The sequence below is a fragment of the Stigmatopora nigra genome, chromosome 1 (genome assembly GCF_051989575.1).
Source record: "Stigmatopora nigra isolate UIUO_SnigA chromosome 1, RoL_Snig_1.1, whole genome shotgun sequence".
NCBI classification, from domain to species: domain Eukaryota; kingdom Metazoa; phylum Chordata; class Actinopteri; order Syngnathiformes; family Syngnathidae; genus Stigmatopora; species Stigmatopora nigra.
The window spans coordinates 19,031,268-19,134,686 of NC_135508.1; the positions used below are offsets into that span (position 1 = coordinate 19,031,268).

At 39.9% G+C, this 103,419-nt stretch overlaps 9 protein-coding genes and 4 long non-coding RNA genes across 17 annotated transcripts; 11 read left to right on the forward strand and 2 right to left on the reverse strand.

Moving 5' to 3' along the window:
* Window positions 1–3,339: 3,339 nt before the first annotated feature.
* hoxc13a (homeobox C13a) lies at window positions 3,340–6,925 on the forward strand. Its single transcript, XM_077719078.1, has 2 exons — window positions 3,340–4,193; window positions 5,888–6,925. The coding sequence occupies exons 1-2, from the start codon at window positions 3,527–3,529 to the stop codon at window positions 6,142–6,144; spliced, it is 924 nt and encodes a 307-aa protein (XP_077575204.1). The 5' UTR covers window positions 3,340–3,526; the 3' UTR covers window positions 6,145–6,925.
* A 6,721-nt stretch (window positions 6,926–13,646) lies between these two features.
* Window positions 13,647–16,766, forward strand: hoxc12a (homeobox C12a). The gene is made up of 2 exons (XM_077720025.1): window positions 13,647–14,569; window positions 15,484–16,766. The coding sequence occupies exons 1-2, from the start codon at window positions 13,885–13,887 to the stop codon at window positions 15,720–15,722; spliced, it is 924 nt and encodes a 307-aa protein (XP_077576151.1). The 5' UTR covers window positions 13,647–13,884; the 3' UTR covers window positions 15,723–16,766.
* Window positions 16,767–21,570: 4,804 nt separating this feature from the next.
* On the reverse strand, window positions 21,571–22,740 carry LOC144203205 (uncharacterized). The gene is made up of 2 exons (XR_013327625.1): window positions 22,120–22,740; window positions 21,571–22,046 (listed from the first exon to the last, which is right to left on the reverse strand). It is a non-coding gene; the product is annotated as an uncharacterized LOC144203205 (long non-coding RNA).
* Window positions 22,741–25,381: 2,641 nt separating this feature from the next.
* Window positions 25,382–28,055, forward strand: hoxc11a (homeobox C11a). The gene is made up of 2 exons (XM_077719590.1): window positions 25,382–26,344; window positions 27,491–28,055. Exons 1-2 carry the CDS (start codon window positions 25,498–25,500, stop codon window positions 27,721–27,723), a joined length of 1,080 nt encoding a protein of 359 aa, XP_077575716.1. The 5' UTR covers window positions 25,382–25,497; the 3' UTR covers window positions 27,724–28,055.
* A 6,078-nt stretch (window positions 28,056–34,133) lies between these two features.
* Window positions 34,134–37,554, forward strand: LOC144199887 (homeobox protein Hox-C10a-like). The gene is made up of 2 exons (XM_077721775.1): window positions 34,134–35,176; window positions 37,245–37,554. The coding sequence occupies exons 1-2, from the start codon at window positions 34,537–34,539 to the stop codon at window positions 37,517–37,519; spliced, it is 915 nt and encodes a 304-aa protein (XP_077577901.1). The 5' UTR covers window positions 34,134–34,536; the 3' UTR covers window positions 37,520–37,554.
* A 64-nt stretch (window positions 37,555–37,618) lies between these two features.
* hoxc9a (homeobox C9a) lies at window positions 37,619–45,127 on the forward strand. 2 transcript variants are annotated; one of them, XM_077712238.1, is made up of 3 exons: window positions 37,619–38,285; window positions 43,227–43,732; window positions 44,447–45,127. In XM_077712238.1, exons 1-3 carry the CDS (start codon window positions 38,206–38,208, stop codon window positions 44,689–44,691), a joined length of 831 nt encoding a protein of 276 aa, XP_077568364.1. In that variant the 5' UTR covers window positions 37,619–38,205; the 3' UTR covers window positions 44,692–45,127. The 2 variants fall into 2 exon arrangements, with proteins under 2 accessions (XP_077568364.1, XP_077568374.1); XM_077712248.1 differs by lacking the exon at window positions 37,619–38,285 and having other exon boundaries at window positions 41,777–43,732; window positions 44,447–45,126.
* Window positions 45,128–48,805: 3,678 nt separating this feature from the next.
* hoxc8a (homeobox C8a) lies at window positions 48,806–51,740 on the forward strand. 2 transcript variants are annotated; one of them, XM_077712281.1, is made up of 2 exons: window positions 48,806–49,743; window positions 50,211–51,740. In XM_077712281.1, exons 1-2 carry the CDS (start codon window positions 49,308–49,310, stop codon window positions 50,519–50,521), a joined length of 747 nt encoding a protein of 248 aa, XP_077568407.1. In that variant the 5' UTR covers window positions 48,806–49,307; the 3' UTR covers window positions 50,522–51,740. The 2 variants fall into 2 exon arrangements, with proteins under 2 accessions (XP_077568407.1, XP_077568411.1); XM_077712285.1 differs by having other exon boundaries at window positions 50,217–51,740.
* A 1,655-nt stretch (window positions 51,741–53,395) lies between these two features.
* LOC144193412 (uncharacterized) lies at window positions 53,396–68,397 on the forward strand. Its single transcript, XR_013325755.1, has 2 exons — window positions 53,396–54,392; window positions 67,707–68,397. It is a non-coding gene; the product is annotated as an uncharacterized LOC144193412 (long non-coding RNA).
* On the forward strand, window positions 57,159–60,951 carry hoxc6a (homeobox C6a). Of its 2 annotated transcripts, none has more exons than XM_077712268.1 (2): window positions 57,159–59,493; window positions 59,878–60,951. In XM_077712268.1, the coding sequence occupies exons 1-2, from the start codon at window positions 59,013–59,015 to the stop codon at window positions 60,192–60,194; spliced, it is 798 nt and encodes a 265-aa protein (XP_077568394.1). In that variant the 5' UTR covers window positions 57,159–59,012; the 3' UTR covers window positions 60,195–60,951. The 2 variants fall into 2 exon arrangements, with proteins under 2 accessions (XP_077568394.1, XP_077568384.1); XM_077712258.1 differs by having other exon boundaries at window positions 57,169–59,493; window positions 59,875–60,951.
* On the forward strand, window positions 61,618–64,732 carry hoxc5a (homeobox C5a). The gene is made up of 2 exons (XM_077721880.1): window positions 61,618–62,213; window positions 64,019–64,732. Exons 1-2 carry the CDS (start codon window positions 61,796–61,798, stop codon window positions 64,225–64,227), a joined length of 627 nt encoding a protein of 208 aa, XP_077578006.1. The 5' UTR covers window positions 61,618–61,795; the 3' UTR covers window positions 64,228–64,732.
* A 1,895-nt stretch (window positions 68,398–70,292) lies between the features above and the next one.
* On the reverse strand, window positions 70,293–73,597 carry LOC144205746 (uncharacterized). Its single transcript, XR_013328196.1, has 3 exons — window positions 73,360–73,597; window positions 72,747–72,807; window positions 70,293–71,725 (listed from the first exon to the last, which is right to left on the reverse strand). It is a non-coding gene; the product is annotated as an uncharacterized LOC144205746 (long non-coding RNA).
* Window positions 73,399–75,863, forward strand: hoxc4a (homeobox C4a). Its single transcript, XM_077730303.1, has 2 exons — window positions 73,399–74,249; window positions 74,831–75,863. The coding sequence occupies exons 1-2, from the start codon at window positions 73,772–73,774 to the stop codon at window positions 75,208–75,210; spliced, it is 858 nt and encodes a 285-aa protein (XP_077586429.1). The 5' UTR covers window positions 73,399–73,771; the 3' UTR covers window positions 75,211–75,863.
* A 3,808-nt stretch (window positions 75,864–79,671) lies between these two features.
* LOC144200727 (uncharacterized) lies at window positions 79,672–84,546 on the forward strand. 2 transcript variants are annotated; one of them, XR_013327185.1, is made up of 4 exons: window positions 79,672–79,841; window positions 81,091–81,238; window positions 81,452–81,575; window positions 83,743–84,546. It is a non-coding gene; the product is annotated as an uncharacterized LOC144200727 (long non-coding RNA). The 2 variants fall into 2 exon arrangements; XR_013327182.1 differs by lacking the exons at window positions 79,672–79,841; window positions 81,091–81,238 and having other exon boundaries at window positions 81,271–81,575.
* Window positions 84,547–103,419: the final 18,873 nt, after the last annotated feature.

Below are 103,419 nucleotides of genomic sequence, written 5' to 3' on the forward strand. Positions count from 1 at the left end.
TTGTCTTGCACACAGCTGGTTTGTTTATGCCCGAGTGCCTAATATTGTTGTTCAACGCTGTGGAAACTTACTTTTTGTGCAGTCCAAGTTGCACGCAGTGAGGTCCAAAAAGCTGCTTTATGAAACACCGAGACTCGCACACGTCCCTCCGGCAATGGTGACTCATCCTGCTCCAATTTACCGCTCGCACCGTCGCCTTTAGTATTTCCAGTAAAATCACTTTAGTCAGCCACATTTGTATTCATTCATTCAACCTCACAGGAAAATTCCATTCATCCAATTCAACGTGTCTTATACATATTTGCTACACGCAAGTGGTCAACTCATTTAGCAGCACCTGATGCATGCCGCACTCAATAGTATTGGGACGCGGCCCAAATCTGAGATTGATCATTGATCTATTGATTATCATGAACTTTTTTTTTCGCCGATACATGTGCACATGCAGCATCGGTTAGGCCCGTATCCCCCCACCCTCCACCCCTTTCTTAAGAGTCATTCTGTATGCCGTCTAAAGGCAGGCTAATGAGATGAGAGCTGCCATGTAGCCAACTTCCTGAGAGCGGAAGCCGCAGGTAGACAGCGTTTTAGCTGGCATGGACCCCCCCCAGCCCCCCTCTCTTATACACAGACCCTCACTTCAGACAGCGTCTACGTGGAAAGACACGAAGTCCGCTTGTTAAGATATTTACAAGAACACAACATGGCTGCTAGTCGAGACAGTTCAAGTTACATAGTCTTGACTATTTTGCAAATAAACAGGCGGCGTACTTTTAAATGAATAAAAGAAAAATATAGTTATGTTGTAGGATACTGACATTAGCTGCCCAATACATTGACGTCACTTCTCAACTTGTTGCAGTCAGAGTCACACTGGAAAGAAAATATGCAGTCGAAATAAAGCATGAACAGCAGCGTTTTATTTGTTTGGTATGTAAGATCGTTCCATGTTCACTGCATGCAGTCGCAGCCTGCAAAACAGCTGAGGATATTTTTTTTAAAATGTTTTCTTGAAGTGGTGGATTTATAATTTGAGAATTGTTTAGGTTTGTGACGAATGCATTCGACTTTGAGATAAGTTTGATGAAATTGCAGCTGTGTTTTGTCACCAGCAACGGTCTTGCTACTTAAAATTCATTTTTTTCAAGCGTCACTTGAAGTGATATTGTATGAAAACACATTTTATCAGTGTACGAAATTCAACGAGGTAAAACACAGCATTTCTCGCTTTTTAATTACCAACTTAGATAATCCAAAATGTTATATATGAATAAATTATTTTGACTAAAATAAATGAATAGGGGAACAGATTATGCGCACTGATCAGTATGTTAATCTAGGGCAATTTTGATCTGAATTTTGAAGCTCTTCTTTGCGCAATTATTATTTCCAAAACTAACAAGGAACTAGTTTACGAAATCATGGAGCGTCCATCTTAAAAAACAAGTCTTAGGGGACTAGTTTGGGTGCACTCGAGTGTCTTTTTTTCCAGTCATGAAGACTTTTGCATCTAGCTCGTGATGTTGTGGACTGGCCTTCACACACGGCAAATGTTTGCGCCTGCAAATAACAACTAGTTTGCATCGTGTGAAGTTCATTCTTGCCTGTCTAGACTCTGATTACGACCCTGTTTGTCTGCCTTTTTTTACCTTGACCTTGGACTTCCGTGCAGCTGCCACCTATAGATGCGCCCTTCGTACTTGTGTGTGTGTGTGCGTGTGTTTTTTAAAGACAAAAGAGCTTTAGTTAGTCCCTCTCCTCAAAAGGACGAGAGGGTGGGGGTCTTCCTTCGTGGCGTGCAGGCTCTACACACATTTCCTATGACAACTCGGGCCGGCCTAAAATGTTGATCGTCAGGCATTTAAAAGTCCATTTCGGCCTCTTCGCTCGGGGAAAATGTTCGCCTCCAAAATAGAGCCGCACGGCATTTCAGTATTAATCCGCGAGTGCCTGAAAATAAACACGTCCGCATTATAAACTGTGACGGAGGCGCATATTCTGTTTTGACACTGACCCGCGAGTGAGTGCAGAATTTAATAATAAAAGCATGATGGCAAATACTTGGAGCATGGCGTATAAATTAAAGACATAGTTCTTTGCGTTTTTATTTTATTTTGAGGGGAATCGGGATCTACTTACTTATCAATGCAGCACACTGACTTTCATAACACTGCAGTCAAAATGCAGCAAAACGTTGCCTGCCAGCACCCAAAGTGAGATCCCTCCATCGTGTCAAAATCCACCCAATTCAATGTCTACTTTACAGTTCTGAAGTATTTAGCGATGACATGGCTACGAAGTAGTATATTTATATTTCTCACGAAAATGTTCATTTCGTGTGAAGTTTTTTTTCTTATGCTAGGAAAACGCTTGTTGAACTATTTTGAAATTATAGTTGCTTGATAACTTTCTATCAGATTTTTCAATGCAGCAACCATATAGGTCATTTTGTGTCAGATGGTGTTTTATTTCATGTTTTATTGCTCCAGATGTGTGGCAGACGTGGCCTCCAATCTTCCACGTTTTGGAATAATCTGCAAAAATATATGTATATATATATTAACTATAACATGTGTTATTTGCACTTTGGTCATATTAGATATTTTGAAGATGCCCCTAATATGCATATTTTGGATTTATAAACTATTTGAATCGTTTTAGCCTATTGTGTATATGTGCACTAAACGACAGGAGAATATTTGAGCAAATACGGAGGGTTAAACGGACGTCGACTTTCTCCAAACGAGGAAATCAACAGGTAAGTGCCCTGTTGGCACTTCCTGTCTTCTTTCAACGCATTAAGATGATTCTGAATTGCAGGCAGATGACATCATTGTTCATTTATCGTTGCCTGTGCAACTTTTAAAACCTTCTGTGCACTTCTCGTACCTTTTGGGAAACTATTGGAGCGTGTAAACTGTCAAAGTGCTTGTGTGTGAGTGTGTAATTGTGTGTTTCTGTTTCTCTCAAACACACACACACACACACACACACACACACACACACACACACACACGGGGGGCGCAGATAAAGCTTCTTGTTCCAAAAAAAGTAAGCATTAAAAAGATAATTTTACGCTCTGATAAGAAATTTTGGTGTGATTCTGTTTGAAGACGCAAAAAAAGTGTTTAAACGTTCGCTTGTCCTGGCCTCTGTGGGCACTTGGAAGCCGGCTAAAAGGCACAGATTGTTTTCATTTGCCGCTCTCGCCTTCAGTGTGCAAACTTCCCTTTAAGGGAGTGAGGCTGGCCGGCCGCAGCCAATGGCAGCGCCGCGTGGCGTGCGAGAGAAGAGCTGACATGCGAGCCAGTGGCTCTTTAAAGGGCTCCTCCGGCCCGGCTGGCTGGCTCACTGTGGCTGTTGTGCGCCGAGCCGAGGACCTGTTAGCGTATCACGTGCCACATCCCTAATGAAGTGGACACACGAGGGGCGCCCGTGTGCGCATGCGCCGGGCGTAAAATGTACTTGGAAATGAGGTGTCCGTCTTGGAGAAGTCGACTTTTAAAAAGCATCGGCAGCCCCTGATATGACGACTTCGCTGCTTGTGCATCCACGCTGGGCGGACACCTTGATGTACGTTTACGAAAAAAGCCCGAATGAAAGTGGGCCGCCGAATAAAAGCCAAACAATGGAGGGACTGAGCGCTAATTGCCCCGCGACCCACTGCAGGGACCTGATGTCGCACCCCGCCCTGGGACGGCACTCGGGCACAATCGCCGGCCACCAAGGCTCCGTCTACTCGGATATTTCCTCGCCGGACAGCACTCGCCAGTGCCCCGCCGCGCAGTCGTCTTCGGGCGCCTCGCTCGGCTACGGCTACCCGTTCGGGGGGCCCTACTACGGCTGTCGGCTCTCCCACTCGCACAACGTCAACTTGCAGCAGAAGCCCTGCTCGTACCACCCCGCGGACAAATACGCCGAGCCCAGCACGGCGCTGCCCACGGAGGAGCTGTCGAGCCGAGCCAAAGAGTTCGCCTTCTACCCCAGCTTCGCCAGCTCCTACCAGGCCGTCCCCGGATATCTGGACGTGTCGGTGGTACCCGGCATCAGCGGACACCCCGAGCCGCGACACGACGCTCTCATTCCCATGGAGGGCTACCAGCACTGGGCTCTCTCCAATGGCTGGGATGGGCAGGTGTACTGCTCCAAGGACCAGGCGCAGTCCGGTCATCTGTGGAAGTCACCCTTTCCAGGTAAAATCACATTGACTTGGGAGGACTCTCATTTACGATTGTTTTCATTTTGTTGGGTGCGTTTTTTTTTGGTGGGGGGAGTGTTAGTAATAGTAGTAGCAGTAGTTGTTGTTGATGGTGGTCCTGTTATTTTTGTTGTTGTTGTTGTTTTTTGGAACTAGGTGAAAGCTTTGTTTACCTTTGGATATTTTGCTTGTGATTTTTTTTAATGGCATAGTTTCCACAACAAAAGAGAAAATTGCTCATCAAAACAAACAAAACCTCCTCCGTGCCTGTAATTTTATTTCTTCTAATGGGCTACAGCTTGCACCCAACCCCAAAAAAATACAAATAAATAAATAATAAAGGCCACTTCGTGGCCTGACCTCAGGACGCAGCCTTGGGTTTTTTTTTTTTTTGGGTGGGTAGGGGGCAGGGGGGGTTATGTGATGGATGGGCACAAGTTGAGTTTTCACTCAGGCACAATAAGGGAAGGAGCACTGCAAACCTTTGCCCCCTTTATGACAAGATAGTGACTTGGCCTGTTTGGACTGTGCCAATAAACCTCAACGCCCTGTGATGCCTTGCATATATCAGGACCCACTTGTGACACACACACCTACACACACGCGCGCACACACTCCTATCGGCATCGTGTTACACACAATAACTGCTCAATAGATAGCGTGTCGTATTATTTCGCCGTGAGTTTACCTTAGTTAGGATTGTGTCAAACGCATTCCCACTAAACTCCACTCAAAGGTGTTTACTGCACTGTCCTTCATTTCTATTATTGGCACTTATATGCTCGTTCTTGAAGCTAACTTCCATTTGCCAGAGGAGTATGGAAAACACACACACACTCTCTCGCTCGCTCACACGTACCACACATGCATACACACACGGACCCAGCTGCTCCATATGCACTGTTTAGCCTTTCAGATGACAGGCAGGACACCCTAAAGCTCCCTTCACTATCCCCCCATGTTATACATATAGCGCCATATTGAACAAACGTGAAACGTCCACTAGTACTAACAAGGAAGGAAAATTAACTTTTTTACCGACTCTTCTTTTGTTATATCACTTCAAATAGTAGTTTCGAAGCAACGTAAACATGTGAAGATTATTTGGAGTAGCTGCATTTGTCAAAGATCGGCTGCTCTTTTGCTTATAGCACTACACTGTTGTTTCTGCTTGGCGAAATTACCCACAATTCTGCTGGGCGCCTCTTGCGCAAATCAGCATTTCGATATTGACAGTGCAGCATATGCGGAATATCGGTTCATGGATGAATGGATGGGTGGATGATGGATGGAGGGATAGGTGATAGATGGGTAGATAACGAGAGAGAGAAAGAGGAGAGAGAAACACACACGTAGATCTTTGGAATCACCATATAGCAATTTCTGTATACTATTCTCCCCTGAAATCAATGTTATCCCATGCATGCGTGTTGTACACTGTACATTGTACTTGCATGAAGGATAGTTGTGTGTTTCCCCGGAAACACACGTCTGTGAATGCATCTCGTTGGATTTACATGATGAATCATTTCACGAGCAGCTAAGCGCGATCTCCATTCATAAAGACGCCGGCGTTTGGATCTTATCCGCTGTGACATTTGCGTGCCTTTATGGACGCGCATTTGACCTTGTGTTCTCTGTGTGTGTGTGTGTGTGTGTGTGTGTGTGTGTCTCCGTGCCCGCATGCAGATGTGGTCCCCCTGCCGCCCGAGGTGAGCAGTTACCGACGTGGCCGTAAAAAGCGCGTCCCCTACACCAAGGTGCAGTTGAAGGAGCTGGAGAAGGAGTACGCGGCCAGCAAGTTCATCACCAAAGACAAGAGAAGACGGATCTCGGCCGCTACCAATCTCTCGGAGCGCCAAGTCACCATCTGGTTCCAGAATCGACGGGTCAAGGAGAAGAAATTCGTCAGTAAATCCAAGAGCAATCACCTGCACACCACTTGATTGGCCCACCGTCCCTTTGCGTCACAACGGAAAGAAAATCTCAAAGAGCATCCTGGTTGTTTTTCATTTAACTTTCATCCCAACAATGCGCGGCCACGCCGCTCTTTTTTTTTTCTTTTTTTCTTTTTGCCCCCCAAATTAGAGAGCAGTGCTCTAAAAACTGTGAAAATACTGAAAATTGACTCCATATTTGTTTTATATGACTGTACATATATAAATATATAATATTTAAAACGATATCTGTATTTTAAAGTCAAGTATTGCGTGCTTTTTTCCTTTTTTTTAAATTTTTTTTATTTCCTATTTCCAAACCAAATCACGAAAGGACTGATGTCATTTAAAAAAAAAAAAAAATCAACAACAATACGAGACTGATGTTTGCTGACTTTTTCGTTTCAATATATATTTTTGGAGGAGGCGGGGTATAATCGCCATACAGACAGGAATGTTTGTGACTTCATGTCAGGTTGCACCCAAAAGACTTAAAAATCCTCGTGGAAAAAAAAGCAAAAAGAAAAAGAGGAGCTTTGGGTGAAAGCCTTTCTTTTCTTCTCTCTGAATTTAAAAAGCAACGATCTTCTCTGTACCTTCTAAGGCTGCGATGTTGTTTAACTGTGTAGTGCAATGCCTTCCTATTATTTAATTCATATTAAGTAGTATGACCCAACTGTAAACTAGAGTATCCCGTACCTGTATGTTCTCCTTTTTTTTGTCCAAGAGGATTCTGTCATGCATCTGCAATGATTGTAAACCATTAAAGTCAGTGAGTATTACACATGAATGCACACTCGTTTTATTTGTGTCGTTGCGAGCTTGTAACTTTGCTGCACTATCCCGTTATAGTTTCATAAATAAATGATCATCAAATTCTAAATTCACATTTCTCAGCAACACAAGGCAAACCCTGTGTTGTTCCCTCTCCATTGGCTGAGCCATGGATGTACATACAGATTCATCACAAATAATATTTTTTTTAGGCGTCATAGCGTTTGCCTGGCTGCTAGTTTTTTTCGCCACACACACACACGGACACACACCTATACACACACACACACACACACACACACACACACCTATACACCCACACACATACGCACACACACACACGCATTATACTCGTGATGCCTATTTCCTAGCCGGACTTTTTTGTTGTTGCACAACAATGAAACGGCAAGTGAAAAATAATTTCAAGATTCAATTTTATTCTGCCTTTTCGCTCTTTGCTTTGCGTGTTAAATGGATTTCTAATTATTCTCACTCGCTTTACAAAAAGCAGCGTTTGTGTAAAATTATATCAGCGTTTACTGACATTTAGTATAAATAAATAAAAGCAAATATGGCGTTTGGGAAGCCCAGCTGCTAGTGAAATTACGAAACGTGTTCAATAATTGTTCTTTCCTTCTATCTTTTTTAAATTATCCATAACTAGCATATGCTCTATTTGCCGTATAGTTTAATATGATGCATATATATTCATATTGAATTTATTGCACATTTTCAGTCAGCCTAGTTGTAAAGAGAAAACAACACTAACGATTAAATGTTTTGTTGTATCTCGTCTTCACTCTAGTTGATTTAAAAAATCACGTCTCTAATTATGACCTAACATTCTATGTTAAATATGGTACATTTTACATTAATATCTAATTCGATTCATTTGTTGAACGTTTAGAAAACAGTTCTCAGGTCAAAAACATTTTTTGTCTCATCTTATCTCCCCTGATATTTTTGAATGAATAATTCTGGACTATTTAATATTATATGTACATATATATTAAGAGATATATTATTTCGCCCAACATCACACAAGTATTTGAAAACGTTTGTTTTTCTAAAACTTGCAGATTATTATTCGCATTCATTCTAAATACATACATAATATCTCTGTAAGCATTTCACATATGTTGTATCTTCTAAGTCTATTTCCGCTTCGATTCAAGATGGCGGTTTGAGACGCCAGTAGACGCAGGTAAGATTTCCTTTAACTTGAGCTTTCTTTTAACTTAGAATTTTTCTCTTCCTCATCCCCAAAAGAGTTTAATTTAAAATTTTACACACGCAATCAAGTTATTTCAGTATAATTTCACAACAATGAAAACTATTTAGTTTCAGGTACTCTTTTTTTTCGTTCTTTTCCCCACATTTGATTTCTATGGCCGTTTTTATACTCGGAGAATAGAAAAGTAAAAAGTTACTCGTGGCTCACACAGCAATTTAGAGTAACTTTTAGTTGAATTGATGTGAGCCCAGCTTTTTCATTTGCAATTTTATCACTTGGAATAATCGATAATGTATTTGACATGGTTACTATTTTCCTGCCTGGATTTATTTGATGAGGGAAATGTCGAGACATATCCAGTTGGAAATCGAATAAGCTGTCATTATAGTTCACTAGCAATGTGCTCGGCCATTTGGTGGCTGCACTCGAACTTTTTTTTGTTGTTGTTGCTCTTCTTTTTCTTCTTCTTCTTGTTCCTCCTCTAACTTTTTTTTGAGCTTGCTGTTGGCAATCCAAGTTGTGGTTGTTTTTGTCTTTGCACTTTTTGAGCTTGATTTTACCCTTGACCATGACTATGCAGTCACTTTGACCTTGACATGGCGGCAGATTGTGCATAATAAATAGGGGCTGGACACCAATGCTGGCGGTTTGTTTGTAGGCAAACAAGGTGTTATTTCCCTGTCTAGACAGGCAAACTTAATGACGTGCCATAAATACATAAAAAAGGGGAAGTCGGCCGAAATCCTCTGACCACATTTCTGACCATCTCTCGGGGCCTTACATTAACATTTGCTCTCTGCTCTTTTGTCTACTGGCTCTTTTTACACAAGCGCTTACCCAAAAAGTGCTTCTTAGTGGGATGGACGTGGATGATCACACACACACACACAGCACAGGTAGGATTTTTTTTAAGATGGCTCACCACACAGCGGCTTTACAACAGTAACTTTAAGAAATAGAATTGTTGTTGTTTTCTATACTTAGTGGAAGCGGTCCACATTGCTTCTCATGTTTGCATATTTAAGAATGTCATATTTGGATGTTTGAGCTGCAAAAACTTACCTGTTTTGTCTCTGCTGTTGTTGTTGTTTGAAGAGTGGACTTTGTCTGGTGTTTATAGTAAATACACGTACACTGTTTTTATACACTTGTCCGACATTTGCTACTAAACATATTTCCGGTAGCAATTACAGACATACATTGAATTAACATAATAAGCTCAAGTGTGTTTTCTAACTGGATAATGTATTATGGCAACCATCATGAATAATGAACCGTCATATTTGTACCCACTTCTTTAAAAAAGTACATATAGCTTAACTATACAACTTATTTGTAGTGCATGTAAGTGTTAAAACATTATTATTATTTTTTTAAATAGCAATGAAATGTGGATACATATTGAAAAAAGTCCCCAAAAAGTTATTACTAGCTGGCTACTTTTGCAAAAGTTGTTTTACTGGCGTGTAGCATAACTCAAGAATAAATTCCAACTTGAAATGTATGTGATTCATTCTAAAATCAAACCCCCTCGCCTGGCTGATTCTAACTTTTTTCATGGTACTTATTGGAATTAAACTTGTATTTCGACTTTCATTGTAACTTTTTCACACAGTGGTTTAGTTTGTAATGTGTAAAGAGTGTTAGTTGCGTTTGTGAGTGTGTGTGTGTGAGGTTTGTGGGGAGTGGGGTGCGGGGTGCAGTAGGCCCCAGTTAGAGCCATGAAAAGGGGGCTGATAACCTCTGGTGGCGACCAGAGGAAAATATCAGGAAGTACTGCTTACTGCTATGCAAGAAAAAAAATGGCAGCCTTGCACAATAGACATCTGTTTACTTTTCTTACTTTTCACTTTATTGTGGTTTCGCGGGGAGAAAAGTCAGCAGTTGTTGCTCAGAACAAAAATGTGTGATTGTTATTTGTATTTTTACGCTTGAATGAATGCCAGCTTTGACGCAGGCAACAAGAAAAGTAGAGTTGAATTGTGTTAAGTTTTGGAGTCACTCATTTGAATTAAACGACTTTAAAATGGACGTACCATTAAAACGCTGGTGTTTATTTATTTATTTAATTTTGGAATTGTATGTAATAATAGTAACCAAAATAATAGTCTGATTTAGAATATTAAATAGAGTAAATCTGATCTTTTCATTTTCAATTTTAACTTGAGTCATTTTATCTTTTCAGATCATGACAATAACTTTTCACTATTGCTGTTGTACATTTTACTTTATATAAGACATTACATTTTAATTTAGTTTTCTTAGTGTAAAATAAAAAGACAACTTTTGTTCACCCTCTAAATGCATTATCATACATCCTTTAACATTTTACAAAATTGTCCTTTTCTTTCAATTGTTTACGTTTAGTCCATGGCTGCCAACTGATTTAATGGATTCAATCTGCAAATATAACAATAGGTAATTTAGTTATCATCTGCTAGAAAGTGTATACATTTTTGCTGGAGGTACAGACACATGATATAGACATAGAGATACATACACAAATAACTGATTTCACACAGTGATAGTATATATGTAAAAATGTATTTTGTGTGTGTGTGTGTATGTATGATTTTATATATATATATATATATATATATATATATATATATATATATATATATATATATATATATATATATATATATATATATATATATATATATATATATATATATATATATATATATATATATATATATATATATATATATATATATATATATATATATATATATATATATATATATATATATATATATATATATATATATATATATACTCTTACTCTATACTATACTACTCATACACTACTACTACTACTCATATATATACTATCATATACTCTCACATCTATACACTACTATATATATACTATATATATATATATATATATACACAATATTTTTTACATATACTATCAAGTATATATATATTAAACGTATGAAGCAAGTATTGATTTGTGTTTTTTTTTTGGCTTGTATTTTTCTGCATTAGCAAACGTACATATTTTGCAAATAATATGAAGACGTTTCCCAAGTGATGGTCAAGTTCACCCCAGTGTTAAATTATTGTCAAGTTTGTGTGTCGATGTTGTGTTAGGGGAATTTAACAATGAATATTAGCAGTAGTGTTTCGTTCTGTTCTGCGAGTGTGTTTTTAAATAAAAGCACACATTCGATTCTCTGGGGAATATTTTATTTGCATTTCACACATTTCTTAGTGTGGTTTTTGTTTGTGGTGCTTTTTTTTTTTGAAAAAAATGCCCTCCCAAGTGTATCCCTCCAAGTGCAACTTTAGCACTTTTCTGGCTTGTTATGCATTCCCACTTCTCTCCCTTGAAGGAAGCTTTGAAAAGGACTGCAGCAGGCCTGCATAACAACCTGCCTCCACCGAATCAAAGAGAGAAAATGGAAAGAAAGGGCTTTTGTTTGAGGCTATTGCCCTGTCTGGACGCGACCAATGGATTCCAGGAGTCTAATTCCATTATCGAGGCGACGGTGTACTAGACAGTGACCTTGACTGTCTCTATGCTCGATATAGTTGCCCGGCTTTTTTTAAGGCTTTGCTCGGCTCTTCTTCTTTTTTTTTTTTTTTTTACTTTAATGAGAGCAAAGGCAAATGGATTTCGGTGGGCGCCAGCCATGACATCATTGAGAGCATGCGGGACATGGCCCCGTGCAGCCTCGCACTATAGTTTGAAAGTCAAATGCGGACGTTGGGGAGCAGAGGAGCCGCAGGAAATTCAACACATGGTGCTTGCTTGCTTCTCCAAGGTAAAGACTCGAGCCTTCGTGTCTCTCACGTTCACACATGGCCGATGGCTGTGCAGGGTAATTTTGCACGGCACGTCACATTGGATTGCCGGGCTGTTTCTTATTTAAGGGCTTAGAAGCATAAAATGCAAAAAAAAAAAAAGACGCTGCATAAGACGAGGAAATAGGATAATTTGCAGCGACGTCTACTTGAAGAGAATTAACCAGTTTACGCTTTCGGGCTTTTTTTTTCTATTTTCGACACGTGACAACATCAGCTTTGTACTCTCAAATGTCGACTGGCTTGCAGAAGGGGGGAAAAAGTTTCCTCAAATACTGTTTGAACGGTTGCTGCACTTCTCACATAACACTACACGAGCACATTTGCAGCATGTAATGATCACTTTGCAAAGCAGCCCTCACATACGTGTTAATGACGCAGCTGACACTTGGAATTGCACAAGTTTTTTTATTTTTATTTTTTTAAGACAAACTCAAACTCGTCTGCTTAATTCAGGCACACACAAATGCGCACACACGCGCGCATACAATCCCCCCCAACATAAACCAACGCAGAAGGGGTCCAAAGTTGAAAACCAATATTTAGAATTTTGCCACTGTTGTTGAAGTAGTGTAATGTATTTGATGGTGAAGTTTGGGAGTAGCAACGTAAGTCTTTTTCGAGTTCAAAACCAAGTTCAAGCAACCGTGAACTTGGCTTGATCATACGCGGGTCCGCTTATATAACAATTACATTCCTTGTTGATTGATTTATTTTTTTATACACACGCACTCATCGATCTTTTCACTGAAATGTGGGTTCAACTTTATTGCGCAGCGTCTTTTAAATATAATTTACATGTCATTTAAATCCACATTTTTTCCCTTACACTTATTTTTTTAGTTTCGTAAATGAAACATTTTATCTTCCTGAGTTGTTGTGGGATTTTTTGTATGCTTGTTTGCCTGTGAAAGTTTCCGTGCGAACATTTGAGTGTGTTTTGCAGTTTAATGACACCACGTCTTTCTCTAAAATTAAGCCATTACTCTGGATATTTTTGTTCTTCTTAAATTATTTCAAAACTTTGCTTCAATCAAAAATAGCCCTTAAATGTTTGTTCGGGGTCTCTCCATCAAAAGTGACTCCACAAATCAAGTAATTAGGGCACATAGAGTCTCTTTGCTGGCTGCATCTATTAAGTGTCCCTCTGTTATCCTGTAAAAATCATATAAAAGAATTGTGAGAGGGTAACAATCCCACAAGAGTTTGTCAGTGGGGCTTTATTGAAGGGATCTGTTAAACTTGTTCATGTGAGGTGTACTATAGCATATTACGTGAAATATACCCTCTTAAAGTAACCTTATAGAATGCCCCCCCCCCCTCTTTTTTTACGAAGCCACTGGTTTCAACCTGCTTGACCCTCTCTTACTGTAAATACGGCAATGAGCATCAGTCCTTTCTTTAAAACAAGCTTGTAAAGTTGGGACATCACGTCTTTATGTGACAAGGAATTCAACCATAATTTGCTGCATGATGCCGCATGCAAACCCTCCAAAAGTGTTTTCATGAGATTGAGCATTTAAGCAAAAATAAAAACTTTTGCCAGCTTGTAAAGGTATTAAACGAGGCCGCGGACAGGGCTTGGTGTGGTAGTTTAAAAAAAAAAAGGAGCAGGAAAAAAAAGGGAGATTCGTCAGAATTGGCTTGGTTCTTTCTTATGAGTCAGACAAGAAAGAAACAAGGTTGTATGATTTTATTTTTTTTAAAGGGAAGCTTTATAGTATTTTTCAAAAGCGTGTAAAGATGAGATAGAGAGAAGTTAATGTTTTGTTTTGTCTGAGCCGGAGCGAGTGGGTGGTACCCCGAGCAGCACAAGTTGGCCTGGCCACGTGGTCTGAGGGTGACCAATCAGGCGCCCCCCCAGGTTTAACTATGTTAAATGTCAGATTGCAATAAACTAGAAGCTGTTGGTCGGGCCCGCGGAAATGGGCGAGCATAATCTCCTTAATCCGGGGTTTGTGGGACCTTTGGTAAACATCCACACTGGAGACACCTTTTATTTCCCCAATTTTCGAGCCTCGGGGGGACAACTGGCGGGGCTGCCGTCTCTCTCTTACCCGAGGAGGGACAACGTTTGCTCCCTCCCGTGGAATCCTTCGGAGCCGTGCAATGGATACTCCCAGTCCTACTTCAGCAGCCCGGTTTCCATTAACCCCTCGTTCAACCGCTCGTGTGAGATCAGCAGAGCCGAGGAGGCCAAGTGTTACTACAGCAACGGCGCCAGGGAGGCGTGCGGCGGCGGCGGCGGAGGAAACGGAGGTGGCTCGGGCTCGAGCTCCAGCTCCGGCTCCGGCGGCCTCAAGCGGGAGGACAGGGCGAGGGACACATCCTCCTCTTCCCTAACGTCCGAGCACACGATGCACGCCGGGATTGGCGCGGCCGCGGCGTCCGCCGTCGCCGCCTCTGGCGTTTCGGCGGCCGCCGCCGCCGCCGCCTTCGCCAAGTACGAGTACGGCAACGAGCAGCTGACGCAGGACCCTCCGTCCTGTCAGTCCATGGAGTCCGACTCCAGCTCGTCGCTGCTCAACGAGAGCAGCAAGCCCCCATCCAGCGACACGCAGAGCCTGGTGTCCCCCGGTAGCCACGCCGGCAACTTGGCCGCAGGCGGAGGTGGGTGCACTCCATTTTTCGTTCAACCACAGCTAGTCCGCACACGCACGAGTGCGGAAAAGCCTCAATTAGTGCCGCTTGCCTGGCGTCAATGTTGAGGAGGCTGCAGGACGACTTGCGAGGTGCGCACAACGCCACTAGGGGTTGCCCTAAAAATCCTCCACGAGCCATGTGCTTTTTTTGGGGTGGCGTCAACTCACCGTGAAGCCCCCGTTTCCTAAAACCACAGCATCTTTGTCACCGCACGCATCGTCGCCTGCGTGACTATTGCTTGACGCGCCCACCACGTACCCCACGCTATCATTATCAATAAGAAAAGTGGGAGAGAAAAAAGAAAGCAAGCATTAAGAGATAGATCCGCCCCGCCTGAATGCCTGCAGACCAGTTTTCTCGCTCTTGTTTTTTTTATGACTTGTAAACGGGATTAATATCTGTTGCATGTGTACTCAACGCTAATTTAACGTGCCCAGAAACGGGCAAATAAAGCCGGCGCGGGTTAATTATCACGTTAATGCAACTTTAACTGCAACAATAAAACTTTGGGCTCGGACACAAAAGCAATCGGACAAATGAAGGAAGGCAAGATATGGATTTGGTGTGTGTATGCGAAGGGGGGCTTCCTTCCTATTGTTGTTGATTTCCTGACGCTATCAAAGAAATTAATTCCGTTAGGCTTCCTTGGTCTGATTCCTAATGCAAAGCAGGCTCCTTATCGAGTATTAATATCCCTTGTGTGGGTGATCACGAGACATTTGCGGCGCTTGTTAAACCTGCAAGGTTACATTTGAGTGAGCCCCCAGTAGGCTGACGCCCCTCCAGACTCCCCCTAACCTTGGAGGTGACCGTGATTTTGCGTTATGCCCCCCACCCCCTCCCCTCCTCACTATGCATGTCGGCCCCTCTCCCTTCTCCAGGTGCCCCGTGGTACCCGATGCACACGCGGACCAGGAAGAAGCGCAAACCTTATTCCAAACTTCAGCTGGCCGAGCTGGAGGGTGAATTCATGCTGAACGAGTTCATCACCAGGCAGCGGCGGAGGGAGCTTTCTGACCGGCTCAACCTCAGCGACCAGCAGGTGAAGATCTGGTTCCAGAACCGCAGGATGAAGAAGAAGAGACTCATGCTGAGGGAACAAGCCCTGGCCTACTTTTAAGTGCGGATACAGAAGGTGAATCAATAAGGCACTTTCGAAACAGCCACAACAACAACAAAAAAGTACCCCACACTCCCTCCCCCCTTCCCCTCCCATAAAAAAATATCGCCGAACCTTCTGTGCTCACGTGGTTTTCAAGTGCATGCACGGCATCTCTTCATCATCTTTTAAATGAAACTCTAACCTTTTCCATTCAATCATTGCTGTCATCGCACAAATTAGGGGATTTGCTCTACTTTTCCAATTGAGGCAGGCTCCCCCCTTTTGATGGAAATGCGTTCGAGCATAGAGCCAAATTGGAAATATTTCTCGAAATGGTGTATGTGTGCGACCGTGTGTGCGTGAATGAGAAACGAAAATCGCCCCCTTTTGTCAAAAAAATAATTAGAAAGTTCCACATTGAAAGGAAAAATGCCATGTAGAAAGCACGTTATCTACAAACGTGATCAAATCGCGGAGCGAAATCTGTCCTTCATCCTATACTTGGGCCCATGCACACTGCGTGGGCACGTTCACGGTCACGGGCAGCGAGTGTGCAGCAGGAAGAACCTGGATTGGGAATGTGCTTTACAATGACTGCAATGACTGAGCTCATCTGCTTTGATTGTACTGTTTCATTTTGATCTTTCCTTTTGTGAGAATTGCTACATGGATCAGGAAAAAAAAACATAAGTTGACGTATTCTCGTCACATGAAATCGTTTCCGCATTTTCAAGTATTATAAATAATGGAACTTTTCATTCGTTTAAGGCCTGATGTTGCCAATTTAAGCTGCAAGATATCCCCCTCTAGGCCTTAAATATGTTTTCTGAATTTGTTGGTGCTCATGACAACTAAATAACTTACTGAATAATCCTACTAATTCTAATAGCAGTATACGTGTGTGCTCCCTTATAGCGGAGCGAATGCAGTGCGCCATCTGTCAAGTCTAATGAGTAAACTGTAGCAGTGAGCAGTGTATTTGCAGCATGTTATCAATGTGAAATTACTACAAGTCATTCTATGCGGGCCACTTTTTACGTCGGTGACTTTTTTTTCCTTCTCTTTGCCTTTTTTTCAACTATATATATAGCTATCCATTATATATATATAAATGTATATATATATATATATATATATATATATATATATATATATATATATATATATATATATATATATATATATATATATATATATATATATATATATATATATATATATATATATATATATATATATATATATATATATATATATATATATATATATATATATATATATATATATATATATATATATATATATATATATATATATATATATATATATATATATATATATATATATATATATATATATATATATATATATATATATATATATATATATATATATATATATATATATATATATATATATATATATATATATATATATATATATATATATATATATATATATATATATATATATATATATATATATATATATATATAGCTACATACATATAAATATAGCTATATATATCTATAGCTATATATATGTATATCTGTATATAGCTATATATAGCTACATACATATAAATATAGCTATATATATATATCTATAGCTTTATATATGTATATCTGTATATAGCTATATATAGCTACATACATATAAATATAGCTATATATATATATATATATATATATATATATATATATATATATATATATATATCTATAGCTTTATATATGTATATCTGTATATAGCTATATATAGCTACATACATATAAATATAGCTATATATATCTATAGCTATATTTATATGTATGTAGCTATATATAGCTATATACAGATATACATATATATATAGCTATATATATCTATAGCTAAATATATGTATATCTGTATATAGCTATATATAGCTACATACATATAAATATAGCTATATATATCTATAGCTAAATATATGTATATCTGTATATAGCTATATATAGCTACATACATATAAATATAGCTATATATATGTTTATCTGTATATAGCTATATAAATCTATCTATAGCTATATATATAGCTATAGATATATAGCTACATACATATAAATATAGCTATATATATATCTGTATATAGCTATATATATCTATATATATATATAGCTATATATATTTCTCTTCCTGTAAAATTTGAAGAAGCGTTTTTGTCACCAAGAAAGAATGTTCTTGACGTGTTTTCATGAAGAAAGACAAACACACAGATGCTCCGAGGCCTGCGTGTTGTATTCTTCCTATCTTCTCGTGTATAACTTTGTATAATGTAATTACACACGTGACTCTCGTTTGGGTCCGTCCTTGCTATGTAATGGTGCTTTATGTTATTGATCGTCTTGAACAATAATGCTGCATTCCATATAGCCTATTGGTGGTCGTTCCGGAGTGGCAAATGTAGGCCTGTGATATTATGAACTGCCAAAAGTTTGATATCAACCCCCCCTCCCCAAATGTTCAGTGTAGTCGTTGTTTGTTCTGATGGTTCATTTTATTTCGTCCATCATTTTTGCATTCCTTTCTCTGCGCTTGTAAGGATTGCTTCATTGTCTTGTATAGTAATAATGATATGAATGTATATGCGTACGGTCTCCAATAAACAAAATATTGCAACGTTGATGGCTGTTCCCTGCATCGTGTTACCGGACGCTGACTTGTTACATGCCCCAAATAGAAATGTCGTCTCAAGTGCACATCTGAACATTTGGAAGGATTTGAGGGGGTGTTTTGTTGACTCATAATTGCACACGCTGTGAACTGCGAGCAATAGGAGCCCACACAGGTTGTCCTGGTTTTATAAGGGCCACCAAAGGTAAAAACATGAGGAAATGTGTACGTTTTTTTAATTATTTGGGACATTTGAACTAAAATAAGAGGCAAAACGGCACAACTAAATGGGAAATAGTTCTCTTATCCCACTGTTTTCTTCTCTTTTTTTGGTGGGTGGGCGTCTGTGGCTGCGTTAAACGTACCCCCATGTCATATGCGCACAGGCTTATGAAGTTCTTTATAAAAGTAAAGTAGGCCTTCTGTGGTAAATAAATGCAGACGCAAAGCTCTCCCTACTGGTAAAAAGAAAGCAATGCAGGAGTGTGTTGTGTATGAAGAGCATGTGGTTGCGTTCAGCACTGGAACCGTTTGTTGTTGTCTTTTCAGGCCCCCCACTCAAGTATTCTGCATAGTTTGATTAATTTAATGAAGTAAATGAACGCGTCAGGACATGAATGGCTGCAAGCGAGGGCTTCACTCAGCTGACGTGTTCATTTGACTGCTTGATGTACACTTTTAATGCCAATTCGTTTGGAAGTTTGCACACAAAAATATTGGCATCTAAAAAAAGGTTCAAGTTGAACGTCGAATTAGTTGCTGGTGCACTTTGTGGACCGCGAATGATGACAAACAGCTGCAAATCTGCTTTGTCTTCCACAATCCTTCACGTCGAATTCCTCCTATATGTGGTTCACGTTTAAACCCCATGTCCACGTCACGATTTTCACGTTTAAGATCCAACTGACAGTTAAAGTGAAACTGTGATCTCGAGAAGATTTGCGGTTGGAGTTGACGTGTCGAATTTACTTTTTTAATTCATTATTTGGGTATGTGAAGTGCAACAAACAGTGTAAGAGAGGCGATGGGAAAAGCAACGAGTTGTGAATTCACTTCATCATTCAATCATTCATAGCAGTAATGTTTTTTAGCTGTCAAATAGGCAGTTGGCCGTGAACGGAGATAAAGTAGCGCCTTCATATTATTTGTTTGTTGCTGCCTTGTTAAACGGCCGCACGTAGACGTAATAGATGCAAAATGTTCTTGTGTCTCCCTCCTCACTGGGTTTGCTTTCGGGCACATTTCCAATCAAAAAATAATAATAAATGTCAATGTGTAGTGGGTCAATATTGAAGCTTGTGAAAATGTGCGATATTTTTCTTTGTAAATGTGTCAACTTTTCACGCGTGCAAAAAAACTTTTCTCCCCAATTTATCTAAAGGCTTTCCACTGATGTCTCAACACTCCTCTTTAACTTGAACTTGTGTAACATAACTTGACGTGCATGTGTCACTTTGCTAACTATTTTGTTTTTCCTGCTCGCACGCCTTTCTTTTTTCTTCCTCCACAGCAATCACGTCATTTCCTAAATATACGCTTAGCGATCACTGCTATACTTTTTTCTCTCCTCTTGCGTGATTGTGTCCAAATTGTCAGTATTTTAGCCTTCCAGCAATAAAAGAAAAACCCTGAAAAGAAAACAGCGCTGACTGCGGGGGAACCTTGAGACATCCGATTGTAAAAGCTTTTGCGGGACTTGAACAATGGCAAGGCCGTTGCATGCTCACGACTAAGTTTGACTTTGAGACTGACCAAATGTGTTTATGGTGGCCTGTCTCTGCGTCTCAAAGGTCAGTGAGCTTCACGGTGCCCTTCGCAGAGAACTTGTGTCACATGGGACCAGAGCACCCCCAATTCCCCCCTACCCCCTCTCCTGATTCCAATACTCTTTATGGCGAGAGGGAAAAAAACTGCAAGAAAAATACAACACACTGTTGTTCTTGCCCAGCTGTGTGTGCGTGCGTGTAGGTACGTGTGTGTGTATGCTAGTGTGTATGCTAGTGTGTGTGTATGCTAGCGTGTGTGAGAGTCTATACGTGTGCACAGCTTAAATTGTCCTGAAAAGAAAGCAGTTCATCTCACTTGTCTCCTTTCCAAACTGTCATCTATTGATTTGGACATTATGTTAGATGACTTGTCTCTATATTGCCGAGATGTGCTCTCTAATTCTTACTTTTTTTTAATGTCCGTTTCATTGCGGCCTCGTACACTACCTGTCAGAAAAGCGAGTCTCTATAATAAACTCAAAAACAACTTTCAAATTGATCCAAATTGGGATTTAAGAAGGATTGACCAATCGATTTCATACAGGTCTCTTTTTATATTAAGACAAGCACTGTTACATTTTTTAAAAAAAAAACTAGCAATCAATATGCATCAATTTTAAACGTTTGGAAAATTATAAATTGAAGTTAAACGACTAGGCAAAGAGCAATAAATACGTTGTGAATGTCTTTTACATATGTATCACACGCGAAACGAATTTACCAGACAATACTTTATGCACTATTTAAGGTATATTTTTGTCAAGCAAATTTATCAAGCATGCAGCTAAATAATCCTAACTATATATTCTGTTAAAAAGTTAATAAAAGCAGGAACATTTAAAAATACATCTATATATTGGCACATCCTTAAAAAATACTCACTTATATTTTTATTAAATAAACTAAACTTAATATTACAGTTGTTAGTAAAATTCAACAAATGGAGCAGTTGTAGTAATTCTGAAAAAATGTCTTATGTGAGCTATTTAAATAGTCATTATTTATCATTAACTCGTATGTCAATAATATAAATGCCAAGTTTATAGGTGTTCTCTTTTATTATTTTTAAATAAATATTTCAATATGTATATCTGTGTGAGAGTGGGGGTAAAAACTTGTTAAATCTATTTGCACATCTTTAGATACTTCATCTTTTTGTCTGTGTCGTTGGCAACAATTGAGCCGAATGAAATTCCATCGCATTCAGAGGAATTTAATATTGAACGTGAAAGTAAGAATATACATAAATCAACTAATTGGAAAAGGTGTGGGTGCAAGAGTTACTCATCCTTCACGTTGGCGAATTTGAAATTTGGATAAGTTAATGCTCAAGAAATAAATCACGTTAACTTTTTTTTATTCTAATATTTAGACGCCATGTGGATAACCCCTGAAAATGTTTTGTTTAAATCTATATTTGAAAACGAAGTTCGTCCACTGTCCTCCTTCAAAAATGCTACGACCTATGAATTTTAAACATTTAATTACAAGTTCACTAGCATAGTTAGTCAAAATTGTTTATATATCATTATCCGTGACCTTTACATTCATTTGGACAATTAGCTGTAGCTTTAAAAAAAACACCAGCTTTAAAGTACAATGCGATTTAGCGTCAGACAAGTCTTTCCTTAATGCCTATAATTCAAAATGAACCTAATGAACAGCAATATTTGCTCCTTGAAATTGTGTTTAAAAGAACATTTCAATGGACACCCCCCAAAAATAAAATAAAAATTCCACAAACTTGGCGTTCTTACACGTGACGAGCAATAATATCATCCTTCATCATAATAAAAATAAATAATAAAAAAGTAACCAGGTGATTATGCAAGCTTTATGGTAGAGATACCCTGCCCCCCTTCCTCATCACCCGTCCCTTATCTTTTGGACTTGTGTCGTCTGCGCCACTGAGGATTCACGCGTGCTGCATTCACGGGGTGCTCTGTAAAAAAGCAAACAAGGCTCTTCAGTGTGGCTTCAAAGTGCTCGCAGCCGGGTTTAACTGGCCGACTTACATCCAATTAAACTTATCTAGGCCATGAGGGGACAGTAACGTGATTACACGGGCTTTCCCCATGCAACAGAGAGCCCGGCCCACAGAGTGCAGCCATTGTGTGCACGGGCTTGTTCTCCTTTTGACAGACTTTCAGAGGCAGTCTCAAATGCAGCTTTATATTTCATCGAGTGTGGGGGGCTGGCAGTACATATCGCGTGTACATTCCACGCATGCAGCCGTCCTTGAAAGTAGCGCTGAGTTGGTTGACGACGCCGTGTCGACTCGCTCGCTTTTTTTTCAGCCAAAAGCTTGCTACTCATCTCGCTCCAAAGTCGGACATTTTTTTGTGTGTGCAAAAGGCAGCAAGCGTCAGTCAGTCAGTCAGGCTGTCCAGGGTCCTACTGCGAGCGGAATATCAACTGCTGGGAGTCAGCCATGCGAGGAAATAAACACATGATAAAGCTCATTCTTTGGTAATCTGCTGCGCGGCGATGGGCAGCCTTAAAACCCCCACTAGACAAATATTTCCCAGTGATGGACGTTTGCTGCTTGCATTTTGACACATTATGACAAACGCCCCGATGTAAATGCTGCGAAGGGCCCATTGGCCGTGCGGGCTTTAAACGCTTTCTGTCGTGCTGGGAAGTCATCTCAAGTGCTTTCGACACATTGCAACTTACAGTCAAATATATTTTCTTCTTCTTTTTTTAATGCATTTATTAGCATACGAGGTATATTCATAAATAGGTGCATCCCAAAAATCAAGTGGCTTTAAATTAACTTAATATTGCAACGGTCTAATGATGAACTTGTACTACTAGACAATGATTTGGAGCTAAACAAAATTAAATACGTGCTTAGATGTGAATTATTTCGTGTTGTAACATTATGCGCAAATTTAAATTTAGAAATTTGTAAATGCAAATCATAAATATTCAAATTATTGATATCAGTCTGACCACCTAATCTGGTAAGATGTTTGTTCCAAAATCATTTTCCGAGTCAACTGTTTTCTTTCATAACTTTCACAACAAAATAAGATTAATCCTTACTTTCCCTTTTGTGTGCATATTCAAATGAAGAAAAAAAATAATTCCTCAATACTGTAGATAGAATTGAACCCCTATAAATAGCCATATTATTCGTTAACTGTCAAAATCTTTGTTTTAAGTAAACGTCCTTATTTAAGAGATAGTATCAGCAAAACGGGGAAGGGGTCGCTTTGAATTGCACCACATTATAGGGTGAATAGTAGCACTAGCTGTGAGTGTTTAGTTGAGATGTGCGTCGAATATCTTGTTATTTGACATCCAAATTCCCCTCATTCTCAGCCTTTATGGTTTTGTTAGAACAAAAGGATTTAGTGTTACTACAGCCATTGGCCAGTTTTATGGTGGACGTATTGAGGCGATTTTTAGTGGTCAAATTCAAGTGCTGTGTCTGGACAGCTGTCTGCTTTCTTTGTACTTGGATGCATCATGTGAGACCACCTTTTGTCAGTAATGGTAGTAAACAAGCTAATGCCATTGCCACGTTTTTTCTTCGTCTTCTTCTTCCAAACATGCAGTTATGCTGACTAAACCCCACTGTGTAGACTGTGTTGTTTTACGCAAAAGTACATGTTTCGTGATATCAGAATATTGGGCAATAATTCAAAAGTCTACTGTAGGATTTAGGAAGTGTCCAATAATCATAAACAATGGACCATTATATTAATCCCACCGTGTGATTGTATCTGTTAGTCTATAAAGAGTCAAAGACGGCCCTCAGCAGTACAATTAAAAGTTTACAGCGAGGCAGGAAAGAACAAACAAACGCATCTTTTCAAACCACTCGTTAATTTATTTTCAAAAACATAACAAGAAAACAAGCACGCCCCCCGCTGCTTAATGTCGACATTCTGCTGCAAAAATAAAAGAATAAAATAAAACATGATCACATACGCATCAGATGGGATTTATTTACTTTAACAGGCAAATGTCGAAATCACAAATAGTGTTTTATCCCCAAAGTGCTCATGACGACGTCAAAAAGACATTTAGACCATGCGAGTGATTACACATTCTTTCCTTGGCATCATATTTTCATACTAAAAGTGTCACGACTTTTGACTGCATTTGCTCTTACCTGTAAATAATACAATTAGCAGGCGCAATAATAATGCTGAAATTCAAGAAAAAAAATAAAAAAAGAAGAAAAAAAAAGATCAAATCTGACGCCACTTCGAATTGCTGTTTGCGTGAGGAGACATGGTGTGCTTCACTGTTCGTACTTTTTGCAACGACTTTTGTGTTTCCCCTTCGGATTCAAAGGCAAACCACATCTGAATCCATTGTGCTGAAAACACATTTGTGCACAGGAAAAAAAAACATTATTTGTGTTTAACAGCACATTCGGTATATTGCGGGAAACCAACAAAATGTAGAATCCCTGTAAAAAAAAAAAAATAAGGCGTGTGGGGGGGATATGCTGAGAATGCTGCCACCTGCATGTGTTGAATAATACTTGAAGTGCAACAGGCTCGTGACCGAAATAAAATGAAAATCAAAACACGTCAGTCAGGAAGACATTGACAGGTCAGCGTCAGTGTCCTTATTCGTGTTCACCATTTCCACGGGACGGCACCACCCACCTGCATGGAAAAAAAAGGGGAATATCAATGAGAAAAAAAGTTATCGAGCAGGACTTAGGATATTTATTATGGTATGGAATTGTTTTTGGACTACTTGGCCACTCTGACATGCTTACAGTCACTTTCCAACGGCATATTTTATGTTAGTGTGTGTAAATGTCAATGTCAATAATGCTGTGGATAAAATGTAATGTGAATGAAATGTTACATGAGATGACCGTAGTCCTTCTATGTAATAATAAAAAATAATATAATAAATGATACTACTACTAATAATAGTAATAATAATAATGGTGCCTTACCTGTAAAACTCCGTGTTAATGTGCTTATGTCTTTTCCAAAGACAAGCAGCGAGTCTTTGTGCGTAATATGAACACAAATCATACATGTGTGGGTCCTGATTTTGGTGGTTGTGTATGAAAATGATTCGTTTGAACCCCCCACCACTCCAACCTACCCCACCCCCCTCTCTCACACGCACATAGGCACGCAGAGACGCACTTACATACACATACACACACACAGACAGAAACGCACACACATACGCACGCGCACACACACGCATACACACCCCAACCCCCTGGATGTAACAACCCCAACCACTCCTACACATGCAACTCTTCCAAATTGATATATGACAATATCTACTTTCGATCACGTGTCCGCCAGGCGACTTAGACGGATTGCGCGTCATCTCGCCTTCCCCAAATTTTCTCTAGTGCTGCAGCTCGTATCCAAAACATCTTTATCGACGGAGCGCGAAAGATGTTTAACTCTGTGAACCTGGGCAACTTCTGCTCCCAGACGCGCAAGGACCGGACATCCGAATTTGGGGACAGGACGGGCTGCGCGTCCAATCTCTACCTCCCCAGCTGCACGTACTACGTGCCCGAGTTCTCCGCCGTGTCGTCCTTCCTTCCACAGGCCCCGTCCCGTCAGATCAGCTACCCGTACTCCACCAACCTCTCCCAAGTACAGCCGGTCCGGGAAGTGTCCTACGGCTTGGACCCGGCTAGCAAATGGCACCACCGGAGCAATTACGCGTCTTGCTACTCGACGGGAGATGAGCTGGTGCATAGAGACTGCCTTCCGCCTTCCACCATGACAGAAATGCTCATGAAGAACGAGAGCGCCTATAGCCACCACCACGCACATCACCACCACCACCACCACCCGGGCTCTAATCACCCCTCGGCCGGCTTCTACTCCGGCGTTCACGGCAAGAACAGCGTCCTTCCGCAGGGCTTCGATCGCTTCTTCGAGACGGCGTACTGCAGCGGTACAGACAATCAGACGGACACTTGTTTACAAAAAGCCGAGGGGGGGAAGTTACAGAGCGGCGGTGGCGGTGGTGGTGGCGGCGGCGGCGGCGGCGGTGGTGGTGGTGGTGTCGTCGTTGCGGCTGGAGACCCCCAGCAACAGCAACAGCAACAGCAACAGCAGCAACAGCAGCAGCAGTCGGGCTCCGCAGCGTCGGAGCAGGACAAAGAACCGGAAGACGACGACGCCGACGCTGACGCTGACGCCGAGGACGAGCACGCCAACTCGGGATCCTGCACGTCGTCCTCCGCGGCCACCAAGGAAGGCGCCGGCATCAAGAGCAGCCACTCCAGTAGGTATACTAGCTGTAAAATGGGGGAAGAGGTTAAGGGGGCTAGCCCGCTGTTTTGTCGCTCTCATTTTATGTGGACTTTTATAAGCATTCAAAAGGATTTTATTATAACCCCACAAAAGCTCTTTCTCGCAATGAGAAGAATTTTTACGACGCTCGAGCGCTTCAAAAAAATGTTATACACACTTCGTGCTGGGCTAGTCTGTGATTTTGATTTTTTATTAAGAGGCTTCCACTATTGTGACAAATGGTCACTTTGATCGTGAACTTGCATTGGGCGTTTTTAAAGGGATTTTCTTTTCTTTTCTTTCTCGCTTCTTGTCGTGTGCCCACCACCGAACGTGTGTAAAAGCCAATTGGGCAGAACATTGCTGTTGGCGTCTGCTGAAAAGTCTTTTTAAAAAACACTGCATGGCTTTTGGCCGCCCATGCGTGTCCATGCTGCGCACACATGCATGAGTTCTGATCCAACAGAACCATCTTGCTCCGTGGCAGTTTTATAGGAGGAAATGGGGATTAGTTGCCTTGATAAAAATCGCTCTTTACAGGTTAACACAAGAGTAAATTAAACACGACTATACTCTTCTTCTATTCTTTTATGATGACCCCCCTCCCCAACAACAACAACAACAACAGCAGCAACATCAAGCTGTGGCCTTGTTGCTTGCTCACTGTCTCATTTGAAGTGTTTACCACACCTCAAAAATGTATTCAATGTTCCCCAGTCAGCTCTTTCATTAACCAAAAAATATATAGGTCCACAGAGGAGTGCAAAGGCCATCACAAATGTGGCCAAATGAATTTCAGCACGAGTGCCAAGAGTGTGTAAATTGTAAGTTGGGCTCCAGAGGAATGTGAGGGCACATCATGCAGCGAAATACTTTTTTCTTGTCGTCAATTCAGGACAGATAAACACGTGCTTAGCTCCTGTCAATTGCTCTTATTTCCTCAAAACAGTTGAGATATTTATTATTCGACCTTTTTTTCTGGTTCATTACAGCGCATCAGCACTGTCACTCAAACTCGTTTTATAGAAAAGTGTGTGTACGCGTGTGTATCTAGTAATCCTATATGCCATATTGTCATGTTCTGTTTAATTTTCCGTTTCTACACCATTTCCAAAATTAACTTGTCCTTTTTTTGCAGGCACTCCCCGCACACGGAAGAAAAGATGTCCCTATTCCAAGTTCCAAATTCGAGAACTGGAGCGAGAGTTTTTCTTTAATGTTTATATTAACAAGGAGAAACGTTTGCAACTTTCCCGCATGTTAAACCTCACCGACCGCCAAGTGAAAATTTGGTTTCAAAATAGACGAATGAAAGAAAAGAAGCTGAGTAGGGATCGCCTGCAGTATTTCTCCGGGAATCCCTTGTTGTGAGCACCCGGCAAACAACGTCACAATCTCGGTCAGTGCATGCGGAGAGGCCCGTGTGCGTTTCCGCAAACGTCAAACAATTGTAAAGTGGGCTTCAAAGGCACCCTCTTACGAGGGGAGCCCACGCTGTATCACCAACAGTGCAATGTGGACTTTATTTTTTTAAAGGCCTGCATGAGGTTAAAACTAAAAAACAAAAGAGAAAAAGAAAAAAAAGAAAGAAAAAAAAACAATTTGCCATTTTCTTATAACGTGCGGGTGGCGGTGTATTTCTAGCTGGTTCTCAGAAAAAGGCCTATAATAATTAAAAAAAAATCACCTATGCTGTTCTTGAATATGTCTCATTTATGTTTATTCCAAATGTCCACGTAGACTTATTTGTTTTAAAGATGTAATAGTTTGTTTGAATCGCTTTTGAGTGGGCAACTCTTTCATGCATCTGGTCCATGTATATAGCATATCATAGTTATTTCTCGGCCAGAGTGTATATATATATAAGCCTAATATTTTCAAGCTGCAATGACAAATGTGACGTCCAATCTGTGAAATTATACACGCACAAACACGTACGCACACACATGCACACACACACACACACACACACACACACACACACACACACACACACACACACACACACACACACACACACACACACACACACACACATTCACACGCACACGTACACACACACTCACGCACACACACACACACTTGTAAATACGGTTTAAAGTCTCCATCTCCCTGCTGCTATTCTCACTACACTGCCCCGTTGTCCTTTAACAGCTTTAACACAATACTCGTTAAATTATTTGGTGCTTTGGATTCCACAGATGGGGCGGAGGACACTGTCGACTTGTGTATCATTAATATAATAAATAAAATCAAAGCATATAGGCAAAATATGGCGACTTTTTTGTGCTTCTTGTGCCTTCGTTTGTAGAGTGTGTTTGAAAAAAAAAAGTATTTGAATGTTTACAACACCCGAATGAGCTGCATTCATAAGATCGCAACACACGAACGTCTTTGAGTGCTCGCCGTGTGTGCGCGAGTTTTTCGGCTATTTTGGAAGTCGGGCTTTAAAGGAGCAAAGCTGCTTTCAAGCAAAACTGGAGAGAGACACAGAGTGCAATGATAACCTCTTTTAGTGCCCACTAAATGGAATCCCACTCTTGTTGTCCAGTCTAGACACCGCCATAAAGACAGAGGCACTAAATGGCTATTTTTTTCTCTTAATTGCACCTTCTGTTCTGGCCGAAAAAAAGGCGTTCTTTTCCGCAGTAAATAGTAAACATGCAAGGCTGCGAGTCCGAAGGGAGGGTGGGGGCACATTTGCCGAGAGCTTTCAACATGAACTCGGACTGTGCATGTCCGCACAGCCGCAAAACACCTTCATTTTAGTGGGGAAGTGACCAGCGGAAAACCAATCTTACCACAATATGCTACCATATCCTTTACATTTCCGAAATGTTTGTTTAAGTATCACGTGTTTAAGAAAAAATATCATTTATCCTCTTATGGCTTATGAATATTTTTCTTGTACACCCTAACATATTTTATAATGAAATCTATCTTTGAACTTCAATAATGTCAAGGCCTTCACCTTTAACCCGCTGCAATAAAGTGGAATCAAGACCCCTCCTCCCCTACCCGAACCCTAACCCAGACACACACTCATACACACGGCCCGGATGTGTGTGTGTGTATATGTGTGTGAGGGTGGGGGGTGCAATGAGAATGAGTGGGAAACGAACGTGGAATGTGTGAAGGCTTCAACTTTGACCCACGACGTTAAAAACTACAGCAGGTAACTTGGTCTGCTTTCGTAAATACCCTCGATTGTATGTAGACTTTCTCTGCTACACACAGCAGTCATGTTTAATGTTTGTCTACTAGACATGGCTTAAAACACACGTCACAGCATGAGTCGGTGTGTGTGTGTGTGTGTGTGCTGCCCGTGTTTGATTGCTGCTGTAACAATCTGTTATATTATCTGTATCTTGCATGCACGGTTAAGTGTTTAATTCTGCATGAATACGACTCACTTTTGGTTAACAGTGGTCAAGCTTTGTATTATCCGGGGGCGGGGCTTGTTTTGTCCATGTGACTTAACTACGTCCTAGTGACTTTTTTTTTCTTCTCTCAATCAAGATTACCCCTGCATGATATACTCAGACTGGGAAGGATGGGGGTAGTGTGACAAAAGCACACACCAACAGAGATCAAGGCTGCAGGAGACCCCTTCCGACGTCCCCTCCCCACCCACCCAACCGGCCACTCCCACCAACCTTGGCCCTGGATCATTTGTTGATCCTGCCAGTGTTGCCTCCATTTGCCACACGGGGGCAAAGCACCCCCTTGACGTTCCCTCCCCCTTCTCTCTTGCTCTCTGTTTTCTTTCCTCCGCGGGATGTTGGTCATGTTTCCTGATGCGGACGGTGACATCAGAGTAGAGCAAAAAGACTCCTCACTTGGACTTTCCGCCCTGTTAAAATGCTGGAATGTGTTTGTGTGTGTGTGTGTGTGTGTGTGTGTGTGTGTGTGTGTGTGTGTGTGTGTGTGTGTGTGTGTGTGTGTGTGTGTGTGTGTGTGTGTGTGTGTGTGTGTGTGTGTGTGTGTGTGTGTGTGTGTGTGTGTGTGTGTGTGTGTGTGTGTGTGAGCCAAAAAGTATGTTTTTTTATGTAGGAAATTAAATCTTTAAAGTTGAAAGCTACATGGAAGTACAACAGAACAGCGGGACCCAACAGCGTCCAATAAACAGAAAACATACACAAAAACCATTTTCTTTCAGTTTATGTGCTGAAGATAATATACATTTTTCATTTCGTTAGGAATTAAATGTAGCTATTAAACGCCATCAGATGAAGGTAACTTAGATACCCTGGCATGTATTGAACAAATTATAAACATTTATTATATATCTTGTAAACTCTTTCGTAATATCTAAAAAATAATGAGTAAAACTAAAAAATAATAAGGCATGTTGCTACACTCAACACATTGACAAATTGAATTCACAAATATATTTATTGAAAAGGACACTCCTGGGACGTTTTTAAATATTTGAACTAACAAACTAAACTCGTTTTGCTATTTTGACAACAAATTCCAATTGTATTTTCATGCTTTTGACTCAAGCTGAACACAATTTCAATATATTCGATGTACTTGTGTAGTAATGAATGTGAGCTTTAAAATTTGACAGCAAATAATATAAAATAAAATGTATACAACTTCAACTATAAAGCACTGCTTTTTTACCGTTTGCAAATATTTGGGGAATGAATGGAAGGGGGAAAATCCCCAGTTTAAAGCCTGCCTTTTCTCAATGCTGGTCTTTAAATGAAATATATTTGTTTAATTGTATTCCTTTAGCAAATACTAATGAAAGTGTTATTGACTATTGAGTGCTTTTATACTGGTGTGTACTGCTCCAATCCCAGCACCTAGCCGGTTCTATGGGGCAATAAAACAGTTCGACGCAATAAAAGCAGCTCCATCTTATTGCTGCACAAATAACCCCTCAAAACCCATTGGTTTACATTCAGTCAAATTGTGAGTTTCTCCTGGCTGATAATTCTAATTTGTTCAGACGTCTTCTCGGGTTTTTAAGGGTGCATTGGACAGATTTGTCACATTTAATAACGAGCCCTCGTTCTCCTTTGGCGGTGCTTGTCATTCTAGGTTTTAATTAAGAAGCTACATGATTCTGGTGCGGTAAATTGTCACTTTTGCAGCCATGAAAAAGTACACACAGCACAAACTTACTCGCATCTAATTGGGAGGATATTTAGAGAGGCTGCCAACGACAAATTTGTGGCGTCGCCCCTTTAGTTCCTGATTTGTGCAAGCAAACGTACATCTCACACACACGCGCGTTTGCAACACACACATACACACATCAACGTGGACTATATACAGACAGACGAGCCGCACCTTGTCCTGCATGTCTTAACAGCCTTACCGTTTGTCATATAATGACGGCCTGCGGCTTGTGCAGCAATTGGACTCAAATAAAGTTCAAAGTTGGAGTTCCGACATGCCAATAAGTAGCCGTTCAAACTTGGGCAGTGTCAGGACTTATATGAGTAAGGAGAACAGTAATGATGTCAGTCACTTGACGCAACACCCTCCTTCCATTAAAAAAATAAAATAAAATAAGCAGTACATTATTTGATTATTACATAAATAATGTTTTGATAGGTTATGAAATTAGAGAATACAGATTTTTGGCTTGTCTTGGACCTGTGGTTTTTCGACACACACATGAATCATATTCAGTCTAATATATATACATATGTATATATGTATACATATATTAAAAAAAATCCCAAATATTATATATATATATATATATATATATATATATATATATATATATATATATATATATATATATATATATATATATATATATATATATATATATATATATATATATATATATATATATATATATATATATATATATATATATATATATATATATATATATATATATATATATATATATATATATATATATATATATATATATATATATATATATATATATATATATATATATATATATATATATTAATATTTGAAATTTTAGAACTGCTTTAGACATTATTTTTAAGCCTATTCAGATTCAAAAGAAAATTACAAACAATTCTCTGCACAGGCTCTAATGTTACATATTATTCTAGTTAATGTATGAGCATCTAGATATATTTCAAAGTCCCTAAACATGAATAGGTGCATCCGTGAGTTTGTGTGTGGATATGTATTGTGTGTTTAGGGCATATGGTGGTGTTTGCCGTAGACGTGTTTGACACAACTGTTGCCTTTAAAACATTTTGAAATCAAATATAGATGTAGGGGGTGGTGTCCTCTAAAACACATGGATACGATTGAGTCTGTGGAGTGTCTCAAGTGAAGCTCAAGGGTGAAGCAACACACAACTTGACCGTCATGTGTTACATTCCAGATTCAGTTTTTTTTATTTATCCTTTCCCATTTCGCCCACCCTCTTCTTTTTAGCTTGTTACAGCACGAAGGCAAATGTGTGAAAGTAATGTGACCGCTCGAGTTCGTGCGCATGCGTGTGTGTGTATGTGTTTGTGGGTAATTTTGTCTGAACTCAAATAAGGTCTGTGCATGTAATTAGTTCAAACTTTCCGACTAGAAGATTAAATAAACGTACAGAATTATTTTACTGCTGCCTTTCTTACCCGCAGCTCCATATTCACATTTAACATGGCTCCAATTCATTGTCAATAATTAAAAGAAAAAGAAAACCTAACGAGTTGTCTATTTCTGCATGGCGTCGTCAATTTTTATGATTTTAATGATAGAAACAACTCGTTTAAATGCTTTCCATCTCTGGAATGTTTGTATTTAAATTACGCAGAACCTTATTAACTAACTTCGATTCGATTTGGACTATATAGCAAAGCTATTACACTGGCAAAGAATTATTGAAAGACGGCGTTTACACATCGACAGTGGCTACAAATGCAATCCTAGACGGGGAGCCTTGTTTTCGCTGCATGTGTCACGTTGACACCACATTGTTTAACATGCTGGACTCATATGAACGGATTAAGCCAAGAGCAGCAGGGTATCTAAATTGAAGCCACCGCACTCGTGTTTGCACATGCACACCACAAGTAAATGTTCCTCTATTGGACTCACACAAAAGAGCAAGAAAGAGAAAAAACATTAAGCACTTGAACACCATTGACTGAAATTTCTGCAACGACTCAATTGAAAGGAACGACAGAAACAGTGACAGTGTTTTTTTTATTCTCCATGTATTTATTTCAAAGTCACAGATTAAAACCCCCAACAACGTTTAAGATATAATCACCCCCAAATTGAAAGCACATTGCTCATGAAAAATAATACGAGGGTACATCATCGTGGCCCAATTATTCAATGTGTTGTGTGAATTATTCATGAGCTAGTTAACACTTGTGTGTGTTAACAAATAAACGACAAGTATATTATTACGTGTTGTACTTTACTCACCCATTTTCACAATAGTAATTATTGAATACTTGAAAAAGGGGGGAAAATCACACCCGGAAATAGAATTGTACCTTGGTTAAAAAAAAGGACCTCATGGATTAAATGCGTCAATTTGAAATACCTAATAGTGGTAGGTTGGAAAAGCATTATTCAAACTGCTTGTTTACTCGATACTAGTATCTACCTTCCTGAAAATTGGAATAAAGCCAATGTAACCGTAAGGAAATCGAATGTATAGTTCTAACTTGGTCTTGTTTATGTGGACATATTTTAAAAATAACCCCCTGCAATGAGGTGGCATGTATTCCCTCCTTGAAATCGAATCTTACCTCAATATATTGTCGACAAAACAAACTGTCATGACCGATCAATTCATCTCCATCAACGTATTTCCGGTACCGCTGCCCTTTCAAAAGGACCAAGGACGAAGAAGGCCCAATGTTTTGAACTTGAATGGACAGAAATGGCCGCAAATATTGTCGAAGACATGTAGGCAGGCTAAAGAGCCTTTGTTTGGCAGGCTGTGGCCTCACCGTCGCGACCGCCTCCTGGCCACTGGGTGTCGCTCTTGCTCCACGGAAGACCACTCACCCTTCCCAACTTGACCGCGTTGACGTCACGTTAGTCTGGAGCATCAAGGCCACTTCCACGCCGCTATTGGTCTGAAAATCACATGATCAGGTCTCCTAGCATCCATAATGATGTTCCTGATATATTTTTTGGCGCCCCCCTCCACCCCAAAAGATGTCAGCATCCTACTGTCCTTGTTCTCTCGGAAAAATCCACAAGCGGGGCTGAAAAATGTCATGTCCCAATAGTAACTTCCTGATGGATTCCTTGATGGGCGGATCGTCCTCATATCGGAGTGACACTTACTCCGGTGGGCCCGGGATGTTCACCCACGCCACCCCGGATTACGGCTACTCCGGTGCGGCGAGAAGCGCGCTGCACGCCAAGACGGCCCCGTCTTCGCTCTCCAAGGCGGCGGCGGAAGAACAACTCCCCGCCGGGGACCTCCCGCTCGGCGGCTTCCACGACGGGCCATACCTGCCCGCCCAGATGTCCGCCTGGAGCCCGGGTTCCAAGTCCGTGGGGGATTCGCAACCTGTTGCCCCGTGTTTACAAGCGTGCGACGTCAAAGAGGAGTCGTTTTGTGGCCGCTATCCGGATGACAGCAATCAGAGCAAGGACACCGCGGAGCCGGCCGTCTACATCCGGCTGGGGGACAATAGCGGAGGCGGCCCCCAAGCGAGCGCTTCCTTCCAGGTGTACGAAGGGGAGAAACGGCATCGACCGCCCTCGGGCTTCTCGCTCGCCCGCTTGGCCGCGGCAGAACAGAGCCCCGGTCGCCAAGCGAGTCAGGTCAATGACGAGGGTCCGAGCAGGAAACACAAGGCCAAGAGTGACAGCTGCTCGGATGACTCAGATGGCGAATTCAAAGGTACAACCACATTTCCCTGGATTGCACCCCTATAACGATTAAGTGCGGAGATAGATAGCCCAGTAATGCAGACTTGAGCCTTCCCACACTAACAACAACAGCAGTAGCCTGGGGCATTAACGCCTTTGCATTCATGTGACAACGTGAGAGGAGCATTTATCGTGACATAAACACACACTACACACACACACACATGCACACGTACACTGTCACTCTTTCACTATACTTTAAAAGTGTCATCGTCTATTCACGATTTTCAATTGTGTTGTCACCATGTATTAAATGTGGCATATTTATTGTGATTATTTAAAGGAAAAAAATGCCACCGTGAATGCTTAGGTTTGTTCATAAGACGAAAAATACTCATCTGCGGCCAATCGTTTACAGGACCTCTCCTAGGAGATTTATTCAATTCACGGTTTGACACTGCGGCCACAACGAGTTACATTGCTGTCTCACACTATAATTTCGTCCTTGATGGTTACAGGACGAACGAAAAAAATCACTCGTCCAAATATTTTCTCTTTGCGAAGCTTGTTTTTATTTTTTTCACCTTTCACTGTTGATTGGAATTAATATTTCTCGTACTTATTTGTGTGTGGGTGTGTTTTCGTTTTGGTGTGCTTGTGTGTTAAATGTTTTGGTGGCTATAGTGTTCAAAGCAGTAATTATTTTTAACCACTGTGGTGTGTGTGTGTGTGTGTGTGTGTGTGTTTAAATGTGTGTGTATAGGCACATAATTGTTAGCGAGCTCCTGTCAAGCATATCTCCTATTTTGGGGGGGATATCTCGTTTTACCAGCCCCACATTTGTTTTATTTTGCTCTTTAGAAGGCAGCAGCCTCACACAACACTGTTGGCTCTTGTGCACTAAAGTCATAAACCTTAATAGGAGTCTGAGGTCCAACACCGACAGTAAAATAAGCACAATAAGGGCGCTTACGTGCCTCGTCGTAATTTCATCCAATTACACTCAAAACAGAATCATTGTAGCAGGAAGTATGTTCGCTGGTCAAAATAAGAACCCATCCCCAGGTACAGCTGCATTTAATTAGCATTAATATTATTATTGATTCAGATTTTCTCCTTTTCAGCCACCCCTTGGGACTCAATAAACACAACAACAAAGGTAGCATTACCAGTAAATATAATAATATTGTTATATAAACCTCCCCACAAAAATATTTTGTTTACCCCAGAGGTTAGGATGTTTGTTATAGGACACGATTTAAAAAAAAAGAATTCTACTTAAATATTTAAAACAAAATGGATTAGGCCTTTGTTTACCATAGAAATGCTTGCAAACATTTGATATTATTCTACGTAGATGGCTACAGCTTGGATTGATATTCTTTATCAAGACCGTGAAAAGGCTGGAAAAAACAGACAATACATGATCCTAAAGGATTTTCTTTACCAATTAGTTGTGATGACAACTAATTTTTTCAACTTCTCAGCTTGATTTATTTAAAGAATCCACATTAATTGGAATGAACAATGTATTTTTACGTATTGATTTATTTATTTACATATTCGAGGCTTTTTCAATTGTTTATAAATACTTTATCATTTGCGAGTAAGTTGTGTTGACAGACAAAATATGGCGGTCTGATTAAGACTCATGTCAAGCATATTTTGTAACCAGAACCATATAATTTTAAATTTGTTTTTGGGTAATATTTTCAACAAACTCAATATATATATATATATATATATATATATATATATATATATATATATATATATATAACTCAATATATATAGTGTGACTTTTTTGTGTGTGCATGTGGCATTTTTATGCTATTTACAACTGCTGATTGAGACATTTTAATGACATTTTTTATGTTTGATTTTGATTTAATGTATATTCAGAAAACAAAACTAACATAATCGGAATTCCAATAGGCCATTGAATATGGTGTGTGTGTGTGTGTGTGTGTGTATGAAATGTATAAATGTGTGTGCGTGCGTTTCTCTATTCATTTTTACATTCACCTGACATTTTATATATGCATTATGTCATACAGAGATTGAACCAGAGTGTGTACATTTATCTTCACTCGAAACAGATCCTTCCGCTGAAAAGACAACCGGAAGTTGGCTGAAAGCCAAAAGCGGCCGGAAGAAGCGTTGCCCTTACACCAAGCACCAGACACTGGAGCTGGAGAAGGAGTTCTTGTTCAACATGTATCTGTCTCGTGAGCGCCGCCTTGAGATCAGCCGGAGTATCAACCTGACCGACAGACAGGTCAAGATCTGGTTCCAGAACAGACGCATGAAGCTCAAGAAGCTCAGCAGGGAGAATCGCCATAGGGAACATGGCGCCGTATATCACTACATCTAGAGAAACATGCAAGCGCGCGCGCGCGCGCACACACACACACACACACACACACACACACACACACACACACACACACACACACTCACACACACACTCACACACACGCACGTACACTTCAATTCAATTCAATTCATCAAAAGTATTGACACACTGAAACACAAGAGGCGTGCCTTAGAAGAAACTTTTTTCGAAGCACTCAATGACTCATGAATTTGAAAATGAAAAAAAAAACAGCAAGAAAAAATGATTTTGCTTGAAAGAGATGCCGACGAGCTGCGTGACGTCATGGCGTAAAGCACGTCGAAATAACACACCGAGGAGCAACTTGTTCTTGGAAGGAAAAAATGGAAGAAAGAGAGGAAAAGAAAAAGAAAGCGAGCACATCAGGCCACTTTTAATAGAAGCGAGATACCATATAACCTTGATTTAAATATTATTCAGGTGACCACAATAAGTCAAGGACATAAAAATCTAATGTCAGCTTCGCCCCGGAAAGCGTTGGGGGTGGATTTTATGATGTGCAAATATAATGTGCCGCAGCAGTAAAGATGCGCTTAAAAAGGTGCGCGGAGGAGGGCGAAGCTCCACGAGGCTCAGTCCAATGCTGCAAAGTGCAAGAGACACACTTGGAGGATGCAGACATGCACTCTAAAGAAAGATGGAGGCTAAAGATAGAAGATAGATAGATGGATGGATGGATGGGGGGAGAGACGGAGGGGGACACGTCTGCATGCCAAGAAACGCACGTGGAATGGAACAAGTCAAGGTAGGACTTTTTTTTCCTTCTTCTTCTTCCCTGTCTTCATTTTCATGCTAAATGTTTTCATTTCCTGTTTTGGGCTGAGTGCGATTCATCTCTCAGCGGGTGTTTGCTATTTGACAGCTGTGTAGATGTGCACGCCTGGTGTGTATCTTCGTGTTGATACTTTACGATGATGGACTTGCTGAGTCTCATATTTAGTGCACATGCATGTATGCTTGGCTGGTTCAAAAGCGAAGGGTACTGGTGTGTGTGTGTATATGCCTTGGATTATTTTGCGCAACGAAAAAAGAAATAAAGTGGCAGAGTGTGTGTGTGTGTGTGTGTGTGTGTGTGTGTGTGTGTGTGTGTGTGTGTGTGTGTGTGTGTGTGTTTGTGTGTGACGTACGTATTAGGCTATTTTTTTGGTTGCTATTCCTTCCTTTGTCTTTCAGCCGCTGGCTTTCTTTTTCGTTCCCATCGTGTCGTGGATTTTCCCCTTTTATCACGCAGCTGAAGCGTGGTTTAGGTAGTTTCATGTTGTTGGGGTTATTATGGCTGTCTGACTCGGCAACAAGAAACTGCCTTGATTACGTCAGTTCGTCTTCATCAAGGGCACAATTTCATCTGAATGTCCTCTCAAAGGTCGACAGAAATGTTCAAGAAGAAGGTTTAAGGAGCTTTGATGTTTGTTTGGGGTTTGTGTGGCTTTTCTACCTTCCTTAACTCGAGTTGTAAATAAAAGGACTCGTGTATGGAGACGGAAGCGCGAGTGGAAGTGTATGTGACGCTCGGATGAACAGACAGGGGAAAAAATCAATATGTCTGAGGCTTTCAATTGAAGGTGCTGGATGCTTGATGGAAGCCAAACAATGCTGACAGGAAAGCACGTCTGTGTAATTGCAATATTTACGTCGAGCCTTTTTTTATAGCTTGGTGTGGTCGTGGCTGTGGTTTGGTTTTTAAATGTCTTATTTTAAAATGCATTTGATATATTTTAATAACATGTGGCAACATCATTTAATTCTAAAGGTGAACTGATTGTCCAGAATTATGAGAATGCATACAACATAACGAGATGTATTTCTTGTGATTTCTTTTGAAGCAGGAATTAGCAAAAATAGAGTGAAACGGTTTAAGAATATTTATCCTAATCGTACACAAAGTGAATATGAAATGTACAACTTCACCGCAGCTTTAACTGGTGTTTTTTTTAATTATGAAAACCAAATAACATTGAAATAACTCTATTTTAAGGTACGTTTCCTCATGCATTCACTCATCAGGCCAAGTTGAATGGCCTAAAATATTCACCTAAAAATATCAGTATAAAACGGTCATGGTTACAAATCGCAATCATTTTTCATCCGAAAAGAAAGCAAAAAAACAAACTTGTATAACAAATATGTCACAATGACATGCTGTGCCCTAATCAAATTAATGACAGCTTCCTATTTATTACAAAGTATGTGCCATTTCTCTAAAAAGCAGACAATCTCTTGACTCTTCAGGCTGAAATGTTCTCACGAATTCAAGTCATGTGCATGGCCCGCTTGTTGTCACTCTTCTTATCCTGTGATTGCCCTTAGATAAGTGAATCCATGTGGAAATCCATGTGGATGTGTTCCTTAAGATAAGGGAACGAGTGTTGTGTAGTTGCTGTTGTTGTTGTTGTTGATAGTTGTGTTGTGTGGTTGCCCCGTGTCACTCGCCCCCCGCCCCGATCTATCCCAAAAGTTTCCAGTGACAAACTGGCAGGCAGGCAGGCAGGCAGGCAGCCAGGCAGGGGAACAGTCTGGAATCCAAAGTCACTTTCATTCAGTGCCGTGAATGGCAGTCTTCTTGTGGAATGTATCAGTGACAAAGACTTTTACAGCGCCGCAAACAGTTCCCCCTAAAACCATATAAACATAAAGCCATTCTTTTCACTTTGTAGTGGCTCGCAGGAAGTCAAGCCCTCGGACGCTCACTTCCTTTTTTTTTGGGACACTTAAGCAGAGGTGTGACGGGTAGACATTGCAAAGGGGGGAAATAACGTAAAAGCACTTGGAAACTAACATGGACGGATGCACATTTCACAAATTAGATTGCTATGCATGCAGTTCTATATTCGCTCCTAACAATAGCAATCCAAGACACAAAGAAGACCGCCTCCTCATTGGTTTAGTTTGGTCATGTTCATGCTATGACAATGAAAAAAAAATACAAGTACGAGGGCAAAACCTTTTATTTATTGAATTATATTATTAAAGTTCAACTTTAGTTATTTATATTTTCACATTCATCTTTTCATGGATTAATATTTTTCAACATAATTAAAAAATACTATTCAATAAATGTATACTTATTTTATATTACTTAGATTTTTAAAATCCCACTTACTTTTATTTATTCAGTCTTTTTTATTATCACTTGTATTTGTTTTTTGTTTTTTTAAATAATTAGCTTTGGTCCACTATAACATATAAAGATCTCGTCATGCACTTGCAGGGTCTTTATTTATCTCAAATAGGGTCAGCTATATCAGTTCACCACAGTGGCTGTGTCATTCTTTACGAAAACACCAATGCATTCAAGTGAAAAAAATAGTAGTAATAACCTTGACCAATCTTGGAGGCTGTTGGTCAAATTTTGAATTTACCCCATTTTGCATTCTCTTTCCTTTCCTTGCCCCTAAATTTATCACATTGGTTGAATTGTTGTACACAATATGAATCAGTCTGGTTCACTTCTGGTTAAAACAAATGCTTGTTTTTTTTATTTTATGGATCAAATGCAGTATGAGTGGTTGTTTTCATTCTGCAGTGTATTTGAATGGTATTGCAACGTATAGCTTGAAAGCTGCGGGTAGATATGCAGTATGTATGCGTAGTATTAATTTGAACTCGCTGTTTGGTGACAAGATGGATGACAAACATGGTTGTTTGTTTGTTATCCTATGTGGAGTATGTGACTTGTATGAGTTGACTATGTGGAATGCAAATACTGCTGCATCAGTAAGAAATATGAATATGAAATATACTGTTGAATATTTGACACCCATGTGGAATTAAACCAAGAAATTTGCAGTTAAAGATTCAAAATATTTGTTTTGATTGCAAAAGGCATATCAAAAACTAGATAACGGTGGGGTATTAAAATTCAAGTGAGCGTGAAGAAAGTAATATGTCCAAAGATATATCACATGACTGGTGAACACTGCCCAACTGGGTTTTAATGGCAGCTCCAGAATAAGCAGACGTAGACCTTCAACCTGCAGGAGAGAAAAAAACATCTTATAGAAGTGGAAAGAATTTCTAGTGAGTCCATCTGGTGAAACATTTGACTTGCTGTCTGTCTGGCCTTTAACGTTGCATGCTTGAATCTGAACTCCATAACATATGAATAGAAATATACATACAGACAGGGGAAAATGACGTTATTTTTTCCTTCCAACTCGTTATTGCTGTCACATAAAATATTTAACTTTTACTTTTAACACCACCAATATTTCAATAGTTGTCTATATTGTCGTCATTTTTACAATTGCAATATTTCCGAATATGGCCTTACAAAAAGAAAAAGAAACAGACATTGACTACGTTGAAATAAAATTTGATGAATGGACAGAAAGTATTTTATTTGTAGGCGAAAATAATACATATTTAATATATAATAATTTATTAACATGAAAAAACAAAATGCACTTTGACGTCCATCACGGGGAACTTGTAGCAGCATGAGAAAAGCGCCCCCACCCCAAGAAAACCCCCATCTTAAATCTTAAGATTAAAAGTTAATTTAAATTTAATGACGCCGTTAGTCTAATTGTAGCCCGCATTGCAGCGTGTTCTCTTACCAGCCTTGCGCTGTTTATTTTCTTCCAGGTCCTGCTAAGTGACAATATATATAGTAGTATATAATCAAAGCGGTCACATTTATTACAAAAAAACGATAGTATTCCCCTTGTGCGATTTTTTTTCTTTTTTTAAATCTAACCAAGCCTATGTACTTCATTTTGTAACCGCAATGTTTTCGGCCTCTGCGTGAGCGTGAGTGTGTATTTCACATGTGCTCAAGTATATAGTTGCGTCGGTTTTTATGTCAGTAGGGGGACTAGAATACTGGCTTATTAACGACACGTTTATGAACAATCAAATGGCCGTCGTTAAAATTTATCGACAGGCATTTAAATACGAACGGCCACTATGTGGAATATAGCCACACTAGTGGGCTCCCTGTCAACAATGTTGAGACCCTCTTCTCCCTTGCTATCTCCCCGGACCCCCATTTTAGGCAATGTCCTTGCGTCCTCTTGAAAGCGATCTACGTAAACTTGTGCTGCAAAAATTCCTCTCGTGTCGCCATAACTGTCAACACCGTTCTCCTTGTAAAGGAATACACAACATGCACTAATAGCTCCTAAAGTTTAGTGTTTGTGCAAAGAAACACGTTCAAGTTGCAATATTATCTACTGCAGCAGTGTCAAGCCAGGAGAGTTTCCGCCCAGACAAAGATTGATGACAACGTCAAATAGTGCCGGTCTCGCTTTCGTATGCAGTGTGCGCATGAATCTGCACTGCGACTGCACATATAGGTCCTCCATAAGCACTCCCTCGTCCGATTGGAGTCCTTAGTAAAAACAAACAGACTCCTCGTTTGTCGCACTCCCTTTCAGGATGAGCGCAATATGCATAAAAAGTTGTTAAATCCGATTTAAGGGTGCGTGTGGTTATCCGGCGGTAAGTGGCGCATTGATCCGCCGTACAATTTTGATGGGGGTAAATACAGTCACGTGAGGCGGGGGTAGCCAATCGGAGGCAACCGAGCTTGGAGAAATAATTACCTGCCTTGATTGTTCTATGGCCAGATAAAAAAAAGTACACATACAGCCCATATAATAATCGGATGCATGTAAACGAGTCGGGGAAGCTTCGACATGTCGACCACGGGGCCCATAAGTAATTATTATGTGGACTCCCTGATCAGCCATGACACCGAAGACGTCCTCGCAGCGGCAGCGGCGGCGGCAGCCGCGGCGACTCGTTTCTCGGCACCCACCTCCCACCCTTCCGGTCCGCGTCCCGCGTCTCTGGTGCCAGACTGCGGGGACTACCCGTCGTGCAGCTTCGCCGCCAAGCCGCCGGTCTTCCCCACGTCGTGGGCCCCGTCTCAGTCCTCGGTGGTCTACCATCCGTACAGCCATCAGGCTCACTTGGGCGCGGACTCGCGTTACGTGCGCTCGTGGCTGGAGCCCATATCGGGCGCGGTGCCTTTCCACGGCTACCCGGGAAACGGCAGGCACTTCGGCTTGAAGCCCGACGTCTTCCCGGAGCACAGGGCCGGCGACTGCCTCGGAGGCGCCGGCCGGACCTACACGGATTATCTCTACTGCTCGTCGTCGTCGGATGTGCGGGACAAAACGCTGCCGTCGCCCGAACCGGAGCTGCTGGCTCCGGGCAAACATAAAGAGGAGAAGCCTGAGCTCGACCCCAGTAAGTGCAAGCTTCTTTTACGCCAGGTTGGGCATTTTTTGTTGTTGTTGTTGCTTGCAACGAATTCGTTCGTAAAGGGGAATTATACACTCGCCCCCCTTTCTAGTGTAGGCTTTAGGAACTATAAAAGACAAACGCTACTGCAGGGCTAATAATACAGGGGCTATAAAAACCTCACGGGGCTGTAAACATGCACAGAACCGCACAAGCTTGTTACATTTTGCCACGGGGAAATCATATAAAGTCATCTCCCTTTTTATAACTAGTTCATTTTTACAATTGTTATTATTTGCTAGCATTTTGACTTGTGGGTGAACACACTATGGTTTGTTTGGCAGTGAGTGACACTTCAGCCATTTTAGGCCCAACATGAACTCAAAAGTCAAGCTTGTTTGCACTGGATAATATTCCAAGAGCTACAACAAATATCGGAAAGTCATGCTTGGAATATACATTCACAAAACGCGAGGAACATCACTGGGTGGGTTCCCGCTTCAGTGAACTCTAGCTATACTTTATGGGCCAATAAAGTGAATAAGTGCATTGAGTATTTTACGATGGTGTTACTCGCAAGTTAAGGGGACTTAAGCAAATCAGTACATGCTTTGGTGAGCCCTTTGGAATAGACTTATATATTTAAAGGACATTATGGGCTTGCATGCAGATTCGCTCCTTCTTTTTCTACTTGTAAATAGCCTCTGTTTCAAATTGCAGATAATCCGGTGGCCAATTGGATCCACGCCCGCTCTACCAGAAAGAAGCGCTGCCCTTATACCAAGTACCAGACTCTGGAACTGGAGAAGGAGTTCTTGTTCAATATGTACCTCACCAGGGACCGCCGCTATGAGGTGGCACGGGTCCTCAACTTGACCGAAAGGCAGGTTAAAATCTGGTTCCAGAATCGGCGGATGAAGATGAAGAAAATGAACAAAGAGAAGAGTGACAGCAAGGAACAATAATAATGTTTTGGTGAAGACCCATGTAACTGTCTGAGCAGAACCACTATATGGACAGAACCCATGCAGCCAGTACCCCTCCTCTTTATATTTATCATTTGCTCATTTTTAACCCAATTTTCAAAACGGTTTGATGCTTGTTATTTTTCTACGCAAATGTTTGTGTCCTTGTAATGATCAAAAGAAAGACAATTCAACATTTACACTTCAAAACTTTTTGTAAGGGAAATTCTAAAAGTACAATTTGGGTGTGTAATAGCACTCTGAATTGAGAGAATACTTGAAAGTATGTGTTTGACACATCCATAATTTAAGTTGTGGGTGAAGTATTTTGTACAAATCATCTGCGGTTGTTTGTCTTGTTTGTAATTTTTGTGATAGTTATTGTGTATCTCTTTTGGACTGTAATATGCTATGCCAATTTAAATGTAAAATGTAGATAGATATCTGCAGATATAAAAACATAATCACCCAAACTAATGATTTTGTGTGTTATTTCATAACATCATATATATATATATATATATATATATATATATATATATATATATATATATATATATATATATATATATATATATATATATATATATATATATATATATATATATATATATATATATATATATATATATATATATATATATATATATATATATATATATATATATATATATATATATATATATATATATATATATATATATATATATATATATATATATATATATATATATATATATATATATATATATATATATATATATATATATATATATATATATATATATATATATATATATATATATATATATATATATATATATATATATATATATATATATATATATATATATATATATATATATATATATATATATATATATATATATATATATATATATATATATATATATATATATATATATATATATATATATATATATATATATATATATATATATATATATATATATATATATATATATATATATATATATATATATATATATATATATATATATATATATATATATATATATATATATATATATATATATATATATATATATATATATATATATATATATATATATATATATATATATATATATATATATATATATATATATATATATATATATATATATATATATATATATATATATATATATATATATATATATATATATATATATATATATATATATATATATATATATATATATATATATATATATATATATATATATATATATATATATATATATATATATATAATTACTTTTTTGTGTGTATGTGGCACGTTTATGCTATTTACAACTGCTGATTGAGACATTTTAATGACCATTTTTATGTTTGATTTTGATTCAGACATTTTAATGACAATTTTATGTTTGAATTTGATTCAGACATTTTAATGACAATTTTTATGTTTGATTTGTAAATGTTTTTGTTACTTCTATCCACCAAGTGCTTCCACTCACACATCAAATGTGGTTGACGAGGGGTGTAGTTCCTGTAATTGTATTACTTAACAGTTGTCTCCCCGCAATTATTTTGCCCTGTACATTCTCTTTTGCATTTCAGGGGGGCGTAGCATGTTTCCATTTGATCTTTTAAGATCTAGTGTGATATGAAGGCATAGAGAATATTACAAGAGTTTCTGTTTCTTCTCACCTAGAATCTAAATTGCCTTTTTGTGGCTACGAACAATAAAGACAGGATACTGAGCTTTCCAAAGTCCAAACCCTGTTCATTTCCGCTCGGACACCCTAAAAAAAAGGGCTACTATTTACAACCCGACGCTGGAGCTCGCTTGTTTGTCTCAAATGCATGGCAACAAAGCAAACTGCAGCGAACGGCTAGACGTCTGGCCTAAATGACTTTATGGTTCTATTTGACGGAGCTGCAGGACTCGTTCAAAGGAGTCATGCGCACCATCAGTGAAATTTCGACCCCCCTCACGTCCTTCTTACGGACCAGCTGCAATCCACACACTCTTTCAACTGCACACTATCATATAAGTGTTTCAATTAAGTGTACATTAGATGTGAAAAGAGTACATCGTTGCTATCTATTTACCAACAATCAAAACAATTGAGAAAATGTGGCACTAAAGGCTCCTGTTCAAATATTGTTTATATTTGGCAGATGACATCCACGCAAAATGGCGACCCAGTGACGTGATGAACAAATCGGGACATTTTGTCGGTCGGTCCTATTGTTTGTTATCTGATTGGTGGAATCGAGCCAGGTTGGCAGGTAGTAGTGGCCATGTGGACGCTAGATGACGCTGTTGCTCCGCGTTTTGAATGTTTGAGCTGTTGTTGGCGTGCACACTGTGTAGCGTCCACCAAGAGCTTTTTGTGGCCTGTCTTGTAAAAAAAGGAAGGCAAGACAAAATGACACCCTTGGTCGGCGAGCGGATTTCATGGAGCCGGCCAAAAGCTGAGCTTTCAAATCATTGCTTTACAAACAGCAGTTTAATGGGTGTGGAAACATCTATAAACCCAGTGAACATATTTTTTCTTGATAGATTTCTTTTTTCTTTTTACACACAAATACAGCAGGATTGCAATTTCCATGATTTAACTGGTTAAAAAATCAATGTGTATGAATAGTATATATATATACTGTTTCTGCAGTAAGGGTATATGCATATTTAATATATATACATATATACTATATCTATAGGGGTGTTTCTGTGCATTACACACCTCAATACAGTTCACACTTTACAGTACTATTTATATTTTCCTATGTAAATACTTAATATATATGACGTTTTTAATCATCATTTGAGCACTGCTGAAATTCTGCTTGCAATCTGATTCTCGCTGATTTTCACGTTCACGTGTTTCAAGTCTTTCGAAATTAATATATTATACATTATCTTTTCAGTTCGTAGTACAATCTTGTTTTTTTCGTAACTTTAAAACGCTCTGAATTAATACAATAAAACACCACAAAAATCTAAAGCGTGTGTATTATATATATATAAAAATAAGAACATCTACGCAGTACAATAATAGCGTTCATTGGAATTCCCATATTTGATACAAGAATTATTTCTAATGAGGAGGATAACGACTTCTTTTTTTGTTAACATCAGTGTGTGTGATGTGTGTGTGAGTGTGTATTAGCAAGAGTGATTGGCAATCTGCATATTTATAGAGTGTGAAAGGTCTATAAATTCGCCCTGCGCGCCTTTCATATTTTACGAGGATGTGTATAAAACGTTAGTGGCCTCACAAAAAAAGCTCGCTGGCATATTTGGACTGCGGAGAGTGAAGGCATCGGGCTCGCCTATGTGAGCGTGGAAGTGGGACTCGCGCGAGTGCTGATTGCAGCTAAGCATCCAGTGTAAAATTTTATGAACTCTTCCACACCGGGAGATTTATCCTCGCTGGCTTTTACGGGGTCATTGAGTGGCACCTACTATTCATAGGTCGTGTTTATATTTGCGTGTGTCAATGTTTTACAGCGCTGGGTGCAAGTGTGCATGCACCTCCCTCACGTATACTCGATTCCACAAGGGCTGTGGCTTGCCTTCTCTCCCATATTCTTCTACAACTTCATTTTCTGCTGCCGAGTGGCTGTTATGTGTGCGTGTTCCTATATATACAGAAGCACTTTGTTGTTTGTTGTCTTCCCACAGTTGAGGCTTATGTGGGTGATAGTCTTTGTCTTGTGAGGCTTATGTGCAACTGTTTATTAGTGCTCTCGAGCGCCGTCGTGTCATTTTGGTGGATTTTTTTCTCATTCTGACTGGTCCGGTGACCGTGGCTTATTGTTATTATTGTCATCATTGTTCATTCCGGCAACCCACTGGAGGTCAAGTACTACTAAAATGGCGTTTTTATCCTTCAGCGAGCTCACTCCAGGGCAACAGAAACAACAAGCACCGTTTATTTTCAAATGTAACCGTGATCAGATAAAAAAGATTCCAGTCAGCTCCTCGTAAGGTGTACATATACAGTATATACGTATAGGGCCCCCCACGCATGTCTGACCGCTATGGAAAAGATGAAGGGGATGGGGAAGGGAGGGGGGAGGACGGGGGGAGGAGGAGGGGGCGCCTACGGTGGGGGTGGGAAGCTAAAAAAAGGAGGAAAAAAAACAGCCGAGAGCACGCAGCGTCTGTGACTGTGCCGGTGGAGCACGCCAAGCTTTAAGTTTAGATAAGACGGACGCACACATGCCATGAGCTGGACTTGAGCCTGCAAAAAAGCCGGGAGAAAAAACAACAAGAGGCGGCGGTGGGGGCAACGACAGCAGCAACAGCAGCAGCAGGAGCAGCAGCAGCAGAAGAAGCAGAAGAGGTAGCAACCCACGCAGGGAAGCGAGGCGACAGGCAAGGACACACATCAAATGCGAGGAAAGGCTCAGCGACAGTGAGCTGCCGTGGATTGTCCGAAGGGGCAGCGTTCCTCCAGTTCCGGTTTGGTCTGTCGTGAGTGCGTACGCCGCGAGCGAGCGAGTGAGCTGGGACCCCAAACAAAAGGCTGCCGTCACCCACCGTAACGGAGGTCTTCCACAGCCCCAAGAACGAGAGAGAGAGAGGGAGAGAGAGTGTGTGAGAGAGAGGCGCACCACCGCTGGATGCAAAAACAAACATGAGCTCCTATTTTGTCAACCCTCTTTTCTCCAAGTACAAAGGCAGCGAGTCCCTGGAGCCAACTTATTACGACTGCAGGTTCCCACAGAGCGTCGCCCGAAGCCATACGCTAGTTTACGGACCCGGAGCGGCCGCGCCGGGCTTCCAGCACCCGTCCCATCATGTGCAGGACTTTTTCCACCACGGCACCACCGGTATCTCCAACCCGGGTTACCAGCAGAACCCGTGCGCCCTGGCGTGCCACGGCGATGCTGGGAAATTTTACGGATACGAAGCCCTGCCCCGGCAAACGCTTTACGGCAACCAGCAAGACGCGAGCCTGGCGCAGTACCCGGACTGTAAATCGTCGGCAGGTTCGAACCCTGGAGAAGGACAAGGCCACTTAAATCAAAGCACCTCTCCTAGCCTTATGTTCCCATGGATGAGACCCCACGGTGAGCAGCTACGTTATTATCATTGACGATTATGATTCAAGCAACGATGTGCATATGTGTGTGAGTGAGTGTGTGTGTGTGTGTGGTAGCTATAGCTCAATACTTGAGACCAACGTGTGTATGTATCTGTGTTTGAGAGCAAATCATACCGAGAACATGTAGAGGCGGCACTGCACTGCAGCACATGTCCATGCAGCTCACATTTACTGATGAGAGCATGACAGCTAATTATTTGTCCTCATGCGATATTTCACAATGGAGCGTGTAGTCAAATGTTTAAACGGATGCACATTCATTATATATAAACGTATTAAGCTTTAAAAAAGTATTGGTGGGCCATCTATAAACACTAAGTTTAATTCTGGCAACAGACGTCATTAAATCGATATGCCTGCCATTTTAATAATATCTTGTCAACACAAAGCTTCATTTATTGATGGATTGACTGATATATTTTCATCTCCAAGCACCAGGACGACGCAATGGCAGACAAACCTACAGCCGTTACCAAACTCTGGAATTGGAGAAGGAGTTCCTCTTCAACCCTTACCTGACCCGTAAGAGGAGGATCGAGGTATCTCACGCTCTAAGCCTGACTGAGCGACAGGTGAAGATCTGGTTCCAGAACCGGAGAATGAAGTGGAAAAAGGAGAATAACAAGGACAAGTTTCCGGGTCAGAGAGGAGAAGCTGAGGCCGAAGAAGAAGGCAACGAGGACGGTGAAGTAGAAGAAGGGGAAGAAAAGGAAGCGGAAGAGCCAGAGGAGAGCAAGGAGTGATTTTATGGTCCTTTTTATGGTTATATGGCTGAAAAAGAGAAGGAAAAAAAGAGAGAGAAAAGTCTCATAAACAGAGCAGGAGTTGCGAGAGCGTCATTTTCACGACCACCATTTCTTTCATTTTATCAAGTGGAATCACTACAATATTCCTGTCATCATCAGGCACATTTCTGCATTCTTCACAATTAAAAAAACAAACAAAGAAATCTCCCAATTCGATATTCAGTCTAAAATAACTGCTGCCCTTTCAAAAACGAAATAAAAAGGAAATACAACGCATGTTAGATCAAAAAAATGGCCTAGCTATTTTTTTTAGGAGGGTGGGGTCAACTGTATCAAGTTTAAACGCTCTGCAAACTGTAAATAGACACACAAAGAAAATAAGTCGCCTAATAAACTCAATGGAGGGTTTTTAGTGCCGTGCTCAGTCATCACCGCAGCAGTTTGTACAAAGCACCCACTTTTATGGCTATTGTTATTATTATTGTTAGTGTTTTAGTCCTTTTCTTTCCACGCAGTGGCCTAAAAAACAGCCACGAGCTCCTCCTCACGCGATTTTAGTTGCAGGGAGGATGACCAGGGAATTGCAATCGTTTGAAATCCTTGATGCTACCTTAACCTGGGCACAATTGCAATAGAGATTTCTGAAGAAAGAGATTTCAGAAGACACACACACACCCACACACACACATACACACACACACACACACACACACAACTCTTGTATGATTAAGTTATGAATATGATGTAGCATTTACCCAGTACTTGTTGAATACAATTCTTTGCGTCTTGGGAAGACAATTTAGCTCGAAGCCAAGCAAAGCAACAAAGAGATTGTTACAATGCAGGCACTACCTAAAAAAAAAAAAAAAAAAATAGGAGCCTAAAGACCCCCCCATTCCTTCCGCGTGGAAAGGTGGCACGGCTCTGGACGAATGACAAACTAGTTCCCCAACAACTAAAACTGCCTATACAACGCACATTGACTGCGCAAACTTGCAGCAATTACAACGAGTTTCCTTTTGGATTTGAACGTGATAGTGAAATAGAGTAGTTTTCTTTCTTTTTCTTTTTCTTTTGCACTGAATATAACCCTTATGTACGTCTTGTTATATATTGATGTTAACAGTTATGCTCGTTTTCTGGTGTTTCTCCTGTGAAAGACGACATTGTGTTCCGCCATTGATGTAAAATCACAAATAAAGATGATGGCTCACAATCTTTTCTATGTGTTTTCTTTTTTTGTATTACAGTCTGCAATTGATGTCTCCATTCTCTATTTTCCCTACTCTCTTTGTCACACAACCCCCACACTCACACACCAAAATATATGCATGAATAACGCCTAAGGCTCCACACTTTATACCATTTTTAAAATGGTATCCCTTTAGATGCATGCATGCAATAATATATAAACGTGAACACAAAAATCTGCTTTTGGTGGTTGAAAATAAACAAATCACGTCATAAGAAATCACCTGCGTTTATTTATTTTTAAATTTGCCTTTTGTTTCGTTTTCACAGCATGTAAACTGTCCAAAGCCTTTTCCTACTTGATTAATCCCTTTAATAATAGGTAGATTAAAAAAATTAAAAAAAAAACTTCCTCATCCAAGGGGAGAATGTTTTTAATGAATCTTGGGATTATTAATATTTGTGATGAAGAAAAACCCGTGTCCAATTAACAACTATGAAGGAAGATTCTAGAATGTAACGAGAGAGAAAGGTTTGCCGTGGGGCACCACAATTTTGCAAAACGTGTCAAACTTAAAGCCTTCTGCTTTCATGGTAACAACAGTAAAAACGTTTGAGACGTTTTAAAGCGTGAGCAAAATTCTGGAGCTATATTTTAGCATTACAATTATGTTATTTTATTAAATAGGATCAACTTACTTCACATTATTTGAGTACTTTTATATAACGAAATGCAAAAAAAGTGTTTCTAATGTTATTTACTTTGTTGTGACACTTGAAAAACATTTCTCAATAAAGTATACATTTACTCGACATACATCTTTATATGGGTCTAGACTAGTTCAAATTGATGTATATAATGTGCCTGAAAAATGTTATATTAATGCCAGTAAAATAAAAGTGTCGTGCTCTAACGTGAAATTCTCCTCGTATAAAGATATATAAACGATAGCATGGCTTTAGAACGAATTTAACAGCAATATATCAATTGCAGTCTTAATATATCCCATCGAAACAAAATAGGTACATTAAAATGTCGTTTTATATGTTTCCGATTCTTCATCCGTCCAGATCTAAAGAAAATTCTGTATGTGGTCTATGTAGGATTAAAAATACGACCAAACGAACACATTTGAAACATTTTATTATTGTATGTTATTTTATTAGGGTATTGGAAAATGAGTGCACATGATCGTTAGTGACCTATTATTTCAAGTTTATATACACCTTTAGGGTTTTATTTTCTTTCTTTCGCCTAGATCATTTTTATTTTTAACGGATATTTTTTGTTAGCCCAATTAGCATTAAAATAGCGTCTTTATTTTTGATGTCTTGAGTTTGTATACTCACCATTCCGGATGTGCAACAACAGTGCTTTGTGTCCAAACCAGCCTATGAATTGCGTCCGCGTTTTCACCAGAGGGTTGACATGAGCACTAAAGTTTAGTGTACCTGTTGTAAAGTTTATTGCTGCACGGTGCAAAGGCGAGGAAGGCTGGCTACAGCTTTTTTGCGTCTTCAGTGACTGCGCACAAGCAACTAGGAAAGGCCTAGATGCACCGAGTCGGCGCTCCTCTGAAATCTATCGTTTAATTCAGAGCGACGTTTTTTATTTATTTATTTTATTTATTTTTTATTTTATTTCATAATTGTAGTCGTGTCGTCAGGTTAGTACCGTCATTTTTAAAATATTACATTTGTTGTATTTGCTGCTGGTTGAATTTAATGTGTGTATTTTGTCCCATTGGGTTATATTATGCTGATTTTTTACGTGGAAATATTGGGGAATATTTGAGAATTGTTCTTTGGCTTTTTGGGTGTAATATGTCTTGCTTGGCTGTGTTACTGAAGGAATTGCATGCTAGCATTATGATGGTGATTTTATTTCACACAGCAACATGAGTTCATTTGAGCAGTCCAGCCACTGCAGCTTGTTGATTGGGCAACTTTAGTCATGTGTTCAAGGCCTTGAATTTATTTTAATTTCACTCAATGTTCGCCCAGAATTGTGGTTCTTTTTTAATAATGACGCCACCATTTGCTTAATACTATATTTTCTTGCAATATGCAATTAAGTGTGTCAACTACTGTTGATTCCTGATGTGATTTGACAACAAATGTCAGCATCAGTGTTCCTTTTTTTCTTCTTTTCTATATTTGCTGCATCGAGGAAAAAAAGGGGACTGGCAAAGATGGGTGCAAACATTCCTGGTTGTTAAAGGGAGAAATTTACAGCTGAGTAATAAAAGTTTACGACTCACGGCTCGCTGTGATTGGCCACAGCGAGCCACGTGGCTCACGCTCTATGAACATGAACTTTATGCTGTTGTCTATTCCCTGCTCCTTCCTTTCAATCGGCAGCAGAGCAGGCTGCACCGGTGTAAAAGCTTCCCTTTTTCTCCTCTAGAAGCCGCAGAAGCTGAGTATGTGCCGCCCTTTTGGATGCTCCTTCCCGTTTGCTTCACCCTCCGCTTCCTGGTGGAGGGGTGGGGGTGTCGACGCGTGTGGGGACAGCCTCCGCGTCTTGCGGCGTCGCTCCCTCCGGAAGAGGCGAGCAAAAGGAGCTGCAAAAAAAAAAGACTTTGTCACGCGGCATCGTCCTAGCCTGAACGTGCGTGAAAGACACCGTGCAAGGCGGCCAACATGGAGCACCGGAGGAGCCCCCGCAGAGGAACAGGTAGGACTGTGCCCCCCTCCCTTCCTCTCTTGCTCTCAGTTTCTCCCCCCCTCTCTCTCTCTCTCCCCCTCCCTCTCTCTGTCTCTCTCGCTCTGCTGTTTGTGGCCTCGCGGATGATGGCAGATGTGTGTGACATGTCAGCAATTTCCGTGGCTTCCAAGTGTATGTACGTGACGTGAGAGACATTGCCACCATTGCACCCACTTTTTAAAAAATCACTGTTAAGACAGAGGGATGAGTTGTAAATCCATTTTGACTGGGAGGTGGTGAAAGTGAATGTCAGTCATTGTCATCAATTGGACGTCTGTCTCCGTCAATGGCAGCGAAATATGGCCAGTCTCCAACTCTCCCAGGCAAACTGAATTAGACGTCTATTGCTGTCAATGGCAGCTAATGGATAATTGTTGTTGTTGTTGTTGTGCTTATCTGGAGGTGTTTGTTGATAGGTTATTGTGCATCATACGCAGACACAAGCTCACGTGCACGCACGCGCAAACGGACATTAATTGCACTTGCCCACAGCGCCTCCTAGCGACTGGCTGTTGTTGCGTGTGGGCGGGGCGGATGTTTTTGAAGGCTGCTTGCTGCTTTACTGCGGATGTCAGCTGACCTACTTGTGTATGTCTGGTTTCCTAATGCTGATTTGAGGAGAAGCCCTATTTTTTTGTATTGATATGGGAGATACTGGCATCTGCATGATGGTTGCTTGTACACCTTTTGTGTCATATTATTCATTGTCATTTGTATTTAATAAGAGTTGAAATCGGCAGTGAAGTGAATAGAAAGTGAGAATGTGTGTGATGGTTGTGTAAAGGGGAGCTACACTTAACATTTGAAATCCCAGGAAATAGAATGTATACATGTGTGTATAGTTTATGTTGAAGGGACTGCAAATGCGGTAATAATAATCAAGTTGGCTAATACTGGCTTTTTTATAAATGTGAGGGTCCTAAAAGTAAAGTGTCCTTATGGTTGACAAGGCTACAACATTTCAAGTATCAATTAATATGACATTAGAATTGTATGGCTGTTTTGTGTGGTATGCTTAAAAAATATAGGACATTCACCACTAAGCATACAGTTCACCAAGTGTAATCTCTTATATGATATTTTTTTGTGTCATCTGAATTTATTAGGGTTTACAGTATACAACATTATCGTCATTCCAATGTTTTTCTTTAACGGAGGTAGTAAAAAAAATCCTAGCACACGTTTGACTAGCAGCTGCAATCGTGTGTGTGTGTGTGTGTGTGTGTGTGTGTGTGTGTGTGTGTGTGTGTATGTGTGTGTGTGTGCTGTAAAATTCAACCACAATTTGCGAATAAAACCAAACCAATATCATAAATATAATTTTCTTGTATCGTACAAAATTGTACCAAGCCCACATGGCATATTTATGCATGTATGTGAACACTTTTATTTTGCCGTGTGCATAGAAGACAGTAATTGTTGCAAAAAAAATCTTTTGTGTGTGCGAGTTTTCGCCGAAAATCCACAATCTCATCGCAAAAAAAAAAATAAAGCGATAAAAAATATTTATTGTCCAATCCTGCTTCTGAAGCCTCGTTAATCCTTGCGAGCTGTTGCAGTTTGCTGTCCCTTCGCGACGTTCTTTTTGCTCTAATGGTCCACTTGTGTGCCTGCACACAGAAGCAAATAGTCCATTTGAATGTAGTTTCATTTTACAGTGCGGCTCAGTTTAGAGTAGAAAGAGGCAATGTTTCGTGCTCTTAAGTGAAGCTTCATTGAAGTCCAACATCTGTCCCCATCACCACATTTAGAACTCCCGACAGTCTCAAAGTTTTGGCCCACTAATGGTCCTAATTTATGATGTGTGGATCAACACGGGTACTGGCTTCCTGAGTGCATAACGAGCAAAAAAGTCGAACACTTCCGGACATAATTGGGCCAACCTACGACGGTAAAGTGCCTATAGATGCCTTTACATTGTTAGAACGGGAATTAGTCCTGATTAGTACGGGGAAGACGAGGGTAAAACAGCGGGGCTTACGAGCTTTAAACTGCTCGGCTGCGTTTTAATCATGACAGATTATGTCCAAATTATATAGTCGCCATACAACTAACAAAATAGTCAGGCTTGTTAAATCCAAGGGTAAAAATCACCCCTTTTTTAAAAATCGGGCCCAGCTGGCCGTTCGTTAATTTAAAGCATCGATGATATCCTATTGAGGAGGACAATATATATATATTTAGAAATAATACAAGGTGATATTACCGTGCCCTTCTCGTTAATGTTTTTATTTTTATTTGTAGTTGTTGTCTTTGTGTGAAATTGAAGCAAAAGGCAGCTCGGGTGTAGCTCAAGCCGCCATGTGATGGGCCGCAATAAAACACTAAAACACGAGGAAAGAATGACCTTTGGAATTGTGCACAGTGGCACAACCTCTTCTGCATTCCACACTCAGTGCACACATTGCCTTCACTCTTCTGCTTTATTTACAGCCCAAACTTTACAAGCTGTCTTGTTTAGAGATATTAAAAAACACTGTTTTAATGTATTCATTCCAATTTATATTTAGTGAAGATGTGGAAAAAAGATGAAAGAAATTGGCTGCAACGTGCACTATTTTTTTTTGCTGTTGTTGTTTTTATTAACATTTCATGGTGCCTCTTGCAAACATTTGCTGCAAACGCGGATGGTCACATATGGCCACAAAAAGGTGAAGGAGAGGAAGGAAGGTTTTATGACGAGTCACTTCCTCGTCTTTGTTGCCTCTTTTGTGGCTTTTCAGCCTTCCAAACAACAGGGAAAAACTCGTTTAGGAGATCAATGGGTTGCCAGGGTATACTTTTTAAAAATAAAAACATGGCTAATTATTAATTAAGTGTTGCAAAAATATAATTTTATTAGTAAGTATTACAATTGCATTCCGTTTTAAAAAAGTAATGTCTTTAAAACCTAAATCAAATATACATAATAATTACACGTGATGAAAATTGCTTTAAATACCACACAAAAAATATTTGCTCAGCCCCCCAATTTTAAGTGAAGGTTAAATAAAAAGTTTCTTAGCCCCCAAATATTAGGTTATGGTTAAATAAAAGGCAAAGCATATAATTATTTCACAAAATCCAAATGTCCCACTTTTCGCTGAGCTGGCACAATTAAAAATGACAGTTTGTTAGCTAGAAATTTTACGATTATTCATTTTTTTACAGTGCTGTTGAAAGGTGATCGTTAACATTCTATTTCCTGTTTTCATTGTGGTTGTCAGTTTGACAAGTACAAGAAAAATCCTTTTAATTCTCTCGCAGTCAATTTATCAGGGTAGAACAAAAGTGGGCAGCAATTATAATATCCGTTTGCAGTTGTACAAATGACAGCGTGTGCAAAGACAATCGCTCAAGTTTTACGTGTTGGTGGTGCAATTTCCAAAGCCATTATTTGTCGCTCTGATAATCATCAGTTCGCTCTGGTCCACGTACAGGAATGCACATGCACGCATGAAAAAAAAGGACAAACAAGCAACCCTTCGACTTGTTGTGGTTGAATTGAAATTATAAAGAAAAAATATATTTGGGGGCAAGTGTTTTTATATTCTAAGATTATCTGGAAATGTGTTAATTAAAGCACTTTGTGTTTTGTTATGATTTGATTTGATTTTAATTTATTTTTACTGCTTTGTGGAAGAAGCTATTGCCCTATGCAGCATGCAGAGATAGTTGCTAGAGAGCAGGGGAGCGTCACTTGTTTTATTGCCCCACACAGAGAGACCATAAACGCATTCTTGCCGCCTCCCCCTGCTCACTGGAGGAAAAAAAAAAAGCTTTGAAAATTGCTCACACGTCCAACAATTGTGGAAACGTTGACGCCACGCTTCAGGATAATATGAAATGTCCATTTTTTATTTGGTAATTGGGGACGAGTAGGGTATGTTTGTGCGTGTGTGTGACGATGTGCTTGAGTTAATATTTTTTTGTTTAAAAAAAGAATGTGCATTTTGCTCACAAGACTAAGATTTCAGTGGGTATCTTATTTGATAATCTCCTTAATGGCTGTTCAGACTCGACTTGAATTTTCAGTGCGTTTATATAGGCGCTCATGCCCCCATTATAGCGTCATCAGTCACAAGTGTACTTATCAGACTTGTTTGGGGGGGAAGCGCCTCCTTTCCCTTTCTCTTTCTTTCTTTGCCCCCTCGCGTGTCGCATCTCCAGTACAAGAAGACAACAAGAAGAGGATTGCACACGACTTCCACTGTTTATCGGCATTTTGCACTTCATGCTCCAGCTCTCGGGCTACAAGCTACAGTTTCTCCCGCAGTCCCGCCTCGCCATTGGCGGAGCCGGGTCAGCTGACTTTGTCATATTGTCTGCCAGCGAGCCTCGGCTTGGCTATAACGCTCGCCTTTGTGCGTCTTCGCAGGAGATTGCAAATTAATAATATAGAATCGTCTGAGAAGCGGGGAGGCACGCCGCTTTCGGGGGGTTCACCCCGAGGAGGAGGAAGAAAGAAAGAAAGAAAAAATAAAGAGAGAGAAGAAGCGCTTACAGAAAGGTGTGGTTGGTTGACACGCGCGGGAGGGAGATTTAGTGTGGAGGAAGATTGAAAAGAGAAGTGGGGAGAGTTTGGACAAGAGGGTTAGGAGGAGGCAAGGTATGAATTCTTATTTCGCAAACCCGTCGCTCTCGTGCCATTTATCGGGCGGCCAAGAGGTTCTGCCCAACGTGCCCCTCAACTCCAGCACCTATGACACAGTCCGGCATTTCTCGTCGTACGGTGCCGCCGTGAGCCAGAACCACCGGATATACGCCGCCGCGCCGTTCTACTCGCCCCAGGACAACGTGGTGTTCGGCTCCGGGCGGGCTCAATACGACTATGGCTCTAACGTCTTCCTGCAAGACAAGGACGTGCTGCCCAGCTGCCGGCAAAGCAACCTGCACGCACTCAACGGCGGCGGAGGCGGCGGCGTTGGCGGCGGCGTTGGCGGCTCGCAAAGCCACATGGGCCAAGACTACACGCTGGAGCAAGCCGCCGTCGCCGCTGCCGCTGCCGCCGCTGCCGGTGGCCGGGCGGCCCAAGATCACAAGAGCAACATCCCGATCTACCCGTGGATGCAGCGCATGAACTCACACGGCGGTGAGTTTTACTAGCCGCAAATAAATTAAGGAAATGGGCTCGTTTTACGATATGTCTCACCGAGAGAGTAAGCTACTTTTTATGGCCCCATAAAACATGACTGTATCTCCTTGACTTGGAGATGGGGGCCTTTTGCATGTGCAAACAAACAGCTTTCGTTTAGCCACAACAAACTCTAGTGTGCACTTTTTTTCTTCTTCTTCTTCTTCTTGTTGGAAAAACTAAATCGCTTATACAAAGATGTCCTCGACAGATCTAGGGGTCGTTCACAACTTTTATTTTTTAAAATTCGTTCCCCTTCATCTCCCCTCACCCCAATCGCACACACTCACACTAAAACCCTGCAAAATCCATATTGAAACGGGCCACTTTGTACCTCAGCAGGCGTAGGCTACGGGACGGACAGGCGCAGGGGACGACAGATCTACTCGCGCTACCAAACCCTGGAGCTGGAGAAAGAGTTCCACTTCAACCGCTACCTGACGCGCCGCAGACGCATCGAGATCGCCAACGCTCTATGCCTGACCGAGCGCCAGATTAAGATCTGGTTCCAGAACCGTCGCATGAAGTGGAAGAAAGAGAGCAACCTGACGTCTACGGTGGCCGCGGGGGAGTCCACGGCGGCCACGCAAGCGGAGGAACGCAGCGGAGGTGAAGACGCGGTCAAAGAAGACCAAGAGGACAAGACCAAGAAGGAATAGTTCCATCCAAATGGAGAAATTCAACCCCAACATTACTACCTAGAAATGGAGCTGAAAGGGACGACACTGCATGATGGGCCCCCCTCCTCGTGTTTATCATACCACAGGGGTGTTGAGCCTTATTAAAAAACAAACAAACAGGCAAAACATCTTGATAATTTCAGCCACATTCTGAACCTGTGACTCTGGATCACTATTGTTTTTAATGTTATTTTTTTACTTGTATTGTGCAAAAAAAAAAAATCTAATCCCAAGTATTATTAAGTCCAATGCCAGTATCATTTTTATTTATCCGACACGCAAGCCAATGCATCACTGTGAAGTCTCTGCTCACCAAATAGTGTTACTTTAGTCTCGACATTCCACGGAACAAGGGAAGGATTTGGAACTGTAATTTGCTCACAGTGTCATTTACTACTTGAATATATAGATATAGAAATATATACACAGGTTTTGCAGAAACCTGAGTTGCACGATTAGAATCGCACACACACACACTCGTTCTCTTATAAATATGTGCCTGTACATAGGCAAATGAGACTAACATGATCTTATGCAAATTCTTTAAGGATGAATGTGCTTTAGTTGCTCTGAAATATAGAAAATGCGTAACAGACTTGCGCTTAGGCCCATTTTTTTTTTGTTTGACACATTTCCTTGTGAGATATATTTGTACTTTGTCCTCGTTTTTTTTATTTGAAAGTTCATGTTTTGTCATAATTGTGTATCGTGGAATAAAATATTTGTAAAACTTGGACTTTTTGGAAATGTCTTTTTGTGGAAACACCATTTCATCATTGTGGTGATTTTTTTTAAAAGTTGGGTCGTTTTTCAGTTTTTTTTTTTTAAACTTGGTCACAGTATTCCATAAATAAATTATGGAGTAGTAAAATAGTTTCTAGCGGGCAATATAGAACACACGTTTAATGTTTCCTTTTTATTTTTTTCTATATTAAACTGCAATAATATTGTCTTGTTGAAAAGGAGCAATAATACGAATTTAATAGCTCATTTAACGGACTTATGAACATTTTAGTTTTATTAATATTTGTTATGAGACGACAGAGAGCTGGTGGGTTTATTTGGGGAGGAGGTCTGGGGTTTGTGTACGTGTGTGTGTGTGTGTGTGTGTGTTGGGGGAGGGGTGGTGGGGGGTAACAACCGGGTATACATCCCGGGGCGTCTTGCCCGCTTCCAGACAGCAGATGACGCTCTTGTCTTTCTATGTTGCGTTTTTCGCAAAGGCTTCTCGTGCTCCCAAGCAGCAGCTCAAAGTTTACTGGACACGTTTTCGCTATTCATCAATATATCCCCATTGAGCATCAACGCCAATTTATGACTGGCCAACATGCGCACGTGATCCCATACAAATAGGCCATATTTGGGCAGCGCCCGTTGGATCAAGGATTAAAAAAAAGATACCAAAGACTACTCCACCTCTAAATCCTGGATTATTTTTTTCTTGAAGGAGAGGCTGTTTTTTTTCTCTTCCAAACGCAGCTATAGCAAGAAAAGCAATGATCACCGCAAATCGGGGAATAGGGACAACGTGTAGCCGGAGTTAAAAGTAGAACCCGATTTTTTTTGGTTGTTGATAAGAAATGAGCTCCTATATTGACAGCTGCAGTGTGAGGCAAGCCGGTGAGACAAGTTCTCCAATGTTTAGCTTCGGAGTGGCCGGGCACGGGTCCAGCTTGCGCCTGTACGGAGGCGTCAGCGGTAGCGACGTCTTTCCCACCCCTCGATCGGTTCGACGGGACGATATGCAATCGAGCCCGGAGCCTCCGCTACCCCCGGGACCTCCCACCCGAGGCGCTCCGGCCGCGCAGCACTCGGGTGGGCTCTCGGAGAGGAGCGTCAGGTCAAGCGGGCATCGCAGTAACCAGGACGGCGGCACGAGCGTGGAAAGGGCGCAAAGCGTGTCACGGGACTCGAGCGTCGTGGGCCAGGAGCAAGAGCAGCACGGCGAACGCGGACCCCAGATCTACCCGTGGATGACCAAACTGCACATGAGCCACGGTAAAGTTCTTCTCCTGTCCATGCCATAGCCTCTTGCAGACTGCTCCACTTCTTTTCGAGCGGTCCACTTTGCCTCTTGAGTTTTATAGGCCAAACGCAGGAAATAATAAAAACTCGCGGTCATAAATTTTATGACAAAGGCATCCATTGCTCGTAAACCTGCTCTATTACGGCGAAGAGGTGATCCGAAGGCTGATTTATGATTCAGTAATTGGACCACAGGATCAAACTGTGACAAAATTATCAAATAATATTACAGATTCATCTCCCACTATTATTTTCTTGATCGCTTCTTTTGTGCTCCTCCCATCCCAGCATACACACTTTCCATAATCATTCCGAGAGAGTGTGTGTTTACGTGTTTGAAGCTTTAGCCTTAAATTGAACTCTGGGAAACACCAATGACCACCAATGACCTGACCCTGCGTGGCGTGAACTTTTCACCTCCAAAAGATTTGAATAGGCATGTAGTCTTTTTGCACGCTTGGAGTCACAAGTTGGCTGCAGGCTGCAGATGGACACTGGCCACTTTTACTGCAAATGCTTCTGGGGTTTGTCTTAGTTCATATGCAAACATGCCTGCAGCAGGGAAACAGGCGGTGGTGGCTCCAAATATACAACTGTTCATTGACGAGCATGTGGAAGTGAAGGGATTCCAACGAGACAATAGGATATATATTCGGTATTATTATTGGTACCCAGTCTGGCCTAGGCTAGCATTCCTTTAATTTTAGCATAGTTATTATACAAAAAAAGTGGTACGTGTTCGAAAATACAAAAGATTTGTGGAATCATTGAAATTTTACATTTTAGTTTGTTAAATGAGCAATGTCTATGTAAAAATGAAAATACGCGTGTTTAAGTATTTCAATATTAGAACTGTAGACCAAACATTTTAATCAACTTTGCCTAAATTGCGCGTCATTTTCTGCAATTTGATTGATCACAATTGACTACAGATATTTAATTTGTTGCAGTGTTTAAAGTAACTTTAAAAAGGCTGATGCACGAATACACTGCATTCTATTTAATGTATGCGGTGTTTCTTTGCTAACACATACAAAATAAGTTAGAAAGTAAGAGTTAGCTGTACTAAAATTGAGCAATTATTTTAGTTTTTGGTTGCCATTTACATTTTAAACACTCATGACACATTTTTATTGTTCATGGCTTAGTTCCCAACTTGCGCCAAATGTAGCATGACGACAATAATGTATGTAGACATTAGACACAGCCATCTGTGATTTTATACTGTCACTACTAAAAAAAGCCAAATTAATAATTACCTCAATCAAAAGATTTTGTATCTTGATACTATCTAATGTACTTATTGGTTGCCATGGTCAGCGCATCAGGCATCTAAGCCATTTTAAGTTAGTGGAGGCTGGTAGTGAATCATATGACAATATTTTGAGATTTAAAAAAATGTATCCAATAGCCTTTGATCGATTTAGCATATGACAAATAACCAGGAACATAAATACATATCAAAAAGCAATTATTTGTTACCATTTCGTTCAAACATCTAATATTTCAACGCAAACCAATTATTTTACCAAACAGCAATTCAAAAGTTGTTTTAAAATGATTTGGGGGAGGGGGGGATTTTGGGGGGACGTATCACGATTAATATATCGTTGCACCTCGAGAAATATTAAACATTGACGTCTGGTTGAAAGTCTGATTGGAGATCTGGCCTTGTCATTGGTACTCACAATGTACATTTTAAAGCAACTTGATCTTGAATTTTCAAACTTTGTCAGCCAAAGACTGGCGATAGCTAACTTCTTTTTACGCTGCGGCAGAATCCGAGGGCAAGCGTTCCAGGACGAGCTACACTCGCTACCAGACTCTGGAACTGGAGAAGGAGTTCCACTTCAACCGCTACCTGAGCCGCCGGAGGCGCATCGAGATCGCACACACGCTATGCCTGAACGAACGGCAGATCAAGATCTGGTTCCAAAACCGCCGAATGAAATGGAAGAAAGACTCTAAAATAAAAGTGAAGGAATAGAGGGGAAGAAGCACTTGGACAGTGCACAGCACGACAATGCAAAGAGCTGTCTGACCTCCAGATGAACTGCAGCGAGCAATGACATCATGACACCGCCCTGTGGCTCTTCATCACCAATTATGTGTCACTGGTTGCAGTTTGGGAGCCAATCTATTGACTAGGGTTCACTTTGATCAATTGTCTTCTGTAGCTAAATTGAATTTGGAGCCCAATGCGACGATAAGTCCACTTTGGATACACGAGGCTTAGACATTGTTGGTCCAATCATCCATGCTCTTAATTGGGATAAGAACAAGGATGAACCGTCATCACGTGCTCCAAATGTTTGGTCCACTCCACACACAAGGGAGGGAAAAGAATACTAGAAACGTTTTTAACCGGTATAGTCCATGTAACGTTGAATTTGTTTTAGTTAGTGACCTGACTTGTCTTTGTGAATGACTGAATTAATGTTTGTAACCAAGAATGATCAAGTGATGCAAAAAAGTTGCCTGCGTAATTGATAATGCTTGATTGTTAAATATAACCAATAAACTTATGACACACACGAGTGTATCTGCGTCGTTTCTGTTGTAACGTCGTTGGCTTTGTGTTACTTCACAATATTAACGCAATTGTCATTTTTTTCCCACAACATGACCTTTTTTTAATGACATAACCCAAGGTATAACATTTCATTTGCTGCTATTTCAAGTCATCTATGGAAGCCTACTTTACACTCATTCGCGCTACGAAGTTTAAGGCCCTCATAAAAGTTTATTGCCCCCCGTTTCCAGACAGACTGTTTCCTGTTTTGTCAGGAGAAGGAAGGGAAGCCCTCGCCTGTGATAATACAACCCCCCCTTCCCAAACAACGACGTGGATGCAAAAGTCTGCTATGTCACCAAATGGCGTCCTATACAACAATTGCATGACGATTAACACAATTTAGTCGAAACACGATATGAGATACCCCACACTGTCAAGCAGATACAAGGAATAAAATGATAAAAATGAAATGGACTCACCTAACAACTCCTTATGCAAGTTCCTGCTTGCTCAGAAGAATATTTGCGTCCACTTTGTCCCTTATTTTCGCTCTCTTGGGCCTCACGCGCAGGCCTGTATGTTGCAATGGATTGAATCCCCCCTCTTTCCGCCCAGTGTCTTCTTTTAGGGTATTTTAAAGTTTACAAGGTTACATATGCCAATTGCCCGGAGCAGGCTCTGTGAATGGTGCTTGGGAAGCACGTGGTGTCATTTAAGTGGCTTTTATGGCCCGCAAGAGCTGACAAACCTTCGATATATACACATCATATAAATCGCAAGTGGCCGGCAACAGCAGCTGCCTCCTGCAGGCACGCACGCGCCTCATTTTGGGTCGCCGTGGGTCTGTGGAACCCGCACTCATGTGAATGGATCCAGCAGTAAGTTGCCTCGTAGGCCTTCTATCATTTTATGTTGGTGCTTGGGGACATTTTTTTTATATTCAGTCGCGCGATTTAATAAGGATTTTATGACGCATTATTAGTCCCATTTCGTGACAATATTCCCTATATTTTAAAGTATTTACGTTATACAGTAGGCATTTCATCATTGCGTGATGATTTTGTTGCTTTTTTTCCAAGTGAAATCGAATGTGAATACGCTTTTAATGAATACAGACTTTGCTTGCCGTTGCCGTTTTTGTAAATATCTAACACACACGAATATTAACTGTGCAGTTTGGTAGTAATTTGCGCAAATGTCGGTGCGTGAGTGCTGACGTTACAGCGTCATTGTGGCTGTGTTTGAATAGACGTGAAAAAATATGGAGGGGACTGTAAACTGAAATGAAATCATAGGAATGAATGAATGAATGATCACGTCAGCATGCGTAATTATTGGTATTATTTTGGAGGTTAGCGTGGGAATGGCATCTGAACGAGTGTGGTTGTGTGTTTTATTACTGTTTGGCTTCATTCACGAGGGTGTGCATTTCTCTCCCTGTCTTTTTAAATAACTCCACTTTCTTTTGATAATAAACTTTATGACACACATCGTAGCGCCACAAAGATATGCCTCTTTTTTTTTTAATTTAAATGGTGCTTTATTTCTTGTACGCTCACGTTTCTTGTCGTGCAAGCAGATGCGTAACACACTTCCGTTAGGGGGCACTGTGCGACGCACTCCTAAGAGAAAGTGGGAATGTGTGTGTGTGTGTGTGTGTGTGTGTGTGTGTGTGTGTGTGTGTGTGTGTGTGTGTGTGTGTGTGTGTGTGTGTGTGTGTGTGCTTGCAGGCCAATGAAATTAATTCTCTTTTTGTCCAGACTGTATTTTGGTTAAGAATGAATTGCACAGCCTGCCTAGCAAATTTCATAAAATTTCAGTTAAATGCAAAATTATCGACACCACTTGAAACAAATACATTTTATTGTAAAGGCTAGTTAACTCCCATAGTTTCAGGGTTTGCAAGGTAGACAATGTATACATCCGCTTTCCCTGCATGCACATCAGCCTTCTTGCTCATATTGTTGCTTTCCATAGACGTGTGCAAGCGACACCCTCATTATTCTAGACACACATGCAGGTCACTTACGGGTGACTTCTTCCCTTTGTCTCAGTTCACATTCGAAGCACAGATCCCATGCAAATGCTTGATGGGACACATTTATTTAACTATATTTTCCCAATGTGAAGACAAAGTTGTGTTATTTTTAACCTGACTTGATAATGAAGTCAATGAGCTTTCCATTCATGATATTCGTCCAAGGAGGCTTTGATTTTAGTTTTGTGCATGTCAAAATGCCCCAATAAATGACTGTCCTCATTCCTTCAACGCTAAGGTCTTTTCTAGGACAATGTCAGCGTAGTTGCGAAAAATAAATGGCCAAAGGGGCAAAGAACGACCCTCGAACAAAGTGTTTGAAAATAACAAAAAACTATATTTGCATCCATCAAAAACTTTAAATAAAAATAAGCATTTTCAACGTTTTGAAAGCATTTATTCATGTTTTTATCTTGATTGATGCAGCTTTATTTGACAGCAATCAGCTTATATATAGATTTATAAATACATTGAGTCTTACCTTATGAATTGCTACACACGAAAACTGTGTTTGCGTGTAAATAGATTAGAATGTATTTTAAGATAAATAAGGTTTATAAAAATTTCAATATCAAGAGAGGAATGATATGCAACGTAACAAATATGGAGAATCAAGATGAATTTAAGTACATTCATTAATATGAATCAATAAATATTTCAGCAAGAATATGTGGGCCGGCACAATGTCAAATAACAGTGTGTGTGGGTGTGTGTTTTAGATTTGTATATTGTGCATAATGTGTATATATATATATATGTATATACATATCTATCAGTAAATAAACATTGTAATTTCAGTGATAATAGATTCTACTACATTAGATTTTGTTTTTCCAAAATGTTGCATTTTGACTGCACAAAATCTCCCTCGAAACACCGCGTTTGATCTCGTGTCTACTTTTGTGTTTTCCAGCTCATTCCACGTGTGTATGCGTGTGAGAGTGGACGTGTCGCCTGTCCACATGTCCGCCGGTGGAGATCTGACACTACTCTCAGCTTGTTCCTGAAGGCCATGCATGCAGAATGGCAACCCCCAGGCGCCCCCCCCCCCCCCCCCTCCCTTGCTGGTGCCTTCAGCGCTGTTAAAAAAGAAAAGGTTGGAAATACAAAGTGTTTGTTTTACCGCATTTGCAAGTTCGACGCTAATGTGCCCTCGCTGCCGTGTAAACTATTGCAGTCAAGTCATTAAAATTGCACACTGAACTGGGTGAGCACTAATGAAGCACAACAAATGGCACAAACAAGCACGTGTTTTCCCCTCTTGGCTGCATGACTGCTCTTTTTACTGCACATTCATATTCGACCCCTCTCAAGACTGCCTGCACTTCATTACAAGTTTTTATTATTATTTGAACGGGACGATATAGCTTATTGTTATTATACCTGTGAGGGGGTGGGGGTCTATTCAGTTAAGGGTTTGATTAAAAGCGTATTATAGGCTTTTAATCAGAGATATTGCAGCGCCAATGCAGGTCGGGTGCCACTGGGCCACCAATTTACACGGAACCACCACATTGACGTCGCCATTGACACGTGTACAACTGTTCATTAGGCCAAAGACCGCTTAATTAGCCCTCCAATGAATAAATGAAGGAGCCAAATAATCCGCCCCAGGGTCTCATCTTTTCCACGTGTACATTACAACTAGTTATTGAACTAGCTGCACGATCTGAAAGCTATTTGCGCCGAGAAGGAATTCAATCGCGTCCCTCCATCAATAATCCCTGGCAGTGAACTATTGGAGGCAGTCAAACGCACAGGGTGAAGCAGGGGTCAGCCCGTCTAAGTCATATTAAAATGCATCCTCGCGGAGTAACAATCTAGCGCCCCCGCATCCCTTTTGGCATCAAAGAGCACTTTGGTTTTGTAATCACAATTGTTGTTGCTTTTGGGGAAATCCTCACATTGAGATATATTCATGGATTGAGCCACTAGTGTAATCAATAACATCGATTCACAATCTGGGCTATACGGTTGCCGTTTTTAATAAGCCCCAAACCGGGCCACATGTCCTATATGGCATTTTTCATCACAGCCTTTTCTCATTAGCTTCCAGAGTGGCAGCGTGAAAGGTTAGAGAGCGGTCAGTATGGTAATAGCCAGCCGAAAGAAATGCTTGGGAACAATGGAAACTTATTTTTCATCCATGCTGTCACGCCGCCTTTGTTTAGGCTGCGCTTTTTGCGACTGAATATTCATATATACCAGCAACCTCTAAGGAAGAAACGCATGATTCTTTGTACTGATTTTTCTAGAACTATTGTTTTTTCTCGCATCCGAGGCTGAGGAAAACCCAAATTAGTTGTCTATATGTACCCTGTAGAACCGAATTTGTGTGGTATTAAATCGCAAATACGTCTCTACGGGAATACATGGGCATCTGCAAGTCACCACCAGCCTCGGACGCACTCGCTTAAGGCCGAGGGTCCTTTAGGGTGTCCCACCGACGTGGATGCAAAGACAGTTGAGACGGAGTCCCACAGCCGCGCTCGTTTCAAGCCGACTGATTTACGGCTTTTATTGCGCTATAAAAGGCTTCCAACATCCTTGCCAGTGCTAATAGAAATGTCATGCGCCATTCCCACAAAGAAGGGCGCCCGCAAACTCTTGTCGTTAATATCGTAATCATCACCATTATTCGTATTAGTACTATTTAAAGCCCGTGTAACAGAATAAAAAGTATAAGACTTCCAGATAAGAAAGTGTATAGCGTGCACATGGCACGTCTCCACGGAGATTAAAGCAGAGTGAATGAGTTGGATAACAGGCAGTTTCACTAAAATGTGGAGTTGGAATAAGGCATACAAGCCTGTGTGTGTGTTCTTTTGGTGTATGGACAGGGGCTGGCTACTTGTTTATGTCATGTTGAAGGGCCTAGACTAAACGTGGCTTTCTGATAGCAAAATGTAAGGGTTTTTTCCATGGCACATTTTGGCATCTATGATAAGTGTGGGGATAGCAGAGCGACTGTTGAGGAAATATTTTGACATATTGCAAACTGTACCAGTAGTATTGTTTCATTCATTATTTCCTATATCACAATATTTTCACATTTTAACCCGATATAGCCCAAGCCAACAAAATATTTGACAGCAAATTAAAACTTTAGACTCTGAGATTTTAATGGTTCCACAAAAAGATTATAACATTTCAAACATAATTTGTCATAAATTTGTTTTTGATTTATTTTGCTACATCAGTTTTTGTTAATCATGGGAAAATATCACATTGCTCAAAATTCATGTATCAAGTATGATACATTTACACAAAGAAGGGCGCCCGCAAACTCTTGTCGTTAATATCGTAATCATCACCATTATTCGTATTAGTACTATTTAAAGCCCGTGTAACAGAATAAAAAGTATAAGACTTCCAGATAAGAAAGTGTATAGCGTGCACATGGCACGTCTCCACGGAGATTAAAGCAGAGTGAATGAGTTGGATAACAGGCAGTTTCACTAAAATGTGGAGTTGGAATAAGGCATACAAGCCTGTGTGTGTGTTCTTTTGGTGTATGGACAGGGGCTGGCTACTTGTTTATGTCATGTTGAAGGGCCTAGACTAAACGTGGCTTTCTGATAGCAAAATGTAAGGGTTTTTTCCATGGCACATTTTGGCATCTATGATAAGTGTGGGGATAGCAGAGCGACTGTTGAGGAAATATTTTGACATATTGCAAACTGTACCAGTAGTATTGTTTCATTCATTATTTCCTATATCACAATATTTTCACATTTTAACCCGATATAGCCCAAGCCAACAAAATATTTGACAGCAAATTAAAACTTTAGACTCTGAGATTTTAATGGTTCCACAAAAAGATTATAACATTTCAAACATAATTTTTCATAAATTTGTTTTTGATTTATTTTGCTACATCAGTTTTTGTTAATCATGGGAAAATATCACATTGCTCAAAATTCATGTATCAAGTATGATACATTTAGGTTAGCAGGCATTGATACATTTTAGGAAATATTCCTATTATGACCGGCTGACTTTTTTTATTTATTGGTACACTACTTTTGTACAAAATTTTCCAATTCTTTAATTGTTGAATTTCAATGCCATCAAAAAACTAAAGTAATTTTGCTTGGGCAGATTGCTTCTGTTTTATATATTTATTCTTTCAGAAGGAGCATAGCTACTACATACATAGTACATTTCATGCATTAGAACCTTAAAACAAACTTCATATTTTTTAGCATAGTAAATGTAGTATTTGGATAAATAATATAGATTTGGAAAAAGTATTCAATCATTTACAATGTTTCATTGTGCAAGTACCGTATCATCTGGACTATAAGATGCACTTTCATAGTTTGGCTTGGTCTGCGACTAATACTCAAGTGCGAATTCTCTACTTTTTTTTCTCTTTCACCACCGACAGCCTGTTATGATGTTGTTGTTTTTTACTGTAGTTACCTGAGAAAATTATGTAGCCTCTTACTGGTTAATCCCTGTTCTCAGTTTCTGATAAAATAAAAAAATAAAAACTTTGCACTGGAACTTTTGGCACCGACAAGTACTTTTTGTGGACAATACTTTTGTTTTTTGTGATAGAAGAGTCTGCTAGAAAAAAAGGCAAAGTTTGAAAGATAGTGATGAGATTATACATGATGTAAGGATTAGAGACGAGCTTCAAGGAGATTTTTAAAGTTTGTTTTTCCAAATTAATCAATTTAAAAACAAACCCATATAGAAAGTCCCCATTTATAAAATACTAATATGGGCTAAAGAACAAAAATAGTGCATTTTCAGTGGGATTCAAATTGTTCCATTTCCATGATCGCAATTGGGCCTGGTCCTTATTCATAGCAAGCAGTTGGGTCCACTTTTCATTTCTTGTGAAATTCTATTCACTTGGCAGTAGTTGAAAATTGCCATTAAGGCCTTTGAGAAGCCGCAATATCAATATCTGAGATTTCAGTTCTGTATCATATCAGAAGCAGATAATTAGATTTTGCATGTGAGAAGATTAAAATGGTTATTTATCACCGATGAGATGAGAATCTGAAAAAAATGAGGTTTGGTCTTGTTGCTCCAGTGTTGATCTATAGTTGTAATATATTGAGCTTTTTTCTGATTGTGGTATCTGATCTCGAACTTTCCCATCAGAGCATCATTGTTAGGCTTATCTCATCCAAACTGGGATGTTAAGCAGCTGTACTGTTTTGTGGCAACATAATGATCTTGTCTACCACAGCATCTTATGCTTAGTGACCTGGGTGGTGACCTTTTAGAGTGTGCAAACTGTGGCCCGAGGGAGACAAATATAGGCTATTCAGATCGGACAACGATTAGTTGATAAAGAGTCATTTCAAAATGAATGCATTCATTCAGTTTTCTTTCATTACTAAATTTCAATGTTTTTATTTTATTTCTAATTCGTCACTGGACTTGCCTTTTTGAATATTTCTTTGTATTTGTTTGTCATTGCACCTGCTTTTTGTCTCACTAATCAGTTTTGGTCGTGTGCTGTTAAATGTTGAAAGAATCTCATGCGTATTTACATTTTTAATTGTCCAATTCTAGAGGTCACTCATTCATCTTCCATGCCGCTTATTGGTACAATTTTTTTTTAATTATGTTTTTAAAGATGAGCACAACAAAGAATGAGACATAGGTTACTGGTGATTTCAGGCTTTCACTCTTTATTACTTTAGCGTCGAGACATCATTTTAAAGATCTTTGTTTAAAGTCTTGATCTTTTTAAGATTGCTGATGGGGGGGGGGGGGGCATTTGGTAATTTCTCTCAAGATCATTTTATCTTGTTAACGGTATTTAAAGGTTAAACACTAAAATATATATATATTTAAATTATATTCAACAATCTTTGTGCTGGTCAAATTCCACCACCATTGTCTCATCTTGGTTACAGATAAAATGGTCTTAAGCACAACATTGCACACATAAGGGGGTCACCTGGTAGGCGACTCCTAGCTTCCATACCTGAGATGTCAAACTCCTTTTTGTCCCTGGACACATCATGACTGCCATACCAAAAGCAAACCTTAAATGGATGAAAACATCAGATGATTAGATATACACAAAAATGAATCATACCTGGCTTGAAGTCAGATATTAGTGAAAAAAAGTTTTTAAAGTCATTTTGTTTATTGAATAAATTGATTAATGGTAACCACAATACACTCGCAGAGTTTCTATCTTTTTAAAGAAAGACAACAATTGCCACAATGTTGGCGTTTTAGCAAGAAACATTTATTTGCTGCATGTTTGCTTGTGCAGGCCGCAGAAAATTATGGGGTGGGCCTGATATGGCCCCAAAGCCTTGAGTTTGATATCTTGCTCTATATTGAATGGCTCAGCAAATGAGTATATAGTTATGGATTTGCTCAGATGTGGATGCAAAATTGTAAATGGATTAGTAATTAGGGATTAGGAAGAAATAGACTTGAGGCCTTTATATCAACCACAAACAAGATGGAGGATCATTTTCTGAATGGAATGTGGCAACTGTGCAAGAAATTGAGTTCAAATAATTAGTGTGTGTTGAAGTTGATGTATATTTATTTATCAGCTTAGTTAGGCTAGACTTGGTTACCTCATGATGTTGAATAATTGAGGTGGTGTTTTCTTTTTTCTCCTTGGTCAGCAAGTAAGCTAGTACTAGTTTTGTCGCTAAGATCAATTGCTTTAGACAAGAGAGGGGAGAGAGAGAGAGAAAGAGAGATAGAGAGCGAGGGGGGTGGATTGGAGATAATCAGAGATTGAGAGAGAGAGAGTGAGAGAAGAGAGAGAGAGAGAAAGAGAGAGAGCTCGCTCGCAGTTAAGCATGTCGACTGAAGGTATGCTAAACACCTCTATTTCCTCATCCGGGTACCTTGAGGGCCGTTGCCATTGGCCGGCTGTGTCACGTGGTAAAAGTAACTTTACAGGGCTGCTCGCAAGTAGGAGGGCTTTATGGAGCAGAAAAACGACAAAGCTAGAAAAATTATTTTCCACTCCAGAAATTAATGATCATGAGCTCGTATTTGATGGAGTCTAACTACATTGATCCGAAATTTCCTCCATGCGAGGAATACTCTCAAAACAACTACATCCCCGAGCACAGTCCCGAATATTACGGCCGCGTCAGGGAGGCGGGCTACCAGCAGCCGGCGCCGCCACCGCCGCCGCCGCAGCATCACCACCCGGACCTGTACCCGGCGCCCCCGCGGGCCAGCTACCACGCAGAACGCCAGTACAACTGTGCAAGCATCCCCGAGCCCGACACGCCGAGGGGGCACGCGGGAATAGCCCACTCGGCGCATCTGCTGGCGGGCAAGGGCCAGCCGGCTTCGTGCGAGACCCCCCAGTTGTCCATGTCCCCCGCCACCCCACCGGCCGCCGCCTCCGCTTGCAACCAAGCCCTCCCGGAGCACCCCAACAGCGCCGCCTCGTCCAAGCAGCCAGTGGTCTACCCGTGGATGAAGAAGATTCACGTCAGCACTGGTAGGCAAAAACCCCGCGTGACGGTGTTTATGTCCGCCCTCTTCCCCCCTTTATCAGCCCCCGACTCCCATCTCGTTGCCAACCCCTGCTCCGATAGCAGGGGAAGCCTTTTGAAATGGCACAATTGAGGCGGATTTACGACTCGGCATTGGTAATTACACCCACCATAAATTTTATAGCTGAGGTATACTCAGGGCAGCCGTATCACCGCCATGTGGCTTCTGCTGTTATGTATTGCGCCATGCAGGAACAAGGAGAGAGAGAACGTGAATAAGAAGAAGACAAAAAGACACCCCCCACACACCACCACCACCACTACCACCACAAAAAAAAAATAAAAAAAAAATAAATACAAAAGAAAAATCCCACTTTTGTAATCTTGCATGAATAATTGAATTGGCAGCCGCCGACCACTAGCAAAGTTGCCTTTGAAACAACCCCAAACGTGGCCATAAATCTTTCAAGTCACATCCATGTTTACCCCCTCCTTTATTTCTTTTCTCTTCTTCCTTCCTTTCCTTCTCTTTCTCCTTTCTCCTTTCCCCTTTCTCCTTTTTCCTTTCTCCCCCACCCGCGCCCAGTGAACTCGGGCTACAATGGGACGGAGCCCAAGCGGTCTCGGACAGCTTACACCCGCCAGCAAGTCTTGGAACTGGAGAAGGAATTCCACTATAATCGCTATTTGACTCGGAGGAGACGCATCGAGATCGCCCACACGCTGGTCCTGTCCGAGCGACAGATCAAAATCTGGTTTCAGAACCGCAGGATGAAATGGAAAAAGGACCACCGGCTGCCCAACACCAAAGTGCGCTCGTCGTCGTCGTCGTCCTCGTCGTCGTCTTCCGGCTCGGCGGCCGCTACCGTGGCCGGCGCGGTTGCCCCTTCCTCGGCTACGAACACAGGGGCCTCTGATGAACTGAGCGGGACGCCTCAGCACGGCGACGATATTACCAGGTTATAAAACCACGTACGGACGACGAAAACAGCTAAACAGAACAGAACTGATTATTTATAGAATGAATCTATCTATTTTCATTTCCCCCCCGTAGTCATCGTGTGCGAGTCCAACGTTATATAAATTGCATGTTATATAGCATGGATTACTGCGAAGATCGATGCGTTTTTTTACTACGTGATAACAGGGTTTAATTTATTTGAAGCTTTATTTGAATGTTTTTAATTATGTTTTGAATGAAGGAATAATGCAGATCAATTTAATCCAAATATTATTGTGGGCAAATATTCTGCCTTCCAGGTGAAATGTGCACAGCCTATTTATTTCAAAACAAAACAAAAGGAAAAAACACTGAAAGTAAAACGATATGATGATAATTATTTTTTTGTATTTAGGGAGCATTTCAAAAACGTCAAACACATCGATAATCTTGAACTTGCTATGTTTAGGATAAAAATGGTGACAATTACCTCGTGTATTTTTGAGACAGGATTTTGTTTGATTTTTTGATTGGTTTCGTGGTGTTGATGTTGTGTTTAGCTCGTTTTACGAAAAAAAAGATTATTGTGAAATGCAATAAACGGAGTTTAGTGTACTTGTGCTAATCATATTGGTCAATAAAACAGTAAGTGTCTTCTAGTTTTCTAGACGTTTGGTCGTCACGTTACCAGGCTGAAAATGTGTGTTTGTGTGTGTGTGTGTGTGTGTGTGTGTGTGTGTGTGTGTGTGTGTGTGAGAGAGAGACTATTTGAACGAGAAATATGCACTCGGTCGTTATTTATTTTTATTTATTATGTGTGCGTGTGTGTGTGTGTGTGTGTGTGTGTGTGTGTGTGTGTGTGTGTGTGTGTGTGTGTGTGTGTGTGCGTATGCTTGTGGTTTTATCACAAAGCTGCTTGCGAATCTACCTGAAGGTCGTTTGCAATGTGTTTAAGGTTTTCAATATTATTTAGGGAACGACTTGTTCCCATTGAAGGCCGAATAGTTGCTCTTATTTTTTTTCTAAGGGTCACACATCACGTTGGTTTTCACATGTGCTGAAATAAAGGGAATAAAATCATGATTTTCCAATGTGGATAAGGAGCCTGAGTTCATGTAACCACCACGTGAGCATTGTTTTTTTGCAGCCGGGGATTTACACCAAATAGCAAATATATTTGCACCACCTCAAGCAAAATGCTCAAACACTGAACACACAAATGTGATAAATTAGTCAAATTGTGATTAGATGAATAGTGTTTAAAATGTCTTCCATTCAGGGTGAGTGCACAAAGAAACTGTATTCACCATCAATCTAATACTGTGTTGTGCAAAAAAAACATGCAATTGTAGACCATTGTATTGTCAATATTGCAGAATATAACATTGTAAAATGTGACTTGGGGGTTTGAGTGGACAATATTGGAGTAAAAGCATTAACTAGTGCGTCTGGGGGTTGTTTGAGGGACCGAATAGCGATGAGACGTGGTTGACAAATGAGCGGGGCAGCCTTTATGTTGGCGGACACATTGGAAAAATGAATGTTGTGCTGCTGCTGCTACTGCATGCTGCATGCAGCATCCCTCCACTCCCCTTTTTTCTCGCCCATGTGTCGCCTCTGTGCCGCCACCCTGAAAAGGTGCTTGATTGAAGTTTGGGGGGCTGGAGGGCTTGGAAGGGTGATGTGCATGGAGGAAGGCCGAGTTCACACCGAGGACATATTTTCTGTGCCATTAGGCTCATTTCAAGCTAGATGGGCGCCCCCCCCCATCCCCATCCCAGCATATCATCCCACCCCATGACCCACTCGAGCTGTCGTCGTCCCCTTGGCCTCGGTGTCTTTATTTTCTTGGACTATCTGCGGCTGTGAGGAAGCCTGCGGGCGGGTTCATGAGGGCATGTGTTCCCCCCTTTGTGCTCCCTGATGAGGTGACCTTTCCTGCCTGGGTGTTTTTACCTGCATGAGTCTTCATATTTTTTCCATCTCATTTAGTATAATAATAAAATTAGTTGTCCTGAACTTTGAAAAAGGGGGGGGGGGGGGTTAAAAGAAAACAACAACAAAATCATGTGATCCGGTTATTCCTATGTTTACACAGAAACTTACCGCAAGAAATGCCATGTTAGTAGCTATTAACTTTCTTATTGTATTGCATTCAAATAGGATACACTTGATTTCTTAATTTAGAAATAACACACGTTATTTTAATCTCTATTGAACATGTGTGTCTTCTTTTTAAAACTGAAATATTTTTCAACATTTGGCCTTTATTCTAATAAGTATTATTATTAAATATCAAACGTTAAAAATTGGAATGCAGCTTAGTTAGCTTTAAATGTTTTTAAAAGACATTCATTGATTTCATGTCAAAACAACTGGTCTCAACAGAAAGTTAATCTTCACATTAATGTTTTAAAGGCATGAAACATGATTAATTAGACCAATTAATAACTTAAAAAATATCTATAGCAATGGGGGGGGGGGTGACATCAGGTTTACAATGATTATTTATTTTACCATCAATTGAACAATTGACAATCATTACCTTAAATAATCAACATACAAAACATCTATTTTTAAGTAATACCTACTGATCAGGGTATTTAAATGCACAGTGCACATAGAATAATATGATTATGATATTTCAAAAAATCGTCCCAAACAAACAATAATAATCCCCTCGCATAATATAAACAAACTAAAGAGAAAATCCCCAATTTCCTTGGGCACGTATACAAGGACAATTTACATTGATACTTTTCTATGTGGTCAAGACCACCATGTTAATGTATTAGAAATAATTTCATAGTTTGGGATTTTTTTAGAAACTTGAGAGTTTTCCTTGTAATTCTTTTTGTTAATAATATTCGTTGATAAATATTCAGAATAGCAAAGTTATGGAACTTTTTAAATGTGTAAACAATCGTAATCCTTGGCGAATAAATGTGGTATTTAAAGAGTAAATCTCTGATGTTCAATTTCCCAGTTTGAAATTCCTAAAGGCTTACTCAGTTTAAGATTTTTTTTTTTAAATATGCATGCATGTCTTCTCGTGGCTGCTGAATCACTTGGGATTTTCATTTTCAGCTGCAGCCTGGCATATTCGCTCTGATTTATGCTTGCCCGGGGGCCTTAAAACTCCCATCGTTGAACATACAGAAAAAACATTGGCACTAACAGTTATCGAAATGAGAGCGAGAAAAAAATTTCCATGGTGATCATTCTTATTCGCACACAAAACAAAGGTGGCACTCTCAGTTGAGGTTCTTGTGCAGTCACTTTGCTCACTGATGAAAGGTGCATTTTTGTTATTGTGTGCAGCCGTGGCAGCTGCATAATGGCTGCAAGTTGAAACCAGGGTCATGCTGCTGACGTGTCTGTGCATTGACCACCGCCATGCCATGTCGTCACAAATGTGGATAAATCTCTCTTTCTAGGCAGGAGATACACTGTGTCCATTTTGAGCTCAATTCATTGACAAAATCACATTCCAATTCAGCCGATTGATTTGCAAGCCATTCGGCACCCCGTATGTACGAATGTACATAGGTACGTACAAAGTATTACGTACGTATGTATGTAGTATATACGCACATATGTGTGTGTAGTATATACGCACATATGTGTGTGTAGTATATACGCACATATGTGTATGTAGTATGTACGTATGTATGTATATTTATTTATTTCATTTATTTATTGAACTAAGTGCACTTGGGAATTGATTTGGCTTTGTGACACTTGCAAGAGGAAAAAATATCATTTTATTAATATCATCACTTTGGATGCTTTATTTTATGAGGCTTATAATAACAACAATAGCAACATGAAAGGGTCAAAGCGGCCTTTTACTCATGCATTTAAAAAATGAAGATTGTATTATGGTTGTAGTATACGCTGACAAATGCGGTAAATTTATATTTATATAAAGCTTGATGGTACAAAAACACTCGCTACCAACGGATCGAATCTGATCTTGTGACCAAAATCCGATACTGTTCAATTCTCCAAAAACAGTCTTATCGGACGTCGATATGGATACCGACCGACTATTGGATCGGGACATAGCTAGTTTGCAATTAACCTGAGTTTATGTCTTTCAAAAACCAAAATAACAGGTCCATACAATGCAATAATATGTTGCTATATTTATACTAGACTATTTTCAGACCTGATCTCATTGTAAATGTGTGTTTTTGATGGAGACTCATGAAGTATATATACTGTGCAAACTGCAGACCCTTCATTTGGGCCTGCATTGTTTACAGCAATACTGGGCATTGGAACCATAAATCTTGCGCATGTGTGCCCGGACAGCGCCATTTGTATGCATCGTCTTAAGCGGCAGCATCCTCTCTGCCCATAAACGACCCCACCCCCACCCCCACACCCTTCACTAGCCTGCTCTCATCTTATCTGTCCAGACTTCCCCGAGTTGCGCATGCGCACACACGGTCACTTCCTGTGTAAAAGAACCCTGCACAGGAGTCAAGATTTGAGATGCGAACAACTTCCAAACATCTCTCGCCAAGGGTTCTTCCAATTTTTTTTTTTCGTTTGCTGTCATCGAGAGAACGCAAACGGAGAAAGAGAAGTTGTAGGGGGTGCCAGAGCAACCGCACGCTTTTGTTCGTGGGTGCGTGTAGGCGTGCGTGAGGTGAAAAACTGATTTATTGCCACTGAGACGGTTCAAACAGAGTTCACGGAGAATGCTAGTGCAGGCACAGGAGCTAAATGATGGCCTCGCTCAGCTTGTATATCACACCTTGGAGCTCCAATGCAGAGCGTGTGTTCAAGGGTGTGCGTGAAGTAGAAGGGAAACACTGGCAATTTAATTACCCCCACCCTCACTCGCTCTTTCCCATATTCAGGACCAGCTGCAACAAACAATGAGAACCAAAGCAGGGACGTTTGTATTTTAGATTGTGGACTTGAATGTGCAGATGGAATTTTTTTTGGATAGGCTTTCAATTGGAATTTGGTTAAAGAATATTTCATTTTAAATGGCTATTCTTATAGAGATTAATTGTTGATAAGTGTTTTTAAAACCTAAATTCCTTAATTACGACAAATGAATACTACATACTTGTTTTTTTTTTAACTTACAACATGAATCTAATTGATTAACAAATTTCAACCACAATTTGTACAACAAATACTAATGCATCTATTTTTTCTGGAGGTAGGGGTACGGGCAAATATACCTTACTGCAGTGGCTGTCAATTTATTCTGTTCCACGAAAAAAGAGAAAACAAAACACACCCGCGCCACATACACAGGGACTTTCTTTTATTGTAGTCAACATGGATTTATGCCTTGGGAAGCTCTGAGGTGATTCACTCCTTTGTCTTGTGCACTCCAGATGCAAGCCTTTGTTGGCCACTCCCATGCATGCATATTGAAATCAGATTTGGTCATCACATTTGAGTGTTTGGAAACAAAACAAAAACTGAAATTATAAATACAGCCTTCGAAAATGGCCTTTAAAAGATGTTTAATTCTATATAAACGATTTTTTTTCATTTAATGGTCTACTAAGAGAAGGGCATCTTTAACGCTGAAATTATTTACAAATGCATGAGAACAAATGACATGAAAATTTGATTTTATTCATCCCAATTGATTTTCCTTTAGAGTTTCGACGCCCACCTTTCGATCCACAACGATTAATCGGAATAAAAAAAACGTACTACTAAAACGAACGCTGATATTGTGCATCCTAATATGGCATCTCAATTTAAAAAAAAAGGCAATTCAATATTAGTCCCTACAATCGAACAGGAAAAAAAAAACAACCTGCCGTTTCGCGATGACGTCACCCATCTCTCCCCTAAGCGTACTCCGCTCATTGTGTTGCCGAATTTGCGCCCCCCCCCCCCTTTCTTATTTCCCCCCAAAACACTAGATAAGCAAAGACTGCTACTGTTCTTATGATGACCATGTTATCCGGGGGGAAAAAAGCACACGAGCGTCAAATAGGCAGCAGATGACTTTGGTCCTCCACCGTTAATCCATTGGACGGCTGACAATCACGTGACCAAGACTGCCTCTTGGTAAATATTGTTCATTTGTTTTCCTACGTGGTTATTGCAAATCATTGGCCCTCCCTGACTGATTTATGTGTGCTCACATATTTTTAGTTTAATTTCTTTTGGCTTTACTTCCTTTTCCTCTGCAACAATTCAGGAGCTCAGCCAATAGTGGGCTCTGTCACAATGAAGGAGTGAACTGAAGACCCTTTATATTGTATTGTTATTTCCTTCTAGAATGTTGTTTGGGATGCTGGCTGGACTTGGAGCTCAAGATTGGGAAGTTTATTTTGCAGTCTTTGAGCTAATCACGAGCAACCTTTTCCTGGATCAACCCACAGACATGCGTTGAAGCAATTTGGTAAATATGTATTTTTTTGTTTTGTTTGTTTTATGGCCAACTTTTCCATATTAATTAAATGTGCTCAACTTGAGGTGGACCCGCATGTAAGAATGTAATATCATTTAAATGGATACTTTATGAGTTTAGGGGTGGAGGGTTTGACCTAGGTCAGTACTCACGGTGTGGAGTTTGCATATTCTCAGGCTTTTGTGGGTTTTCTCCGGGTAATCTGGTTTCCTCCTGCATCTGAAAAACATACAGGATTGGTTGATTGAGCACTTTAAATTGTCTCTAGGTATACGTGTGAATGTGAATGGTTGTCCTTTGTCTACTTGTGCTCTGCGATTCGTTGGTCATCGATTCAGGTTCAGCTGGGATGGGCTCCAGCACCACCTGTGACCACTGTGAGGATAGGTGCTTCAAAAAATGAAGGAATGAATAACAAAACCTGGTTAGTGGGTTCATTGATTGGTTAGGAATTCATGAATCCGAGGGAAGGCCAAGTTGTGTGTATTGGTTCAGAGAAGGACTGGAGATTAATTTCAATTAATTTTGAGCCTCTCAAAATGCTTTACGTCTTAGATGAGGCTGTCAAACCAATTCAACAAAGGGCCAATTGGGTTCACACTCATTCAAACTGTTGCTGAACAGACAGTGACACCAATAAGTTTTCTGCACAAACATACAGCACCTGACTGCGATCAACTGTTTACACTTTGTAAAGGTATACTATTCAAACCAGGAAAGTCCACATTTCACTTATTAGGTCCAGACGGTTTTGGTGTGGTTCCTTTTCACATTACAATTTTTGCAAATAACCTAGGATTTGCCAACAATCCTATGTATGTGCAAACATGGAGCAAAATCCAAAAATAAGCAGAGCTCCATATTGATATGGTTAATCCAACTACAAACGTTTGTGGGACAGAATCAGAGTATATTGATGCAACATGGACGTGTTAATAGCTAAAAAGACATTCCGTCTCTTCATCTCTCCTTGTCGAACGCCGACACTTGTTAGTAGATGTGCTGCTAAACCAACATTTTTTTCCCATAATGCTGGTGGCAAAGGAAGTCTGTCACGTTCAAATAGCTGTGTGATTTAGTTCGAAATACTGTGTGGTCGGTCGCTTTCACACGTAAAGCGAACTGCACCACGGTCCGCTTGGAAGCGAACCGGTTGTTTAGTCTGCACAGATTTCGCTGGTTTGTGAGGTCTTGCAATTGAGAGACACTCACTATTTTTGGCCACGTTGGCCTTTATAGTCGGTGTGTAATTATGTACGTCAGTTGAAACTTAATATTTGTATATCATGTCCAAAATGGAGCAGGTTCGCAGGTTGAGGCACGAACCCACCTAGTGACTTGGCATGAACCATTTGGGTCATTTTTGAGCATGTTTGGATTGCAAGACCTCTCTCAGCTCGGCTTGAAGGAAGAATTTTTTGATTCCAGCTTTTCCAGCAAAACAAATTTAGGCATTATAGCCTTAAATGTGGCACTTTGAATTTAAGAAATTTACTAAATTCAGCCTAGCACGGTGGTATTATCTCTTTATTTAATGAAGGTTTGTGGATAGGGGTGCAGTTTGAACTGTAGAGAGTGAAATGAAGGGGAATATGCACAGAGCCCTTTGGTGAAATTTTGATCTTGCACTGTTTTGGACTGTAGCTTTTCGTTGTCGCCTACTTGTTGCAATGACAATAAAACTATTCTGTCCACCGAAACAGAGTGATTATCAGATGCTGCTTTGTTACTAAGAGTTGCAGTTCTTAGTCTAATGTCACTTGGCCTTGTTAGGTACCCATTAGCCCCAGTGTACGATACTGCTATCAACATACATGTCCAATGGAATCTCTAATGGTGGTTATTTTTACTGGATGTCCCAAGGTAGCGTTTAAGTGACTGAGAAGAGGCTGTGGCAGGTCTGCCTGTGCGTGTCGACCATGATTAATGTGGCCTGTCAGGTAGCTGTAGTGGCGTCAGATGTTTTTCCTCAGACTGTTGCTTCAGGAGGCAACCTTTCCCAAACGGACGACACAGTGGACAGTTTGACTCGCCGTGCGTCTCAAGTGTGACTGAAGATGCAGGAAGAAATGCGGGTCCCGCACTCATCACCGAGATTTAACACCTCTTTTGTGATAGACTTGTAACAAGTTTTTCTTGTATGTGCTCATCTTCCCAGCAAGCGGAGAGTGACCTTCGCAAGCGGCCAGCTGAAGAAGAAAGTCCCAAATGGCAACAGGCCTGACGCTCGGATATTTCCAGCTCAAGATCTGCTTCCAAATCGCATGATGAGGAAAAAGAGGACAAACCAAAATAAGTTGGATGCGGGCCAATCATTTTTGCACATCCCATCGACGTGTCCGATTGTTTCAGTTCATGGATTATTTATTTGGTTCTCTTTGGGTGCCGCACATCAACTCATTGTTACGGTATTTTTTAGACTAGTGAGATGTACCGGTAAAAAAAAGCATAATTTAGAGGGGGGAATACACTATAAATTGCACTGGAGTAAGTCTTATTTTTGGGTAAAGTTTTAATTGATCAGAGACCAAGACTAGACATCATTAGTTATCGTAATAACGATAAAATAAGGAACAACAGGCAAAATGGGCTTCCGTTCACAAATCATTATATCATTTAGATACATATAGTCTTAACACAACATGAATCGTTTACCAAAAACTCTCCATTACTCTCATCAATACTGTTCAACTCCACCAACTGTTAGGTAAGGGCACAGCTAGTAATACTTTGTGTGGCTGTTAGTGTGGAAAAAAAATATTCGTTGCCGGGCCAGCAAATTCCAGAAAATATGGTAAACGGTATATTGGTGTATTGACTTGAGGAATAGGGCACCCATATTTATATATATTTTAAATCCACTATGAACATTTTTCAACAGGTCTGTGAATGCTGCTATTCATAAAAACAGTAATAATATTAAAGACAAGTTAATAAATTGAAGAGTTTGTGCATCATGTTACCATGCGGCCCTCATGTGTCCACTTTGTCCTTGTAATCAAAGCAAAAAAATCAAAAAATCAAAGGGTGTCTTGTCACAAATCAAAACAATTGCAAATTAGTCATTTGCATCTCAAGACACAGCTGTCATCCCCTAAATGCAATACTTGTTTCATGCTACCATGGCCCTCTTATAAAAATCCACATCATCATATTCCAAAGTGGCCTTAGGGCCTATTAGCGGCCATCTTCATTTCAATGATTCATTTACTCTCGCTCATTAGCATCCATCATCTTAAATCTCAAAGCACACCAAAATGACACAATTGAATTCAACTACCGTACATGAACCGGTCATATTTAAAGCAGAATTACAGCTAATCCCACATGCATGCAAAACACGTACAATTCTTTTTCTATTTATCTAGATGTTAATGAATATGGCTGCATGTTTAGGCTTCTTTCTCTAATTACTATGTGATCTTAATAGAAACATGTTTGAATGTGGAATATGCAGCAAAGCGCGCGTGTGAATTATGTAAATCATTTTTTCAAGTGAACTAATCCTTTGATAGAGTTTTCCATAGATTCTCTCATGCCGTATATGCTTAATAAATGCAACACTTGCTTGGAATTAGTTGTGATCGTTTTTTTTTTTTACATTGAACGCTTCCTCGGCCGCCTTCCAAAAGATAACCGCACCCCCACTCAAGCATGCTTTGACCAACTCCTTACAATTGTGCATTCAAGTTGCACATTCCCTATGTTGAAAGTGTCTCCCTGGCTCCCCCCTCTGAGTTCCCCGCCATTAATCACGAAGCCTTTGGAACACTCCGAGCACGAGTTCTAAACCCAGCGGGCGCCATGACAGGATGCCTCGCCTCTTCCTTCACAAAAGCCAAATTGAGGTGCTGCAAGTCAGGGCTGGCCTCCCCTCTCGAGAGGGGCGCATGTTAGCTTTCCAGTTCAGGCTCTGCATCAAGCTAGAAGGGGTCAGCCGCTAATGACATTGTGTTTACTGACACAAATGATGTTTTTTTTTACTGGGATCATTCAGGATTTTTTTTCTTCCAAACACCGTGTCAGAATATTGAAAAAATTGGAATACTCAAAGGACTAAATCCCAAATATTCTGCGTGGCATATTTGTTTATTCGACATATATCTGGTCCCAGAGTATAGGTCTCAACACAACACTCTTTTTTTCCAAGTACAAAGTTAGTTTACATTATGTATAAGTGAGAGTGTTCTGGAAATCTGGTTGTACGTAGTGAAGTTTTAGGGAATTGCATTATGCCGTTTTTCATACGCAGTTCTACCATTTATTACATTTTATTGGACACAAAAACATTTAAATTCGAATTAAGTTGTACGAGGTTAAGTCTTCTGACAACAAAAAACAAATTCATCTTAAATTGAAAATTAATATTACAAATATAAAGTCATATGACAACTGTTGCTTGAAAAAATACTCTCTAAACTAAAACTTTGTTGCCCCATTTTATTGTAACACCATTATAATTGCAGGCAGTTGTGATTGTACACCCCTTTCTGAAGAACAATAATAATAAAGAACGAAAGATAGTGTGAACTCTTTACATTTACTTCCTTCTCACTGTTAAATGGCTTATTATAATGCCCATTGAAAGTGTGAGAGGGCAATATCTACTTGGCTTTCACATCGAGAGTGAAAATAAGAAAGGCAAGGTCAGATTTTTGTGCAGTCATGATAGCCTTGGACACGACACATTGTAACACATTGACACGTTTACAGTATGAGTGTCATGTAGCAAAATGAACATGCATGACTTGTACTTCACTGCGTGTGATGACTTCAAAAAGATTTAGTAATTTTGCTTTATTTCAACTGACCTGCCATCTTTGGTCAAATTCAGGCGTGTTCAAACAATGGCTTGGGGGCACAGTTGTAGAGTAAAGATTGGTCATTTTAAGACTAGTATTACTATCAGTATTGGATAATCCTGGTTTAGTTTACCATAATATCCAGCACTGATGCGTCCCAGAACATTTGTCCATGTAGAATAGAGCCTTGGACAGCCAAGATGAAGGTGCAGTTGATAGTCTGAACAATGAATTTTGGAGTCGACAGTTTTACATGCGGCTTTAAAGTGAACGAGCTGCCATGGAGAAATTGTGACAGCTATGAAATGAGGGGGCTAATGAGAAAATGGATCCCTCAGTGATCCCGGCTGGAAGGATTTTCCTAGCCTCATTCATTACCTGATCAGTGGGTGGATCGGCTGTCGCTTGGAAGATATTCCACGCCAACGGATGATGCAGAACATGACACAAGGTCTTCAATACAGGAGTATTCAGTGAGTGCTTCATTACTATTTAAGAGGAAAAGGAAAAGGGAGAGTGAAAAAAAGTAACTACATTGCTGTCATTGACAGTGAGAGCCGTCCAATCTATTTTTTCCATCAGTAAACAAATGAAATTTTGTGTATTTGGATTTTTTTTGAATAATTTCCTTTCATTGGAATGGACATAATATAGTAGCTCATGTTTCCTAGATACTTGAATTCCTCCCTGATATGTTTAGCTTGCAAAAGCAACCAAAATTGGGGGAAGCAGCTACAAAGAGAAAGATTCTCAAGATTCCTGTATGTGTCTCCTGATTTATGATGCCGCCACTGCTGCCAGAGCTGTACCTCTGCTTCCTCTGCACAATCTCCTGCATTACACAGACATTAAAGGAAGTCCAAACATAGGAATGTTTGCAACAATGTGTAGTAGGAGGGACTTCCCATGCAAAGCTTTTTGTATTTTAACATCAAGTCAACCAATGGTAATATTGAATTGAATTGAATGATTTTATTGTCTTTCCACAAATATAATGAGAGTTAAATCTGTCACCCCAAAATGCACAACTAACAACAGACAGACAAATAAACAATCAATAATCATTTCTCATGTATTGATTATTTATTTGTCTGTCTGTGGAGCCATGAGAATACATGAGAAATGATTATTGATTGTTTATTTTTCGGTCTATTGTTATTTGTGCTGGATTGCACCAATCCAACAAAGAAAGTTAACATATGACCTTGCACTAAATCTTGATAAGCAGAGTGCTGTGGATTATGCAGGTTAAAAATGATAATATTGTTGCTTTAATGAGATTTAGAATGAACAAATACACTTTGGTCAGTAAAACAATTGACTAATCACTCTTCTAGATTATTCCAGATTGCAAAACACAATGTGAAGCCAGAATATTGTAAGAACGTCATGTTTTATTTAATTGCTCTATAAATTTAGAGAGAAAAACACGCTCTCAACGTACTTGAAGGTTAGAGATGTGACCTTAAGAGGGTAGGTCTCATTGCTTTACATATTGTAGGACGTAGGTGGTCATTCTATCACTTTCGAGGTGTTTGATCATTTGCGAGCAAAAATGCTAAAAATGTCACAGTTGATTGTGTTGTCTTTCAATGCTACAGTAATGATCTTTTTGTGTGGGAATTGTTATCTGTTTGAGTCAGTAAAAATGATCATTAGAGTTGGAAAATTGTGAAATTGGCCACGTGTCATCTTTGATTCCTGTCCTGTCTGGAGTTTTTTTTACTTAACAAACATTTTAGACAAATAAAAGTTGTTCTTTTGATTTTATGACCTCCCAACCGCCATTGCCCCTAAGCAAACTGTCATCAGCCATGCCCACCCTTCTTCTCAGGTGTCCCGTGTTACGTGTCAATTCCCTTTGTCACCTTTATGACTTTTATTTATTTGTCTGCTACATCATGTGGAACAAAGCCCAGTGTGTCGCTCAGGTAGATGGATGATAACTCGACTGATGCAACTCATCTATCTGCGAAATTTGACTTCCTCAATCTTATACAGCGGTTACTGTCACTTTATAGCGCGGCATGATCAAGATCAATGACATTTTAAATGCTCGCCAGTTAAGGCTGATCAGTGGCAGTAAAAGCTAAGTTGCTCGTCAAACTGTCTTACAGCTCACAGACCGCCAAGCTTTTTCCACTTTTTCATTCCGAGGAAGTCACTTCAACAAATGAACTTGCAATCGCAACAATCACACTGCTAAATGTCACACACTGACCTATATTGATTACTCTGGAATGGTTCACCAGTCAACAGCTTTATTACTCGAAAATTGCACAAGGATATTTTGGGGAAAATATTGTTCTCTTTTCAAGTGATTCTAAGACATTTATATATGTATGTATGTATATATGTATGTGTGTGTATATATATATATATATATATATATATATATATATATATATATATATATATATATATATATATATATATATATATACATATATATATATATATATATATATATATATATATATATATATATATATATATATATATATATATATATATATATATATATATATATATATATATATATATATATATATATATATATATATATATATATATATATATATATATATATATATATATATATATATATATATATATATATGTAAAAAATGTATATATGTGTGTGTATATATGTATGTCTGTATATATCTATGCGTGTATATGTGTATGTATGTATGTATATATATACATATACATGTGTCTATATACACACACACACACACACACACATACAATCCCTGGTGGCTCCTGATCTTTGAGTGTGTTTTTATGGTCGACCCATGCATGTGTGGGTTTTGTCCGGGTACTCTGGTTTCCCCCCACATTCAAAAAACATTCATTGTAGGCTGATTGGTCACTCTAAATTGTCCAAAGGTATGGGTGTCAGCGTGAATGTTTCAACCTTGTGATTGGCTGGCAACCAATTCAGGGTGTCTACTGTTGGCTGGGCTAGAGTCCAGCACCCCTGCTCTCCTTGTGAGGATAAGCGGAATGGAAAATGAATGAATTACTGTAAATTTCGATGTTTTATTTTTTTTAGGAACAACGATTATTTTGGTTGCCAGTTTAAGCAAGGCTAAGTATTGTTTTGGCTGACTGGTAACCAGTGACTGAATCGATTGTTTTCTACTCAATTTGGCGAAGTTTAAATGGATTTTTTTTTTTGTGAAGGTGCCAAATAAATAAAATGAACTTCAAGGGAAATTACGGTAAAATGATATGCATTTCCATCAGGAACAATTACAGCAGCCTTCGGTATCAAAACAAATTAAAGAGTTTAACAAGGATTCAGAGGATATGAAAAAGAAAAAGAACGTAAATTAAAAAAAAATTCGAACTCCTCAAATTAGCTGAGAAAGATGCTCAATAATCTCAAATTTGAAGTTTACAACGGCAACTAATTAATAGCCTCATTATCTATCAGTATATTAACTTTGCATCCCCAGCGGAGCGCTGATGTGCACAGCGAGCGTGCACCAAAGCAAACAAAAGCTCTCCTTCTCTTTCCCCGCGGCGAGAAACAACACACGCCGTTATGAGGAACATTTCCTCCCGTTTCGTGTTTAACCCTGCTCATTTCCCACAGTCAGAACCCCGGAAACAGCCAGCAGCTTGGGGGGAAGATGACGGATGACCGCTTGTCATGGCGTTTGGGACCGCGCCGACTCTGAGCCTTTCGGCTCTTCTGGGTTGTGGAGCTACGTAGTGCAAAGATGGCGTCCTTTACTGGCCACTGCTCGCTTTTCAACACGTGCCTGAATGCGCACTAACCTGCTTTTATCAGCTGTTTGCACAGTATTTTACTGGATTCATGGTCATGACTTAAGAAATATGGCAGACTCCATGCGACGGTGAAGGAAAAGATCATTTTTAGAAGTGTCAAATACTAAATTGTTGCAGAGTGAGCAACAAAGGTACAAACAATTATTCTAAAACGAAGTTATTCAAAATTCATTCAAATAGACCAATTGAATTGTTTCTTGCTTTATACAGTGTACCATTGCCTTCGTATAAACTCCTACACAGTAGCTTTATAATCGTAAAATACAATGATTCCCGACCCTTTTTAAAAGGAGCCACGCTATTTGCATTGAAAAAATGTCAAGCTACCCCACTAGCTAAACATTTTAAACTTTAACTGATTCACCTCCTTCCATGTGGTCTTACAGATTTGTTTTGGTTTACGTATTTCACTCGAAAAGTGACACATGTAGTAAATAAGGTACCTCAAAAAGCATGCGGTACATTTTTCAAAAATTATGAGGAAATCTGTCGCACCTTTTGCAGTGAGCTCTTGTAAACTTCTGCCCGGCAGAACACTACAAAATCATGATGAGTTCTTTGTCTGTGATGTTTGAGAGCATCCTGGCAAAGAGAGAGAAAAAATTATGGGTGTAACATCAATGACACAAGCGTACATGCGCAAAAACAACAGCAAAATAGAACAGAACTCCACCAGCTGTAGATATATTGTGGAGGGGCCTATGCATAGCTGCCAGCTCCTCCGTAATCTTGGAAATCCGTTTTCCCTCGGATAAATACGAGTAACTAGGCTGTGTCTCTTACATCGCAGCTCTCGTCCAAAGCCAAGGAGAAAAAGTCCAAACTTGCCACTCTATGTTGCAGCTGATGCTCCAGGTTTCCCACAATGTCCTCACCTACGGTTTGCCTGGACAGTGCGACTTTGCTCAAATGCTTCTTTTTTTTAAGGGGGGTATCAGTGCTGCAGAGTCTACCACAGGGGTGGGCAAATTTGTGGGCTCGGGGGCCACATTGACTTTAAAAATTTGACAGATGGGCCGGGTCAGCACAAGATACGATACATATAAAAAAGTGCATCCGTTAACAGTACATATGAAACATTAACAGAAAAAAAGGACTAAAGTATTCACATACTCATCACTCATCATTAAAGTAAAGAGTATAAAGTACAAAGTAAAGTAAAAAAGAATGTATTAAGAAATATTAAAAGGTAATTCCAAAAAAGATAGAGGGGCTGTAAAACACGAAAAACAAATAAGAGTGGACAGAGCTACTCCCACTGGCTTCCGCGTGACGGCGCCATGTTGGGAAAAATAAAAATAAAAAAAATATAAAATAAATAAACATTATTTGGACAACCTCGGCAGTCCGGATTAAAAAGCCTAACGGGCCGAGCTGTATGTGGCCCGCGGGCCGTAGTTTGCCCATGCCTGGTCTACCAAGTACTCCTTGATAAATTCCTCTTTGGAGAATGGCGTATTGTTTTTGCGATTTTGTGGATCTGTGACGCTTGGTAAAAAAATGACTGCCACTTTTGTAGCTGAACTAGCAAAGCATCCGATTTCTGAGCCCTTTCATTATCGCATTTTTTTTTTTGTATTTCTCAGCATGTTAACTCTGGATATGCAAATTCAAATTGTAAGCCTTAAACACAGCGATCTGCTCTCCGTAAACTAAACACACAGCTTTTCCGATGATTTCAGTAAATAAATATGGCCCATATTGTGTTAAAATCCCTGCATTTAGCATCTATCTTTTTTTTTAGCATCACCTAGTATTTTGGAGGGCTTCTGTTTCCCTATGGGGTCATTATGCACGTGAAGATAACAATTACTTAAAAATAACCAACCAGTACCATTTTTAAATGTGGTTCTAAAATCTATTTGGAATCAGAGTAAGTATATACGTGACCCACTTGGGTGTTGTTGCTTAAAGGCGTTTTTCTCAATGTGATTGTGTGTGGGCTCAGCACACCTTCCCTCTGACATCACTATTATTCACAAATGTCAATATTTGAAAAACACTGACACGCTCCATCAGTCACATACGGTCACCCCTCTGCTGGTCAATGGCACTTCACTATCCGATGGCGTCGAGGCGCCACTCCAAACATTCCTCTCTATTTGCTATTGTTTCATCCCTGCCAGTCCTTTCAACACAATGTCGCATTCTGGTCATGTATGAATGATGGGCTTTTTAATTGTGCATACATAGCTTTGTATGTACTGCTAGGTGCATTAACAAAGCTTGAATCTCTGCCAGCTGCTGATACTCATCTGTTAACGTGGGTTAAAGCCAAGTCTGATCAGGTTCAAGAGCCCACACATAACGAAGTTTCAGTGCATTTGCTCCTGCGAAGGTTCATTTCAATCCTTAGAACTGATCTAACCTCCGATGTCTATTAAAACAAATCAAAGCTTAAAGGCTAAATAAGATTCAATCTATCGATATTGACTCTGTTTTTTGGATGGGCTGCAGATACCGCCACCTAAGAGTTGCCACATTTGACTGGGTTACACTCTAAACAAAAGAGAGACCACAGATCTTTTAAAAATGATTTACTACAAAATGCACGCAGAAAGATGGCCTCGTAAAACGTCAAGATGATAAAGACATAAAGTGCCCCTCAGAAGGAAATGGTCAAGTCCAGTTTACTTGACCAAATGTACTCTCTGTAATCACCTGAAACATACTAGTAACCTTTAGCTCCACTCTATATCGTAATTTTGACAAAGTCGCCATCAAAATGCCTCACTGATCTACAAGAGCTCTGAGCCCACAGTGTGATGTCACACAAACACGATCACAAGACCACATTTCCTTAATATTCCACCCACGAGTCCATCCATCAGCTTTTTTTCAGTGATTGGGTATCATGATATAGTAGATGCGCGTATGTGCACGGCCGTACTAAATCGTCAGAACCTGAATACATTTGCAAAACATACCGCAATGAGAAATGCATTGAAACATTTTCACCACAGGAGGCAAAATGCATGGAGAAAATCATCAAACTCAACTCATCTCTGCAGTGAACATTCATAGAAACATTGTTATAAAACCATGAGACATGTTGGAAGTTGGAGTTGATGCTATTAGCTAGTAGCAAACCATAATTAACGGCTGTATGGAGTTGGCACCTTCTCTCTGGGATTTTGTGGGTTTTCTCCGGGTATTACAGTTTTCTCCCACACAAACACGTGCACGCTAAGCTATTTAATCACTCTAAATTGTAGTTAGGTATGAATGTGAATGGAAATGATTGTCCGTCTCCATGTTCCCGGCAATTGGGTGCCAATTGATTAAGGGTGTCCCCCACCAGGAGCCTGTAGTTGGCTGGCATAGGCTCCAGCACCCCCTGAATGAATTGTAATATTTTAAGGGGATGAAACTGGCATAAATAGGAGAATCGTCCATAACACTATTGCAGCTATCAGATATCAAACCACATGAAAGAACAATGAGTGACCTTGATGAAGGCAAAGACAAAAAATATCTCTCAATTTATCAGTTTGAAATTAATTGGGGCAATTCTGGATGGATGGATAGACCGCAAACAAAAAGTGTCTTTTCTATGGTGAACATAAACTTTTAGTTTCAACAGTAAATGCAAATCCCAAATGAGCAAATGAAATGGTTGTAATTATGGAACAAGTTGTCAGTCTCCATTCAAATATGTGTGTTTTGGGTGCAGGCAATCTGTCCTTTACAAAGATTCTCAGTTCAATATATTTTTCCCCACATGCGAAATGCGACATTATAGCCAGTGTTGTGGAAAGGTGCACTTGAAATATGCAAATCAAACATATGGTACTCGAGAGCAAACAAAGATTACTGATGTTGTCCTACAAGATAAAAAGGTGACTTACTTTTAAACGTCATTTGAAAGCATGCTGCCCCCTTGGCGTTGGAGGCTCTGTCATTTTATTTCCTAGATTGTTTGCATAAGAGAGAATAGACATTGCTTACACCTGTTCTTCCTCCTCTCTAGTTCTTCTCACACCCCCCTTGCACGCCCCTCCTCTCTCCACCCTATGCTGAAAGCCATTACAGAAATACAATTTCTAATACCTCCGCACAGGCCTTCGATCGACCGCAAACAAATTTATATTCAGGCGGTAAACAGAGCGCCGCGGAGATTTATTTATGGAGTGTGCGGGAGAGAAACAAGCAGGCACGTGAACCCTGAGTAACCTCGAAGGTGACGTGAAGATGGATCGGCGCCCCATGCAAATGCATCTATTGCACTCAGTCATTCAGCACATCTCCGCCTGTAGAATCCCATTAAGTCTCGCAGCTGAGGCTGTATTTGCAGGCTGGAGAAGTTGTTCATTACCAAGGAAAGAATTTTAAGATTGCTAAAGGAGATGAAAGAACTTAGTGAAACAAAACAAGAATGTGTTTCATTTTTTGCTAAGGGGGACATTAAAACACTAGTAAAAGACAATTAATAATAGTGCTGATTTGCATTACAATTCCCAATGAAATATAGCTGATGTATTTTTATGCATATTCTAATGACTGAGTACCTGTTAAGTTAATTTCAATATTTAAATCGTAGTATGAAGAAATGTAACTTGTTATGACACACAGGGACTGTAAGACAAAGCAGAAATAGTAAAAATGAAAAGTGCTTGCTTAGGCTGTTGTTGTTTTGACGGCGGCAATTGCAGTTCATTGAGTTTGTCGCACTATAATCAATCAAGTGAACTCGTGTAGCCGCTGTTCCGGAAAACCCAATTTTCAGCCTTCTATCATAACGACATGCTTTTCTCAAAATGAGTCAGAATTTGTCTTGGTGGATTTATTAAAGGAAAACTAAAGTCTAATTGCCATCGTCACCATTGTTAATTGTTTGCAAAAGTTTGGGAGAACGCAAAGATTCCCATCACCTGGACCCAAGGCCCACCTCTTTTTACATGTTAGCCAATCAGAGTTTCATGCTTGAATATATGAGAAATCAGCTTCAAATTTATGAGGAAAAAACTGGGACAGACTCTCTTTAATCTAAAAAAAAAAACAATGTTTTGACTAAACATGTTCTTATTCCAGTAAATGTATATGAAATTGCATAAATGTGTGGATTCATAGATCAATTCAAAAATAATCAATAAATAGGTCACATAAAGTAAAATAAGAATAAAATAGTGTAGCTTTCATTGTACTACAGCAAAAATAGGTAAAAAAAAAGTTAAAGCTTGTTGTTAAAGATCTTGGAACTCTTTAGCCAAGGGGTTATTATTATAAACGTGGTATTTTGCATTGGGTTGAATGTGTTTGAAAACATTGAAATTAAATCTTAAGTGCTGTGTCTATGACTTTATATTTAAAAAATGAATAAATAATTCCCTCATGGAAAAGCTGGAATGTTTTTATTTTTTTCATTTTTTAAATATAAAGTCATAGACACAGCACTTAACATTTTATTTCAATGTTTTCAAACACATTCGACCCAATGCCAAAATACTCTACCACGTTTAGAAATGTAACAACTGCACTAAAACATACAAAAAAAATCTAACTTCTAGCCGAAATTTGGAATTGGAATTTTCATAGTTCACAATGTGCAAAGACTGAATACTCATACTGAAAACGTTCAGACCACTGAAAAATTGCTCATGAGTAATAGTTTAACCCGGAACTGACTTTAGCAAATCGAATATAATTTCAGTTTTTCTTGAAAAGAAGCCATAGGGACAAACGTGTTCACTTGCAACTTCTTGATCTCAGTTTGTGTATTTGTTGGGGACTAATTACAAATCTGCTAGTGCTGAACTTCTAACTGCTTCTAAATACCAGCTGTCACGATCTCTGACCCCATTAAGTGTGCCTTTCACATGACCCGAGCCGAGTAGCCTCTGCCGATTTACATAAACCATTAGCTGTATCAATGTGGGCTTGTATGATGCAAATGAAAGTTGACATTGTCCTAGTGAAAAATCATTTTGCTTCTTCTATACATCCAAAAGGATGCTTGGGGGGGCCCCAGCGACTTGAGCACAGAGCTCCTCCATGTTGCCTGACCCTGTTAGACTTTCTTAACTTTCAGTGGATGGCACAGACATGTCCATCTATTGGCGGAGACTGGAGCGAGTGGGTGTGTGTGTGTGGGGGGGGGCACGTCATCTCCATCCATCCTCGGAGAAAATGTCCCCTCTCCTCGGACACGCGTGACTGCGTGCCACGAGGTGAAGCCCCGTCCAATGATTATGCAGGGCAGAGCTGATCAGGACTTGCTATCTGTAGCGGACAGCCGCAGGGTAGAGCGGGCCGGCGCGGACCAGCCAAAGCCCAGCCGTAAAGGTCACAGAGCGGATTCGCCCACTGGATCCGGGCCCATGGACGTACCCCTTTGACAACCCCCTCCGGATCAACGCGCCGCTTCTCCTCGAGGCGCAACTTTTGCTGGGGGCTTCTCTCCACGCACGGCCCCCACTTGTGTCGTGAGCGCAACGGAACCGAGTCCCTACATTGTGATTTGCCGCAAGTAAAAAGACTCAGACGAGTTCACCATGACAGAACCGGAGTGGGTTGAAGGAGAGGAACTTTGGAGTGGATTAAAAGTGTGGGTAAGTTGGCAATGTGGGGAAATATTCTGTATATTTGCTAATGGTGGCTTAAAAGCAAGGAAAAGTTTGGTCAGAACTTTGAACAGAAGACTTGACGTATGCGGTGACGTGTCTTTGACCTCGTCGCTCATAGGAGAATTTATTAGGTACATGCAAAGAACCAAATTTTCTTGAGATGGACTTAAAAACTGTTTCTTTTAGCTCCAAAATGAAAATATTGAACGAAAAAGTTGACCCCCCAGCCACTAAATAAAATTACTGATGCAAGTTTAAATTGCATGCGAACATTTTTATAATTGTTTTTTGTTCCTTACATGCAAAAAATCTCCCCTGACCTTTTCACTTATAATTACTGTTGAATGACATCCAATACAATACTTTTTTTTTAATGATAGACAAATTTGAATAGTTTTGAATTAGATTCAGTTATCACTCATATCATACATTGAAGTTATGTAAAAATGCAATTTGAGAACAATTTTCAATGTAATTGATTAGTTTTTGCATGGATTCAAAGCAAATATTCTGAATAAAACTTTACCGCACTGATAATGAATATAATAATTATATTCATAAAGTGATAAATTCACCAATAGGCATACCCAAATGTACACACAAATATGACATTAATCTTGAAACAAACAATAAATATTTATTTGATTTTACTTTTCCAGTACAGCCATCTAAATGTTTGATTCAGTGTACAGAAGTAATAATATTTTCAGTCCATGAAAGAGAAGTGCAGAATAGCGGCCATTTTAACCTCAGTGTATATTTAAGCCAAAGCGTGATCAATTATTTGGCCTGGCTCTCATTAGCTTTTGAATAATGCATCACACTACTGGCTGCCATGACCACAGAAAGTTGAATAAAAGTTAAGTTGGATAGCAAGCCGACTATTGATTGCTTGTCTGTTTGTAATGAAAGCCTTTGTATATCGATTTCACTTTGCACCACCTTTACACATGTCCACCTTTTTAACATAATTGCTGTCACAAATCATCATTGGCCTGAGCGATGAAGCCCAGGCAGAGAGTTGAATGAAGAATATGAATCCCCTCAGTGAAATATGTATAAATACCAAAAAAAAAAAGAGAAAAATGTCCATCAATCCTGCAATTTGGTTTGACTGACATAAATCCTTTATTTCATCAATAATGTTAAGTGACAGACTGGATGCTTTTTTTCTCAAAAACATTGTATATAGATCAACATTAAGTTCAAATGGTACTCTACTCTTTTTTTTTCCCTTTTGCTACTGACTCAATTTGGGTCAAAGCAGTTAGTGGGTCAGAATCTTTTGTTTTATGACCATAGACGTAACCATGGCAACAAAGCAGTCGTGGCGCTGTACTTTTGCTGATATTGGAGAAAGCTGAGCGAGTACAAAAGGAAGTGCTTCGTGATTAGCAATCAGGACAACACTATCCTTCCCATTGAGCCAAAAAGTTCAAAAAAACACACATTTTTGCCAAAAGTAGAACTAAACCTTGACTTGAGTCAGTATTCAATTGAACAAGTCGCCTTTTCACCTTTCAAATCTGCACTAGAAAGCTCCAATGTGATGCAAAAGGTGAAAAGTCTACATGACACCCCACATAAAGATGAACAAAACGTATTATCCAACCCCCGCGACTCATCTGGCTGCTCTCAAACCGGCGGCGAGTGGCTCATTAAGGTAAACTCGTCAAAGGGTCATCGGCACATTCTGTCCGCAACGATTCTGTCGGTTTGGTGGAGGCAGACAAGGCGTAACCCCATCTCCTTGCTGAGGGTACATATATACTCCCCGTGCGTCATTCTTCAATTATGCCCTGACAGCACCTGAATTACTGCGGGCTAGATGCCCAGATGACTGAAGCAACGTGTATCGATCGTTCCTTTTTCCTCTTCAGCCGAGGCCGCTCGTCCCGGTCGCTATTTTGGAAGCCGGCAAGTCATTGCTCAAACATTTAGCCTGATTCTTTTTTGCCTTCTGGCCTGCATCACTTCTATTATCTTTGCAGCCATTAATCAGCAGGGGTGCCCGGGATCTGCACTCCTGGAAGCTAAAGTTCTTAATTAGTCGCACCTCCTTCTCTCTATTGCTTCTTCGTAGTCGTTGCCCTCTAATTCTCCAACTCACTTACCTTGACATTCATTTTCTTAAAACACAGCACCCACATTTATCCTATGAGCGACCTTTCCGTCCGTAGTGGTTTTCCAAACTGATAGAAGCTTGTTAACCTTCCTTCCGATGAATTGTGGTGTGGTAAAATTTGAGCGCGACCAACCAAAAAGCAAGATTGAGCTACACTTGCTGTCATTCATTCCGATAAATAGCGCAAGATGCTCCTTTAATGCCAAACCCAGAAACCTCAGAGGGAAAAGAATGGCGGCATCAGTCAGAGAAGAAGTGTAAACTGTTCAAGTCGTTGACACAGAAAGACCTTGAAGCAAATTACCAAGCCGTCTGATAAATCCATCTGTAAAAAGCTAAAACGTTGTTTTAAAGGAGCAAATGCCGGTGTAAATCGTGCTGTCCGAATCTGCAACTCACAGCTGCGCATTCCTGAACTCAGCAAAGCCGCACGGGACCCATTTTGGAGCCGCGACACCTGTGGAACTTTTCGCCAGCCCATAAATGTGATATGTTCAAAGCTTTCACAGTTAGCGGCGGCCATTATTATCTGCCACACCTTTTGCGACAGACATTTGCGGTGCATTTGACTCACCGTTAAAGTGACGGGGGGGATGTTGCCGGAGATAAAACACAATCGTCCTTCGGCCTTCTTTATGGCAGCAAAAGATTTGCCACGCGCCCGCAGGCTCCTGTTGAACTTGCTGAGAACCGTCTCCATTTCACAGACAGAAAAAACGCCTCCTAAAAGATCACTAGTTAATAATCACTTGTCTTGGGCAACAATTTTCTCCCCCAAATGACCAGATTTTATGACACAGGCTTGCGAATATTCATTTTTCTTCCTCATTATCACAACAGGCATCCACACAGATGATGTGGCTCAATTTATAGCCCAAATTTCCCTGTCTTACAAATATTGATGTTTTTTTTTATTCAAAACGTTTCAGCGTGAGATACTGTATATCGCCTTTTTATTTTTATTGTTTTATAGAAAAATGGCATTAAGTAGCTACTAACTTCTTTAAATTTTTTATTAAGATGCAAAAAGGACTCTGCCAGTGACCTGAGCCAATATAGAAATGAAATGCATAGCAATCAATAGACTAAATTGACACAATGCGTGTTTGTAGTGGTTATTTTTATGATACATTCACATACCTGTTGTTAGCTGGGGTAGGCCCCAGCACCCCCTCAAACCTTAATAAAGTGGTTTATAAGATGTAGAAGATGAATGTTTGACTGAATGTATATATACATATATATTAAAAATACCGCTTATCTTCACAAGGAGGTCGCAGGGGTGCTGTAACCTATCCCAGCTCACAATGATAGGAGGCAGAGTACGCCCTGAATTGATTGCCAAGCCAAAAACAATGGACAAGGAGAGCAACAACCAAACACACGCTCATACCTACAGTCAATTTGGAGTGTCCAAACCATATAATATTTGTGAGTTATTGTATTTCTGTTGACATGCATTTTTACATTATTATATATGAAAAATGTTTTCAGTGGTTTATTTGAAAAAAACTAATTTCACAGTACTGAATTTGATCAGTTCTGCAAGAAAAGGCAAGACGATAATGTTCAATAGATCAAAAAGACTTTAAAAAAAATCTTATTCATAATATATGGGAGGCAAGCAGCTCCTGTAAAATGTTTAAGCTTTAAGTCACAGCATAAAAAATGGAATATTGTTTGTTGCATTGTTCAGTGTGTTTCACATATTTTTAAAAAGTTGATTTAACTTACCTCAAATTTCCAGTTACTTTCTCCCATGTATTGCATGAAATTTTAAAAAATGAGACAATTGAGTGACTATTTTTTCAAGTTCAAGTAACTTATTGAAAATGTTTCCATTTATTCTTTCGGTGGCTACTTCATTTTATGTCATAAATGGAATAATTTGTTTCATTAAACTATGTCACATAAGAGCATAAATATTTTCGTGCTTTAAAATGCAATGCATCAAGTTAAATTTTGAAATGTCTTTCAAAAATCATGTTAAAAGTTGTCAATATTTTAAAATATGATAATTATCATGGCAGAACTTGGAATTGATTGCAGAAACTGTAAAATTGATTGAGCAAAACCTGGAAGTGTATTACAAGAAGAATTACCCTATTAAAACATAAAAATAAATATTTTTTTACATAACATTTTTTTCTGAGTTTTAAAATGGTAAATTCACCACAGTGATTTCTTTTTGGTGAGATTTATCATTAAAAACATAAAATCTTGTCTGTTTAAAATATTTATCCCATTAAAATAATAAACTAATCACAAAAAATGTAAATTTATCACAGTACAATGTGAAATCATTTTTGAGGGAGTAAGACTGACAACAATATGTCTCTTCCTCGCTTGGATAAACAAGCATATATTTTAATGACTAAATAACAATTTTGAGAGTTAATTATGTAGAATTGGATATAACCCCGTGGCTTCCCTGCAGGCATCATGATGAGCTTTGCACGGCATTGTGTTTAACAATTACTGCAAACAAAAGTTTCACATGCTTATCTTTGATCCCGAATTCTTTGCAGCATGCATAGTTGCTTTTTGACGTTTGTCTTTTCTGCCGACAGGCCCTCACGTGACCAGCCCATTTAAACTGAGGCAACTTCCATGAATGACCACCGGGATAAGAATGCCCAACAAGTCGTCTGCAAGCAAGTGATTGCATGGACTCTGAAAACAAGAAGGAGGACAAATCCAATTGGATAAAACTAATAGCAGGACCCCCGTACTCTCCTATACTTGCAAGATGAGGAAAAATAGTTGGTTTGTGACCATAAAAAACTACATTATTGTATATTCGGTTATCTTGCTTGGCTTTCATCGAAAAATTAATTTCTAATTAATTAAATATCATAGGATGCATGACAAAATAAACAACAGGGAATTTAATTCATTTAGAAATGTATTGATTTTGATTTTTTTAGATCTTCTTTTAAGTTCTACTTCGATTATGTCAGTGAAATTGCCTCAGTCGTTGAAAAATCGAAATATGAAAGCTTCTACTTAAATAAAACGTCCAACAAAAGAATAAAAAAAAAAAGATAATTCACAATTATGGCTGTTAAAGTTAAAGAAAGCATTTGCAGAGCTCAGAAGAATGGATGGCAAATAAAATGCCCACGCATGACGATAAATTCATTGCGTGGTGCAAATCATTAATAAAAGAGCATTTAAGCGCGTGTGTATGTTATGTGAAAAGACGTCCAGTGCGGTGCGCGTCTTTATTGCGCCTCCTAGCGCGCCACAAAATGAGACTCTCAGACAATAACAGGCTGTCTGGGCTGCTTTGCGCAACCACCAATAAAGCACAAGTATATTCCTCCCAGATTTACATCTCATCCACGGCAAATAATCGTAAAGACGCGTGGCCCCTTAACACCGTTCCATTGGCACCAAAAGTAAAGCCCTTTTATCATGTTCACGTCTATTTTAATATCACAAAATGGCCCATCAGCCTCTTTCACTCAATGCAATGGCTTCTGTTTAAGGCAAGACTCGACAGGCTTTCTAAACCCCCCTAAAAAAATAAAAAATAAATAAAAAAAATATATAACAAATTTGTCTTTTCTTGCAAATATGCTGCTTGGAATTTGAACGTCTACAAGACAAGTGCGTGCGCGGGGCAGACCGCTAATGTATGCAACTCGACCAGAGTTCACCTTTGACCTTCTGACCTGCGTCCAGCCTCGGGACAACGATGACCCGGTCACAACAGGCGCTATTTACGTAGTACTTTTGGGTCAACTTGACGTCTGAGCTTTTTCTTGGCTTCTGTTCTATAAGCCTAATATTTCACGCAGCTAAATAAAGAGTGAGACTCAGCCATATCTGATATGATAATGGTGTATATTAGAATTTCCTAGCGGGACAGATCTCTTGCAGCTAACCTCTTCCCTGCTTCATCTCTTATTTTGATGAACCGAAAAATATGCTGGCTCACTTTATTAACTGGATGAAAGTGCCCTGTTAGTTTGGGAGGCTGCACCTATTTGTAAATTTAAAGCTGACAAATTGATCCAGGCTTACAATATTTAATAGAATACAGAAAACAATAAAACAGTCCTTATATGGATCTTGTTTGGGAACAGTGACATAATTTGTTGTGTGTATTATTTAGTTATGTCTATGGTTATTTGACTGTAGTAAATTAGGTGTTTTGAATATTTTGTGGGGCCCAATAAACAATAAAAAGGTTTAAAATTAACACAGGTATTTTGTTTTAATAAAAGGGGGTATAATTCTGCAGGCCAAATTTTGGATATATGTTTTATTTTGTACAATAAAGATCGGCAGATATTTGAAATTGGTAAGAAATTCATTATAATAATAAAAGGTATACAAATATAAATAAAGATACTAAATCATAATAATGGAAAATACTATTTGCATGATTTGAGGAAGATATGAAAGATAAGCGTATAATGCTTTTTAGGACATTTAAGGCCAGAAATCAATTCCATGTTTTCCCTCAAATATCCTTGAACACATAAACACATTTTATCTTCCTGTCACAAAATGCATTGTCAAATAATTCATAAATA

Excerpts from the sequence above, each read along its gene's own strand:
- hoxc13a (XM_077719078.1), top strand. The coding sequence starts at position 3,527 with ATGACGACTTCGCTGCTTGTGCATCCACGCTGGGCGGACACCTTGATG. Across the intron at positions 4,194-5,887 it reads GTGGAAGTCACCCTTTCCAG|ATGTGGTCCCCCTGCCGCCC; the intron begins GTAAAATCACAT and ends GCCCGCATGCAG.
- hoxc12a (XM_077720025.1), top strand. The coding sequence starts at position 13,885 with ATGGGCGAGCATAATCTCCTTAATCCGGGGTTTGTGGGACCTTTGGTA. Across the intron at positions 14,570-15,483 it reads CAACTTGGCCGCAGGCGGAG|GTGCCCCGTGGTACCCGATG; the intron begins GTGGGTGCACTC and ends TCCCTTCTCCAG.
- hoxc11a (XM_077719590.1), top strand. The coding sequence starts at position 25,498 with ATGTTTAACTCTGTGAACCTGGGCAACTTCTGCTCCCAGACGCGCAAG. Across the intron at positions 26,345-27,490 it reads CATCAAGAGCAGCCACTCCA|GCACTCCCCGCACACGGAAG; the intron begins GTAGGTATACTA and ends CTTTTTTTGCAG.
- LOC144199887 (XM_077721775.1), top strand. The coding sequence starts at position 34,537 with ATGTCATGTCCCAATAGTAACTTCCTGATGGATTCCTTGATGGGCGGA. Across the intron at positions 35,177-37,244 it reads CTCAGATGGCGAATTCAAAG|ATCCTTCCGCTGAAAAGACA; the intron begins GTACAACCACAT and ends CACTCGAAACAG.
- hoxc9a (XM_077712238.1), top strand. The coding sequence starts at position 38,206 with ATGGATGGATGGATGGGGGGAGAGACGGAGGGGGACACGTCTGCATGC. Across the intron at positions 38,286-43,226 it reads GTGGAATGGAACAAGTCAAG|CCATGACACCGAAGACGTCC; the intron begins GTAGGACTTTTT and ends CTCCCTGATCAG. Across the intron at positions 43,733-44,446 it reads GAAGCCTGAGCTCGACCCCA|ATAATCCGGTGGCCAATTGG; the intron begins GTAAGTGCAAGC and ends TTCAAATTGCAG.
- hoxc8a (XM_077712281.1), top strand. The coding sequence starts at position 49,308 with ATGAGCTCCTATTTTGTCAACCCTCTTTTCTCCAAGTACAAAGGCAGC. Across the intron at positions 49,744-50,210 it reads CCCATGGATGAGACCCCACG|CACCAGGACGACGCAATGGC; the intron begins GTGAGCAGCTAC and ends TTCATCTCCAAG.
- hoxc6a (XM_077712258.1), top strand. The coding sequence starts at position 59,013 with ATGAATTCTTATTTCGCAAACCCGTCGCTCTCGTGCCATTTATCGGGC. Across the intron at positions 59,494-59,874 it reads GCGCATGAACTCACACGGCG|CAGGCGTAGGCTACGGGACG; the intron begins GTGAGTTTTACT and ends TTTGTACCTCAG.
- hoxc5a (XM_077721880.1), top strand. The coding sequence starts at position 61,796 with ATGAGCTCCTATATTGACAGCTGCAGTGTGAGGCAAGCCGGTGAGACA. Across the intron at positions 62,214-64,018 it reads CAAACTGCACATGAGCCACG|AATCCGAGGGCAAGCGTTCC; the intron begins GTAAAGTTCTTC and ends ACGCTGCGGCAG.
- hoxc4a (XM_077730303.1), top strand. The coding sequence starts at position 73,772 with ATGATCATGAGCTCGTATTTGATGGAGTCTAACTACATTGATCCGAAA. Across the intron at positions 74,250-74,830 it reads GAAGATTCACGTCAGCACTG|TGAACTCGGGCTACAATGGG; the intron begins GTAGGCAAAAAC and ends ACCCGCGCCCAG.